Source organism: Furipterus horrens, unplaced genomic scaffold, assembly GCF_987537825.1.
Source record: "Furipterus horrens unplaced genomic scaffold, mFurHor1.1.pri manual_scaffold_17, whole genome shotgun sequence".
In the NCBI taxonomy this organism is placed as follows: domain Eukaryota; kingdom Metazoa; phylum Chordata; class Mammalia; order Chiroptera; family Furipteridae; genus Furipterus; species Furipterus horrens.
In genome coordinates, this window is record NW_028327187.1 from 87995775 (window position 1) to 88139953 (window position 144179).

Here is a 144179-nt window from a genome sequence, read left to right on the forward strand (position 1 = left end):
CATCAAATTTTGTGTTAATCTCAAACATTCCTCTGTGGAAACTCTTCAGATAATTCAGAAGTCTGCAGCGATGGGCAACTGGTGATTGGCAACTTCATCACTACAATGTACCTGTTTATGCATTACATCTTGTGCAGAGTTTTTTTGGTGAAACATTAAATCATCCAGGTAATTCAGCCTCCCTACAGTCCAAATTTGGTGCCCTGAGACTTCTGGATTTTCCCAAAACTAAAATCACCTTTGAAAGGAAAGAAATTTCAAACCATTGATGGGATTCAGGAAAGTATGAAAAGGCAGCTGATGGCAATTGAGAAAACTGTGTGAGGTCCCAAGGTGCCAACTTTGAAGGGGACTGAGGTGTCATCATCCCACATACAATGTTTCTTGTATTTTTTATCTTCTCCAATAAATGTCTCTATTTTTCATAGTACATGGCTGGATACCTTCTGGGCAGGCATCGTATATTCATAAAATATATAATTTTCACTGTAATCGTAAAAATTTTTCTCTGATATTTATTGAAATCACACCTTTCTCTGGATGCTGAGACATGCTAACATGGCAAAGCCTCCCTGAGGAGTAGCATTGCTTTTGGTTTTGGTGAAAATGAAAATAGTGCACAGGTGCAGCCTGATGCAAAGCCCAAATAGCAGTGGTCTCTACTTTAAAAATGTTATATAACAAGCCCATATCTGACAAAATTATTCATTACTGTATTGAGAAGTAAATAATCTGAGATAAAACTGACCACAAAATATATTAATGTGTTCAGAATTAAATAGTATTTTTGAAACAAGTAGTGTTTGCTTTGGTTTTGGTACAGACTAGTCTTCCTTTAAATGGCAAAGTACAATGGTAGTGAAGAAAGAAATGAGTAGAAGGGCAAATAAATGTCTGATTCCTTTTACAATATGCATCAAAGAAATACTATAAAGCTTGTGCAACATGGAAGAAAATAGACCTTCATTATGAAGCATAAGGAAGAGTATTGGTGATAAAGCAGCTAGCCAGTATGGCCAAGTCTGATTTAAGCCATGCTTAAGCACTGTATGACTTTCTAGGGTGTGGCCCAGGCTATATTCAGGGGCATACTACTAGGTAATAAATGAAAAAATGATTGGAATCCAAAGGTGGAAGCAAAGAAACGAGGGGGATTTCCACTCTGTAAACATGTAAACCTGAGCGTTTACAGCGGTATAATAAAACATATTTATTTCCTCCTGACCCAGTCACTGATCACATATACAAATAATTGTTTCTTGTTACATATTTCTTCACTTCAGCAACTTCCCCTGAACCAGAAAATTATGAGGAAGAAACTCTTTGGGCAGTGTTGTAAATTGAATTGGGATGGTAGTAATTTTAAGCAACCTCTCTCAGGGCCTCTTATACTCCTATATCAAATGTATAATCCTTTGATTAGTCTATACCCAGAGATGACAGATATTTGTCAGTATGGTGAAGGGAGTAGATTGAAGACTTGTGAACAACTTGCACAATAGTGCTCTATATCTGAAGCTCCTTATCTGTCATGAATCTGTTGACATCCATTAATAAAGACATTCTCTCTATCTCTCTCTCTACACACACACACACACACACCACCACCACCACCACCACCACCACCACCACCACCACCACCACCACCACCACACAGGAGTTTTTTGTTTCCAACTTCTATGGATCTTTATGTCTTACTTGTGATATGTAAGCACATTTTTCTTACTTATCCTTTATCAAACATTAAACATGAACATTAACATAGAAGTTAAATATGAAAACCTTCAGTTACTAACACACAAATCAGCTACATTCATTTGTAAAGACTCTAGAGAGGGTAAGTAAAGGTTCAGAATAATTTGAGCTCACTTTATGTGTTGTTGTCATGTCCAGTCTTGGGCATTACATATTCCTGTACTGAAATAGTATATGTTAAGTAAACAATGATAGTAAAGTGATCTCCAAGGGAATAAAAAAAACTTTTTACTTCACTTTGTCTTCAGAATACAAATTTGTTCTTTTAAAATTATTTTCTGTTTAAAACTAAGGGATGAATCAAAAAAAGTAATAATTATTTTTATTATATGAATTTTACTGAAAACAGTTTTGTCATATGAAGGAGAAGAATAGAAAAAATCCACTGCATATTTCAAATACACTAGGAATACCATTGATATAAGCTTTTCTCCTAATTTGAAAAATGAGAATAGTATTACCTTTCTAACAGGGCAATTGTGGAAATCTAATGAGGTAATACACACAGAGACTGTATCCCAGTGCCTGGCACTGAGTGAAAGTAGCAGCCCTTATTTTTATGAAGGTAATGATATGGCACATTACTGAGAATAGAAAACAGAGTAAATGAATGAATATATGATATGTTAGATAGGGACATTATTTCAGGGAGAAGAAGTAAATCATTGTGTAGTGGCAGGGTACAGAGTTGGAATTTTAGAGTGAAGATGATTGTTGAGGAAACTGCAAGAACTCAGGGTTTAATAAAAAAGGCTGTATGAGGGAACAGCATGCTGGGTTGATGGAGGAGGAGACAGGCTATGGTAAGTCAGTGTGTTTGGAATATTTGAAACATAGCAAGGGGTCAGCATGGTTGGAGCAGAGTGAGTGAAGGGGAAAACACTAGGACAGATCTGGTAGTGTTCAACAAATAATAGAAAAATATTTACTTTTCTCTGAGGGACATGAGAAGCTTTTGAAAGGTCTTGAGCCAAGGACTGATAATAATTGACTACATTTTAACAACTTTGGCCCCTGAGTTGAAAATAGACTGAACAAATACATTATGCCAGGAGACTAGTTGAAAGTTATTTCCATGGTCCAGATGAAGTACAATGAAAGGCTGGACCAGGATGGTGGCACTGATAGCAGTGAGAACTAGCTTTCTTCTAGATATATTTCAAAAATAGGAATACATAAGTTAAAAATGTTGTAGTCATCTTCTGTTATTCTTTCTTAACATGTGTTCTAATTCTTTAAAATATTAATCACATCTGAGGATTTAGGTAATCAACAGGTCCAACTGGTGGCCTCAGAGTCAAGTGAACTGATCTGTTTATTATGGGACAAAAATTAACAATGAATTTACATTATTTTTCAAGTGATAAAATAACATTATGTATCTTAGTGTTTGATGATTTCACTTTTCTCCTACCAATACATTATGAACCCTTTAAATTGGATAAAACTAACTTTCATCTTTATCTTTCATGAAAATAGTTTTCCTTTTTTTGCTTTTGTGCTGAGTCTTATCTGATCTAGACCATTAATGGGTCTTTTAACTTTTATTCACTTTAGACTTGTCTGTATAGAGGAAAGGGATCCATTTTTTTTATTCAGAGAGAACACCCATGTGCTAGTTGGTAAAAATGAACAATTACTCAATCTTTATTTTAATTACATTAAATTAATTTCATCAATAAATCTATTGAGCACAGTGGCCAGGGATCTGTATTTTAGGGATACATAAGATATGGTCATCTCCCACTAGTGATTTCTATTATCAGTGGCAGATTTAAACTGACTGAAACTCTATAGTACAATGTGGTAAGTACTTCAAGAAAAAGCAAATAATTTTTCCTGGCCATGGTGGAATCTTATAACTAGAGAGGCTATCTGAGGAGTTTCACCAGCGGAGAATGGGGGAATGGGCCTTCCTGGAAAAACGGAGCAGGAAACAGACTAATAGCTGTGATGATAAACATTCTGTCCAAGGGGGAAAAAGTATGCCATGTTCCATGTGTGAACAGATGGAGATGAGCTTGGAAAGATAGACTGAGAAATGGTTATGAAAGGCCCTGATATTAAATCATTATCTAATTCTGACAAATTGACATGCTGATTTTACACAGAATCCAGAAGTGCCTATTATAATGGAGAACATTTTGATCATCCAATACCAGCTGGGACCTGAGCCTGTTCTTAACTTTTTCTATGGGTTGAATAATGCTGGGGCTGTAGAGACATACTAGGATGCATATTTTTGAAAAAAAAAAGTCAATTTCATTTTATATAGATTAAAATTTTTTCTTTTAAAATAATTATAGACTCATGGGGAATTGCAAAAAGAGTTACCAAAGATCCCATGTACCCTTCATTCATCTTTCCCTAATGGTGGCATCTTATAGAACTTAAAGATAGTAAGATATCAAGCCAGGAAATTGACATCAGTACACTGCTGTTAACAGGAATACAGACCTTTTTCCATTTTTATCATTTTTAACTTACACTTATGTTTATGTATGTGGATATATAGTTCTTTTAAATTTTATCCTATTATACTTTGATATAACCATCACTACAATCAAGATGACATAGCTATTCCATTACCACAAAAGATCTGAGACTACCTCTTTGAATTCACATCTACATACTACCCTGCTTCTATTTCTGTTCCTTGGTAACTACTTATTTGTCCTTCATTTCTATAGCTTTGTCATTTCAAGGATGTTGTATAATGGAATCATACATTTGCAAACTTTGAGATATTTTTCACTAAGCACAATGTCCTTGATGTCCAATCATGTTGTTACATATATCATTAGTTCATTTCTTTTTATTGCTGAATATTTATTTATTGTACATTATGAACCAGTTTTTTTCAACTATTCATCTATTGAAGGTCACTTGGATTGTTTCTAGTATTTTTCTATTACAAACAAAGCCACTATGAATATTCATGTTCAGATTTTTTTGTGAATATCTATTTTCATTTTTTGAGATGTTGCTCAACCATACAGTTTCTGGGTCATATAAGTGTATGTTAAGTTTTGTAATAAATGGCTACACTATTTTCTAGTATGGTTGTACTATTTAACTTCCATCAGCAATGTGTGAGAAATTCAGTTTCTTCAAACTTGCCAGAATTTAGCATTATCAATAGCTTTTTAAATTTAATCTTCATTGTATTTTTCCATTACCATTTATTGTCCTTATACCCCCTAACCCCAGCAATCGCCAGACTGTTGTCCATGCCCATGAATCATTTTTCATTTCTGCTCAAGCCCATCATCCCCTCACCTGCCCCACTCCTTACCTGTCATCTGCTCTCCCAGAGGCAGATTTAACAGCAGGAGCATTGGTCCCATGCCCTGGGCCCTGACTTCTGAAGAGCCCCTCAAGTTTACAACTTGTACATGATTAAAATTGCACATATGAAACCAAACTTGGTGTCAGAAAAAAGTGTAAAGTTGGGGTTTTGTGGGGCTCTTCAGAAGTTGGGGCCCAGGATGCATGCCCGGTGCACCTGGTGTGCCTGCCATTAAATTCACCTCTGTCTCTCCATCTATGAGTATGTCTCTATTTAGCTTGAGTTTATTTGTTCTTAGATTCCACATATGAGTGAAATCATATGGTATTTTTCTTTCTCTAACTGGCTTATTTCACTTAGCATATGTTCTCCATACTATCCCAAAGGGGAAAATTCTCTTCTTTTTACAGCCAAGTAGTATTCCATTGTGTAAATATTACATAGTTGCTTTATCCACTCATCTACTGATGAACACAAGCAGCTTCCATATCTTGGTGATTGTAAATAATGCTACAATGGACATAGGGGTCCTTATATTCTTTTGAATTAGTGTTCTGGGTTCCTTTGGCTATATTCCCAGAAGCGGGATTACTGGGTCAAAAGGCAGATCCATTTTTAATTTTTTGAAGTATTTCCATGCTACTTTCCACAGTGGCGGCACCAATCTGCATTCGCACCAACAGTGCATAATGGATAATAATTCTGAATATTTTTATGACCTTCTTGCCAAATGCATCTTCTTTTTGTAGAAATATTTTTTCATATTTTTTACCTATTCTATAACTGAATTATTTCTAAGAAGGAAAACTGCTGAGTTTTGAGAGTTATTTACAAATTCTATATATAAGACCTTGTTAAGATATATAGTTTACAAATATTTTCTCCCAGTCTATGGCTTGTCTTTATAGGATGTTATGTTTATCTTGTTTGATATATATATATTATGTAACCTTCTATTTTTTTCAGTGTCCAATAATGACCTCTTAAATTATTTTGTAGCTGTGCTCAGTAGAATACAATCACAGAAGTCCAGGGTTGCAAAAAAAGAGATCAGTCTATTTAACGCAGATAAAATCTCAGATCCAGACTGGTTAGGTGACTTGTTAAAAATGTTATATACAAATTCAGCATTATAATTCTAACTAGATACCAGCTCCTCTATCTTTCAGAACAGTGTAAGACTTGTCACCCACAGTTTATCCTTTACCAATCGCAGACTAAAAATGTATAGTGGAATCTGAAATTTTTGTACAAATATACTGGATTTGGCCTAATTTAACTTTAAGGGGTATGAAACTTATGTGGAGAGCACATTCCACAGGAACCAGATTTTGGAGATCAGTAGTAGAGTCTCATACTTTATGGTTTTGAAAAATACCTCTGGATGCCCTGGCTGGTGTGGCTCGGTGGATTGAGTGTCAGCCTGAGAACCAAAGGGTCACTTGTTTGAGTCCCGATCCTGGCCAGGTCCCTGGTTGGGGGCGTGCCACCACACATTGATGTTTCTCTCCTCTCTTTCTCTCTCCCTCCCCCTCTCTCTAAAAATAAATAAAATCTTTAAAAAAAACCCTCTGGTGATTCCAATGCTGGTTACCTGAAGAATAACCTGTGCATGGTAACTCTTTTTCTTTCAGTACTCTTCAATCTGCCAACTAAGGGCAATAGGACACTTGCCCTTATGTGCTGCTAAACCAACTTCTAATGTGCATTGATCCTCATGGTCACTGCTGCTATTAATTTATCAATAAGTATCCCCTCCTAAATTAGGAAGAAAGAAAAAGATGGAATGGGAGGTCCTCTTTCAGTTGTCCAGAGCTGCTTAAACCTAGTTAGGGCATGTTCAATTGCTGGTACAGACAGTCAAAATTTCAACCTTAGTATGAAGAAACAAATGGAGTGGACAAAGTTAAATCCTTAAGAGCTTCTGTGAAAAATGTAGGTAAAGAGAAAAGGTTCACAGGCATACTGTGGTCAGAATAACAAAATATCTTGAAAAAATGTAGCTGTATTAAATGACTATGTTTCAAAATTGTCAGTTTCAGAACTACTTCTTATTCATCTTTGTATCTCTCATAGCATTTTTCACACAACAGGCACTCAATGACAGTTGTTGAAGAAGTTTCCCATAATGAATTTACCTATTTAAAACTCAGAATGTTGCTCTATATATTCTGCACGAAAGTGAATGTGTTGCCATTATTTTCAATGAACTTCACCACTTGGTACTTTGAAAACCTTTGGGGAATTTGTATGTAAAATATAGTGGTTAATAGAATTAACTTTGGAATCTCAGCTCCACAACTTTTCAGTTGTGTGACCTTGCCAGAGTTATTTTATCACCCTATATCTCAGTTTCCCATTCTTTGGAATGGTGATAACAATATTAATGCCCTCATAGGGCTGTTGAAAGGATAAATGACATAACACACATGAAATACTTAGAGCAATGGCTGGCAGAGAGAGAATATGTGCTGAATAAATGTTTACAAGTAAGATAAATGATCTAACTTTAATAGTTGAGTCATTTACATAATGTATGTTATTTGCTATATGCTGTGCATTGGGGAGTTAGGACAGAGTATTCAAAAATTTCTCAGTTCATAGAGACTGTAGTGTCACAAGCTATTGTTTATGGCAAACCTAGACCTAACAGTCCTGCTTATTAAATAGTTAGGCCCAAACTATTTCTTTTTCTTTTTTAAAATGAATTAATTAATTGGAGGGGGCACTGTTCTGTAACAATTCCCCCCTCTCAGACTTAAGACCAATAATCTTATAAAGGACAATGGGCAAAGGTTTTGTGCTCCTCTAGCTGCTTCAAGCTGGACATGGTCATTTTACTACTCACACTTGGGTACAGAAATTCCTAATAAGAGTGGGGGTGTGGAGAGGAGGGTAACCTTCTCACATGGTGAAGGATCTTGCAGACACCAGGTCAGATGGCTGTCCCTGGACAATGGCATGCTTTGTTTAACAGGCTGGCATCCTTGTTGTATTCTCGGGGCAAAAAGTTTGGCAACAGGGTTAAAAGGCATCATTCAATCCATAATCAATAGAATACAAAAGGCAGGGATTGATTTTTCAATGCCCCACATTAGGTAAAAAAAAAAAAAAAAAAAAAAAAAGGCTTCTTTGGAGAAAAGTCACACCTGTCCAAAATCCTTTTGGCTTCTCTACTTAGCTTGCATTTAGGGTAATATTTTAGGTTTCTCCCCACTCAGACCTCTGGGTCCTTTGTGTCCAAGAAATTGGGATAGAAAAGAAAAACCAGTTTTAAAGTGAAGCCCACAGACCACCCCATACTTCATCAATCCAGCCACTTAGTTCAGCAAAACCGTTGAGTCTCAGGAGGCAGCGATGCAGAAAGGATTAAGTGAGGACTATACATACAGACAATTACTTAAGTAACGAGATCATAGGCTTATGCCCTATGAATACAGAACACACATGTTAATTTCCACAACATAACCCACAAACTAGTCTCCAGATCTGGAAGACTGTCTTATTGGGAAGACATCCAGTTGCAAGGCATTTGACATTCTTCTTGCTGTAAATTAAGCATCTTTGATGATGTCACAGACCTAGTTTACCTTACAAATGAAAACAAACTTTAAATGAAACTTTAAAGACAGTTAGCTGCACTACTTTATAGTCTACCACTGAGCATTGTGACTTTCCTTGAATCACGATATTTCTCCTTAAGATTACCCTCCTTGTCATTAACGGGACTGCATTAAGTCCAGTTTTAATTTATTCTGTTTGTTTGCATAAACACAACAGCAGCAAATGATCACTTATGATCATTACATCTGCTTTGCTGGAACCTACACAAGGAACATTTAGGGTGACTTTAAGTCTGCCCTTCAAGACACAGAAGCTGAGCCACATACCTGCCATTCAGCCTTGCCTGTACACACCTGTCTTTTCCAAGTCCTTCAGGTTTTCCATTGTGCCTTAAGGTCCCTTCAAGCCATCTTTCAGAAAAGCAATCTTCATACCTTCCCTAGAGAGATTGCCATGAACTGCACAACCAAGCAAGGTACCAGGCCTTTTTTCTCAAGAGCTTTTATTACCTTGGAAAGTCAATCCCAGTTCCTCAGGGCATTCTGGTAACAACCAGAGCCCAAGCATGTCTCCTTTAGGCATGACATTCCAGTCAAAGTCATGGTCAACAAAACCTCTATTAACAACTTGTCTAATTAGTTTTATGCGAAAAACTTTATATAATTTCTTACTTCTTCAAAATGCCAAATTCTGGAGGGATCAGGTAGGGAGAAAAATATACAGTGTGAAGGAAAATCTTTGTCCAATATTCACTAAAATTGCATTTCCATGCTTTATGCTTTCTTTTGTTCACTTTTCTACACGTAAAGTTTTTGTTTTGTTTTTTTTGGTGGGGGTATTTGCTGGCTTCTTTATTAATTTATTTTGCTTTCATTTTCCCCCATTAAAAATTTTGGTTTGTTTTTTTATAACAGTTGTCCGACTTTTTCCCATATTGTTTCCCCATACCCTGTTCACCCCATTTTACATAGTCAGTCCTCTCCCAGTTGTCCATAACCATGGATCATTTACACATGTTCTTTGATTAGATCCTTCCCCTTCATACCCCCCTTCTTTCCCTCACCCCCACCCCCGTTGTCACTGTAAGTGTACTCCTTGTTTACATGCCTCTGGTTCAATTTTTCTCATTTGTTTGTGTTGTTCATTAGTCTTCTATAATAGGTGATAGCATGTGGTATTTTTCTTTCATTGCCTGGTTTATTTCACTAAGCATAATTCTCTCTAGTTTCGTCCACATTGTTGCAAATGGTAGAAATTCCTTCTTTCTTTCTGCTACATAGTACTCCATTGTGTAAATGTACCACAGTTTTTTGATCCACAGATGGGCACTTAGGCTGTTTCCAGCACTTGGCTACTGTAAACAGTGCTGGTATGAACATGGGGGTGCATGGGTACTTTTGAATTGGTGTTTCAGGATTCTTCAGATATAATCCTAGCAATGGAATTGCTGGTTCAAAATGCAGCTTCATTTTTAGTTTTTTGAGGAAGTTCCATACTGTTTTCCATAGTGGCTGCACCAGTCTGTATTCCCAGCAGCAGTGCACGAGGGTTCCCTTTTCTCCATATTCCCGCCAGCATATTATGTTTGTCAATTTGTTGATTATGGCTATTCTGACTGGTGTGAGGTGGCATCTTATTTTGGCTTTTATTTGCATCTCTCTGATGGCTAGTGATGTTGAGCATTCTTTCATATGTCCTCTTTAGAGAAGTCTTTGTTCAGATTCTTTGCCCATTTTTAAACTGGGTTGCCTGTCTTCTTGGTCTTGAGTAGTATAAGTTCTTTATATATTTCGGAGATCAAATCCCTTGTCTGAGGTATCATTGGAAAATATGTTTTCCCATGTGGTTGGTTCCCTTTTCATGTTGCTGATGTTTCCTTTTGCTGAGCAGAAACTCTTTAGACTAATGCAGTCTCATTTGTTTATTCTTTCCTATATTTCCCTTGCCTTAGGAGATATATTGGTGAAAATATTGCTATGTGGAATATCTAAAAGTTTTTCTATGTTTTTCTCTAGGACTTTTATGGTGTCACAGCTTACATTTAAGTCTTTGATCCATCTTGAGTTTATTGTGGTGTATGTTGTAAGTTGGTGGCCTAGTTTCATTTTTTTGCATGTCCCTGTCTAGTTATCTCAACATTATTTGTTGAAGAGGCTATTTTCACTCCATTTTGTGTTCCTTCCTCCTTTGTCAAATATTAGTTGATCATATAGAACTGGGTTTATTTCTGGACTCTCAATTCTGTTCTATTGATCTATATGTCTGTTCTAATGCCAGTACCAGACTGTTTTGATTACCGTGGCCTTGTAGTATAGTTTGGCATCAGGCATTGTGGTTCCTCCTACTGTGTTCTTCTTCCTCAAGACTACTGTAGCTGTTCGGAGTTTTTTTTTTGGTTCCATATAAATTTTAGAAATACTTGTTCTAGGTCCACGAAATATGTTGTTGGCATTTTATTAGGAATTGCCTTTAATCTATAAATTGTTGTGGGTAGTATGGACATTTTAATGATGTTGACTCTTCCCATCCATGAACATGGCATATGCTTCCATTTATTAGTATCTTTCTTAATTTCTTTCTTCAGTGTTATGTAGTTTTCTGAGTACAGGTCTTTTTAACTCCTTGGTTAAGTTTATTCATAGGTACTTTATTTTTCTTGTTGCTATAGTAAATGGGATATTTTTTCTAGTTGCTACCTCTGATATTTTATTGTTGGTGTACAGAAATGCCTTTGATTTCTTCATATTGACTTTGTACTCCGCTAATTTGCCAAATTCACTAATTAGGTCAAGCAGTTTTTTCACGGAGTCTATAGGGTTTTCTATGTACACTATCATGTCATCTGCAAATAATGACAGTTTTATTCTCTCTTTTCCAATTTGGATACATTTTATTTCTCTGTCTTGTCTGATTGCTGTGGCTAGAACTTCCAAGATTATGTTAAATAGGAGTGGAGAGAATGGACATCCTTGTCTTTTTCCGGGTATCAAGGGGAAAGCTTTTAGCTTTTTCCCATTGAGTATGATGTTGCCTTCCGGTTTCTCATATATGGCCTTTATCATGTTGATCTATTCTCCTTCTATTCCCATTTTGCTGAGTGTTTTCATCATAAATGGATGTTGTACTTTATCAAATGTTTTTCTGCATCTATTGATATGATTATGTGGTTTTTGTCTTTCGTTTTGTTTACGTAATCTATTATGTTTATTGATTTGTGAATATTAAACTATCTTTGCATCCCTGGTATGAATCTTACTTGATAGCAGTGTATGATCTTTCTAATGTGTTGCTGGATTCGGTTTACCAATATTTTCTTCAGGATATTAACATCTATGTTCTTCAGCAATATTGGCCTGTAGATTTTTTTTTCTTTGTTGTGTCTTGACATAGTTTTGGAACTAGAGTAATACTGGCTTCATAGAAAGAGTTCATGAGTCTTTCCTCTTATTGGATTTTTTTGGAATAGTTTGAGAAGGATAGGGGTTAGTTCTTTCCTAAATGTTTTGTAAAATTCGACTGTGAAGCCATCTGGTCCCAAGCTTTTGTGTGCTGAGAGTTTTTTGATTATTGCTTCAATTTCACTAATTATTATTGGTCTGTTCAGGCTTTCTGATTCTTTTTGATCCTGCTTAGGAAGATTATATGTTTCTGGAAATTTGCCCATTTCATTTAGGTTGTCAAATTTCTTGTGATACAGTCGTTCATAATAATTTCTTACACTCCTTTGTATTTTTGTGGTATTGGTTGTGATTTCTTCTCTTTAATTTCTGTTTTATTTAGTGGGTTTTCTCTCTTTTTTTCTTGATGAACCTGGTTGAAGGCTTGTCAATTTTGTTTGTCTTTTTAAAGAACCAGCCTCTGGTTTTATTGATCTTTGAATTGTTGTTTAGTCTCTATGTCATTTAATTCTGCTCTAATCTTGATGATTTCCTTTCTTCTAAACACTCTGGGCTTTGTTTGTTGTTGTTCTCCTAATTATTGTAGCTGTAGGGTTAGATTTTTTATAGAGAAACTACTATCCCTTTCAGGTTGGCCTGTATCGCTATGAACTTTCCTCTCAGGACTGCTTTCACTGTATCCCATAGGTTTTGGGCTGTTGTGTGTTTATTATCTTTTGTTTTCAGAAACTTTTTGATTTCTTCCTTGATTTCATTGTTAACCCATTCATTATTTAATAGCATGTTCCTCATTCTCCACGTGTTTGAATGTTTTTGAGTTTTTTTTCTTGAGGTTGATTTCCAGCCTTAAGCCATTGTGATCTGAGAAGATGCTTGATAAAATTTCAATTTTCTTAAATTTGTTGAGGCTTTTTTTGGGTCCTACCATGTTTTCTATCTTTGAAAATGTTCCACGTGCCCTTGAGAAGAATGTACGTTTTGCTTCCTTGGGGTGAAAAGTTCTATATATATCAACTAAGTCCATTTGATCTTGAGTGTTTTTAAATGCCTCAATATCCATGGTGTTTCTTTGTTTGAAGATCTGTCCATTGTTGACAACGGGGTGTTGAAGTCCCCAACTATGAGTGTGTTGCTATCTACATCCTTCCTGAAGTCTTTCAAAATTTTCCTTACATATTTGGTTGGTCCTATGTTGGGTGCATATATGTTTACAAGGGTTATATCTGCTTGATGGAATTTCCCTTTAAGTATTAAAGGAAAATCCTTGTCTCTTTTTATGGCCTTTGCTGTGAAATATGTTTTGTCTAATTTAAGTATTGCAACCCTATATATATTTTTTCATGTCCATTTGCTTTAAATATCTTTTCCATCCCTTCACTTTCAGTCTGTGTAGATCATTTGTTCTATGGTGGGTCTCTTGTAGACAGCATATATGGGGGTCATGCTTTCTAATATATTCAGCTACCCTATATCTTTTGATTGGTGCATTTAATCCATTTAAATTTAAGGTTATTATTGAGAGGTACTTATTCATTGTCATTTTTCCCTTTTTTACTTGTGTTCCTTTCTGCTTCTCTCTGTTTCCTCATCTTCTTAATGCAGACCCTTTAGCATCTCTTGCAATGCTGATTTGGTGGAGATGTATTCTCTTAGCCTCTTTTTGTCTGGGAAACTTCTTATTTTACCTTCCATTTTGAATTATAGCCTTTCTGGGTAGAGTATTCTTGGTTGTAGGCCTTTGCTTTTCATTGCTTGGAATATTTTTTGCCATTCCCTTCTGGCTTACAGTGTTTCTGTTGAAAAATTTGATGATAGCCTTATTGGAGCTCCCTTGTATGTTATTAGCTGTTTCTCTCTTGCAGCTTTTATGATTCTCTCTTTGTCTTTGAATGTTGCCATTTTAATTATGATCTGTCTTAGAGTGAGCCTGTTTGGGTTCATCTTCTTTGGGACCCTCTGTGCTTCCTGGATTTGTGTGACTCTTTCTCTCATCAAGTTAGGGAAGTTTTCTGTCATTAGTTTTTCAAACAGGTTCACTATCCTTTGCTCCTCTTTTATGTTGTCCTGTAGCTCTCTTAAAACCTCTTCATTCTTGTTCAGTCTTTTTTCATTTTGTTTCACTGTCTGGGAATTTTTTTCTACGTTGTCCTCCAGCTCACTAATCTGATTTTTTGCTTCCTCTATTCAGAAATTGTATTCTTCATTTCCTCCTGGCTCTTATTGATAACTTCTATGTCCTTTTTCATGCTGGTGTAATTCTCAGCAAGTTCCTTGTAGTTTCCCTAGAGTTCTTTGCAGTTTCCTTTGAGCTCGTTGAGCTCATTGATCTTCCCTGTAAACTATGTTTTGAATTCCATGTCTGATAGTTTGCTTTTCTTTATTCCGTTTAGCACTCTTTCTAGGGATTCCTCCTTTCTTTTCCACGGGGGCTTGTTTCCTTGTTTCTCCATTTTGTGACTCTTCTTCTTTGTTGATGCTTCGTAGATTGATCTGGACTTCCTGGATCTGTCTTTGTTGGTGTCAGATTATGTATCAGTCTGGGCCTAGGCAGCCTGTTGGAGACTACCAGATATCTACTGCCCTTGTCTGTCTCTTTTAGTTCTTAATCTATTCAATCTGAGATCAGCCATCAGGCTTAAGCACTGAGAGTGGGGCACATTAATTCCTGCAGGTGGGGCTTTTGCTTCCCCTCAGGTTGACCCCACTTGGAGGGGAATGGTCTGCCTGAAGTATGGGAAATGAGTCAGCACTGGGACCTGCTTGACTGCTACCTCAGTTTTCTCCTCAAAGCCATGGCCCAAAATTCTCCCCAAGCTTCTCTCATTTTCTCTCTCCTCCCTCTGCTTGATTCCAGGTGAAGTGGGGGCCAAAATATTTTCATATGTGATTTGTTTAAGAGCTCTTTGTCTCCATCTGTTTCTTTCAAGCTAGCAAAAACCCTGTGGCTTTTTGCTTTTCACAGCTGGATGCTATTTTACTCTCTGCTCTGCTGCTGTAAGCTGGGAATCCCAGCTGGGGGTTTAGACTCTGCCCTTCTCAGGGGGAACCCCTGGCTGATGAGCTTTTTCTCAGTCCCTTCAGCTGCCACCCATGGGAGCTCAACCAGCCCTTTCACCTCTCTGCACCTCCTACTCATTACGTTGTGATAAAGCAGCCTTTTCTGTCTCTCCATGGTTTTAAGACCTCTTTACAACTAGTGTTCAGTTGGTTATTCCAGATAATTTCTCCACAACTAAGTTGTAAGTCCAGATTGGTCCTGGAAGGAGGTTAGTGTAGCTTCCACTTACTCCTCCACCATCTTGGATTTTCAAACTATTTAATAGTTACAGCTCATGAGATGTCATTCTGTTTTCCTTGAAAATTTAAATTACTTCTTGTGACTTGACTGCACCTTGGGGCCCCAGACATACAGTTTGGAAATCATGGAGTTAGGGATACAAAAATAAATAAAATATGGTTCCTTCCATAAAGGAGTTTTCAAATTTATCATTTTAAATACATGCAAACAACTTATAAAATGTTATAAATGCTTTCCTGAAGTATTGCCAAGATCTATGAGGAACATAAACTGAGATGGGGTATGGAGGACATTATAAAGAAAGAATCATTTGACTAATTATGCAGGATGTTTTGGAAGATAACCAGGCAGAGGAGATACAGAAAGTCAGATAGAACAGTGTCAGTAAAGACCTTGATGTATAAAAGTTAATGATTGTAAAAAAAGAGAATTAAGATTAGGAATAGAGATAATGTAGATGATTGTGGCAGCCATGGAGGTCCACACACAGATTACACCACTAGGGAGAACTTTCTGGTAGAAGAGCTGTTAGTGGAGAGCTCCCAGCTGCTGTACCTTTGGAATGGCCTATAGCGTTCCTACTAAGGCCACTTTCCTAAGGCTATTTCTACCAATGACTGAGCATGGCAGGAATAATACAACTTATCCATTCCTGCCTGACATGGGACTTCACTGGTGGGCAGTTTTTTTCTCTGGGGCTTCCCATTGACCTGGCCAAAACTTTCTGAGAACTCTGTTGACATCTGAGTTACTTCCTACCCAATTTTCCTTTGTTTCTCTGCTTCTTTCACAGTTTTCAGGCTTTTATTACAATCTAAAGACTCTTCTTGTCTCTTCTTTCTCTTGCTTTCTACTCCCTTATCATAGGCATTTTCCCCAATAAATCTTTTTGGTTCTAATTCCATCTTGGTGCTTTCTTTCTGGAGGATCTGAATCAATATAATGCTGAAACTTAATATACATACATACATATATATGCACATATTTAAATATATATGTATGTATATATGTGTGTAAAATCTTATATATGTATGTGTGTGTGTGTATAATCTTATATATGCATATATAAAAATGTAGTTGAAATAAATGGAATCACAATACCACAGAGCCACAAAGAGATTGGCAAGGGGTTAGTTTGGACTATATTCTAGAATAGAGAGATATTGAGACATACTATGTGGAAAATGAGTCTGAGGGGCTTTCCTTGAACACATAACAGGAAGTTCTTCTCTTAGTTAATCTAAGCAACAATTTTTAAAAATTGGATCTATTGGAGTGACATTGGTTCACAAAGTCGTACAGGTTTCAAGTTTACAAATCAATAAAACATCATCTGCACACAGCATTGTGCACCCATTTCCCCAATCAGAGTCTCTTTTTGTCCTCATTTCCCCCTTTTTGACCACTTCCTCTTCCCCCACCTCCTTTCCCTCTGGCTATCAAATATATATATAGTCTAAGGCAGTCATCTAAAGCTTTCCCTATCAAATGCAACTGATTTACTTTGTTTCTCTCAGAGCCTAAATTATAGTATCTCACAAGGTAGGCATTAATCAGTAAGGTAGGTTTAAGGTATACAGTGGATCGGTGAAGATTGTAGGAGAGGGAGTGGTAGAGATCAGTGAGAAGGACATACTAGAAGGTCTCTCCATGTTAGGCTGATGAGTTTAAAACTTATCATTTAGAAAATGACGGGGCATCAAAGGTTTAAAAACAAAGTAATGGTACTTGCCATACATAAATGAGTCTAATAATATGAAGAAATTAAGCGGATGGGCAGGCCATGAATTAGGAGGAAAACCTGATTGGAGTAGGATGAAACCAGTGTTGCTATAGGCACATTGGCTTTGAGGCTGCTTCCCATTTCTATCAGGCAGAGCTGTTTGTTTTATTAATGGAGAATGAATAAGAAATGTGCTTGACCTCATTGTATTGGCAAGGTGCCTGAAGAATAATGTTATGCTATTCTCTCCTTGCTTTTGTCACAATGGAGAGCAGTGTTATTGATGAAAAGATGTAGACAGTCGCTGCTAGAGGATGTCAACTTTCTTTAATGGCAAAGGTCACTGAAATTTATGAAGATGGTTACACAAAGCAGGAAATAACACAACATGCCCTCAGATACAAGTACAACATTCTAGGGTCTCCATTCTGCCTGACATCCTAGAGACTGCCTATAGGCCAGCTGGCTGAATCAGATGCAATCCACATGTGCACTGACTTCATGTGGACCTTTAGAGCTACTGGGGAGTCCTTTTTTTCCCCCCTGCAAGTCAATTCACTGCCCTATTCTTTCAGATGACTATTACCATGCCTTTTTCTCTTTCCATGAACCAACTATACCTTCTGCCTTTTCTCATTAGTCTATGGTCTGTTTCTTATTTTACTCAGAAAAATTAGAAACATTCAAAAGGGAACATTCATATCTTTCCACCAAAGTCATCTTCAGTCTTCTGTATCTGTACCATTATTATACATTTTCCTTTGTGTCATGACAAGTGCCCTTGATTCCATTCTTGACTTCTTAGTTGAGACTTTAGGACTTGTTTTCCTTTTTCTCTCATATCATTATTTTTTTTCTCCTCAGCACTGAATCAATCCTCTCAGAATGAAAATTCACAATAATGTTTCTCTCCCTTCATCACACATTCCCCTCTGAAATTGTAACCAAATCTGTGTTGACATTTTAAGAAAAGTCCTCAGCAGCTGTTTCTTATTTACTCTCTTCTCTTACTTTCTCGAGCCCACTCTGATCAGGCTTCCATCCCCATCTACCAATCAAAGCTTCCTTTTCAGCATCACCAGTAATCTTCATGTTGCCAGATACAATGATAATTTCTCAGTTTTCATCTCTTTTACCTGTTTTCTGCATATAACACAGCTGATTATCTTTCTTTTTAAAAATACATTCTTCACTTTGTTTCTAAGACATCATTCTTTTGGTTCTCCTCCTTCTCTGATAATTCTAAATGAAATAACATCCTCTACTGTAACTTTATATCCCTTTAAATTACTTCACACCCTGAAATACATATTACATATATATTTGTTATCTATCTCTTCTGATTCTAAAATGTAAACTTCCTGAGATCAGTGATTTGTGCATTAGTTATTGCTGTATCCCTAACACAATCTATTCAATGCCAAATAAATACTTGTTGAGAATATAATGAAAATAACCCCACGATAATCCTGAAGGTTTTCTTCAAGTTTGAGTTAAGTGGGTAGGTATCATGTTTTATCACAATCCCTCCAGCTTTAGGACCAACCCTCCTCTCAGACTTTATTCCTGATTGAGGTCCATTTTCATACTACATGTAAAAGAAGGAAACATCGTGTTGACATGCTTATGATTGAGATAGCCATAAATTTTTGGCTTAAAATATTCATAAAATCTTATTTTGTGTAAGAATGAGTTTTGAAAGTCAGCCTTTAAATATATAATGTCCTAGAGATATAGGACTTCCAGCCAAGATAGAGACATAGACAGACACGTTATGTCTCCCTCCACAACTAAGAAGGGATACAACAACCTCAAAACTAAAAATAACTAGAAGTTCCAGAAAATCAAGCTGCATGGAAGTCCAAAAAACAAAGAGATAAAAAAGAAATACTCATCCAGACAGGTAGAGGGGTGGAGCCAGGGTGGAGAGGACAAAGTGTATTGGTGGCAACAGCGGCAGCAGTGGCAGGACAGCAGAAAGCACAATTACACATTTTTAAAGTTCAGGAGGGACACCTGGGGAGCATTCCCAGCTCCTCACCAGACTGAGCAGCTCACAGTCCCAGCACCAGGGAAAATCAAGCCTCATTGCTTCTGACTGTGCAAAACAGTGGGCATTAGGGTGGAGGCAGAAACTGCCAGTCTCTCAGCAGAGTCTGCTTGTTGAAAGGGCCCCCATAATCCTAGAACATCCTCAGACCCACCCTCTCTGGGAACCATGGCCAGGGCAACAGCTAGAGGGGTGCCAGACCCATATGGAAGTGGGAGAAGTGTCTGAAGAAGGGGCGAGTGCTGGGCAAGCGGCATTGTTCCCTCTCAGACCCCTCCCCCACATGGTAAAATGGGTTGCCCTGTACTAATGAATCCCTAAGGCTCCACCCCTTACAACATAACAGGAGTGACAGCTCTACCTAAGACACAGAGGCAAACAGACATAAGAGTCGGTCAAGATGAGGAGGCAAAGAAGTATGGCTCAAAAGAGGAAATGAATCAAGGTTCCAGTGGGAGACTAAGTGACGAGGAGATAGCCAATTTAACAGACTCAGATTCTAAACACTGGTGATAAAAATGCTCACAGACTTGACATATATGCTTGAGTATGGCAAATGTATTAGAGAAGAAGCAAAGGCTATGCTAAGTGAAATGAAGGAAAATCCACACAAAACCAATGGTGAAGGGAAGGAAACCAGGGTTCAAATCAATGATTTGGAACATAGGAAAAAAAAAATAGTCAACCGGTACAGAATTAGGAAACAAGAATTGAAAAAATGAGGAGAGGCTTGGGAACCTCTGGGACAACTTTAAACATGCCAACATCCGAATCATGGGGTGTCAGAAAGAAAAGAGGAAGAACAAGAAATTGAAAACTTATGTAAAAAAATAATGGAGGAAAACTTCCCAAATTCTGTGAAGGAAATAGACATATAAGTCTAGGAAGCATGGAGAGGCCTGGGTGAGCTGGACCCAGAGGGGACAACACCAAGATACATCATGATTATAATTCCAAAAGAGAAAGATAAAGAGAGAATTCTTTAATCCATCTTGAGTTTATTCTTGTCTGTGGTATAAGTTGGTGGTCTAGTTTCATTTTTTTGCACGTTCCAGTCCAGTTCTCCCAGCACCATTTGTTAAAGAGGCTCTTCCCACTCCATTTTATGTTCCTTCCTCCTTTATCAACTATTAGTTGACCATAGAGGCCTGGGTTTATTTCTGGGTTCTCTATTCTGTTCCACTGATCTATATGTCTGTTCTTATGCCAGTACCAGACTGTTTAAATGTAAGCCGTGACACCATAAAAGTCCTAGAGGAAAACATAGGCAGGAAAATTTCAGATATCACACGTAACAATATCTTCATGGATACATCTCCTAAGGCAAGAGAAATAAAGGAAAAAATAAAGAAATGGGACTACATCAAACTAAAGAGTTTCTGCTCAGCAAAAGAAAACATCAGCAAGATGAAAAGGAAATCAACCATATGGGAAAACATATTTGCCAATGATATCACAGACAGGGGACTGATCTCCAAAATATATAAAGAGCTTATATGACTCAGCATCAAGAAAACAAACAACCCAATTAAAAAATGGGCAAAGGACCTGAACAAACACTTCTCCGAAGAAGACATACAGAAGGTCCATAGGCACATGAAAAATGCTCAACATCATTGGCCATCAGAGAGATGCAAGTAAAAACCACAATGAGATACCACTTTACAACTGTCAGAATGGCCATCATCAACAAAGCAACAAACAACAAATGCTGGCGAGGATGTGGAGAAACAGGAACCCTACTGCACTGTTGGTGGGAATGCAGACTGGTGCAGCCACTATGGAAAACAGTATGGAATTACCTCAAAAAACTAAAAATGGAACTGCCTTTTGAACCAGTGATTCCACTGCTAGGATTATACCCGAAAAATCCTAAAACCTAATTCAAAAGAACTTATGCACCCCTATGTTCATAGCAACCCTGTTTACAATAGCTAAGTGCTGGAAACAGCCTAAGTGCCCATCTGTAGATGAGTGGATCAGAAAACTGTGGTACATTTACACAATGGAATACTATGTAGCAGAAAGAAAGAAGGAACTCCTACCATTTGCGACAACATGGATGAAACTAGAGAGAATTATGCTTAGTGAAATAAGCCAGGCAAAGAAAGCAAAATATCATATGATATCACCTAATACAGGAAATTAAAGAGCAACACAAACAAACGAACTAAACAGAACAAAGAGTAGAATAGTAGTCAGTAGGGGGGAGGGGGGAGGGAGAGAAGGGGGATAAGTAAGGGAAGGGTCCAGTCAAGGAACGTGTATAAATGACTCATGGACATGAACAACGGGGAGGGATATGATTGTTGGAGAAGGGATGGGCTGGGTGGGGGGAGCAATGGTGGAAAAATGGGAGAACTGTAATTGAAAAACCAAAAAATAAAAGAAATTATAAAAAAAAAAAAGAGAGAGAGAATTCTAAAAGCAGCAAGAGAGAAGCAGAGAGTTGCCTACAAAGGGGTGCTTATAAGACTATCAGCTGATTTATCAAAAGATAGTTTGCAGACAAGAAGGGACTGCAAAAAGTATTCAAGTTATGAAAAGCAAGGGCCTACAACCAAGACTACCCTTATACAGCAAAGCTATCATTTACAATGGAAGAACAGATGAAGTGCTTCCCAGACAAGGTAAAGCTAGAAGAGTTCATCATCACCAAGCCATTATTATATGAAATGTCAAAGGGACTTACTTAAGAAAAAGATCAAAACTATGAACACTAAAATGACAAGAAACTGACAAGTATCAACAACTGAGTCTAAAAAATAAGAACAAAATCCAACTAAGCAAACCAGAATAGGAACAGAATCATAGGCATGGGGATCATTTGGAGGGTTATCAGCTGGGAGGCGGAAGCGGGGAGAAATGGGAAAATGGTGCAGGGATTAAGAAGCATAATTGGTTGGTACAAAATAGATAGGGGGAAGTTATGAATAATATAGGAAAGGGTGAAACCAAAGAACTTATATGCACAACCCATGGACATAAACTAAGGAGGTGGGATTGCTGGAGGGAAGCGGGGGTACTGGGCAGAGGGGAGCAAAGGGGAAAATTTCAGACTACTGTAACAATGTAATAAATAAAATATACTTAAAAATACTATTCAGCAACGAAAAGGAAATAAACTATTAATATACATCACAATATGGATAGGCCTCAATGTAGTTCATTAAATAAAAGAAGCCAAACAGCAACAAAAAAAGTAAAATATAGTGCCCTATAACCAAAAATATCCTTGAAAGACCCTCAAATATTCTGTAAGATATGGTAATCTGGTTTTGAGTATACAATATTTTATATTAATTGTTAGGTACACAAGAGTTTGCCATCTACTGAACTATACAAAAGAAAGGAACAAAATGAAAATCAGTGTGCAGATTCTGACATTGAAGCCAATCAAATTACTCCCTGCAAATAAGAGGTAGATGGATATTTTTGAAGTTTTTATGTTTCCTGTAGGTTTTCTCCTTTCTATTATGATATTAAGCCTCTGTCACCTTAATATATAATATTAGATTTATTAATTGTTGTGGGTATTAACAAGATACATTTGGACAAGCACCCAGCACAAGGCATGACACATTGTAAGTACTAAGAAAATGTTGGCTGGATTTGAATTTGTCTTGTTTTATCAGAGCTGCAGAGAAATGCTGTAAAAAGGAGCCTGAAATCTTTGCTAACTAATTTCTGCTTCTCCAAGTACTCTTTCTTGATGTGACCTCCAATGGATAGATATTGTTCATTGCTTTGGGCATAGGCTTTATGGAATTGCCTTTTAGGTAGAGTTGAGGAAAGAGGCCTCTAAGTTGGCATGTAGTTAATTGCATGAATGCAATTATTTCACTTGTCATGGATAAAAGGTAATTTCAATGATTTAAAAGTTAACCAGTAGAATATTTTGATTTATTAAGCTTGTCTTTCTCAATAAGGTAAAGCAGTTGAGCCTGAAGTAATTAGGCCTCCTATCCATAAGCCCTGCTGTAATAGGTTTGAAATTAAAAAAGAAGAAGTTCAAGTACAGGTAGAAGTGTTGATGGCACTACATATACACAGCCTGGAGCCTAGTCAGAGATGCAGTTGGTATTATGTTTACACCATTGAGAGAAGTTGTTCCTCAGCTTGTTTTTTAACATTCTTGTGATATTTTTATGATTGGCCACCTCTGGTGCAGTGTGGTTCATGGAATTTATTTGCAGCCATCTGCTCTTTGAATATTATTGCTCCTCTCTGCTATTCTTGATTACTAAAAAATGTCTTAGGCACAGAGGTTCAGTTCAAAGTTTATGAGTGGAAACATATAGCTCTTCTGATAACAACAACAAAGACAACTAAGATTTTCGTGCACTTTATATCCCAAGATCAGCACATTGCAGCAATTCTCTCATTTTATCTTAACAAAATTCCGTGGCAGTGGTTTGCAAAGTGTGGTCCTCAGACCACTAGCATCCGCATCACCTGGGAACTTGTTAGGAATGCTGATTCTCAGGCACCACACCAAACCTACTGACTCAGGCGCTTTAAAGGCAGGAACCAGCTTTCTGTGTTTTAACAAGCCCTCTATATGATTTTGATGCAGGCTAAAGTCTGATAACCCCTGCCTTATGTTAGCATAGGCAGTACTATCACTGCCATTGTATATATGAGCTCAGAGGCAGTTGTTTTAGCAATGTTCTTAACTGGTTCTTTAATGTCGAGTTTTTAAACTATTCTATCCTTGTAGAATGGGAGTTTGATGGTACTACTTTACTTTTGCAGCAAATACATTAGCATGCATCTGTTCGGGTCAGTTACTGAAAATAAACTCTGAGATGGAGATTAGACTGCAGGAAGTTTATAGATGAGTGCCTTTGGGATCAGCACCTGTGGTGAGTGAAGGAAGTCACTTGATGCAGGCAGCCCCAGTAGATGGTGCACGACCCTGGGCCAGGTTGTCTTAGCAGAAAGCCTTCAGATGCCAATGCTGCCAGCAGTTAGGGGCATGAGTGCCTCAGTCCTTAAGGGGAGAATTTGGGGGATTCTCATATCACCCCATTATATTCACTATAACATTGTCTCCCCACAACCTTTTTATAAAGCACCTGGTATAATGGTTTAATGTAATTGAAGCATTTTGATAGGTCAAGGAGAATTGAAGCTGGCTTTAACCAGTCTTCGGCAATATTGTCAAAAATTAGGAACCAAAGAGCAGCAAAGTAGGTGCAAAAGTGAAGTGAAAAGGGTTGAAGGCTTTGGTAGTAGTGACAACAAGAGAAACAAGTGGGTGGTAGGATTAAAAAGAAAGTAAATATGGAATGGAAAGCAGAGAGAAACTATGCAAAACCATACAGTTCTAGAAAGTAGAAGACCTCTCAAAGTCAAATGTTCCTGAGAGTCCTGAAAACAGGCTATTGCTATTACCAGGCGGGAAGTCATCTGGGGCTCTTTGAGAGAAGTCCTGGGAGAGAGGCAGCAGTTAAATAGAAAACGGAAAATAAACAAATTAAAGATTGTCCTTCAATTTAAGAGATAATCCATGACTTGCAGAAAAATTTGCTTTTTTGTTTTATTACATGACAACAATATGTATTATTTTTGCTCAGAACCTCTTATTCATAGGATAAAATAAGCCAGTTTGAAGAAAACATCTTGATGAATCCTTTTGTCTCTGCATTTAGTTCTGTCATTAAGCCACTTCCTTAGTTTATTCATCACTATGATGTTTAAGCGAGTGGGTTTGTTAGTTTGTTTGCTTATTATTATTATTGCCATTTAGAACAGGGGCGCCCCAATTATGTAGGTAAATACAAACTACCAATTATCTCCTACATTTAGAACTCTCAAATCTGAATTCAGAGAGAACTTAGGTGCCACATTTATTTATATAAATTAAAAAAAAATAGTATGTATGAGGAATTCTGGTAATACTTAGTAAATTGAACACCTGCACTTATTTTCACTTTTTGTCTAACACCACTAAGTCACAATGAAGGGGATGAAAGAATTATCTCACAAAAAGATGGAGACAATAGGAGAGAAAACAGCAGTAGAAAAATGCAAATGGGAAAGCAACCTGAACAAGTGGAAATTGCTCTAACAAACCAGAGAAAGCTGATGTCTTAGGCTGTAATGTAGGAAGTACAGAAGTAGATGAGTCTAACCAGAGAAGCTTGAAAGGCTTGGGAATGGGAATAGGAGTTGGTTGTGATGGAAAGAGGAGACTTGTTTGATAGGCTGCATAAGTATCACTTAAATAAAATTTATATTCACTCCCTAGTGTTTGATGAAGACCAGTTCTGTGGAGAACTTAAACCAGAGAGACTCTGATCTCAGGGACACCAGGCATTACTCAGAGTTGGTTACAAGCTCGAGGTAGGGGAGCAAAGGTAAAATTGGACATCTAAACTTTGAGAAACTCCCATTAACTCTCTTTCCTACTTAGCTCTGAGAATGCTGGCATAGAGAAACAAAGGAGAGGGGAAAGAATAAATATTAATTAGGGGGAATTTTAAAACAATAGTTTTAGAAAAAATGAAGTACAAGAATGGAAACTACATAACTCAATCTGGAATTATGTTACAATTTACATTTTATTTAAGTATATATTATTGATTATGCTGTTACAGTTGTCCCAATTTTTTTCCCTTTGCCCCCTCCACCCAGTACCCCTTTCCCTCCAGCAATCACCCCACCTTAGTTCATGTCCATGGGTTGTGCGTGTATGTTCTTTGGCTTTTCCATTCCCTTTACTATTCTTAACATCTCCCTGTCTATTTTGTTTCTACCAATTATGTTTCTTACTCCTGCTGCATTTTTTCCTTTCTCCCATTTCCCCCTGCCAGCTGATAACCCTCCCAATGATCCCCACACCTATGATTCTGTTCCTGTTCTGGTTGTTTGCTTAGTTTGTTTTTGTTTTTGCTTTTATTATTTAGATTCAGTTGCTGATAGTTGTTGTGTTGTCATTTTAACATTCATAGTTTTGATCTTCTTTTGCTTAAATAAGTCCCTTTAACATTTCATATAATAAGGGCTTGGTGATGATGAACTCCTTTAGCTTTACCTTGTCTGGGAAGCACTTCATCTGCCCTTCCACTCTAAATGATAGCTTTGCTGGATAGAGTAATCTTGGTTGTAAGTCCTTGCTTTTCATCACCATGAATACTTCTTGCCAGTCCCTTCTTGCCTGCAGTTTCTTTTGAGAATTCAGCTGATAGTCTTATGGAAACTCCTTTGTAGGTAACTGTTCTTTTCTCTTGCTGCTTTTAAGATTCTCTCTTTGTCTTTAACCTTTGGCATTTTAATGATGCTGTGTTTTGGTGTGGTCCTCTTTGGATCCAACTTGTTTGGGACTCTTTGTGTTTCCTGGACTTGTATGTCTATTTCTTTTGCCATGTTAGGGAAGTTTTCTTTTATTATTTTTTCAAATAAGTTTTCAATTTCTTGCTCTTCCTCTTCTTCTTCTGGCACTCCTATGATTGGGATGTTGGGATGTTTAAAGTTGTCCCAGAGGTTCCTAAGCCTCTCCTTGTTTTTTTCAATTATTGTTTCTTCTTTCTGTTCTGGTGAATGTTTATTTCTTACCTTTGTTCCAAATAATTGATTTGAATTGCAGCTTCCTTCCCATCACTGTTGGTTCCCTGTATATTTTTCTTTATTTCACTTTGTAGAACCTTCACCTCTTCCTTTATTTTGTGACCATACTCAATCATTATCTGAGCATCCTCATCACCAATGTTTTAAACTCTGCATCTGATAGGTTGGATATCTCTGTTCCATTTAATTCTTGTTATGGGGTTTTGTTCTGTTATTTCATTTGGTCCATATTTCTTTTCTTCAGAAATTTGGCAGACTCCCTGTGTTTATTTATGTGTATTTGGTAGAGCTGCTTTGACTCCATGTCTTGGTAGTATGGCCTAAAGTAGCATGTGCCCTGTAGGGTACAGTGGCACAGACTCCCCTATCACCCACGTTGGTACTCAAGTTGGGTGCCCTTCGTGTGGGATGAGTACACCCTCCTCTTTCAGTTGAGCCTTCATTGCTGTTGCCAGATCAATGGGAGAAATTTACCCAGCCCAGGCCAGTCAGCTGCAAGGACTGGCTGTTACCACTGACCACCAACCTCTGCTCTCTGTGGAGGATCAGCTGTGCAGGGTCAGGGTGGTTATGCTCCGACATGGTCTGTAGCTGTCCACTGGGTGGGCAGGCCCTGCAGTTCCCCAGGTGGTGCAGGAAAGGTCAGCCCTCACCTGTGTTTTTTCTGGGGCACCCAGCCTGAGCTATAAAACAATCTGCAATGGCTGCTACTTGTGCTGGGCCTGGAGGTTCCCAGGCAAAACCAAGGTGTGAATCTAAGCTGGCTGCTGGTAATTCCAGGCCTTGAGCTCACTGAGGCCAACTGATGCTTCTTGGATATGATTCAGGAAATTGGGAAGCATGAGCCAAAACCAGCCATTTGTATAAAAAAGCAACATGGGTGGGCCCATAAGTTGGGTGGGGCAGTGTCCCTGGGGATCTACAAGGTAGGTCAAACTGTTAGTCACACTGATGGAGTCTCAGATATGGCACCAGCTTGTTGGCTCTGTTAGGGAAGGGTTTAGAAAAGAGACAATGGCCTCTGCTTGCCTTGATGCCAGACACTTCAGTTTCTACCTTTATACCACTGGTGTCTTTCCAGCTGCTATCCCAGTGCAGCAGCTCAGAAGGAGTGAGTCTGAGTAGGCAAGTCGATGTGTAGGTTTTTAAAGATGAACTGCTTGGGGCTCTAGCAGTTCCCTCTACCAACTCAATCCCTGCTGGTTTTTGCAGCCAGAAGTTGTGGGGAGTTATCTTCTTGGCACAGGAACCTTGGGCTAGGATGCTAGGACTCCTCACTCATGAGATATCCCTCCCGAATTTTTATCCACCACACTTGAGTGAGAGACCAGCCTGTTCCATGTCTCTGCCACTCCTACCTGTCTCAATGGATGTGATTTCTTTTCCTTTTTACTACCTAAATTTTATATTGTTTTTATTTTTATTTATTTTTAAGTGTAGTTTATTGATTATGTTGTTACAGTTGTTCCAATTCCTTTTCTCCCCTCTGCCCAGTAGCCCCCTTCCCTCCAGCAATCCCACCCCCCTTAGTTCATGCCCATGGGTCGTACATATAAGTTCTTTGGCTCTACCCTTTCCTATATTATTCTTAATTTCTCCCTATCTATTTTGTACCAACCAATTATGCTTCTTAATCCCTGCACCATTTTCCCATTTCTCCCCGCTTCCACCTCCCAGCTGATAACCCTCCAAATGATCCCCATACCTATAATTCTGTTCCTATTCTGGTTTACTTAGTTGGATTTTGTTTTTATTTTTTAGATTATGTTGTTTATAGCTGTGAGATTGTTGTCCTTTTAATGTTCATAGTTTTGATCTTCTTTTCCTTAAATAAGTCCCTTTAACATTTCATATAATAATGGCTTGGTGATGATGAACTCCTTTAGCTTTACCTTGTCTGGGAAGCACTTTATCTTCCCTTCCATTCTAAATGACAGATTCGCTGTATAAGGGTAATCTTGGTTGTAGGTCCTTACTTTTCATTACTTGAATGCTTTTTGACAGTCCCTTCTTGCCTGCAAAGTTTCTTTAGAGAAACCAGCTGATAGTCTTACAGGCACCCTTTTGTAGGCAACTCTCTGCTTCTCTCTTGCTGCTTTTAAGATTCTCTTTTTTATCATTACCCTTTGGTATTTTCATTATGATGTGTCTTGGTGAGGCCATCTTTGGGTCTAGCTTGTTAGGGACTCTCTGTTCTTCCTGGATTTCTATGTTTATTTCCTTCACCAAATTTGGGAAGTTCTCCTTCATTAATTTTTCACATAAGCTTTTAATTTCTTGCTCTTTCTCTTCTCCTCCTGGCACCCCCATGATTGAGACATTGGCACGTTTATTGTCCCTGAGGTTCCTAAGCCTCTCTTCATTTTTTTCAATTATTTTATTTATTTACTTATTTTCAGTATATTTTATTGATTGTACTGTTACAGTAGTTCCAGTTTTTTTCCCTTTGTGCCCCTCTGCCCAGTACCCTCCTTCCCTCCAACGACCCCCCTTAGTTCATGACCATGGGTCATGCATATAAGTTCTTTGGCTTTACCCTTTCCTATATTATTCTTAAAATTGTCCTGTCTATTTTGTACCAACCAATTATGCTTCTTAATCCCTGCACCATATCCCCATTTCTTCCCCTCCACCCAACCAGCTGATAACACTCCAAATAATCCCCATACCATTGATTCTGTTCCTAATCTTGTTTGCTTAGTTGGATTTTGTTCTGATTTTTTAGATTCAGTTGTTTATAGTTGTGAGTTTGTTGTCATTTTAGTGTTCATAGTTTTGATCTTCTCTTTCTTAAGTAAGTCCCTTTGACATTTCATATAATAATGGCTTGGTGATGATGAACTCCTTTAGCTTCACATAGTCTGGAAAGCACTTCATCTGCCCTTCCATTCCAAATGATAGCTTTGCTTGATAGAGTAATCTTGGTTGTAGGTTGCCTTACATCACATTGAATACTGCTTGCCAGTCTCTTCCTGTTTGCAAAGTGTCCTCTGAGAAATCAACTGATAGTCCTATAGGCACCTCACTGTAGGCAACTCTCTGCCTCTCTCTTGCTGCCCCCAGGACTCTATCTTTCTCTTTCACCTTTGGCATCTCAGTCATGATGCATCCTGGTGTGGTCCCCTCTGGGACCAGCTCAGCCAGGACTCTCCGTGCCTGCCAGACTTGTGTGTCCATCTCCTTTACAAAATTTCGGAAGTTTTCCTCATTTTTTTCAATTCTTGCTTCCTCATTTTGCACTGGCTGACTGTATTTTTCTTTCTTATGTTCCAAATCATTGATTTGAACCTGGGTTTCCTTCCCTTCAGCATTGGTTTTGTGTGGATTTTCCTTCGTTTCACTTAGCATAGCCTTCACTTCTTCTCTTATGCATTTGCCATACTCAAGCATATCTGTCAAGCCTGTGGGCACCTTTATCACCAGTGTTTTGAATTCTGCATCTGTGAGGTTGGCTATCTCCTCGTCGCTTAGTTCTCCCACTGGAACCTTGATCCGTTTCCCCTTTTGGGCCATACTTCTCTGTCTCCTCATTCTGACAGGCTCCTGTGTTTGTTTGCCTCCATGTCCCAGGTAGAGCTGTTGCTCCTGTTACGTTATGAGGGGCAGAACCTTAGGGATTTGTCAGTACAGGGCGACCTGTTTCCTCAGGTTGTGGCACTGTATGTGGGGGAGGGGTTCGAGAGGGAACAATGCCACCTGCCCAGTGCTCGCCCCTTTTCTAGGCACCTCTCTCACTTCTGCACTGGACTGTTGCCTTTCTAGCTGCTGCTCTGGTCGTCGTTCCCAGAGTGGATGGGCCTGTGGACATTCTAGGACTGTGGGGGCCCTTTAAACAAGCAGACTCTGCTGAGACCAGCAATTTCTTCCTCTGCCCCAACTCCCACTGGTCTGCACACTCAGAAGCAATGAGGCTTGATTTTCCCTGGTGCTGAGACTGTGAGCTGCGAGGTCCGGTGACTGCACTTTCTGCAGGCCTGCCACTGCCGCCCCTGCTGCCGCCACCACACTGCATCCTCTCCACCCCAGCTCCACTCTCCCCTACCTTTCTGGATGAGTATTTCTCTTTTATATCTTTGTTTGCTGGACTTCCATTCAGTTTTATTTTCTGGAACTTCTGGTTATTTCTATTTTTGAGGTAGTTATATTCCTTCTTAGTTGTGGAGGGAGACACAGTGTGTCTGTCTACAGCTCTATCTTGTCTGGAAGTCCTCAACGCATGTGATTTCTTTAATTCCCTAGTTGTCAGACTTCCATCCCACTTGATTTCTGACACTTTTGGCTGATGATTTTTTCATATCTTAGCTGTAATTTTGATGTGGTTGTACAAAGAGGTGAGCCCTGTCCACCTATGCTGCCATCTTGACCAGATACGCTCATACAATTTGTATTTTAATAATAATACAAAACCATTTGATCTTGCCCAAAAATAAGAGAGGAAAAGTTCTAATTGGGAAATATGTGTTTAAAAGTTGAGGCTGAGAAGTGCCTAAGGGTGCCTAAGGGTTTTGTAGGAAGTCATCAAGAGAATGTATTCCCTGGTTTACCTGGAGCTGGACCCAGGTAATCTGAGGCTACTCAGACCCTGTCCTATAGTTGGAATGTATGCTCTTTCTACTTTTCCACAGTGAAAGCTATAACAAGGACACAGCTTTGAGAGAACCATGTTTTGTTGAGACTGTCTGGATGGGATATGTGACTGAACCCAATTAAGGCTTCTATGTAAGGTTTTTTAAATTCTGGTGGGTTGGTAGGTGGGGCGATCCACTTGTAAGTTCCCTTGCATATTAAAACTACCACCAATCAGTTTGGATTGGTCTTCCTCTTTCTTTGGTCTCTTCTTGCCTTACATGTATAGGGACCAGTTTATAAACTAAAAGAAAGGCAACAGATAGTATTAGAAACAGGAAAAAAACAAACAAGAAGTAGTAGTAAAGATGTTATATAATAAAATAGAAAATGCCAAAGTAGTTGAAAGTGTTTATCTCCTAAGAGGAGTAATCAGTTTGTGAAGGATAGGAAAGCATCTGCTGTTTTCTTCATAAACCTTATAATAATGTTCATCTTTTAAAACTTCATACATGTAAAATTGGATACAATTTTATATACACCCAAATAATTTTAAATGCCCACCTATGACCTTTTCTGTGAACAAGTTGTGAAAAAGAGCCTGTTTTATAGCTTTCTTTCTAATTAATTAAGTAATCCTTGCATGTACCAAGGGTATAATACATTAGTTACCCACTGGAGTGTATTGTGCCTGTTATAAAAGTCTTCATGAAAATGAGGACAGAAAATTAGGCCTTTAAATTACAAAGACTTCATGTGATTATGGGTAAAAAACAAGCCTACTTATGGGGATGGTAGCAGGGAGGGGGCAATTTTTTATTTATAATCAACTAGAAATGGATAGTATTGTCAGTGAGTGGCAGGAAACTATGTCTGATTAATTTCATAGATGTAATGGCAGAATTTTTTTGTGTTCCAAATAAATAACTCAGGTAAAACAGATCAATACATAATCAGTGAATTTCTCCTTGATCATTGTGTACTCAATTACTCTGTGTAGAAGTTGACTGAATTTCAGTTGAATTTCTATATTCATTCACTGCTGATAATAAATTGTTAGTGAGAATTTTCAATATAGAATAAGTGCTTTTTATAGACAACTTCTCAGTTCAACTGTGAGTTTACAAAGTCAAAGATTTTAGAAATCTTAGACAAACATCATTTCATATCATTCTTTATCATAAGCTACACTATTCTCTGAGTTAATTTTAGTGTATTTGCAATATTACCTGGTTTTTATTATTAATAATATTTGTGTATAAGAAAGTGTTTTTCTTTGTGAATTTAGTTACAAATGATTATTGCTTGAGTCATTGAGGAAAATTATGTTTTAAGACACCTAGTTTTTCCCCACTTTGGTATTTCCTTGAGTATCACAATATAAATTTACCCCATTCTTGCCCTAACAGAATATACAGGGTGGGGCAAAATAAGTTTAGAGTTGTTTGTATGGAAAATAATACAATAATTAATTAATAATACAACAATAAACTCTTGTGTTTTGCATTCTCATGACTGTAAACCTAGTTTGTCCTACCTTGTATAATCTGAATGGAGAGTTTCAAGTGTAAGATTAACTATATCGTCATCGGCAGCCATCCGTCTCGAGAGACGATGGTGTAGCTTCTCAAGAGTCCATCTGCGCCGCCGAGAATGGCCGTGCAGTCCGACTCGGGAGTGACACGGTATCTGTCTCCTCCTGTGTTGAATCGACATCTTGCGATGACGCTGGAGCATCCTCTCCAGTGAAGTCGAAGCTACAGAGCCTGGGCAGGGTGATATGGAGGGTCTGCTGTTGCCCATGCAGCAGACCCCCCCTCTCTTCGCAGCTGAAGGGTCCAAGGGAAAGACGGAGTCAATACAGCTTGGTTTCAGGTGTGCCGCAGGAGTTGCCGGTGTTGACTACAACGTCAAACCTCCTTAGGGACTCCGGCTCCGGATTTTCTGTCGGGGTTTACTCCCTTAGCCTTTCCCTTGAAGAGGTATGCCGCAAGGCAGCGGAGGTTTTTTGGAGTCAGAGTTTTCCTTCTCTGATGTGCCCTGACTGGAAGATCGAACCAGCGACACTTAGCTCGCAGGCCGACGCTCAATCCACTGAGCCAAACCAGCCAGGGTTAAGATTAACTATATATATATATACACACACACACATATACTTAAATATATATATGCTTAAATATATATATATATATATTTAAATATGACAGTAATTGTTGTCTACCCCAGAGATAGATGTAAGTATAAAGCTTACTCCAGTGATAGATGTAAGTATAAAGCATTCTGGGAGTTCAGTCACTTCCAAAGTGATCTTTGAGTCAGATTTTGAAGAAAGACTTCATTTCTTGATTTTTCATTTATTAATATATAGATCTTAGAGCCAAAGGCTGCTCCTAGTTCTTCAGAATTGGTTCTCAGGCCTCAAAATTTGGGGGACTAGGCCAGAGAAGCTGGAGCTTTGACATCCAGTGAGGTATTCCCCACTGGAGGTGTGTCAGTTGCTTTTAGACAAGTTAGATGTACATGAGAGGGGAGACAAAGTAGACATGGAAGAATCAGGTGAGGTGATAGTAGGGAGTGGAGCCAGTTGCTTGGGGTGGGGACAGAGCAATGGACTATTCAGCAGATAGGCAGCCAATGGTGTCAGCAGATCTGGGACAAAAGGTGTGCTCAGAATTAGAATAGAGGCAGTAGGGGCTGGAAAAGAAACCTGCCTTCAATCACATGGCTGGAGTCCCTAGACAAGGTCACAATTATCATACTAAGTCCACTGCAGAAAGAAAAACTAAGCCTCATTCTTGGAGGAACAGGGGTCCATTCTGCAGTGGAAAGATCCCAGACTCTGATGCAGATTGGCTTGAGTTTTAATCTTGGCACCATCATTTGGTTAGTTAAATACATAGCACAAAGCACTTAGTGGGACCTCCATAGATTAAAGTTAGAGACATTATTTTCATCAACATTTTAAAATGTATATTGAGTTTATTGGGGTGACATTGGTTAACAAAATTATATAGCTTTCAAGTATACAATTCTATAATACATTATCTGTATATTGTATTGTATGTTCACCACCCAAAGTCATCTCCTTCTGTCATTATATATCCCTTTGTCCCCTTCTACCTTCCCCACTCAACTTCCCCTCTGGTAATCACCATACTGTTGTCTTTGTCTTTGAGTTTATTTTTATTTTTATTTTTTTATCAAGACAGAAACTCAGATTCCAAATTAAATCAGAAGATTGGAACCAGACTCAAAAGTCTTATTTAAATCAGGTTTTCTAAGGATTAAACTCAAGTTTTTTAAATTTCCTGAAATTTATTATCTACATAGCCACAGCTCCCTTGGCTGTAAAATGGGGCTCACTTAATCTATCACACAGGCTGATTGTGAAGATTAGCTGCTGTCATGTATGTAAACATCTCAGTGTATTGCCTGGCAAACTGCTTGATGGACAGTAGCTGCTGCTATTATTGTTAGCTTTGTTGGAACAATGAACAGTAAAATATCATTCACATTAAGAATAGGCCAGGTTTTTCCTCTCATTACTTGAACATTAATATTTACAATTTGTAGTAGGGTGGGTCTCCATACTTTCTTCTCATGTTTATTTATTTATTGTTATTGTTTATGCTAAGACAATTGTTCCTACTTGTTCTCCCTTTCCCCACATCCACCCAGTCGCACCCTCTCCCTTCCCCAAGTTGATCCCAACATTGTTTTCCATGCCCATGGGTTGTGCATAAATATTCTTTGGTTAATTCCTTCACCATCTTTCATCCTGTCCCACCTCTCCTTACATTTACACAGCACACATGAGATTAGATCCTAAAGCCTGGGATAAGATGAACTTACAGGTAAGACTAAAGTGGATCTCTCTTCAGGGAAAGGGATAGTTGGTGGTAGAAGGAAAAGGGCAGGTAGGTCCCACATATATAGGCAATGCCTTTAAAGTTTTCATGTTTCAACTGAGTCTACCAATGAGAAAATCATTTTTAGCAATCATTTTATTTAAAATGGAGGACTCCAGTGGATGGTTTGATGAGTTAGCAACCACTCAGCATCTTTATCTTCCTAGCATGTTGCTGCCAGCAAACTGCCAATTTCTCATAAACAAATGCCACTCTTACTTGTGAAGGCTACTTTGCAAATCTAGAATTATAATAAATAAACTCGTTGACTATTTTGGGGAGTGGAGGCAGGAGGATGATATGGAAGATGGCAACATATGGAAAATGTCTTTCCATTATTAAAAATGCCTCAAATAATGTAGATATACAGGAGAAATGTTTGACCTAAAATGTGTGTATGGGGCATGATAATCACTCCATGAAAATTATGATACAAATATATGCTAGTTCTCTCAATTCAAAGGAAGCACAGAATGATGTAATTAAAGGGGCTGACTGGGTTCATTCAATTATTTTCAAACATTTGTTGAGCATCTTGTATCAGGTACTGAACCAGAAGGTAGGTGCCAAAAATATAACAGTGGTTATCCTCAAGCAGAAGACAGGTGCTAAGACAGATGTGATAGAATAGCTGAGAGGGGAATCATCTTCTCCAAACAGGAGAAGGGTGGTGAGATAAATTTTCCCAAGTGGACCTTGAAAGTACAAGCAGTACCAGCTCCCACCTGAGAGTTTCAGCATGCCCATCCTGAAGGCCTGACCTATGGATTTCACACTTTCCAAGCCATTATATATATCATATTGTTTTTTTCTTTGCTGGAATCCTAACTTATACAATTACCAAGCCAGTTTCCATTGTGGACAACTGGAGTTGAATCCTCTGAGGAGTTCTGAAATCCAGTGTAGCACAGATGCCTCAGAATTATTCTACCTGAAGAGCAATGGTGCTGGGGTATTTATTTATTTATTTATTTATTTATTTATTTATTTATTTATTGTTTTTTCAATTACAGTTGTCCCGCTTTTCCCCCATTTCTCTCGCCCACCCAGCTATTTATTTATTATTGTTTATTCCATTACAGTTGTCCCAATTTCATTTTTTTCCCTTTGTTCTCCTCCACCCAGCCTACCCCTCTCACCCAGCCAGTCCCATCTCCATTGTCCATATCCATGAGTCATAAATGTATTGCTTTGACCAGTCCCTTCCCCTTCCTTCCACCATTATTTCCTTCCCTGCTCCCCTCCTACAGCTATCAGTCTGTTTCACGTTTCCTTGTCTCTGGTTCTATTTTTCTCATTAGTTTATTTCGTTCATTAGACATCAACTCTCTATTGTTGTTTAGGTCCCTGGCACTTCCACTCTGCCATGCTTGTGGGCAGAGAGAGCTTGAAGGCAAAGAGGCATAGATGCTAGCAGTAAACAGTCAGATTGCATGTAGGGAAATAGTAAATTCCAAGGAGTTATTAGTGGTCCAGCAACACTATCTGCTCTAATGCTGAAGGAAGTAAATTTTTCAGAGAGAAAGCTGTTAAGGTGAGAAAGGAAAATGCTTCCACATCAAAATGTTAATATAGCCCCCATCTATGTCCCTGGGCATTCCTGAGGTGCCCAATATTCTATCCTGACCTCAACTCACACACAGGCTCAAATAATCACTTCTTTAATTGTTGAAGGGGGTGTGCACTGGCAACCACACAAATAAGCAATGTTAAAAGACTGGTGATGGGGGCTTCCCTGTTCCTCCATAGTCAAGGGATGTTACAACTCCTCTAATATGGACAAATGTACTGTACTGTTCCATAATAAATCAGGAAATGCAACTGGCTTTCTATCTACACAGAGGTGGCCTACCAAAATGACAAATTTTAGTTTTTACTCTATTTTAAAATCCTCCTAGAAAGGCTGTCATGCATAGTAATGAACAGCATGAGTTCTGGATCCAGATTGGCTAGACTCAAATTCCAGTTGTAACATTTACTGGTATTTTACACTTGGCCAAGCTACTTAACACTTAGGACTTAGATTATTCATCTGTAAAATGGTTGTGGTGAAGATTAAATGAATTAATATCTTCAAAATATTTAGAATAGTGAGTGACTTAGAGTAATACTATATAAATGTGTTGTTAATAGAATTGTTATCATCATTATCCTTATTATTATTATTCCTGATTCATGCCTTCTTATGAAAAGAGGAACTTGCTTGAGGGACCATGATAGAAAGGAAATTAATGAGTAGAAAGTGAGATCATATCATTAGAACAATTAAGAAGTCATGAATACTGCATTTCTTTAATTAAGGGATGTTAGATGGAACATACAGCATCCTTTGCTGATATTTCAGAATGAGAACATGACCTTTTATTTATTACTGGCTTTTTTTCTTTAACAGATGATTAGTATATATCAAGCTGTGTTGGTGATGATGGTGACTAAGGAAGGAAACATCAAGTGCATGTACAATGCAGATTCACAGGCAGGTATCAGCTCTTAAGTTTTTTACATGAAATTAGCCTCTAACATACTGCCAAGTATCAGAAATGACTCAGTCCTAAAGGGTGTGAGCTTTGGAGTCAGACTGCTTAGGTTCAAATCCTTGTTCTCTTTCATAGTATCTGTGATCTTGGGTGAACTGCTTAGCCTCTTTAAGCTTCAGTCTTCTTGTCTGTAAAATGAAGATCTAGATACTCTGGTTTCTCTTCAGATCGTATAAATCTTTCGCCTTTTACTAAACAGTATTAACATCATGAATTAAATAGGCAAGAGATCGGCAAATTATGACTTATAGGCCAGATTCAACCTGCAACCTATTTTTGTAAGTGAAGTTTTACTGGAACACAGTCAAATCCATTTGTTTACACTTTGACTTTCAGAGCTCAATAGTGTGACAGAGATGTTATGACTCACAAAGCTGAAAACAATTGACTATCTGGCCATTTAGAGAAAAAGTTTAACAACCTATGACCTAAAGGAATAAATAAGATAATGCCTTTAAATGTGTATTCTGGTTCCTGGTACCTCACAAGTATTCAGTGAATATAAATGATTAGTTTTCTCTAATGCCAGAGATTCAAAAATTATTCAGTAAGACCTAAAATATACAGCTAATGTCTGTAAACAATGTGTATCTGAATGAATTTCTAACATGTTTGGAAAGTCAACCTAATATCTCTATACTTCAACATTTTCCTGGTACTGAGTTATCTTATTCATTTATTCACTCATTTTTTGTGTCTCAGTTGTGTTCACATATTGGATATATCTGATAGGTTAGTGGGTCAGCAACCTGTGGGCATCTGCCTGATTGATATTTATGTGCCGAAGAGGCCAGAGGATATTCAACACCTGGAAAGAGACATTGAAGCTATTGTCAGGATCTGTTTTATGGTTCTTGGACTGTGTCTGAGTCCTTTTGAGAGAAATCCTGCTTTCTTATGAGACTGTGTGAAAGAGGGAAGCATGCTCAACTCTGCTTTTTATAACATGGACAAACTAGTAAATAAATGAAGAGAAGAGCAGAGGGGCATTGCTCATCTCTCAATATGATTTGTACCATGGCTGCAGCTTGTTCTGCAGGACTGTAACCTTGTAAACATCAGAAGATGGTGCCCTGGCACTATTATTCATGTTGTCTGTCACTCACAGGGGCCACAGGTGCAGTATGAAGGGTCAAGGGGAAAGGAATTCTCCAGGAGACCTTAATAGATGATCAGCATATATCCTAGAGTATCCTACAGTGGAGAAACCTAAAAACTAATAAGAAACCCCAAGGGTGCCCATAAATAGTTGGGTGAAATTTTGAGGAAGGCAAAGTCTCTTACCTTAAACATATGGGTAAAAGCTAGTGAAACTGAAGTGATCAATGTTATCACATTCTTTTTCAGACACACAAGTTGGTGAAACCTAGTGCAACTCCATTGTGTATTCTTGACACAAATGTGTATTGGGAATGTACACTGCTTTACATGTAGAAGCCTTGGTTCAAAAAAATTTAAAGACCCCACTAAGCCCTGAAAAGCAAAAGATAGCCATCCACTTTTTGCCATTATTACTGGTGGAAGAACTGCAAGAACTTCTCCAACTTCCTTGTGTTGTAGGTGGGAAAACTGAGACTCAGAGGAAGTAATATTCCAAAGTCCTTAAGTTAATTAGTGTGAGAGCCAGAATCAGACTCCAGTTGAAAGCCTTGTTCTGATATGGGAGAGGAATTGATCAGGTGGAGTCTTCTCTGGCCTGAAAAGAGTAAGGCGGCCTGAAAAGAGTAAGGCCAAGCAGGTCTGTTCCTACCATTTGTGCAGCCCAGGAGGTCAAGAGTTTAAATGAAGGCCTGCACACTATTTATCTAAAAATATAAATGTTCTAAATAAGGCTATCAAAGAATGAAATAAAATATGTTTCATCCTCTTATCTTGACAAATATACCTTTATAAAAATCTGGAAATCTTGGCTCAAATTAAGATTCTCAAATGCCTTGGCCCCATGCATGCCTCAACTTATGTAGCAGGCTACAGTTCAGGGAGGTCCAAAATGGGACTGTAAAATTAGAATTCTATATCAAGGGTCTCTCTTGCTAGATTCCAAGCAGATTATTGGTGCCCAGTATAGTGGCAGACTTTTAGAATCAGGACAAGTGGGAACCACACAAAACCATTTTTTTAAAGCACATATCAATGAGATACAGCCCTGTGTCCCTTAAATCCACCCTAGCTACTCACCTCCTTGCCTTTCCTGAACCCAGCAGAGCTAAAATGGAAGCAACACAGATTATAAATTTTTTTAGCTAATAGGACCTCAGTCTGGTAGGCAGAAAGTAATCTTCAGGAACATGTACTTTACAGGGAAGCTGAGAATTTTGAAACCATATTGGAATAAATAATATGGAGTTCTGAAGACATAAACCAATTAAGTCAAACCTTAGGTTGAGACTTCTCTAGTTGTCATCTCCACATAATAATCTCAATTTCAAGGTTCTCAGGGCCACCTGAGCCTCTTTAGTATCATTCAACTTAGAAAAGAAAAAGAAAAACCTTCATTTTATTACTGGAAGAAGGAAAAGTAGGTTCCTTCTGTTTAATTGTTCGATACTGTAGACCTTTGACTCTCCCATAGAACTTTTTAGGTCATTTGGTAACTTTCTTTAGTTAATATTTAGTGATATTCTGTATCATTTTAGCAATAGTGATAGTGAATCAATCAATCTTGAAAACATACCTCTTGTCCTAATTTTATCATTATTTCTACCACTCCTTTTTTATTTTATTTAGAGTACCCTCATTCCTTATTTCTGTATCCAAAGAGAGACAGTGTTCAATTTCCTTATGTTCTCCAAGTGATTTTGCTTAAAATGGGAGCCAATTACATTTACAACAGAAGAAAATTAGGGGCTTAAGTACTTTAGACATTCAACAATACATCTTCAAGAGTGTTTCTATTGATCAACTAAAGAACTAGGATACTCGAGACCCTAAGGCAGGTTAAGCATCTCCTAAGATGGTTTATCATGAAAGTATTCAAAACCACTTCACAAAGCCTTAGAAGTGATTTGGGAATCAGAAAGGTTTCATAAACTAGGTAGTATCAGTTCATAATGGAATAAAGATGCACAGTTATTTATGAAATGTAAACAATAAAAATTCCATTGACCAGTCTACCATGGTCTTATTCTATTTTGTAATTCATGAAAATCCACATATATTTCTTGAGAACTCTAAGTAGTCGATGCAGATCAATAGTATCTTGATTTTCAAGGACAACAACTAATCAATACAAAATTGGCAAACAGCTTGAGAAAAATCAATTTCTGGTGCTAATGTGACCATATTTCTTAGTTGTTAGTTCCAAGGTCTGTGTTTTTGCTTGTCTCACCCACTCACCAATTATGAACCATATTGAGAATTCCATCAGTGCTTTTAAGGAATTATATACTGGAGTTGGATTTTACCATCCTCATTATACATTTTGCCTTTAAAAACTATCTAACATTTATGCCTGTAAGGGTATTTTAATGTATTTATTTAAAACCTAGAGGAAGGATTCTGGGAAGATGGAAGCCTGGGCACATGGCACATGTTTTCTGCTTCTGTTTCTCTCAACTTCCTGCTGGGATGAATCAACCTGTATGTTAAAACTTATGTATGTTTGTGTCTTTGAAGTGGGAGAGGTTTGGAAGGTGATGTAAAGATGACCATGTTTTGTTGTAGGAGCCTGGAAGGGATCCCATACATCTGGTATCTTCAGGCTTCTCAGACGATCTTGCAGAAACCAGACTAAGAGAAGAAGGCACCTTTTTTGCAGTGTGATTTCAATCTCCAGGAGAGAGTAGAGCACACCCTCTGATCTACCTGGAATAAGAAGCTCTGATTCCAAGGCTCCCTGAGAGGGCAAACAGCAGAATGCAGGGATTGCCTAAATCTGTGGGGATTAACCCTTTCTTCCTGCTCACTACCATATACCTGAAACACTCTGCTGATCCCATCCATTGATGTCATCAGCCCTGAGGTAGACTGCTGCTATAAACTGCTCCCCTTCCAATGGGAAAAAAAATGACAGCTACTGAATGCTCACATGTGCAGCAAACTGAAATCATAGAGTCCTCAATACCAATCAGTCCAGTTGTTTTTCCAGTGGTTAAATGTTAATAAACTTCTTACCTCATTCTTCTGCAAAGCCACCATCACCTGACAGGCTCCAACAACCATACTGGCAATGGTTCTGAGAGATATTTCTACACTTGCTGAAATGAGTGGACATGTGATTGATGAGCTAGTTAAGTAGACTTAGTAGTTCCAAGGAGAGGAGTTACAACAAGAGAAGAAAACTTTAAAATATCTGCAATAGAATTATTATGAAAAACAAAGAAAAATACAACAAAAAATTCTGAGAAAGCAAATGTTTTTGGAAATTTAAAAAATAAGTGGCTTGTAGCTCTGGCTGTATGCCTCACTTGGTTGTAAATCATCCCATACACAAAAAGGTTGTGGGTTTGATCCCTCATCAGGGAACATACTTAGGTTGCAGGTTCCATCTCTAGTCAGAGCATGTTTGGGAGGCAACTGATAGATGTTTCCCTCTCACATTGATCTCTCTCTCTCTCTTTCTCTCTCTCCCCCTCCTTTCTCTTTAAAAAAATAAACCACGAAGACATATCTTCAAGTGAGGATGAAAAAAAGTTATTTGTGAATTTAAAGATTCCAAAGAAGTGAAAAAATTGAGTCAACATTGCTGAAAACTTAATAAGCGAATTGAAAGTTCAAATACAGAAATTACATCAGAAAAGCAAAACAAGATATGAATAAATAGAATTCATGAGTAAAGAAAGAAAAAACATTATAGAAAAAGCTAAGAGATATATGACAATAGAATTTCCAGGACAGAAGGTACATGAAAGGAAGCAATAATTCAAGAAATTTTAGAAAGAATCCTAATGGCTTGGACAGAAAGGGCCCAGAGGTCTGAGGGGGGGGGGGAAACCTAAATTATTTCCCTCAGCCCAAACTAAGTATCGTGGGCAAAAGGGTTTTGGACAGGTGAGATGTGCCTGGCACACCTTCTTCCAAAGAAGCCCTTCTTTTCCCTAATGTGGGACATTGAAAAAGTAATCCCTGCCTTTTGTCATCTAGTAGTTATGGATTGAATGATGTCTTTTAACCCTTTTTGCCAAATCTGTTGCCCCCAGAACACAACAAGGATGCCAGCCTGTTAAACCAAGCACGCCGTTGACCGGAGACAGCCAACTGACCTGAAGTCTGCACAATCCTTCCCCATGTGGGAAGGCCACCCTCCCCTCCACACCCCCACTATTATTAGGGTTTTCTGGACCCAAGGGTAGGTAGGACGACGACCATGTCCAGCTTGAAGCAGCTAGAGGAGCTTGAGACCTTCGCCCATTGTCCTTTACAAGATTACAAAGGGTCTTAATATCTGAGAGGGAGGGATAGTTATTTTTCATGAACCATGGGCATGGACTTGGGGGGGGGATTGCTGGGGGAGGGGATGCTGGGAGGAGGGGAGTAGAGGGGAGAAAATTGGAACTATTGTAACAATATAATCAATAAAATACATTAAAAAAAAGAAAGCAAACTTATCTGATCTTCAAAAGTAATCAAATTTTCTAGATCCTAAGTGTTCATTGAGTACCAAACAGGATTAAATAGGGGAAAAAAAAAACTCACATATCTTGTGAAATTCAAGGATAAAGGATCTTGTAAACTATCAGACAGAAAAATGCAAAGTATGAACAAAAAAGAAAATACTCAAGGGAAGACAGATTTATTTTCTGATACATAAAACTAGAAATTATAGTATTTCATTTATAAAAATTTTGAGAGAAAAATATAGCATCCCATGCATTCTTTCATTTACTTATAAAATCAATGTTGACATATTTTTTACATATGTGGGGGTCCAAAAAGTATACTAACTAAGCATCCGTTCTGAAGAAACTAAAGAACTTCTCCAGGAAAATTAAAATTAAGTCAGAAAGTTTTCCAGAATGAGGAAAATGAAATATCTAAGAAACAGTGGTGAGCAATAACTTTAGTCTAGTTATCTTTATTTCTCCTCCACTTGTATTGCTCTCACATTAGTCCATGCTATTTTAAGTTCTCACTAGATTGCTTCTTCAGTCATCTTCTAACTGTTCTCTATACTCTCCTTTTACTTTGGCCAGACTCATCTTTTTTGAAAGGATACTTTGAAGCTGCCTCCCCCACACTCCTAAAACCCTTCAATATCCTCATTTTTCTTAGGTTAGAAAACTAACTCTTGAATGTGCTTTTTGGAGATTTTGCATGATATTGCTGTATCACACCTACCCAGCTTTATTATGTACCACTTTTGCCTTCATCCATTCACAACATGTACTTTCCCACCATGAGGATTTTGTACTCTCTGAACTTGTTCCTAGAATACTCTCTTTACCCTTCTTCACTTGGCTGAACTATTTATTTATTCCTTTTGAAAGCAGACCTTTAAATGAGATTTCTCTCGGAGAGAAATCTTAAGGTTCAACTCAGAAAAGACAGAACTAATCAGCTATAAATATAATTTGTTTTTGTTTGTTTCATCATACGGTTGAGGCAAAGGTGTAAATTACTGAATGTGAGAACATGGCCAACCAAAAGAGAAAACAAAATGACAAGAGCAGATATTGTCTACAAATTAATAACAAGGCTCAGATTGAGATGATAGAGAGGTATGTCATTGGATTATCTAGTAGAGTCTCAAATTCATGTATTCACTCCCTTGCATTGCTTAGGACTACCCCACAGACTGAAATGTGGGATAGTTGATCATGTGTAGAAGAGGTTTTTTGTAGAAACATTTACTATAATCCTTTGAGTGTCATGCATAATTTGAAATTTGGATCAACATGAGAAAAAAGTTATATAAATATACAACCTGAAGTACAAAAAAAGAGAACAAAGTGTAAAATACAAAGTATTCCATTGTTATTCACATTTATAGCCATTGAAAAAAGAATCGCTGGGAGCGACGCTGGCACTTTTGGGAAAATTTGTCAGCATCACTCACAGCAACGTTGGCACTCAAAGGGATAAGGTTCAGTGGGAGTGTTGGGACTTAGGGAAACTCATACTAAATTAAAAAGGAAAAGTCTATTTATGTATTTGTTTTCTATGGCCCTAAACAAATTACCATAAACTCAGTGGCTTAAAACAGCACAAATTGACTTTTTTCACATTTTCTGTAGCTGAAAACCCCAAGAATGGCACTAGATTCTCTGCTCCAAGGTCTGAAAAGACTAAAATCAAGTTGTCATCTAAGGCTGCAGTCTCATCTGAGGCTCAACTGCGTATAGCTTTACTTCCAAGCTCCAGTGGCTGTTGCCACCATGGAGTTCTTTGCAGCTATTAGACTAATGGCTTTGATTTTTTGATAGTGTTGGCTAGAAGTCACCCTCAAACGTTTACCACATGGTCCTCTTCTTAGGCCAGCTCAAACCATGTCAGCTGGCATCTTCAAAGTCAGTACAGGAGAGTCTCTCAGCAAGTGGGGGTTACAATCCATTTAATGTAATCATTTACACATAATCACACACAATTTACTTTTACTGTGTTCTCTTGGTTACAAAAAAATTACAGGTACTGGTCATGCTTAAAGAGGATGGGATGACACAATGGCATGAACACCAAGAGACAGTGATGATGGGGATTACACTAGGCTCTATTTACCACAATTGGGTATTCATAATTTTGCTCAGCTCTAAGAAACTGATTTCTTGTGTAATGCTGTTGATTTCCCTATTACTAACAAGTTTTTCTTAAGATAATTAACTGCCTGAAGAGATTTAGTAATTCCTATACATTATCAAGGTTACTAAGAGATAACACCATAATGTAATTTTTAAAAAATCAGTATTAAATCTGTTAAAGAAAAAAATTAAATATTGAAACTGAGAATCATGAGGTAAAAAAAAATTGTCAAGGCAAGATAAGGGGTTTTCTTGAATAGCTTTTTTTTTTTAAGTATATTTTATTGATTATGTTGTTACAGTAGTTCCAATTTTTTCCCCTTTGTGCCCCTCTGCCCAGTACTCCCCTTCCCTCCAGCAATCCCACCCCCCCTTACTTCATGTCCATGGGTCATGCATATAAGTTCTTTGGTTTCACCTTTTCCTATATTATTCTTAACATCCCCCTATCTATTTTTTACCAACTGATTATGCTTCTTAGTCCCTGCACCATTTCCCCATTTCTCCCCCTCCCCACTCCAAGCGGATAACTCTCCAAATGATCCCCATACCAATGATTCTGTTCCTATTCTGGTTTGCTTAGTTGGATTTTATGTTTATTTTTTAGATTCAGTTGTTGATAGTAGTGAGTTTGTTGTCATTTTAGTGTTCATAGCTTTGATCTTTTTCTTAAGTAAGTCCCTTTTACATTTCATATAATAATGGCCTGTGATGATGAACTCCTTTAGCTTCACCTTCTATGGGAAGCACTTCATCTACCCTTCCATTCCAAATGATAGCTTTGCTGGATAGAGTAATCTTGGTTGTGGATTGCTTTTCATCACATTGAATACTGCTTGCCAGTCCCTTCCTGCCTGCAAAGTGTCCTCTGAGATATCAGCTGATAGGCCTATAGACACCCCGCCCCATACGCAACTCTCTGCCTCTCTCTTGCTGCTCCCAGGACTCTGTCTTTCTCTTTCACCTTTGGCATCTCAGTCATGATGCATCCAGGTGTGGTCCCCTCTGGATCCAGCAAGCCTGGGACCCTCTGTGCTTTCCGGACCTGTATGTCCATCTCCTTTGCAAAATTTCAGAAGTTTTCCTCATTTGTTTTCAATTCTTGCTTCCTCATTATGCACTGGCTGACTATTTTTTTTCTTTCTTATGTTTCAAATCATTGATTTGAACCCGGGTTCCCTTCCCTTCAGCACTGGTTTTGATGTGGATTTTCCTTCATTTCACTTAGCATAGCCTTCACTTCTTCTCTTATGCTTTTGCCGTACTCAAGCATATCTGTCAAGTCTGTGAGCATCTTTATCACCAGTGTTTTGAATTCTGTGTCTGTTAGGTTATCTCCTCATCTCTTAGGTTGGCTATCTCCTCATCTCTTAGTTCTCCCACTAGAACCTTGATCAATTTTCCCTTTTGGGCCATACTTCTCTGTCTACTCATTCTGACAGGCTCCTGTGTTTGTATGCCTCCACGTCCCAGGTAGAGCTGTCTCTCCTGTGACATTGTGAGAGGTGAAGCCTTACGGATTCGTTAGTACAGAGTGACCTGTTTCAACATGTTATGGCACTGTATGTGGGGGAGGGGTCCTAGAGGGAACAATGCCACCTGCCCAGCATTCACCTCTTTTCCAGGCACCTCTCCCACTTCCACACCAGACTGGCTCCCCTCTAGCTGCTGCCCTGGCTGTCGTTCTCAGAGTGGGTGGGTCTGCGGACGTTCTAGGACCATGGTGGCCCTTTAAACAAGCAGACTGTGCTGAGAGACCGGCAATTTCTGCCTTTACCTCAACCCCAACTGGTCTGCACAGTCAGAAGCAATGAGGCTTGATTTTCCCTGATGCTGGGACCGTGGGTTTTGAGGTCTAGTAAGGAGCTGGAAACACTCCCCCGGTGTCCCTCCTGAATTTTTAAAACATGTTACTGCACTTTCTTCTGGCCTGCCACTGCCGCCACCGCTGCTGCCACCACCACATTACATCCTCTCCACCCCGGCTTCACCCCTCCTACCTGTCTGGATGAGTAATTCTTTATATCTTTGTTTGCTGGACTTTTATGCATTTTGATTTTTTTGAACTTCTGGTTGTTTCTAGTTTTGAGGTAGCTGTATATTCCTTCTTAGTTGTGGAGGGAGACACAGTGTGTCTGTCTATGCCTCTGTCCTGGCCAGAAGTTCTTGAATAGCCTTTTTTTTTTCTTATCCTTTATTGATTTTTTAACATAAATATTTTATGGGAATTAAAGTAAGCCAACAAAGATCAGAAATAATATCAGAATCAGAAATAACAGTTCTGCTTTCCTTTAGCATATTTTAAAACTTTGTTGTTCTTAAAAGGTATTCTAAAAAATCAAATATTTTGAATTAGTGATATTGAAAGGTTTTTTTTCTTTTGGAAATTATGAATATGTATTTCCAGAAAACCTGTTTTCTCAAGAGATAGAAAACTAAAAGAAATGGTGAGACTTCCCCAGTTTCTCAGATGATCTGCTACTTTTAATCTTCCATTAATTAAGATAGCCAAGTGACATTTAAAAGAGTAATCAAATGTGTCTAGGCTTTGACACCTAGGTCATGTTGTACCAATGACATCTGTCAAAGAGAAAGACTTGCAAAGGCATGTAACCTCACATTTTAAAGGAAATTACAGTCAAATTCTCCAAGCACCAGGCAACATCTGGCCTATACTTAACTCAACATGATTTATATTATCTCTTATAACAGTTTAGTAGGAAATAAGTACTCCTTTTCCATGTACTATTAATTAGCAAATTAATTTAGTAACTTTTTTTGCATAAAATATTTTTTATTAACTTGACTATTGGTTTTTTAAAAAATATGCTTTATTGATTATGCTGTTACAGTTGTCCCAATTTCTTTTCCCTTTGTTCCCCTCCACACAGTGAGCCCCCTCCTTCCAGTTGTCCCCTCTACTTAGTCCATGCCCATTGGATGTGCATATAGTTCTTCTCAACATTTTCCTTTTCGTTTCCTCTTTCTGCACCAGTTGACTCTTTGTTCCTTCCCTATGTTCCAATTTATTGATTTGATCCCTGGTTTTCTTTCCCTCACCAGTAGTTTCATATGTGTTTTTGTTCATTTCAGCAGGACTAGCCTTCATTCCTTCTCCATCTTGTTTAAGATCTGCTATTAGGCCTGTAAGCATTTTTATAACTAAAGCTCTAAACTGTGCCTCAGAAAGGTTTCCTATCAGCTGCTTAGTTAGATTAGATATTTGCTGTCTGGTCAGCTGCGTCACTGGGATCTCTTTCATAATCTGTGCCTTCCTGACAGTTTTGTGTTTACCTTTGCTTCCTGGGCAGGGCTGTCACACCTCCTATGCTATAGGGGCCAGAACCCTGTGCACTCATCACAACCAGGAGACCCTTCTCACCATGCTGTGGCATTTTCTGTGGGGGTGGAGGTCCAAGATGTTTTCCTGCCGTTCACTCTCCACTGAGAGACCGGGACCCTCCTCCTCTGTCCCCACCCCCTCTGGGCCTCACAGTCCAAGGCATTGGGGTCTGCCTTCCTCAGCATTGGAATCGCAATCTGATGGGTCTGGACTGCAGCTAGGGGTGCTCCCCAGGTGCTTCTGACCTCCCCTTAAATATGGGTGTCCGTGTTTACTGCCATCTCACCGCCATCGCTACAGCTGCTGCCGCCAGCACAGCTTGACCCTTCTGCCTTGGCTTTGTCCCTCCTAACCATCTGGATGAGCACCACTTCTTTATAACTTCATACGCTGGACTTCCATTTATGTTCTGGAACTTCTGGTTATTTTTTTTAATATGCTTTATTGATTATGCTGTGACCATTGTCCCAATTTCTTTTCCCTTTTTTCCCCTCCACTCAGTGACATCCTTCCCTCTAGTTGTCTGCCCCTCCTTAGTCTATACCCATTGGTTGTACCTATAGTTCCTCTCAACATCTTCCTGTCTACTTCACTCCCTCCTACTATGCTTCTTAATTTCTGCACCATCTACTTCCCTTTCCCCCCTTCACCCTCACTGTTGACCTCCCCTATAATGTCCCCCATACCTGTAATTCTTTTCACATTCTCATTGCCTACTTAGTTTGCCTTTGTTTCAGTTCCCTAGCTTCTGTTGTTGGTTGTTGTGATACAGCTTTCATTTTAATGTTCATAGTTTTGATCCTTTCTCCTAAATCAGTCCCTTTAGCATCTCATATAACAGTGGTTTGGATTTGATGAACTCTTTCATTAATACTTTGTCCTGGAAGCACTTTCTATGCCCTTCTATTCTGAATGACAGCTTCACTGGATAGAGTATTCATGGTTGTAGGTTTTTGCTCTGCATTACTTTGAATATTTCTTGCCAGTCCCTTCTTGCCTGCAGAGTTTCTTTTGAGAAATCAGCTGATAGTCTTATTGAGATGCCTTTGTATGTAATTCTCTTCCTCTCTCTTGCTGCTTTTAAGATTCTCTCTTTATCATTAATTTTTGATATTTTGATTATAATGTGTCTTGGTGTGGTTCTCCCTGGGTCCAGTTGTTTTGGAACTCTGTGCTTCCTGGACCTGTAAGTCTATCTCCTTCCTCAAATTAGGGAAGTTCTGCTTTATTGTTTTTTCACATAATTTTTCAATTTCTAGTTCTTCTTCTTCACCTTCTGTCAACCCTATGATTTGGATGTTGGCCCACTTATAGCTGTCTGATAAGTTTCTGAGCCTCTCCTCATTTTCCTCACTTCTTGTTTCCTCTTTCTGCACTGGTTGACTGTTTGTTCCCTTGAATAGCTTTAATAAGGGACTTTGCTTGGAGTGATGGGTGCATGATAGAGTGTGTAAGAACGGTGTCACTCAGAGAACCATGAGGATGCAGAGAGCAGAAAAAAAGAAGTTTATTTGAGGGAATTAGCAAGCGGAGAGGAAGCCGTGCCATGAATGGCCCAACTCTGGGATCCTAGGGAAGGAGGGGCTGTTTTGTAGGAGGAAGAAAAAGTGAAGTATTGAATTCAGTCAGTATCTCATAGCTGTTAGTCTAGGGCTGATCAAGGCCAAACAGAGCTCAGGTTGATGTACTCCAATATCATGGGAAACTCTGAGACAGCTGCAGGTGGAGAGGGGGATGGGGGATGTCATGGGAACCAAGGCTGTCATTGTAGCCTTTTTATTTTAATAAAAGGAGGCGAGGAGTGGGGTGTGTTTTTTGGGGGGAGGGTAGCAAAGACCGGTTGGGAGACTGGTCGTCGAATCTCTATTCTTCTCTAATGACTTCCTGCTGAGTTTGGGGCAATGAGAGGGGATTGATTGCCAGCTCGGCATTATCTCTTGCCATGGGTTGATATCTGAAAGATCTTAATAAGAGTACCTTATGAACGGTTGAGGCTGTCATGGATTGGACCACTTTCTGAATAAAGTTAACTAGCAGTTTGTGGAAGCAAGGGCCAAGGTCAAAGAATAATAGGAGGAGAAGCAGTGGGATTATGAGAGGTACTAGGATCGCTTTGAAGGGAGAGGAGAAGTATGGGAGGAAGGTTTTAAATTAAGATTTTTCATATGCCTGTTCCCTAGCTTGGGTAGTAATGTTAATGTGTTTTTTATGTGTGTATGTAGTTAGTGTATATAGTGACCTGATGATTTTTTGTAAGGGCCAAGGCCTATGTTAGGGTAATAAGTTATGCCTGTTGGGAAGAGGTACTGGAGGGCAAGTGTCCCGACTTAATGACGGAGGTGAGGATAGTGATGGCATATTCTGCTTCTTTGGGGCCGACTTTGTAGGAGCTTTTATGTATAAACCAGGATTTTACCTGGGGTAGAGCGGTGTCTTGTATGTTGGGGAAGGGGTGTAAAAAGGAGGAGAGCTGTTGAGTGTAGTGATGGGTATGGGTGTGGGAGTGGGGGAGGGGAAGTAATGAGGCAAGGTTGAGGGGAAGAGCTGATTTATGTAGGGAGATTTGAGAATTTTGAAGTAGTTGGGCATGAAAGAACTGAATTTGGGAAGAGGAGGCTGTAGCAATGGCCTGGTACATTAGTAAGGCTGGAAATAGCATAAGAGGAGTGGACTGTTTCCTGAGTAAAGGAAACTAAAGGGCTTCTTGATGGAGAATTGCCGCTGCAGTTAAGGTACGGAGGCAGGCTGGCTACCCTAAGAAGGGAGAATTGAGTGGTTTGGGAAAATAGACTATATAACCCATTGGTCTGGTTTATATTGCTGTGCTAACAGCTTGAGAGTAAAGCTATTTTTTGTGTCAGTGTATAGGAAGAAAGGTTTATTTGGGTTTGTGAGGGCTAAGGCTGGGGCTTGGATGAGTGCTATTTTGAGTGTGGTGAAAGGTTTAAGGAGGGCTTGAGAGTTTTCTAGGGGTTTAAACAAAGCTCTAGCTGTTGCTTCATAGAAAGGTTTGGCTAGGTATTCAAAATTAGGTATTTAAGTTTTGAAAAATTGGTGAGGCCTAAAAATGAAATGAGTTTCTGTTTAGTATGCGGTAGGGTAATGGTAGTTATTAGGTTCTGTCTTTCTGGAGTTAGGTGTTTATGAGTGGGGGTGATGGAGAGTCTGAGATATGTGACCTGAGTTTGAGAGAACTGGCCTTTGTTTTGCGAGATATGGTATCCCGTACTGGCAAGAAAGTTTAGGAGTTTGGCAGTATGCAGATGAAAACGGTTCTCAGATGGACTACAGAGGAGGAGATCATCCATGTACTGTAGGAGGATGCTTGGAGAAAGGTTAAGCTGCTGTAAGTCAGCTGCTAGGGCTTGACTGAAGAGGTGAGGACTATTTTGAAACCCTTGAGGCAGGACTGTTTGCATTGGTTCCTGGGTTATTTTTGTGGTTGGGTTGGTCCAGGTGAAGGTAAAGAGGTCTTGGGAGGCCAGGGAGAGTAGGATAGTGAAGAAGGTATTTTTGAAGTCTAGGATAGTAAAGTGGGAGGTTTGGAGATGGGATTATTTGGTAGGGGTATGGAACCAAAATAGCTAAGAGATATGGATGCATGAAGTTTGGTTAGAATATCGCATTTGAGAAGTGGGGTTGGGCAGTGTGGCAGGATTAGAAAGGAGTGGGTAAATGCCTGATGCCTAATGAGACAGGTTAGGGGAGGAATATTTAGGGGTTGGGTCGCCTTGCTCTCTATTCCTACAACCGATATGGCAGAGGGAGTTAGGAGCCCTGAAAATTTGGGCAGGACAGAATACGTAGGTCCTTTATCAAGATTAAAGGAGACAAGCTTACCTGCCACCAATATGTTTACCCTGGATTTTGCAACCAGGATGGTGAAAGGCACGGCTTTTGAACCCAGGCCTCATCAGGCAGTGGAAAATCCAAGGGGGTCTGGAACTGTAAGGCTTGCATCCAGATCCACTGCCAGGGTAGGCGGGCTAGTCCCTCAGTTGGAGGCCGATGTACAGTCTACCTTCCAATGACCTGTGTTTTGACAGAAAGGGTAGGGACCTAGAGGAGGTAAGCGGGGATTTGGACAGAGCTTTGTCCAATGTTTTTCCTGACTGCACTGAAAACGGGCTCAGAGGCTGATTGATGGCCGAGGTTTTGCTTTTAGGGTCATTTAAGTTTTTTCCTTGGAGGACTTTTTTAGGGCATTAGCCAGGAAAAGAGACTGCTTGTATTTCCATTTTCATGGCTCCTTTTCCCTCTTTTCTTGCTGGCTTTATATTTGGAAGGTGATTTGAATACGCGTATTTTGCGGGGGTTGGTTAGGAGGACTAGATGTGGGCTGGACCACAGAAGAGTGAGAGCTTTAGGTGTAAGGGTTTTAAGATAGATATAGTCTTTTGGCATAATGGGGAATTTTTGATGATTAGTGGATGAGGTGGGTAGGATTGAATTGGCCTGGCTTTGGAGGGTGGATCTCAGGTGTGAGAGGATAGGGAGGTAGAAAATTTGAAGTGTTGGTATGATTGTAAATTTGGGCCAATATGTAAGGATGAGTAGGAGTTTTTGGTAGTCTTTTATAGTGTATGAAAGCAAGGTCTGGGGTGTGGATGTAGAGAAGGGAAGGGTTGAATGCACCTAAGGAGTGAGGCTGAATGTGGGTGTCATTGACATATCTGAAGCAGATGCAGAGAGCAGCAGGCCTATAATATGAGTGACGGTTACTATACTGGAGAGTGGAGACTAGAGGGGTGATGCTGATCAGAGGTTGGGAGGAACTTGGGGAAGGGGAAGCAGGGATAGGCCTCTGGGATTGACTGGAGAAGGTGGCAGCAGCAAGGGGGGGCAGGGAGGAGGAGGAGGGATGAAGAGTAGCGCGGCAGGGGGGAAGGGAGTGCGGGGAACTGTGGGGAGTTAGGTGACAGAGGTTTTGAAAGTGGAGGGGCTGAACACTCTGGGGGATGCAGCAACTCTGGACGTGAGTCAGGCCCTTCCTGTGGATCTTCCTCCCTGTGGCGGGAGCCGGGGTGCACGCGCATGCTGGGGGCTCTGGGGCAAAGCCAAGCGCTGGTCTGGGCGTGGCACTACCTCAGAGATTCAGCACAGGTAGCCTGGGAGCTGCCGGTGGGACGGGGGGTGGGGGGGTGGGCCTGCGGGGGCGGGGCGAGGGTTAGCCGCATGCCTTAGTTCTCCCTTGGAGGCCGGCAGCTGTGCTGGCAGGTGAGACAGGAGCAGGCGTAGGGGGAGCTGAGCCACGAGGGGCTCTGGTTCCTGGCGCCAAGCATCCAGCAGCCCTGGCGTTGTTAGGGCAGCGCAGGAGCAGGAGTGGGAGCGGAAGTGTTAAAAATAAGAAGCTTTTAGACCAGTGGAAAAATATTTAGCAGTAAAGGGCAAATGTAATTAGAGGGGTTTCTTTGAGCCAGAGTTAATAATACTAGCATTAGAAAAGGGGCATTCCGTGGCTCAGCACAAATGCCTCTGAGAACAAAGGACAGCTGAAATCCCAGGGGAGGACTTTCATTTCAAAACTGTGGGAAATGGGAAAATCCAGCTAGGCAGTCCCCTTGGTCCCTGGCTGTGCCTAAAGTTGCCGGTCTGTGAATAAATGTTTTGGTTGTTGCTAAAAATCTGTATTTTGGTGTTTTATCGTAATTAATTTTGTGTGTGTGTAAGGAAGAAGGAGAAGGGGTTAAAGGGGGTGCAGAAGGTCAAGAGGAAGGTGTTTTTTTTTTTGGATAAGGAGAGTTTGGTGGACAGAGAACTGTTTGCAGAGAGAGAGTGATCTGGAGAGTTTAGAAAGCCTGAGCATAGGGAAATTTTTTGACCACCTGTCCAACTGCCAGAGGAAGTTATGGAGGTCTGTGAGAACTCCGAAGTGCTGGTTTTTTTGTTTGTTTGTTTGTTTGTTTGTTTGTTTGTTTGTTTTTGGCTACTGACTTTGGTTATTTAGAGGATATTGGGGCTACGCGTCAGTGCCTTGACTTCTCCATTTAGTTGGAGAGGTCTGAGGTTATGGGCTAAACACCCAAGAGGGGTATTTTTGGGTGGGAGGGACTGGCCGATTCTCATGATGAGAGTTACAGTTATCATGGGTCTGAGAAGGAAGGAGAAGGGGAGGGCTAGTTCAAACCAACGTTTCCGGCTCCGCACTCTGTCGAGACTAGCATCCTTGTTTCAACCAGAGTGCGGAGAGGCCAAAGGCCGAGAGGAGAGGTGCTGATTTATTCCAGGCATCCCTGGGTTTATCCTGCCCTGGAGAGAGGGGTCCATATTGACCCCCAGAAGTGGGTCTGACTGAGCGTTCAGATTTAGGGCCAGACTGCCCGGAATGGTGTCAGATTAGACCAGGTAACGGAACCACCAGAGAAAATGGAGGTGGAGAACTCACCCATAAATCCGAGGGTCAGTGTTGACTGGGAATAGATGGCAGTTGGAGGAGGAGTCAGAGGAAAAAGCAGGCAGAAGGGGTCAGCAACCCAGAGGGGAAGCTTGAGACGCTGACCTATGGAGGTCTGAGTGACTCCGGGTCCAAGGATTGGGGCCGGCTCAGGCCCAAGTCCGACTTGGGAGTCCTAATTGAGCCGATGTCCCAATCCTGTGTTCCAGCATCATAATGTAAGAATGGTGTTGCTCAGAGAACCATGAGGATGTAGCGAGCAGAAGAAAAGAAGTTTATTTGAGGGAATTAGCCAAGCAGGGAGGAAGCCATGCTGCTAATGGCCCAACTCCGGGGTCCTAGGGAAGGAGGGGCTGTTTTATGGGGGGAAGAAAAAAGAACGTATTGAATTCAGTTGTTATCTCATAGCTGTGAAACTAGGGCTGATCAAGGCCAAACGGAGCTTGGGTTGATGACCCCACTATCATGGGAAACTCCCAGACAGCTACAGGCAGGCGGGGGGAGGGGGTATAGTGTGGGAACCAAGGCTGTCACAATGTGCAGATGATGTTGTGTTGAGTTGTACACTTGAAACCTATAGGGTTTTGTGAATCAATGTCACCCCAATAAATTTAATAAAAAATAAAATTAAATAAATAAAAATAAGTGTCTGGCAAGTTGAAAGTTAGTCTTAAAGAGAAGATAAATTCTATTAGGCATTATGGTAAGGAGATCAAAATGACCAGTGTTGTATGGCTGGCCCCGTGCCAACTAAGCAATCAGCTATTATAATTTGGCTTCCTAACTATGTTTCCTATTAGGAATATAATGTGTTGACCAAGCTGAATGTGATCTCTTTGGCTATTGCGTTATATGTACACAATGAATTTGCATTCTTGTTTATACATCAGATTTTGTATTACTGCTTCATGAGAATTAGTTTCTTTGAAATGGTTCAATTATCAGGGTACTAACAAAATTTATTTTTCACATATTTGTACCATGTTACCTCAATGGTCTGGTCTGCCTCTGCTGCTCTTTCATTTTTCAGATGAAGAAACTGAGACTCAACTAAGTTAAATGATCTCAGAAGGCTAGGAAATGGAAGAAACAGATTTTCAACTCAGGTATCATATACACAGTGGTTCAATTTAATTTTATTAGAATGGTTTTACTACTAAACAAAGTTATTAAAAACTATGACTTCAGTCCTAGGGACAGAGCCTTAAGCATAGGAAAATAAGGTAAAGCTGTAGGTCTCAAAAGGGGGGGCATGTGGCAGGGCTTGGTTACAAATGTAAGAACTTTAAATAGAATTGGGCTGAAAGCTGGACTCAAGAAAAGATCTCAAGTTATTGTACTTAGTATTTTCATAATCTATCTGTTTAGGCGTGGGATTGGTCCTGCTACCTGGAGGAAGGTTCAGCCTACAAGAAGTTTACTATAGCCCTAGGGAATGTGGGATGGGCAGGAAATCAAGTCATTAGAGATCTGTTCCCACATTTTAATTTAGATTGGAGTTTGTTGATTAGATATTAGTGTTGTATCAGTGCTGATTTCTTAATTTTGAGAAATGTATAATGATAATGTAAGAGAATGTCATTGTTTCATAGAAATTATATTGAAGTGTTTTTAAGTGAGGTGACATTGTGTCAGCTGTCTTAAGAGTTCAGAAAAGACTACAGTAGTCCCTCTCTATATCGTGGTTCACTTATCGCGGCCTCACTGTATTGCGGGATTTCTTAAAATATTATATTTAATTATTTATAGCGGATTTTTTGCTATATCATGGGATTTTTGTGGTACTATATATGTATGTTGTTAAAGTTACATAGGTTTAAGAGTGTAGAATAAATGTAAGGTTCCTACTTCACGGGGGAGTCTAGAAGGTAATACCTGTGATAAGTGAGGGAATACTGTACTGATAATGGGAGGGGAGCACAGATGAAGTAACATATTAACAATTAGAAACCTGGATAAAGGAGATACATGAGTTCTGTGTATTGTTCTGACAACTTTTCTGTAATTATAAATTTAAAAAATAAATTTGATGAGGTAAGCTCTGTTACTGTGTTTGTCTTATGGATGAGAAACAGAAGGCTTAGAGCAGTGAAGGAATTTGCCCCAAGTCACTCAGTTAGTAAGGGGTGGACTTTTGCCAGATAGCTTGGGTTGGGAGAGTGAGGCAAAAATTGGCCTGTTAAAGATGATTATTTTTACAGCAGTCGTGCCACTGTCTTGTTAAATTATTGCCCTTCAGGATGCACAATAATGAGCTCAACTCAAAGAAGGTGTCCACATACATAGAAATACTTCCAAATGGCAGTGCTTTGTCATACTTCTAGCCACTTTCATACAAATGTAGACTATACTGGAATACAGAATGAGGTGTGTAAAAACAGATGTTGGGTTCTGTACATCTGAAGAAAGTAGGATCCAAAAATACACAAAGGAGATATTGAAGAAGAGAATGTTTGCCTCCCTATCTAAATCTATTATGAAAAATAACAATCTAATCTATCATGAAAGTTAATTTAAAGAAATGTTTGGGCTCTGGACCTATCTAATGAGGTCTTTGATTATTTCATGGGGAAAAAGTATGATTATGAAGAAGAAAAGGACCCTATGATGAAAGAGTAAAAGAGGTAATAGACTTTAAAATGGGACAATTTATCATTAGAAGGTAAAAGATTAGCATTTTGGTGATTAACATGATAATTTAACAAATATCTTTCATATTCCCTTAGTAGCAAATACAAAGTAAGTGGCAAAAGACAATATAAAAATAATAGTACATTTTATAAAAAGAACTTAGTTTTCCTTTTAATTCGGCGGCGGCGGCGGCAGCCGTCCGTCTCGAGAGACGATGGTGTAGCTTCTTCAGAGTCTATCTGCACCGCCAAGAATGGCTGTGCAGTCCGACTCGGGAGTGACATGGTATCTGTCTCCTCCCGTGTTGAATCGACATCTTGCGATGACGCTGAAGCTACAAAGCCTGGGCAGGGTAATATGGAGGGTCTGCTGTTGCCCATGCAGCAGACCCCCCCTCTCTTCGCAGCTGAAGGGTCCAAGGGAAAGACGGAGTCGATACAGCTTGGGTTCAGGTGCGCCGCAGGAGTTGCCGGTGTTGACTACAACGTCAAACCGCCTTAGGGACTCCGGCTCCGGATTTTCTGTCGGGGTTTACTCCCTTAGCCTTTCCCCTGAAGAGGTATGCCGCAAGGCAGCGGAGGTTTTTTGGAGTCAGAGTTTTCCTTCTCTGATGTACCCTGACTGGAAGATCGAACCAGCGACACTTAGCTCGCAGGCCGACGCTCAATCCACTGAGCTAAACCAGCCAGGGCATCCTTTTAATTAACACACTAAAATCATTAGCCTTAATTGTCTCCCAAATGCCTTTCAGTTAGAAGAGAGACAGGACATAAAAATTATATGAAAAATCACTGGTTCATTAGGTAAATGATATATACTGAACTTTTATGTTCTTAGAAAGAAACTAATGTACTGGTAGCTTTTAAAATGTCTGAGAGTCACATTAGACATAAAAATTCATAACATTGGCTTCTGTTTTGTAAAGACTGAATTGCCCTTCTGGTCATTGGTTGGTGTTCTGCTACTATTACACTGAACTGGCTTGGGTTATTAGCTACATTTTCAAAAGTGAATTACCATTTTCAATTATGTTTATGGGGAGTAACAAGAAAAAAAAAAACAAGCTAAGTATCGAAGGATGTGAGTATTTTCCAATGGCGGTATGGTTTTGGTGGCTATTTCACTTGTTTTCTTTAAAACCTCATTGATTATTTAAGCAATGTGGAAGGTGAATATTAGACTCCTGTAAATGAAATGCTTGGACTTAGGCATATCTTGATTCCTAAGCATAATCGAGTTGAGTAGTGAGTATTCTTATCTATAATGGCTGTTCAGTGTCATGGTTAGAAATTCATTTATCTGCTAGTTCCAGATTTGTCTCTGATGTTCCTTGTACGATCACACAATATATAAATCTCCTCTAACCATGCTAAACCTTTCTTTATTCTACTGGTAAATCTAAAATAGTTTATTTAGAAGCCACTGTGCCAGGACTCAGCATACATGCTTGTTAAAGGATCACCTCTTAATACACTACTTGGATGTTTTATGGTCACTCTCATAGGTGTTTTTATTTTTATTTTTGTTTTTTTGCAGGGGAAGAAAATGATCTCATTTTGATTTTTTAGCTTTTAAATAAATGATTTATTTTGCAACAGTAACAAAGCAATAACATTCACCCCTTCTTTCACACTCACAAAAGATAATACATCTAAGGAAATAATTTAAATTGAGCTGAAGAAGTGTGACCTCACAAGCTACAATATTTTTCCTAATTAATTTTCTTTATTAAATTTGGTGTAATTAATTTTCAAATTTTGCCAGGAGTGGCATGCATGTGTTTACTATTAATTATGTTTGGGAAGTACATTCCAGATATCCGTGATATTCTGCTAATTGACCTACTATAGCTATTTTAGTCTGTGACCTGATGCTCATCCAATTGACATGTATAATAAAGTATTTCTTAGGAGCAAGGGTGTTATTGTTCAATTAGAGGAAAAATTAAATACCTAAATGATAATATGTGTCTAACCCTCTGTCCCTTATTTCCTTGATCCTTGAAAATACCACCTCTCAAGGCAGGAAAGGACTAATGAATTCTGCTTCTGTGGAGAAAAATCTCAGCCTGATACTACAGGCAGTTTGGTTTAATCATATATTTCTCTTTCAGTTGTGCCCTGGCTATATTATTTGTTTCTCTTTGTTTCCTCCATTTCATTTCACCTTTTTTCCTTTCTGTTTTCTTCTTACTGGCAGAAGGCCAGAATTGAGAATTGTAATTCTCTAAAAGAACTGAAGCATATTAACTGAATTCTTCAAGAAGGAATTCATTAGTTCTAGTAACAAATTTCATTAAACAAGAATAAATAATGTTGCTTATTTAAGGAGAACAATTTAATAATAGAGATTTCTTTTTTAAAAGCTCTTATATTATAGCTTTTAAAAAATGCCACCTGACAGAGCCAAGATATTTGAGCTGGAGCAGAAATGATAAACCCTGGGAAAGTACAAAAATGTCATATCCTCTTTGAGAGCCAGCTTTCTCATCTATATGGAGATAGGAGCTGCCTCCGAGGGTTAGTATGAAGCAGTCTGTGTGAGAAAATTACTTAATATAATTACAATTCAGTTTCCTTATTTTAAAAGTGAGGAAAGATAGATGATAGTCTATTTTTTAAATATTTCTTACTGTACTTGCATAGGTATCCATTCAGGTTGAATTCCATTCAATAGACTTATATATACCACAATATGCAAGTAAAGAAATATTACTATTCTGTTAGTGAGTTGGTAAGTTGACTGTCGAACTCTATTCTGATTGGGATGACATGCATGATGTTATTGTGTACATAAGCAGTAGAAAGCATCAGAGTTGTGAACCAAAGCTTGTTAATGTGGAACCTGACAGGGAAATTAGGAAATGCATAGCAGAATATGGGGACTGAGAAGGAGGTAAAAGAAACACATGTTCAATCCTGTAGATTAATTTAGGGCATAGGATACCTTTAAAAATTTTAAGAATGTACAATGGCTCTTAATGCTGTTACTTAATGTTATTTAATACCTAATATGCCTCTTCTTCATATTAGATATTGTGTATAGACAAGATTAGATATATATAAAAAGTTCTTTCTTCATTCTTCCTCTGTCATATTCTAACAACCCCTATTGCTGTAGTATCAAAGATATCTATAAAATTATATCAATTCTATCATCTTTTTAAAATTATTTAAAATTTCCTAGTATTTATTTAACTTAGGTTACAATAACCACTCCTGCTATTATTAACATTTTGGGCTAAATGAAAAGCTGGAAAGTCAATATTAGGTCTTTTTCAGACCTAAAATTGAATAGAGTACTACTTTCCTGTAAGTTGTAGGGAAATGAGGTTTTCTTTTTTTTCGCAGGTTGGACCAGTTACAATTATACATCTCAAATTTTCTAGGACAGTCATGATTTAAAACATTTATTCCTATAAATAACCTGTGGACATGGACAACAGGGTGGGGAATGACTGTGGGAGAAGGGGTGGGCTGGGTGAGGGGGGAGCAATGGGGAAAAATGGGACAATTGTAATAGAAAAACAATAAAATTAAATGTAAAAATAAAAATAAAGCATTTATTCCTATTATTTCCACAAGTGAAATCATACTTTTCAGGCCATGTGTCCCAGTTCTTATATTTGTAATTTATTTATTCAAGATATACTTTTGAGTACCTGCTATTGCCAAATCATATGATACATGCCCTTTTAACTTAGTAAACCAGAATTACATTTTTAATGGAATTAATAACATAATTCATTTAATAAATGTGTATAGACAGTTTACAATGTTTCAGTAATTAGCAAAGTGGACCCAGTTCTTGGTCAATTAAGTTTTCATTCAAGCAGGACAGTATGCGCTATCTATTCCACTGACATTCTGTGTTTCTGAATTATGATGGTCTATGTTTGACTTCCATGTTTAAGTGGATATTTCCCTTTTGTGCCCTTGGACTTTACTGATTTTTTTCTATATTTACAGGGTTAGACCCAAAGTTCTACTCAATAAATTAATTAAAATACATTACTGGATCTACTTTTGGCTTCTATTCAGTATTTTAAAGTTTTAATAAAGTGTCAATTTACTTTTTTAATTATTTATTTGTTTGTTTATTTATTTTATTTCTAGAGAGAGGGGAAAGGAGAAAGAGAGGGAGAGAAACATCACTGTGTGGTTGCCTCTCACTCACGCCCCCAACTGGGGACCTGACATGCAACCTAGTCATGTGCCCTGACTGGGAATCAAACCAGCAACACTTGGCTCAAAGGCCAATCGATGCTCAATCCACTGAGCCACAGCAGCCAGGGCTTCAATTTACTTTTTAAAAAGTTTTATCTTTGATTTTTTTTTTTTTTTTTAGGAAGAGGTAAAAGGAGGGAGAAAGACAGGGAAAGAAACATTGAGATGAGAGAGAAACATTGACTAGTTGCCTCTTGTATGTGCCCCCATTGGGACAAACCCACAACCCAGGAAAGTGCCCTGACCAGGAATCGAACCAGTATCCTTTTGGTTTGTGGGATTATGCCCAACCAACTGAATCACACTGACTGGGGCTTTCTTTTTTTTTTTTCCTTTTTCTTTTTTTTACTTTCCCAATTTATACCATATAAATACCATAACAGATGCCTCTCCTAAAATGGAGTGAGAAAAAAGACCATGGAAAATCTGGAGGGAATGAAAATAATTTCATTATTCTCAGCTTCTTTCTCATATTTTTCTCTCATTGGATTTTTTAAAAGGAGCTATTACAAAAGCTGTTTCTGTACACATTCACCTTTTTCTCTCTCCTGCTTCTGCCCTTGACAAACCCTGGCATATTTTTCCATTGTCTCATGCCCATATATATTTATGGGCAGAAAGAATGATATATTGAGATAAATCTTTTCTTGAGAGACATCACATTCCATCTCCCATAATTAGCTATTGAAAGAAAATGTAATTGCTTGCTTTTTAAATGAGTTTTTGAAAATCCTCACTTAAGGATATGTTTTCACTGATTTTTGAGAGAGAGAGAGAGGAACATTGATGTAAGAGAGAAACACCGATTGGTTGCCTCCCAGATGCACCCTGACCAGGGATCAAACCCACAACCTAGGTATATGCCTTGATGAGGGATCAAATCTGCAACCTTTTTTTGGTATACGGATGATGCTCCAACTAACAGCCACCTGGCCAGGGCCTGAATGAGTTTTAAAATACACTTTTACCTTTCTGTTCCTAGGAAATTAATGGTGCTTTGTACATTTTCAAGTTCTTAAATTTGGGGTGGAGGTAGTACTGTAGGTCGAGTTCCTCAGAAGCAGATTATACAAGTTGTTAATTAAGGATGTACTGTCAGAAAAAGCAGGGCAGGGAATGTGAAGAGAAAAAGTAAGGGCACAATTTCAGATTTCAGGCAAAGTCCCATCAAGAGCAGCTGATCACAAAGGAGAACTCTGAGGAATATGCTATTCCTCAGAGGTTGTCCTGACAGAAACAAGGGGCTTGGGTTTTCATATGTATTCACATGCTAATTATTGGCTAGGGATTCCCCCTGAGGAGAAGGGTAGGGAAGTAAACTCCCAGGAAACAAAGAGATTTGCAACATTGCATTATCAGTACCCAAGGGTAGTCCTCCAAGTGTTTCACATGTCAAATATTGGAAGTAAAAGAATCTGAAAGCTGAGGGAAAATTGCCCAGAATGATAAAATGGATCAAGGGAACCTGGATGGAGCATCACTGTCTACTACAAGAAGCATTTAACAAGTGAACATTTTTCAATCCAAAAAATAATCCTGCCTACCATCCTGTGCGGCATTGTATCTGTCAATTACAAGTACTCAAAAATATTTGTTATTTTTACTTTCAAGCCAACAATTTATTCACAAAACGAATATTGTGTGACTTCACTTTCTATCAATTTGCCTTAATTTATACTCAACTTTGATAGACCACTAATAAGTGTAATGGAGGTTAGCTCATATGTTATCTCTATTTTCAAGTCTGCCATAGGAACTTGCAGCAAAAATTAACTCTTTGAGTTAACTGTATGTGACTGGAGGTCCCTGAGCCATTTTTCAGTGGTGGTGGCCCTTAGGCTAATTACAAAGGTCATTCCATTTCTTCTCTGTCCCCAGTGGTACTATACAGATAAGTAAATTTATAGTAACATCAAGAACAAGCTTGAAGGGAAATCACCAGCAAGCATCCTAATGGGTTTGTGTAGATATGGAAAAAGTTCTGTAGAACATATTTTAACTTACAGTAAGATTGGTGGTAAGTATGGTAACTAATTGTGTATGCAAATCTTGCATCTTATTAAATGCCACCAGGAGGAAGCCCCTTCTCTCCCACTAACCCTCTTTCTTAAGTTATTGCTCAACAAACAGCAACAGCAAGGGCCACAAACTGTGGAATTTTGATACACTTGCTCTGATTTCCCATATCATAGGTACAGCTCTGGAAAACCAGTATAAAAAAGCTTTTTTATACCCCCAAAAGAAACATCGATTTTGTTGTTCCACTTATTTATGCATCCATTGGTTGCTTTTCGTATGTGCCCTGACCAGGGATGGAACAGACAACCTTGGTGGATGGGGACAATGCTCTAACCAACTGAGCTACCTGACCAGGGCTTGATAACTTTTTCCATTTCAATTATAGAATTAATCTGTTTAAACTTTCTGTCTTTACTGGGTCAATTTTTGTAAACTGTATTTTCCTAAGAAATTATGCATTAATCTACATTTTTCAAATTTATTTGCAAATATGTATACAAAGTAGATTCTTACACTATTTTTCTTCTGTCAGTTATTATTTCCTCTTGTTATTTATGTGTATGATTTTCCCTCTTTTGAGTAAATTGGCTAGTGATTTGTCTAATTTTTGCTTTTTCAAAGATGTAAGATTTTGATTTATTAATTTAACCTACTATTTTCCTATACTCTACCTCACAAAATTCTAATTTAATCTTTAATAGTCCCTTAGTTTGATTTCTTTAGGCTTACTTTGTTCTTTTCTTAGCTTTTTGAGTTGAGAATTAAATTTTTTCATTATTTTATTTTCATTGACATAGATATAAATTTTCTTTAGCTCATTGCTTTAAATATATCTTATAGATTTCATTATTTAGTGCTTTTATTCCCATTATTTTTTCAAAGATTTCATAATTTTTGTGTGTGTTTACTTTTTTACTAAGATTTAATTGAAAGCTTTTAAATTTTAAGGTGAAAGGATCATTTTGTTTTCTTTTGTTTCTGGTTGTTGTTTCTGTTTTTTTCAGTTTTAATGTTTTATTTAACCTATGGCTGAACTATTTCAACATGCAATCAATATCAAAAATTATTTTTATAATGTAGATAACGTATTTATTACACAATAAAGTAAAATGGTGGGAAATTGGTTATTATCATATCACATCTTTTTTTCAATTAGTTTATTTTCAATATTATTTTGTATTGATTTCAGGTGTACAGCATAGTGGTTAGGTAGGTACTGGAAATATCAAGGTAACATTTTGTAAAGTATATGATTGTGGGTGGTATCTTAATTACTTTTTATTGTACTGTTTTCATATAGTGTTTTTATGTAATATTTGGACTTCATGAAACCAACTGATCTTTTGGTAGGGTACCCTAATAGGCCATCAATTCTTGGAAAAATCCTATGTGTGCTTGAGAAGAAATTATATTTTCTATTATCAGGGTATGAATCTCAGTTTATCTGATTTTTTGTTTAACCTTTTAGTTATTTATTGTCAACTTTATATGTTTTGTACTGAGAATAGTATATTGAAATTTCATTAATTGCTTTTTTCTATTTATTTCTCCTTACACTTTCTATAATTCTTTCTTATATTGGTGATTATTACATTATTTGGTACATATTCATAACTATTTTATCTTCAGTTTGCATCGTGGCTTTTAGCATTATAAAGAATCTTTCTGTTTCATTCATTGATTTTGGTTCTGAATTCTCATTTGGTAAAAGAATTGTAAATTTCTATGTTCTCTTTTTTTTCCATTTTAATTGGAAACTTTTGTACATAGCTTTATATTTGGACTTTTGGAATTCCAGCATTATGATATATTTTTTAAAGACTTTATTCATTTTTTGAGAGAGGGGAAGGGAGGGAGAGAGAGAAACATCAATGTGTGGTTGCCTCTCACATGCCCCAACTGGGGACCTGGACTGCAACCCAGGTATGTGCCCTGACTGGGAATGGAACCAGTGACCATTTGATTTGCAGGCCGGTGTTCACTCCATTAAGCCACACCAGCCAGGGCTGATTTTTTTTTCTTCAGTTGTGGAATTGTCTGTATTCTTTTTTTTTAAAACTATATTTTATTAATTATGTGGTTACAGTAGTTCCAATTTTTCCGCCTTTGCTCCCCTCTGCCCAGTACACCACTTCCCTTCAGAAATCCCACCACTCTTACTTCATGTCCAGGGATTATGCATATAAGTTCTTCGGCTTCACCCTTTCCTATATTATTCTTAATTTCTGCCTGTCTATTTTGTACCAACCGATTATGCTTCTTAATCCCTGCACCATATCCCCATTTCTTCCCCTCCCCTCTCACAGCTGATAACCCGCCAAATGATCCCCACACCTATGATTCTGTTCCTATTCTGGTTTGCTTAGTTGGATTTTGTTTTTATTTTTTAGATTCAGTTGTTGATAGTTGTGAGTTTGTTGTCATTTTACTGTTCATAGTTTTGACCTTCTTTTTCTTAAGTAAGTCCCTCTGACATTTCATATAATAATGGCTTGGTGATGATGAACTCCTTTAGCTTCACCTTGTGTGGGAAGCACTTCATCTACCCTTCCATTCCAAATGATAGTTTTGCTGGATAGAGTAATCCTGGTTGCAGATTTCCTTTCATCACATTGAATACTGCTTGCCAGTCCCTTCCTGCCTGCAAAGTGTCCTCTGAGAAATCAGCTGATAGTCCTATAGGCACCTCAAGTAGGCAACTCTCTGCCTCTCTCTTGCTGCCCCCAGGACTCTCTCATTATCTTTCACCTTTGGCATCTCAGTCATGATGTGTCCTGGTGTGGTTCCCTCTGGGTCCAGCTCGCCCGGGAACCTCCGTGCTTTCTGGACCTCTATGTCCATCTCCTTCACAAAATTTGGGAAGTTTTCTTCATTTTTTTCAATTCTTGCTTCCTCATTCTGCACTGGTTGACTTTTTTTCTTCCTTATGTTCCAAATCATTGATTTGAACCCCACTTTCCTTCCCTTCACCACTGGTTTTGTGTAGATTTTTCTTCATTTCACTTAGTATAGCCTTCACTTCTTCTCTAATGCATTTGCCATATTCAAGCATATCTGTCAAGCCTGTGAGCATTTTTATCACCAGGGTTTTGAATTCTGTGTCTCTTAGGTTGTCTATCTCCTCATCTATTAGGTTGGCTATCTCCTTGTCGCTTAGTTATCCCACTGGAACCTTGATCCCTTCCCTCTTTTGGCCCATACTTCTCTGCCTCCACATTCTGACAGGCTCCTGTGTTTGTTTGCCTCTGAATCCCAGGTAGAACTGCCGCTCCTCTTATGTTGTAAGGGGTGGAGCCTTAGCAATTCATCAGTACAGGGCGACCTGTTTCACCATGTTGTGGCACTGTATGTGGGGGAGGGGTCCAAGAGGGAACAATGCCACCTTCCCAACACTCGCCCCTTTTCCAGGCACCTCTCCCACTTCCGCACTGAACTGGCACCCTTCTAGCTGCTTCCCTGGCTGTCGTTCCCACAAGGGGTGTGTCTGCAGACATTCTAGGACCTTGGGGGCCCTTTAAACAAGCATACTCTGCTGAAAGACTGGCAGTTTCTTCCTCTGCCCCAACCCCCACTGGAGTGCACAGTCAGAAGCAATAGGCTTAATTTTCCCCAGTGCTGGGACCAGGAGCTGCAAGGTTTGGTGAGGAGCTGGGAACACTCCCCAGGTGTCCCTCCTGACTTTTATTTAAAACATGTGACTGTGCTTTCCACTGTCCTGCCTCTGCTGCCACCACACCACGTCCTCTCTGCCCTGGCTCCACCCCTCCTACCTGTCTGGATGAGTATTTCTTCTTTATATCTTTGTTTGCTGGACTTCCACGCAGTTTGATTTTCTGGAACTTCTGGTTGTTTCTAGTTTTGAGGTAGTTGTATTCCTTCTTAGTTGTGGATGGAGATGCAGCAGGTCTGTTTATGCCTCATCTTGGCTGGAAATCCCAGGGCTGATATTTATATAAAAAATAGAGTTATGTTTGTTTTATATTCCAATTTAAAAATATTTTTCTTTTAACATGTAAATGTATCCTATTCACATTTACTGTTATGACCTACATCTTTCATCTCAATTTATGCTATAAATTTTCAATTTTATTTTTTTATATTGACTTTGTTTTGTTCTCTTTTTTGTCAATAAATTCTACTTTTATTACTCTTCTATATTAAAGAAATTTGTACTTTTATTTGTGTTGATATTTGTATTTACATTTTTCATAGTGATCCCATTTTGTAATACATACTTTCTTTCCTGTTTTTCCCATATCACTAGAACCAAAAGTATATCCGTTTTACTCATCTTTTTTCAAATACAGCTTTTCTAAAAAAAGAAGGTATAGACTTCCGGCCAATATGGAGGCCTAGACAGACATGCTGTGTCTCCCTCCACAACTAAGAAGGATTACAACTACTTCAAAACTAGAGACAACCAGAAGTTCCAGAAAATAAACATTCATAGAAGTCCCACAAACAAAGATATAAAGAAGAAATATTCATCCAGACAGGTAGGAGAGGTGGAGCTGGGGCAGAGAGGACATGGTGTGGTGGCAGCTGCAATGGTGGCAGCAGCAGGCCAGCAGAAAGCACAGTCACACATTTTAAAAAGTCAGGAGGGACACCTGGGGAGCACTCCCAGCACCAGGGGAAATAAAGCATCATTGCTCCTGACTGTGCAAACCAGTGGGGGTTGGGATGAAGGAAGAAACTACCAGTTTCTCAGCAGAATCCACTTGTTTAAAGGGCCCCCACAGTCCTAGAACATCTGCAGACCCACCCACTCTGGGAATGACAGCCAGGGCAACAGCTAGATAGGTGATAGTCCCATACAAAGTGGGAGAAGTGCCTGGAAAAAAGGCGAGTGCTGAGGAAGTGGTACTGTTCCCTCTCAGGCCCCTCCTCCACACACACCACCACAACATGGTGAACTGGGTCACCTGGTACTGACAAATACCTAAGGTTCCACCCCTTACAACATAACAGGAGCTACATCTCTACCTAAGACACAGAGGCAAACAAACACAGGGGCCTATAAAGATGAGGAGACAGAAAAGTACGACCCAAAAGTGGGAATGCATCAAGGTTCCAGTGGGAGAACTAAGTGATAAGGAGATAGCCAACCTAACAGAAGCAGAATTCAAAACACTGGTGATAAAGATGCTCACAGGCTTGAAAGATATGCTTGAGTACGGCAAACAGGTAAGGGAAGAAGTTAAGGCTATGCTAAATGAAATGAAGGAAAATCCACACAAAACCAATGATGAAGGGAAGGAAACCAGGGTTCAAATCAATAGTTTGGAACATAAGGAAGAAAAAAAAAAACAGGCAACCAGTATAGAATGAGCAAATGAGAATTGAAAAAATTGAGGAGAGGCTTAGGAACTTCAGGGATAACTTTAAACGTGCCAACATCTGAATCATAGGGGTGCCAGAAGGAGAAGAGGAAGAACAAGAATTTGAAAACTTATGTGAGAAAATAATGAAGGAAAACTCTCCAAATTTGGTGAAGGAAATAGACATACAAGTCCAGGAAGAACAGAGAGTCCCAAACAAGCTAGACCCTAAAAGAACCACACCAAGACACATCATCATTAAAATGCCAAAGTTTAAAGATAAAGAGAGAAATTTAAAAGCAGCAAGAGAAAAGCAGAAAGTTACCTACAAATGGGGTGTGTATAAGACTATTAGCTGATTTCTCAAAAGAAACTTTGCAGGCAAGAAGGGACTGGCAAGAAGTATTCAACGTGATGAAAAGTGAGGACTTACAACCAAGATTACTCTGTGCAGCAAAGCTATCATTTAGAACCGAAGGGCAGATCAAGTGCTTCCCAGACAAGGTAAAGCTAGAGGAGCTCATCATCACTAAGCTATTATTATATGAAATGTCAAAGGGACTTCTTTAAGAAAAAGAAGATCCAAATTATGAACATTAAAATGACAACAAACACACCTATCAACAAATGAAATTTAAAAATAAAAACAAAATCTAACAAAATAAGCAAACCAGAATAGGAACAGAATCATAAGTGTGGGGATCATTTGCAGGGTTATCAGCTGGGAGGGGGTAGGGGGAGAAATGGGGATATGGTGCAGGGATTAAGAAGTGTAATTGGTAGGTACAAAATAGACAGGGGGAAGTTAAAAATAATATAGGAAAGGGTGAAGCCAAGGAACTTACATGCATGACCCATGGACATGAAGTAAGGGAGGTGAGATTGCTGGGTACTGAGCAGAGGGCAGCAAAGGGGAAAAAAATTGGACAGCTGTAACAACATAATAAAATATACTTAATAAAAACAAACAGCTTTTGCTTTGATGATCCCATCAGTTTACTTTTATAAATTAATATTTATTCTTAGGTTCATTATTTCATTTCCTCTGCTCTTTGCATTTATTCTACTATTTCCATTTCCATGAGTCAAAGAAAACTAATATATTTCTAAACTTTATAGTTTTATAATAAGTGATTTAAGGTTATATAGGCAAACTTAATCTCTGACAGCCCCCAGTTATTGTATATGTATGTTTATACTTAAAACTGAGGTCTTGATTATCTTTATTGACAGTCATTAATAATTATAATAAAAAAAAATCCACGTTGACATGAAAATAGGTGAAAGCAGGTTATCATTAACTAATTTTAGGCTTTAAATTTTAAATTAACCAGTAATACAATTTCAAGATGATGCAAAGTTATGTTGACCAATGCTCTTTAAAAAAAAACTCTTTATAAATGAATTATTTTATTTCCTTATTGAAGATAGTTGTTTATACACTAATTATATGTCTTTGTGACAAAGAAGTAACTGTTGAAATAAATATTGTCTTTCCACATCTTTACTGGAAAATTAAAGAGAAAAAATGAAGAAATTATCTAAATACTGCAAGCAAAAACAAATCCATAGCTCTCTCTTTTTAGTGAAATGATCGACTGCATTTCTGTGATGTGTTTTGGTTGCATACATTTCCCCCTGAATCATTTTGCCAATTGCCTCAAATTTCCACTTAACGTGATCAGTGGACATTTTAAATCTCAAATGAAAAATAAAAGGAACTGTGAAAAAGACAACTGTTTCAAAATGCAGAAGTTATATTTCTAGTTCTAAGCCTATAAATCGTCGTAACCAACTAGGTAATTCTACTTCTAGGTAGTCTTCTTTCATTTTGCTAAGGTAGAATCAAAGCACTTTTGCTCCCATTGCATAAGGACTTTCATCTAAATCACTTGTCCTAAATTCCTGAGGATGTAAGTGAGAATTATGCTATTCTTATTCAATTTGGGCACTGAAATGAACATAATAGAATACCTGGCACTTGGTCAATGTGGTGAAATGCTCCTTTCTATAAATAGGACATTTTGGTCATTCTTGTAAAGGCATAAAGAGAAGTGTGACATTGTTAATAATTTTGTAAGAATTTCTGGGACTTGAATTGTGGTTTCATGGTAAACTTTTTTTAGAAAATATCAAAAACCCAATTTTAAAACATTCTTGCTTATGCTTGCTTTATGCATTTTATAGATTACAGAACAATATTGCTACCTTAATATGCTGAGCAAAAGTTGAGTTATAAGCTGAATATTTAATTAACCCATCAGAATTCAGGACAACTTTTGTTACAGAACCCCTGGGTGTCTCCAATTGAAAACAAACCCACGGGCTCTTTAGTTAGGGGCCCGATTGCCCACCGCCAAAATTATAACTCTCAATACCAGAGTTTAGTGAAAAGAAAAAGAATAGTTTATTTAACAGTTATATAGATTTAGTTATTTGCGGATTTCTGTTGTTAAATCTTATGTTCTTTAACACACCCATAAACGCATATCCTTGCCTCCCCTCCCCCTACCAAACCAGGCTAGTCTTAGAAAAGTTAGAGAAACCCTTTCCCTACTTTCCAAACACAGTTCAGCTTTACCAGTAGCTGCCAATCATTCAATCCTGATTGGGAAGACCTCGTCTGTGTTATGGGGTCCACCAGCTTTTAATCCAGAACCTCGTGGATTCTTGGCCTCCTTGTAAACTGCATAGTTAGTCCTTTTGTAATCCACATGGTCAGTCTGTTCCCAGTCAAATCCGCACAGTCGGCCTTAATCTTAGTCAAATCCGCACAGTCAGCCTTAATCTTAGTTAAATCTCCACAGTCAGCCTGCCTAAAAATGTCTGCCACTTATTTTTAAATCCCTGACTATGTCCTCTGATGCAGTGGGTGTGGTAACCAGTTCTGACCATTCACAGAACCTCACGCAGGCTCTGTGTGCTTTCTCCATATCATCCCTGGTCCAAGTCCCCTCCCATCTACCTGAGGCTTTGGATGCATTAAAGCCATTTTGCATAAAAAAGACACTAGCCACCAGCCTCAGGCATGTGGAGGCATTCTAAAAGCTGCTTCCTTCTCCCCATCCCCCAGCCACAAACTCTGGGGTTTTTTTTGGAACACCCCTGTTTCTTGTAACAGTTTCCCCCCTCTCAGACTTAGACCCTTTATAATCTTATAAAGGACAATGGGCGAAGGTCTCATGCTTCCCTAACTGCTTCCTGCTGGAAGTGGTCATCGTCCTACCTACCCTTGGGTCTAGAAATCCCTATTAAGAGTGGGGGTGTAGGGGAGGGTGGCCTTCCCACATGGGGAAGGATTTTGCAGACTCCAGGTCAGTTGGCTGTCCCCGGGTAGTGGCATGATCAGTTTCCAAGGGCTGGCACTGCTGGACAAGCTGGCATCCTTGTCGTATTCTGAGGGCAACAGATTTGGCAACAGGGTTAAAAAAAACACAATTCAACCTACAACCACTATATACAAAAGGCAGGAGTTAATTTTTCAATGTCCCACATTAGGAAAAGAAATGGCTTCTTTGGAGGAAGGTGTGCAGGGCATGTCACACCTGTCCAATGCCCTTTTGTCCACTATACTTAGCTTGGGCTGAGGGGTATAATTTTTGGATTTCCTCCCTCTCAGACCTCTGGACCCTTTCTGTCCAAGCCATTAGGACAGAAAAGAAACCAGTTTTAAAGTGAAGCCCGCAGACCACCCCATACTTCACCAACTCAACCACTTAGTTCAGCCAAACCATTGAGTCTCAGGAGATGGCAATGCAGATGGGCTTCTTAAGTGAGTCCTATATGTACAGATAATCACTCAGGTAGAGATCATAGGCTTATGCCCTATGAAAACAGAAAAAATACACATGTTAATTTACACAATACACTTCACAAACCAGTCTCTTAATCTGAGAGACTGTCTTATTGGGAAGACATTCAGTTGCAAGGCATTTGACATTCTTCTTGCCTGTAAATTAAGCATCCTTGATAATGTCACAGACCTGGTTTAACTTTTAAGTGAAAACAAACTTTATAGACAGCTGCACTGAGCATTGTGATTTTCCTTGAGTCACGATTTTTCTTCTTAAGATCATCCTCCTTGTCAGTAAAGGAACTGCATTAAGTCCAGTTTTAATTTAGCCTGTTCATTTGCATAAACACAACAAGAGCAGTGATTGATCACATATGATCTTTAAGTCTACTTTGCTGGAACTTACACAAGGAACCTTCATGTTGGCTTTTAGTCTGCCCATTAGGGCACAGAAGCTGAGCCACACACCTGCCATTCAGCCTTGCCTGTAAACACCTGCTTTCCCAAGTCCTTTGGGTTTTCCATTGTCCCTTAAGGTTCTTTCTAGCCATCTTTTAGGAAAGCAACCTTCGTTCCTTCCCTGGAAAGATTGCCATGAACCGCACAACCAACCAAGGTGCCAGGCTTTTTTTCCTTCTGGGCTTTCCTTAGCTTCAAAAGTCAAGTCCAGTTCCTCCGGGCTTTCTGGTAACAACCAGAGCCTAAGTATGCCTCCTTCAGGCATGTCATTCCAGCCAAAGTCTTGGTTAACAATATCTTTATTAACAACTGGTCTTTTTAGTTTTATGCAAAGAAACCTAATGTCATTACTTACTCCTTTAAAATTGCCAAATTCTGGAGGGATCAGGTAAGGAGAAAAATACACAGTGTGAAGGAAAATCCTTGTCCTTCTAATATTCCCTAAAATTGCATTTCCATGCCTTATACTTTCTTTTGTTTACTTTCCTACATGTGAAGTTTTTTTAACTTTCTCTGGGAAACCTCAATTTTCCTTTCAGATTATATGGCCAGTACCAATACAGAGAATTCCAGACCCTTCCTAGGCCTTAGAGAATTCTAGACCTTACATAGGTCTCCAATGGCTAATGCCAAACCAATACAGGGAATTCCAAATGACCTTTCATAGGTCCCAAGGCTAAATGCCAACACAGGGAATTCCAAATGACCTTTCATAGGTCCCCAATGGCTAATGCCAATACAGAGGTACAGTAACCATACAATTAGACCACAAGTAGTTGAGGTTTCCCTTTTCCCAGGTTTAAAAACTTTCACAACCTTTCTATATATTTTTATGACTTTCCACAGACCTTCTGCAACATTCACAAACTTTCCATATATTTACCCATTCAGATTTAACCATAATCCATTTCCAATTCTTTTCCACACTGTAAAGGACTCTACCCAAACTCAGTATTTAGCAGCTAAAATTTCCCTAGATTTGTAGATATTCTGCAGTTTTCTGAAGCTTAGACCTTTTAAACACCTGTCATGCAGCAATGACCTGAATATTTAGACATATACCATTTAACAAACAAAGCACATCACCTTAAGAGCATATCTAACCCACCATTTTGCCCACTTCAAAGATGGCGGCAGCATTACATGTAGCATCTTTGAAGACAGTGGCACCCATAAGTACCACCCACAAGATGGTGGCAAACCCACGTGACTCATCCACCATGGTGGAGCACTCACGTAGCTTACCCAAAATGGCAGTATACCTATGAGGCTTAGTGTCCAATTCACAACCTTCATGCGGGCTCTGGAGGGAGAGACCCATTTCTCCTCCTGCAGAGTTGGAGTCATTGGCTTTGCCGTCACTTTAAAGGCCATAACCAAAAGGCGTGCTGAGAGGGAAGTCCCTGGAATCTGCAGACGGGTGGGCACTGCAGAAGCCACGCTCACCTGCAGAGGGGGCTGTGCCCCAGGAGCCACCGCCTTCGAAACCCCTGGAGCCGTGGCTGGCGCCGCGGTCGCGGAAGCCTGGGCCCCCTGCAGAGGGGGTGGAGCCACTGCCATGGAAGCCACGGCCTCCTGAACTGCCCCCACCTGTTCCTGGTTTGGCTCCAAATTAGGGCCTTTGTCTCCCAGACTTAGAGAGTTAAAGAGGGCTACTTCCTCATTCTCCTTTTCTTCCAGTGTTTGACTCTCAGGAAAAGGCTTTTTGGCCTCTTCTTCCCTCTGCACCATTATTTGGGCCTCCAATTCTGCTAAGAATTTATTATACAATTCTACAAATGCATTCGCATAATAGATCTCTTCGCAATTTCCCGATTGCTGACAGTACCTTTTCAATTGCTTAATGACATGATAATTCAGGGTACCATTCACAGGCCACCTCTCCTTACCATCCAGAACGTACTCAGGCCAAACAGTATTACAATAATAAATTAATATTTTCTTAGTCATAGGATAACGACAGTACATGTCCCAATTTTCCAAAATTCTCTTCAGCGGGCTGCCCTCAGGGGCTTGCCCAGAACTTCTTTTATTAACCCAGACATACATGACAATGGCTAAAACCAGAAAAACCCCAAGGACCAGAAAGCATATATATCACTTAGGCATCCATAATTCTATTATTCCCAGGAGTACTCTCAATCGGACAATCAAATCTAGCATCCACGATTCCATTTTTTCAGAAATGCTCAGAAATAATTTTAGCAACCAATTTTACTTCTCTAATCCCTTCTCAGTTCTATTTTCTTTTCACCACACAGGCGTACTTAGGCGGCCGGCACCCTCAGAAGGTGTCTCCCAAGGGGGTCAACCTGCCACGGGCAATTATTAACGTCCCATCTGGGTCGCCAAATTGTTACAGAACCCCTGGGCTGCTCCAATTGAAAACAAACTCACGGGCTCTTTAGTTAGGGGCCCGATTGCCCGCCGCCAAAATTATAACTCTCAATACCAGAGTTTAGTGAAAAGAAAAAGAATAGTTTATTTAACAGTTATATAGATTTAGTTATTTGCGGATTTCTGTTAAGTCTTATGTTCTTTAATACACCCATAAACGCATATCCTTGCCTCCACCCCCCCCCACCAAACCAGGCTAGTTTTAGAAAAGTTAGAGAAACCCTTTCCCTACTTTCCAAACACAGTTCAGCTTTACCAGTAGCTGCCAATCATTCAATCCTGATTGGGGAGACCTCGTCTGTGTTATGGGGTCCACCAGCTTTTAATCCAGAACCTCGTGGATTCTTGGCCTCCTTGTAAACTGCATAGTTAGTCCTTTTGTAATCCACATGGTCAGTCTGTTCCCAGTCAAATCCACACAGTCAGCCTCAGCCTCAGTCAAATCCGCACAGTCAGCCTTAATCTTAGTTAAATCTCCACAGTCAGCCTGCCTAAAAATGTCTGCCACTTATTTTTAAATCCCTGACTATGTCCTCTGATGCAGTGGGTGTGGTAACCAGTTCTGACCATTCACAGAACCTCACGCAGGCTCTGTGTGCTTTCTCCATATCATCCCTGGTCCAAGTCCCCTCCCATCTACCTGAGGCTTTGGATGCATTAAAGCCATTTTGCATAAAAAAGACACTAGCCACCAGCCTCAGGCATGTGGAGGCATTCTAAAAGCTGCTTCCTTCTCCCCATCCCCCAGCCACAAACTCTGGGGTTTTTTTGGAACACCCCTGTTTCTTGTAACAGTTTCCCCCCTCTCAGACTTAGACCCTTTATAATCTTATAAAGGACAATGGGCGAAGGTCTCATGCTTCCCTAACTGCTTCCTGCTGGAAGTGGTCATCGTCCTACCTACCCTTGGGTCTAGAAATCCCTATTAAGAGTGGGGGTGTAGGGGAGGGTGGCCTTCCCACATGGGGAAGGATTTTGCAGACTCCAGGTCAGTTGGCTGTCCCCGGGTAGTGGCATGATCAGTTTCCAAGGGCTGGCACTGCTGGACAAGCTGGCATCCTTGTCGTATTCTGAGGGCAACAGATTTGGCAACAGGGTTAAAAAAAACACAATTCAACCTACAACCACTATATACAAAAGGCAGGAGTTAATTTTTCAATGTCCCACATTAGGAAAAGAAATGGCTTCTTTGGAGGAAGGTGTGCAGGGCATGTCACACCTGTCCAATGCCCTTTTGTCCACTATACTTAGCTTGGGCTGAGGGGTATAATTTTTGGATTTCCTCCCTCTCAGACCTCTGGACCCTTTCTGTCCAAGCCATTAGGACAGAAAAGAAACCAGTTTTAAAGTGAAGCCCGCAGACCACCCCATACTTCACCAACTCAACCACTTAGTTCAGCCAAACCATTGAGTCTCAGGAGATGGCAATGCAGATGGGCTTCTTAAGTGAGTCCTATATGTACAGATAATCACTCAGGTAGAGATCATAGGCTTATGCCCTATGAAAACAGAAAAAATACACATGTTAATTTACACAATACACTTCACAAACCAGTCTCTTAATCTGAGAGACTGTCTTATTGGGAAGACATTCAGTTGCAAGGCATTTGACATTCTTCTTGCCTGTAAATTAAGCATCCTTGATAATGTCACAGACCTGGTTTAACTTTTAAGTGAAAACAAACTTTATAGACAGCTGCACTGAGCATTGTGATTTTCCTTGAGTCACGATTTTTCTTCTTAAGATCATCCTCCTTGTCAGTAAAGGAACTGCATTAAGTCCAGTTTTAATTTAGCCTGTTCATTTGCATAAACACAACAAGAGCAGTGATTGATCACATATGATCTTTAAGTCTACTTTGCTGGAACTTACACAAGGAACCTTCATGTTGGCTTTTAGTCTGCCCATTAGGGCACAGAAGCTGAGCCACACACCTGCCATTCAGCCTTGCCTGTAAACACCTGCTTTCCCAAGTCCTTTGGGTTTTCCATTGTCCCTTAAGGTTCTTTCTAGCCATCTTTTAGGAAAGCAACCTTCGTTCCTTCCCTGGAAAGATTGCCATGAACCGCACAACCAACCAAGGTGCCAGGCTTTTTTTCCTTCTGGGCTTTCCTTAGCTTCAAAAGTCAAGTCCAGTTCCTCCGGGCTTTCTGGTAACAACCAGAGCCTAAGTATGCCTCCTTCAGGCATGTCATTCCAGCCAAAGTCTTGGTTAACAATATCTTTATTAACAACTGGTCTTTTTAGTTTTATGCAAAGAAACCTAATGTCATTACTTACTCCTTTAAAATTGCCAAATTCTGGAGGGATCAGGTAAGGAGAAAAATACACAGTGTGAAGGAAAATCCTTGTCCTTCTAATATTCCCTAAAATTGCATTTCCATGCCTTATACTTTCTTTTGTTTACTTTCCTACATGTGAAGTTTTTTTAACTTTCTCTGGGAAACCTCAATTTTCCTTTCAGATTATATGGCCAGTACCAATACAGAGAATTCCAGACCCTTCCTAGGCCTTAGAGAATTCTAGACCTTACATAGGTCTCCAATGGCTAATGCCAAACCAATACAGGGAATTCCAAATGACCTTTCATAGGTCCCAAGGCTAAATGCCAACACAGGGAATTCCAAATGACCTTTCATAGGTCCCCAATGGCTAATGCCAATACAGAGGTACAGTAACCATACAATTAGACCACAAGTAGTTGAGGTTTCCCTTTTCCCAGGTTTAAAAACTTTCACAACCTTTCTATATATTTTTATGACTTTCCACAGACCTTCTGCAACATTCACAAACTTTCCATATATTTACCCATTCAGATTTAACCATAATCCATTTCCAATTCTTTTCCACACTGTAAAGGACTCTACCCAAACTCAGTATTTAGCAGCTAAAATTTCCCTAGATTTGTAGATATTCTGCAGTTTTCTGAAGCTTAGACCTTTTAAACACCTGTCATGCAGCAATGACCTGAATATTTAGACATATACCATTTAACAAACAAAGCACATCACCTTAAGAGCATATCTAACCCACCATTTTGCCCACTTCAAAGATGGCGGCAGCATTACATGTAGCATCTTTGAAGACAGTGGCACCCATAAGTACCACCCACAAGATGGTGGCAAACCCACGTGACTCATCCACCATGGTGGAGCACTCACGTAGCTTACCCAAAATGGCAGTATACCTATGAGGCTTAGTGTCCAATTCACAACCTTCATGCGGGCTCTGGAGGGAGAGACCCATTTCTCCTCCTGCAGAGTTGGAGTCATTGGCTTTGCCGTCACTTTAAAGGCCATAACCAAAAGGCGTGCTGAGAGGGAAGTCCCTGGAATCTGCAGACGGGTGGGCACTGCAGAAGCCACGCTCACCTGCAGAGGGGGCTGTGCCCCAGGAGCCACCGCCTTCGAAACCCCTGGAGCCGTGGCTGGCGCCGCGGTCGCGGAAGCCTGGGCCCCCTGCAGAGGGGGTGGAGCCACTGCCATGGAAGCCACGGCCTCCTGAACTGCCCCCACCTGTTCCTGGTTTGGCTCCAAATTAGGGCCTTTGTCTCCCAGACTTAGAGAGTTAAAGAGGGCTACTTCCTCATTCTCCTTTTCTTCCAGTGTTTGACTCTCAGGAAAAGGCTTTTTGGCCTCTTCTTCCCTCTGCACCATTATTTGGGCCTCCAATTCTGCTAAGAATTTATTATACAATTCTACAAATGCATTCGCATAATAGATCTCTTCGCAATTTCCCGATTGCTGACAGTACCTTTTCAATTGCTTAATGACATGATAATTCAGGGTACCATTCACAGGCCACCTCTCCTTACCATCCAGAACGTACTCAGGCCAAACAGTATTACAATAATAAATTAATATTTTCTTAGTCATAGGATAACGACAGTACATGTCCCAATTTTCCAAAATTCTCTTCAGCGGGCTGCCCTCAGGGGCTTGCCCAGAACTTCTTTTATTAACCCAGACATACATGACAATGGCTAAAACCAGAAAAACCCCAAGGACCAGAAAGCATATATATCACTTAGGCATCCATAATTCTATTATTCCCAGGAGTACTCTCAATCGGACAATCAAATCTAGCATCCACGATTCCATTTTTTCAGAAATGCTCAGAAATAATTTTAGCAACCAATTTTACTTCTCTAATCCCTTCTCAGTTCTATTTTCTTTTCACCACACAGGCGTACTTAGGCGGCCGGCACCCTCAGAAGGTGTCTCCCAAGGGGGTCAACCTGCCACGGGCAATTATTAACGTCCCATCTGGGTCGCCAAATTGTTACAGAACCCCTGGGCTGCTCCAATTGAAAACAAACTCACGGGCTCTTTAGTTAGGGGCCCGATTGCCCGCCGCCAAAATTATAACTCTCAATACCAGAGTTTAGTGAAAAGAAAAAGAATAGTTTATTTAACAGTTATATAGATTTAGTTATTTGCGGATTTCTGTTAAGTCTTATGTTCTTTAATACACCCATAAACGCATATCCTTGCCTCCACCCCCCCCCACCAAACCAGGCTAGTTTTAGAAAAGTTAGAGAAACCCTTTCCCTACTTTCCAAACACAGTTCAGCTTTACCAGTAGCTGCCAATCATTCAATCCTGATTGGGGAGACCTCGTCTGTGTTATGGGGTCCACCAGCTTTTAATCCAGAACCTCGTGGATTCTTGGCCTCCTTGTAAACTGCATAGTTAGTCCTTTTGTAATCCACATGGTCAGTCTGTTCCCAGTCAAATCCACACAGTCAGCCTCAGCCTCAGTCAAATCCGCACAGTCAGCCTTAATCTTAGTTAAATCTCCACAGTCAGCCTGCCTAAAAATGTCTGCCACTTATTTTTAAATCCCTGACTATGTCCTCTGATGCAGTGGGTGTGGTAACCAGTTCTGACCATTCACAGAACCTCACGCAGGCTCTGTGTGCTTTCTCCATATCATCCCTGGTCCAAGTCCCCTCCCATCTACCTGAGGCTTTGGATGCATTAAAGCCATTTTGCATAAAAAAGACACTAGCCACCAGCCTCAGGCATGTGGAGGCATTCTAAAAGCTGCTTCCTTCTCCCCATCCCCCAGCCACAAACTCTGGGGTTTTTTTGGAACACCCCTGTTTCTTGTAACAGTTTCCCCCCTCTCAGACTTAGACCCTTTATAATCTTATAAAGGACAATGGGCGAAGGTCTCATGCTTCCCTAACTGCTTCCTGCTGGAAGTGGTCATCGTCCTACCTACCCTTGGGTCTAGAAATCCCTATTAAGAGTGGGGGTGTAGGGGAGGGTGGCCTTCCCACATGGGGAAGGATTTTGCAGACTCCAGGTCAGTTGGCTGTCCCCGGGTAGTGGCATGATCAGTTTCCAAGGGCTGGCACTGCTGGACAAGCTGGCATCCTTGTCGTATTCTGAGGGCAACAGATTTGGCAACAGGGTTAAAAAAAACACAATTCAACCTACAACCACTATATACAAAAGGCAGGAGTTAATTTTTCAATGTCCCACATTAGGAAAAGAAATGGCTTCTTTGGAGGAAGGTGTGCAGGGCATGTCACACCTGTCCAATGCCCTTTTGTCCACTATACTTAGCTTGGGCTGAGGGGTATAATTTTTGGATTTCCTCCCTCTCAGACCTCTGGACCCTTTCTGTCCAAGCCATTAGGACAGAAAAGAAACCAGTTTTAAAGTGAAGCCCGCAGACCACCCCATACTTCACCAACTCAACCACTTAGTTCAGCCAAACCATTGAGTCTCAGGAGATGGCAATGCAGATGGGCTTCTTAAGTGAGTCCTATATGTACAGATAATCACTCAGGTAGAGATCATAGGCTTATGCCCTATGAAAACAGAAAAAATACACATGTTAATTTACACAATACACTTCACAAACCAGTCTCTTAATCTGAGAGACTGTCTTATTGGGAAGACATTCAGTTGCAAGGCATTTGACATTCTTCTTGCCTGTAAATTAAGCATCCTTGATAATGTCACAGACCTGGTTTAACTTTTAAGTGAAAACAAACTTTATAGACAGCTGCACTGAGCATTGTGATTTTCCTTGAGTCACGATTTTTCTTCTTAAGATCATCCTCCTTGTCAGTAAAGGAACTGCATTAAGTCCAGTTTTAATTTAGCCTGTTCATTTGCATAAACACAACAAGAGCAGTGATTGATCACATATGATCTTTAAGTCTACTTTGCTGGAACTTACACAAGGAACCTTCATGTTGGCTTTTAGTCTGCCCATTAGGGCACAGAAGCTGAGCCACACACCTGCCATTCAGCCTTGCCTGTAAACACCTGCTTTCCCAAGTCCTTTGGGTTTTCCATTGTCCCTTAAGGTTCTTTCTAGCCATCTTTTAGGAAAGCAACCTTCGTTCCTTCCCTGGAAAGATTGCCATGAACCGCACAACCAACCAAGGTGCCAGGCTTTTTTTCCTTCTGGGCTTTCCTTAGCTTCAAAAGTCAAGTCCAGTTCCTCCGGGCTTTCTGGTAACAACCAGAGCCTAAGTATGCCTCCTTCAGGCATGTCATTCCAGCCAAAGTCTTGGTTAACAATATCTTTATTAACAACTGGTCTTTTTAGTTTTATGCAAAGAAACCTAATGTCATTACTTACTCCTTTAAAATTGCCAAATTCTGGAGGGATCAGGTAAGGAGAAAAATACACAGTGTGAAGGAAAATCCTTGTCCTTCTAATATTCCCTAAAATTGCATTTCCATGCCTTATACTTTCTTTTGTTTACTTTCCTACATGTGAAGTTTTTTTAACTTTCTCTGGGAAACCTCAATTTTCCTTTCAGATTATATGGCCAGTACCAATACAGAGAATTCCAGACCCTTCCTAGGCCTTAGAGAATTCTAGACCTTACATAGGTCTCCAATGGCTAATGCCAAACCAATACAGGGAATTCCAAATGACCTTTCATAGGTCCCAAGGCTAAATGCCAACACAGGGAATTCCAAATGACCTTTCATAGGTCCCCAATGGCTAATGCCAATACAGAGGTACAGTAACCATACAATTAGACCACAAGTAGTTGAGGTTTCCCTTTTCCCAGGTTTAAAAACTTTCACAACCTTTCTATATATTTTTATGACTTTCCACAGACCTTCTGCAACATTCACAAACTTTCCATATATTTACCCATTCAGATTTAACCATAATCCATTTCCAATTCTTTTCCACACTGTAAAGGACTCTACCCAAACTCAGTATTTAGCAGCTAAAATTTCCCTAGATTTGTAGATATTCTGCAGTTTTCTGAAGCTTAGACCTTTTAAACACCTGTCATGCAGCAATGACCTGAATATTTAGACATATACCATTTAACAAACAAAGCACATCACCTTAAGAGCATATCTAACCCACCATTTTGCCCACTTCAAAGATGGCGGCAGCATTACATGTAGCATCTTTGAAGACAGTGGCACCCATAAGTACCACCCACAAGATGGTGGCAAACCCACGTGACTCATCCACCATGGTGGAGCACTCACGTAGCTTACCCAAAATGGCAGTATACCTATGAGGCTTAGTGTCCAATTCACAACCTTCATGCGGGCTCTGGAGGGAGAGACCCATTTCTCCTCCTGCAGAGTTGGAGTCATTGGCTTTGCCGTCACTTTAAAGGCCATAACCAAAAGGCGTGCTGAGAGGGAAGTCCCTGGAATCTGCAGACGGGTGGGCACTGCAGAAGCCACGCTCACCTGCAGAGGGGGCTGTGCCCCAGGAGCCACCGCCTTCGAAACCCCTGGAGCCGTGGCTGGCGCCGCGGTCGCGGAAGCCTGGGCCCCCTGCAGAGGGGGTGGAGCCACTGCCATGGAAGCCACGGCCTCCTGAACTGCCCCCACCTGTTCCTGGTTTGGCTCCAAATTAGGGCCTTTGTCTCCCAGACTTAGAGAGTTAAAGAGGGCTACTTCCTCATTCTCCTTTTCTTCCAGTGTTTGACTCTCAGGAAAAGGCTTTTTGGCCTCTTCTTCCCTCTGCACCATTATTTGGGCCTCCAATTCTGCTAAGAATTTATTATACAATTCTACAAATGCATTCGCATAATAGATCTCTTCGCAATTTCCCGATTGCTGACAGTACCTTTTCAATTGCTTAATGACATGATAATTCAGGGTACCATTCACAGGCCACCTCTCCTTACCATCCAGAACGTACTCAGGCCAAACAGTATTACAATAATAAATTAATATTTTCTTAGTCATAGGATAACGACAGTACATGTCCCAATTTTCCAAAATTCTCTTCAGCGGGCTGCCCTCAGGGGCTTGCCCAGAACTTCTTTTATTAACCCAGACATACATGACAATGGCTAAAACCAGAAAAACCCCAAGGACCAGAAAGCATATATATCACTTAGGCATCCATAATTCTATTATTCCCAGGAGTACTCTCAATCGGACAATCAAATCTAGCATCCACGATTCCATTTTTTCAGAAATGCTCAGAAATAATTTTAGCAACCAATTTTACTTCTCTAATCCCTTCTCAGTTCTATTTTCTTTTCACCACACAGGCGTACTTAGGCGGCCGGCACCCTCAGAAGGTGTCTCCCAAGGGGGTCAACCTGCCACGGGCAATTATTAACGTCCCATCTGGGTCGCCAAATTGTTACAGAACCCCTGGGCTGCTCCAATTGAAAACAAACTCACGGGCTCTTTAGTTAGGGGCCCGATTGCCCGCCGCCAAAATTATAACTCTCAATACCAGAGTTTAGTGAAAAGAAAAAGAATAGTTTATTTAACAGTTATATAGATTTAGTTATTTGCGGATTTCTGTTAAGTCTTATGTTCTTTAATACACCCATAAACGCATATCCTTGCCTCCACCCCCCCCCACCAAACCAGGCTAGTTTTAGAAAAGTTAGAGAAACCCTTTCCCTACTTTCCAAACACAGTTCAGCTTTACCAGTAGCTGCCAATCATTCAATCCTGATTGGGGAGACCTCGTCTGTGTTATGGGGTCCACCAGCTTTTAATCCAGAACCTCGTGGATTCTTGGCCTCCTTGTAAACTGCATAGTTAGTCCTTTTGTAATCCACATGGTCAGTCTGTTCCCAGTCAAATCCACACAGTCAGCCTCAGCCTCAGTCAAATCCGCACAGTCAGCCTTAATCTTAGTTAAATCTCCACAGTCAGCCTGCCTAAAAATGTCTGCCACTTATTTTTAAATCCCTGACTATGTCCTCTGATGCAGTGGGTGTGGTAACCAGTTCTGACCATTCACAGAACCTCACGCAGGCTCTGTGTGCTTTCTCCATATCATCCCTGGTCCAAGTCCCCTCCCATCTACCTGAGGCTTTGGATGCATTAAAGCCATTTTGCATAAAAAAGACACTAGCCACCAGCCTCAGGCATGTGGAGGCATTCTAAAAGCTGCTTCCTTCTCCCCATCCCCCAGCCACAAACTCTGGTTTTTTTTTGGAACACCCCTGTTTCTGTAACACTTTGAAATTTGAATTCTTTGCATTTATATTATATGTCTTTCTTAGTCTGCTAAGGCTGTTATATATAAATATCATAGGCTGGTGGCTTAAACAACAAATATTTATTTCTGAAGTTTCTAGAGGCTGGGAGATCCAAAATCAAGGTGCTGGCAAAATTCCACTGAAAGTCTGCTTCCTGTGTTGTAGTCAGCTGCCTTCTTGTTGTGTCCTCACTTGGCCTTTCTTCAGTGCATGTTCATGGAAAGAGAGATCTCTTTCTCTCTCCCTCTTCTTATAAGGGCACAAATCCTATCATAAGGATATCACTCCCATGACCTAATCTAAACTTAATCCCACCCCAGCTTTTTTCTGCCTTGAAATACTATCACATTGTGGCTCAGGGCACTGACACACAAATTTTGGGATATGCAAACATTCAGTCCATAACAATGGATATAGATGCTGGTCTTGAGCAGAATATCTTCTATAGTTCTTGGGTTTCCATGAAAGGATAGAACTGTGATTATGATGTTTCTGAGAAAATTGGGTTAGGAACAAAGCTCTGTAAATTTTTTGTTTCTGTGAAGGTATGGAATGTAAATTACACCATGACAGAGAACTATTACCTTCCATAGAACCCAATAGAGCAGATGGATGCCAGTATCTCTACTCAGGAATATTTACCTTGCTTACACGCTGACACTAAATCTCAGCTAAATACAGACATATGATTTCATCCAACTCAGGCAAATGATCTGAATAAGTAATCTGAATCTATGAAAGATCACTGAATGTTAAAAAGTTATTTTAAGGAAATTATTTTCAGTATTGCAGAATAGGTGATTAACAGCATGTTAAATAATTTAATTGTTTACAATTTCTTCTTGATGTAGTGCATATAGAAAACTCAACTGCATGTTTAAAACCAAAGTTTTATACCAAAGAAGAAATTTCTTCTTTTGGTCAAGATGGAGTTATAGGGACTATATTTATTCTACCACCTGAAACAATTCAAAAGCCAGAAAAAATAAATGGAGCAATGCTTTTCAAGACAATGGACAATAGGCAATGAAGGATAGTGACATTTGAGAGATGGAAAACAAGCAAAAAGAGCCCTCAGTTTGCTGCCTTGAGGTAGTTTCCAGACCATAGTAAAGAAAAGGGGAACTGAAATAGAGCCTGGAAGACACTCTGAGTTTTAGAGATGAGCCCAACTGTCTAGGAACATGGAGATAGATAAAGCTCACAAGACAAAATACCAAAGAAGAGATACAAAGCATAAATATTGAAAAGGAAGAACTGAAACTGTATATTCACAGGAAAAAAGAAGACCATTTATGTATAAAATCTAGTGGAATCCACACACAAAAAAGGTATTCAAAATATTAAGTGAATTTAGTAAGTTTGAAGAATACAAGATCAAAACTGCAAAAGGTTGTTGAAAGTAATTAAAGAAAAAATAAAGAGGTCAAAATAAATAAAGAAGTATAGCTTGCTTATATATTGAAAGACTCAATATTAATATTCAACCTTCCAAAATTAATCTACAAATTCAATGTGATTCCTATCAGAATTCTAGTGGGCAATTTCACAGGTATTTACAGGCTAATCCTAAAATTAATATGAAAATAAAAAGGATTTAAAGTAGACAAAATCGCTGTGAAAAAGATAAAATTAAAGGGTTAACGCTATCTCATTTTAAGATTTATTATAAAGCTACAGTAGTCTAGATGGTGTGGTATTGGTATCAAAATAGACAACTAAATCAGTGGTATAGAATAGTGTATTCACAAATAAACCAACACATGTTTGGGCAATTAATTTTTGAAAAACATACACAGGTAATTCAGCAGAGAAAAGGTACTTTTAAACAAATGGTGTGGGAATTGACTATGAGAGTGGGGGGTGGGATGGGAGGAGGGCAAAGGAGGGAAATTGGTGCAAAGGTAATAGAATAACAATAAAAGTGGTTTAATAAAAAAGTTTTAAAAATGGTGCTTAAAAATAGAATAAGCTAATAGTATATGCTAAACAAAAATTATTGATACTTCACACCATATTAAAAATTAATTCAAATGGATCAAAGATCTAAATATAAAAACTAAAGCTTTAAAACTTTTAGATGAAACAGTGTAGAAAATCTTTTTGACCTTGGGTTAGGCAAAGATTTCTGAAATCTGATATCAAAAGCATGACCTATAAAATAAATAATTTATAAATTGATCCTCATAAAAATTAAAACCTTCTACTTTTACAAAGCATTGTTAAGTAAATGAAAAGGCAGATGATATATTGGGAGAAAATATATCCAAGGCATATATTTATTGAAGAACTTGAATACAAAACATATGCTTAAGGGGAGATCCAAGATGACAGAGGAATACACTAACCTCCTCCCAGGACCAATCTGAAATTACAGCTCAATTGTGGAGAAATCCTCCAGAATAATCAACTGAACACTAGCTGGAAAGAAGCCTTATAAACATGTATAGAAAGAAGAGGCCGCTGCATCTCAACATGACTGGTAGGAAGTGCAGAAATGTGAGAGGGCTGGAAGGGTCCCATGGGCGGCAGATGAAGGGATAGAAAAACGTCTCAGCAGCTGGGGGGTCCTCCTGATAAGGGTGGAGTATAAACCTCCAGCTGGGCTTCCCAGCCTATAACAACAGAGCAGAGAGTAAAATAGCATCCAGCTGTAAAAAGCAAAAAGCTGCAGTGGTTTTTTTGCCAGCCTGAGAGAGATGGCTGGAGGCACAGATTCTTAAAGAAGCCATGCACAAAAATACATTGGCACCCACTTACCCTGGGCTCCAACAGAGGGAGGGCAGAGTGGACTAGAGGTGCTTAAGGAGAGTTTGGGACAGTGGCTTTGAGGAGAGATCTGAGAGAGCATCCAACAGGGTCCCAGTGCTGACTCATCCCCAGTACTGCAGGCAGACGACTCCCCTCCAAGTGGCATCAGTCTGAGGAGAAACAATAGCCCACCCACAGAAATTAATCTACACTTCCCAGTGTGCTTAAATATGACTGCTGATTACAGATTTAAAAGATTAACAACTGAAGGAGACAGGCAAAGACTGTATATCTCTAGTAGTCTCCAACAGGCTGCCTAAACCCAGACTGGAACAGGTCTGGTATCAACAGGAGAGGTTCCAGGAAGTAAAGAAAGTGCACCTCTACAACAGTGTACAAGACATGGTTGGAGGAGTGACTCTCAGTCAGCTAGCCAGAGGAAAGGATGCACCAAAGAGCAATGCAGCAACAGCCAAAACCCAAATACAACCAGACATTCCAAATAAATAACATAAAGGGCAACCCAAGGGCATCAAGTTCAGGAGATCAAGGAGACTGCACCACTGAATCTCACAGATCTCCTACCACAAAAGTCACAACACAAAGACAGGAAGTCAAAGCAGATCAATCTAAGAATCAGGGGGGGGGAAAGGAGTCACCTAAAATGGGGAGACAAAAAAACATGCCCCCATCAAAAGGAAAGGAGGAATCCCCAGGAAGACTGCTAAATGAAATAGAGGCAAGTGAACTATCAGACATGGAATTCAAAATAATGATTATAAAGAAACACAATGAGCTCAGCAAGCTCAAAGAAAACTACAAGAACTCCAGGGAAGCTACAAGGAACTTACTGAGGACTACACCAGCATTAAAAACAACATAGAAACTATCAATAAGAGCCAGGAGGAAAGGAAGAATACAATTTCTGAACTGAAGAACACAGTAGAAAGAATAAAAAGCAGGTTAGATGAAGCAGAGGATAGGATCAGCAAGCTGGAGAACAATGTAGAAAAAGATTCCCAGACAGTGCAACAAAATAAAAAAAGATTAAAAAAGAATGAAGAGGGTTTAAGAGAGCTGCAGGACAACATGAAACATGATAATAACCATATCATAGGGATACAAGAAGGAGAAGAAGAGGAGCAAGGGGTAGAAAACCTGTTTGAAAAAGTAATGAGAGAAAAGTTCACTAACTTAATGAGAGAAAAAGTCAAGTCCAGGAAGCACAGAAGGTCCCAATGAAGATGAACACAAGGAGACCTATTCCAAGACACATGGTAATTAAAATGTCAACATTCAAAGACAAAGAGAGAATCATAAAAGCAGCAAGAGAGAAACAGCAAATAACATACAAAGGAGCTCCAATAAGGCTATACGTGGATATCTCAACAGAAACACTGCAAGCCAGAAGGGAATGGCAAAAAATATTCCAAGCAATGAAAAGCAAAGGACTACAACTGAGACTACTCTATCCAAAGGTCTGCTTTAAGAAAAGAAACAGAGAGAGACAGAGAGGAACACAGGTACAAAGGGAAAAAAATCACAATAAGTGAGTACCTATCAATAATAACTTTAAATGTAAATGAATTGAATGTTCCAATCAAATGGATAGCTGAATGGGCAAGAAAATATAACCCATATATATGCTGTCTACAAGAGACCCACCTCAGAAAAACCTCAGGAAAAAAGATATGAACAGACTGAAAGTGAGGGGATGGAAAAAATATTTCAAGCAAATGGACATGAAAAATATCTGAGGTAGCAATCCTTATATCAGACAAAATATATTTCACAACAAAGGCCATAAAAAGAGATGAGGGACATTTCATAATACTTAAGGGGACAATCCATCAAAAAGATATTAATTACCCTTATAATCATATATGCTTCCAACATAGGAACACCCAAATATATAAGGAAAATCTTGGCGGGCTTCCAGAAGGATACCAACAACAACACACTCATAGTAGGGGGTTTTAACACCCTATTGTCAACAATGAAGAGATCTTCCAAGCAAAGTGACAAGGAAATTGTGGCATTGAACAACACTAGGTCAAATGGACTTAATTAATATATACAGAACTTCTCACCCAAAGGATGTATACTATACATTCTTCTTAAATGCACCTGGAACATTTTCAAAGATAGACCACATGGTAGAACACAAAGCAAGCCTCAACAAAATCAGAAAAATTGAAATTATATCAAGCATCTTCTCAGATCATAACAGCTTGAAAATAGAAACCAACCTTAAGGAAAAACTCTGAAAACCAAAACATGCTCAAAACACAATAATAAGAAAAAAAAATAATTAAAATGAGCAAGTACAGCTCTGGCTTGTGTGGTTGAGTGTATTGAGTGCCAGGCTATGCACCTAAAGGTCACCAGTTTGATTTCTGGGCAGGGCACGTGCCGGGGTTGTGGGCCAGGTCTCCAGTTTGGGGCTTGTGAGAGGCAACCAATTGATATACTGATCAATGTGTCTCTCACACTTTGCTGTTTCTCTCCCTCTTTCTCCCTCCCTTCCCCTCTGTCTAAAAGTAAATTTTAAAACATGAGTAAGTACAAGGGAATTTTCAAGGTGACGTAAATGTTCCATATGGTACTGTGGTCATCAATATACAACTCAATTGATTTGCCAAACCCCATGGAAATGTACAAAACAAAGAGTAAACATTACTAAATGTGTATATTAAAACAACAACCAGGTTATATATTGATTGGTTATTGTAAGGCTAAAAACAAAAAGAACTGTATCTGGAATTATTTGAGCAACAAAATAAATAATATAATATTGGATTATAACCCAAAGAATAAAATAAATATATTACATGACTTCAATGATATAAATTAGTAATAGAATAAGTAAATAAATGGAGGAGAGACACATATTCCAAATAATAAGCATGGAAGGAATGAGACAAATAGAAGAGCATTATTAGCATAACAATAAAAATGCTTCAGGGAAGAGCCAATGATGTAAGCTAAGTTAGTGAGTCAATATTTGAAGAGACATAAGATACTCAAGTAGCTTCAAATATCTTTCTTATAATATTTGTTATTTATTAGTTATTTACTATAGTATATATATATTATATAAAGTTAATTATATTTATTAAGCACAGTGGTGGTTTTAAAATATGGCAACAGATTCTAAGATATGCCTTTCTCCACGAGATGGAGTTTAATTCCCCTCAGCTTGACTGTTGCCTGGGCCTAGTAATGTACTTCTAATAAAGAGTATAAAATAGGGAATAAAGAAACTTTACAGAGGAAAAAACTTGCAGACATCACCTCAACCAGGTGGTCTAGGTTAACCTCACAAGGGATTATTTATATTGATATCATGTGCCCTTGATATGATGTGATGAGAGGGGCACTCAGATCTCTACCATTCTTTCCCCAAACCCAGAATACCAGTCTATTCATAAGAAAATATCAGACAAACCCTAATCAAGGAACATTCTACAAAATACATGGCCTGTACTCTTTAAAAGTGCCATGGTCATTGAAAACCAAGAAAGATTTAGAAACAGCCACTGATTGAAGGAAACTAAGAAAATGCCAACTAAATGTGATGAAGTATCTTGAATTGGATTCTGGAAAAGCAGAAGGACTTTAGTGAGAGAACTAGTGAAATCTGAATAAAGTCAGAAGTTTGGTTAATAGTATAGTACCTTTGTTAATTTTTTAGCTTTGATAAATATGTTATGGTTATATAAGATGTTAACATTAGGGAAAGCTGAGTGGGGGTTTCCAAGAACTCTCTGTACCATATTTACAACTTTTCTGTAAATCTACAATTACTTCAAAATGAAAAGTTTTATAAAAATGAGCAAAGTTTTAAACTGACACTTCACCAAAGGAATATACTAATGACATATAAGCAAAAGAAAAGATGACCATTGTCACTACCCATTAGGGAAGTACAATGAGATACTGGTACAGACATATCAGAGCGGTTAAATTGAAGAAAAGAAAAAAACCCAAACTATCCATATTCAATGTCAGTGAGAGTGTAGAACAACTGGAATTGTCATAATTGTTGTTAGGAATGTACAATAGTACTACCATTTTGGAAAATACTTCAGCAGTTTCTTGAAAAGTTAAATATACACCTACCACATGATCCAACCAAGAGAAAAGAAAATGCACATTCATGCATAGACTTTTAGATAAACGCTTATAGCAGTTTTAACTGAAATAGCTAAAATTGGAAACAACCAAACTCTCCATCAACAGGTGACTAGATTAACAAACCGTGTAACATTAATTTATACAATATCGTCGGCAGCCGTCCGTCTCAAGAGACGATGGTGTAGCTTCTTAAGAGTCTATCTGCACCGCCGAGAATGGTTGTGCAGTCCGACTCGGGAGTGACACGGTATCTGTCTCCTCCCGTGTTGAATCGACATCTTGTGATGATGCTGGAGTGTCCTCTCCAGTGAAGCTGAAGCTACAGAGCCTGGGCAGGGTGATATGGAGGGCCAGCTGTTGCCCATGCAGCAGACCCCCCCTCTCTTCGCAGCTGAAGGGTCCAAGGGAAAGACGGAGTCAATACAGCTTGGCTTCAGGTGCGCCGCAGGAGTTGCCGGTGTTGACTACAACGTCAAACCGCCTTAGGGACTCCGGCTCCGGATTTTCTGTCGGGGTTTACTCCCTTAGCCTTTCCCCTGAAGAGGTATGCCGCAAGGCAGCGGAGGTTTTTTGGAGTCAGAGTTTTCCTTCTCTGATGTGCCCTGACTGGAAGATCGAACCAGCGACACTTAGCTCGCAGGCCGACGCTCAATCCACTGAGCCAAACCAGCCAGGGTGTTTATACAATACTACTCTGCAATAAAAGGCACAAAATATTGATACAAACAACAAGCTGGGTAAACCTCAAAGTAGTTATTTTGACAAACAGAAGTCAGACAAAAATAATATGTACTGCATGATTCCATTTGTATAATAGGTTAGAAAATGCAAACTAATCTGTAGTAACAAAAACAGACAAATGGCTGCTTGTGAAGAGAGAGGTTGGGCATTAGTAGAAGTGAAGGATTTCCATGAAGCATGAGGAAAAGCTGGGAGTAATAAGTTTACTATCATGATTGTGGTAGTACTTTTATGGGTATATACACATGTCAAAACTTCTCAAATCATACACATTAAATATGTTCAGTTTATTATATGGGAATTATACTTCAATAAATCTATTTAAAATATACCTATTGTTTTATATTTTAAACTCAATTTTGATGATATATTTAAATTCTATGTAATTAGCATAATTAATATATAGCATTAAATATAAACAAATAATGGTTGAAAGTATTGGCTCTCGAACCTCAGCATGCATTGGAATCTGCTTATGGGCTTTTTCTAACACACATTTCTGGGCCTCACCTTCAGAGTTTCTAATTCAGTAGGTTTGGAATTGGATCTGATAATTTGCGTTTTTCAACATGGTCCTAGATGATAGTGACTTTGAGAATGCTGATATAAGTATAGGTTTTTAAAATCAGAAAAATATAAGTCTGAATTCTGAATATTTTGTTTACTAATAGCATGACCTCACACTACTTTTTAAAATCTATTTAAGCAACAGATTCTGCTAATGAAAATGGAAATGGAAGTAATTGTTCCATAGGGCCATTGTATGAATTAAATTATTAAAATGACTTGCCTTGGATGGTGTGGCTCAGTTGGTTGGAGCATTGTCCCATAAACCAAAAGATTACAGGTCTGATTCCTGGTCAAGGCACATGCTTTGGTTGTGGGTTTGGTCCCTAGTCAGGGCATGTGAGACGCAAATGGTTGATGTTTCTCTCTCACATTCATCTTTCTCTCTCTCCCTCCCCTTCCCTCTCTCTAAAATAAATAAACATGTTTTTGGGTGAGGATAGAAAAAAATGGGACTTCTATTTAACTGACATATTTTTCATATTTTGTTTAATAAGGTTTTCCTCCAGCATTAGCAAGAAATCTTATTCTTGATGACATGGTATATGTTCCCTATTCAGATTTCTTTCATTTGTCAGTGGTTTCCCTGACTATTAGAATAAGGTCATAGTAAAATCTCCAATTCAGAAATGAAGGGACTGAGGTCAAGGATTAATGGTTGGAAAGTAAAAAGAGGAGAGAAATTTGTTTCAGATAAAATGGAAGAATATCCTGTATATCTTTAACATCCAGCACTAAGATTCTGATTTTTAGAATTAAGATTAACATTGTGAGTACTTTTTTAATATGGAAAATTTTTTTGACATTTCAGGTTCCATCTAAATAGCTTAAAACCTTTAAAAATATTCTCTGATGAAAATGTAACTAACAGATCTGAGCTTGAGTTTTGAAAATTTGTACTGTGCAATTATTTTGTAAGGTGATTTAAGAAAGATTAAAAACTTCTTACAGAGAACATTTCAGATAATGCAAGGCTGAGGAGCAGATATGTATGCTCAACTCTAGAATTTACTCATATCTACACAAAGTAACAGGTGTCCTTTTGAGTAAAATTCTGATGACCCACAGGAAAAGAAACTGTGAGAAGCTTTAGACTGATGTCCTCTTCCGTGCACCTTAGGTTTAAGGCTCAAAAGTGAGCAGTAGCAGTGAGGGTCCTGAGGAAGGCAGTTGAGGGTCTGAAGTAGAAAATAATGGATATATCCTGGTTTCATGCCTGGATACTGGGAATGTATACCAGCGTCAGGAGAAATATCAGATGGCATTCTCAAATCTCTTATTTTCCCTGAGAGAGCTGATCTATGTGTCTATAGGAAAGTGAGTTGTGTATAAAATTGGGAAAGTAAACTTAATTAAAAGAGCTGTGATGATACTAAACCTCCCAAATGAGAATACAGTCAATGTGAGTATGTTTATGTGTGTGTGTGTGAGGTGGTAGACACAGAGTAGTGAAGATGATGACAAGCCCTAGTACAATTCCTAATAATTAAAGCCCCACAAAGCCAGAAAGGTGTGGCAATGATGGATGTAATAGGGAAATTGTAATGGACAGTAAGTAGTCATAAAGCTATACTGATCTATCTGGGGAAAAGGTGGGACTTGGGGATATGATTTCAGTCCAAGCAACTCTTCTGGTGAGGTACTGCAACCCAGTAAGTATTCTCATTATTATTGCTACTCTAACATATGTGAATATCAGTCCTTCCCAGATCCATGTGCTGTCATCTGGAGAAACAAGAGTTACTAAAGCAGAACATTGCCAAAATGACTGAAGATTAGTGATAGAGAGAATCAAGCCTGGCAAGTGTGTATGAAGAGACATAATGCATATTATATCCTTGGTGAGAGTAAACACAAATTTTATTTTATTTTTTTGAAAATCAGAAAAAAAAGTTAAAAACATAAGGGTCATCAATTCAATGAACAATAATCAAATACTTACAATCTATTGGGTACAATGCAAGATTGTAGGACAATCACGGCAAGTAAAGAATATCCTTGACATATGTAAATAACTATAATGCTGTGTGTGAGTGACTAGAGCTATAACAGAGGAGAAAATGAAGTGCTTTAGATAAAAGAGCAAGAAATTTAAATAGTTATAAAATAGTGGCAGGGAGACATATTGAAAAGAGGAGTAAATGTGGGTTAGCGGTTATTAGTTTGGTGTGTTAGTCTTGATTATATCCTTTCAAAATTAGAAAACCATATCAAGAGAAGTAATTTACCCAAATAGCAAGGTAATATTATTGTTAGAATAGAGATTACCTCTATTACTCTTAGACTATGCTTCTTCCATTCCACCTTATTTCAGGGCAATGGACAATGGGAACACTTTTACAGAAATACTTTACAAAGAAAAGGAGAGATTAACAGCCATGTGTGATTTGGTCTCCAGGGTTACAGGGCCTGCATTTTGAGAAGATGACAGCATGTCCTTAAAAGCTACACCTTGCCTATTATTAAATATTAAAGACTCTTTCTCTTTTGCAGTCTTGTGGTTCTTAACACAGTAAGAATTCTCAGCTGTGGTGGTTTCAAGGGGTGATAAATTTGCAGAAATGTTTCATTGTAAAATTCAAACTAAAATTACTTTTGTCATATAGAACATAATTATCTTCTTAATGAACACACTCTGGAACACTAACAGCAGTACACTGTGGTCATTTGGAATCAACCAAGCAGTTAGTGACCTCTCTCTTTCCTTCCACACCTCCCCTACCCTATTTCAGTACAATAATGGGTCTGTTTCCAGACTGTGAAAATGTGTCCCTAGGGATATTGTATTGATATCAGGCAAGTAAAGCAACACTTATCTTGGGAATCTGTTCTTCTTCTGAAGGAGATGAAAAAAGGGTCCTAAGTCAATACCCAGCTTTCAAGTCAGATTCCTAGTTATTTTAGCAACATTTTGACCAAAATATGGAATGTGATTTTTCTAGGGTACATCCCCTAAACCACCCCCCACTTCTCTCACCTAAACAGGACTTCATAATGGACAAAAACCAGGGAGGTAGGGTTCATTTCACTTGTACTGAAGTTCCCCACCATGATACTCAAGATCAACAGTACTGACTATGATGCTCTGGTATACTTGCAGATCAGTAGGACCAAAGGCCTCCCTCCATCCATTGAAAGACGACAAGCATCTCTTAGCATTTATTTTATTCTATGTATCTTGCTAAGACTTTTGTGCATTTCATTTTATTTTTTAATAATCATAAAGGCAGAATTATTGTTTCTATATTTCTGTAGGTGAAAGAATGAGTCTAGGTAGGACAAGTAACTTGTCCATGGTTAAACAACCCATAAAAGTTAAAGCTGACTCATAAGCCACAAATTTGACACATATGTGTTAAAGACAAATAAATGTCTTCTTAGTCAAAGAAATGTCTTTTAACCCTTTCCATCTTGTCTGGGACTCTTAGATCTAACCTATGAAAATTCTGGTGCTGCCATAGAAACACTAACATTTAAGAATAGAAACATCACTTTTTCACACTATGAAAAATTCAGGATTTACTTTGAACTGAAGAAATGTGTTTAAAATTCTTTAAAAGAATATTGCGCAGACCAACAAAATATCAGTACAATCAATCAATCAATGAATAAAAACACCTGCATGACATTCTCAGATACCTTCTTTTCCCCTTCTTACCTTCAATCTTTATTCAACTCCTCAAATTATTGTTTGAATATATTAAAGTGAAATTAAAACTTTCTTTAAAATCCTCAAATTTTTGCTTCTTTTCATCCAAAGAGTTATTTTTCAACTTTTCTACTTATCTTGGAAATGTGTTTCTTTAATAAATATAAAAACAACTAAGCAATGTAAATACTGCTTGTAACATATCAACCTGAAAAGACTCCTTTAAAATTTCTTTTAAAAAATTTAGAAATTCAGGTCTTGGTTTCTAATACTATTCTCCAGTAAAAGAAGCCAGGGTTCCTTGAGTAAATTTCAGATTCTAGGACTGGGGCAGGAAATAAGATGAACCTGAAGCATCTGATAGTGCCAGAGAGTAAGGAATTGCGTAAACAAATGAATGAAACTACCCACAGTAATGGGGTATATCAAGGAGACACAGGAATCTGCCAAAAAGAGCTCTCAAATGACTAATGCTGGAACAAATTTAACAACAAAATAAATAAGTGTTACAATAAATATTGGTAGTCCATACTGATATATGTCAACTGTTGGTCATTGGTGCCAACTCAATGCTAACAGGAATACTCAATCTGGGGTGTGGTGAAGAAGGAAACTTTATTCAGTGCAAACAACTGAATTGTGATACAGCATGGCTATGAAAAGAGCATGGCTGAGGATCAGCTCAATACCTTTAGAGCTGTTATGGAGTGCAGCTATGGAACAGCATCACCAGGAGGTGGCCTTGGGGAGAAGTCCCTCTTCAGTTAAACAGCTCTGTTCTGCACTTTACTCTACTCAGGTTTGCACCCCTCCACTCTGAACTGGTCTTCTCTACTTTGCCTTGTGAGCAAGTCTGCTCTGCTCTGCTCTTTGGTTTTACAGCTCCAGCCTCAACCAGAGGGAAATGCAGCCTTCAGTCTTTGATGAAAAGGGAAAGTGTTCCCAGAGCCAGAGGGGAGCTGACTTACCAGTGTATATAGACAGAAATCCCTGCTACTGGTTCCTGACTTGTCTGCCCTCATGCAAATGAGGACTACAAATCCTCACAGCTTGATTGGTCCAAAAGGACTTTCCTGATTGGTCAGAATGGAGCTGCTCTGATGTGTTAGTAAAAATTCTGATAGGGATATAGCTGTGCAGTTGTATTTAAGCAGGGAAAGTCTCAGTCCTATTGGTTGAAACAGAATTCCAGGAACTGTCTATAAGGGCTGGCTCAGATGGCAGAAATAGTGCAGGGTAACAGCTCAACACAGGAGGTAGGCACCTAGTGCAACCTTGTTCCTTAAGTGTGATTTGCATGAAAAACCCCTGTTTAGAAATGGATTCTAGACTTTTTTTTCTTTTAATTTGAACCCCACATGAGCCCATTTTAGTAGGTATATTCTTTCTCAGGGCTCACATATATATGAGGGGGGATCCCCCCAAAACTGGAATTATCTTCTTGAGGGTGGGCCCCTGGTAGTGCAGGCTTCCCCCTGCTAGGGGAGTATTCTAGGAACCCCTCTGTGGCAGTGTACCAGATAGTGTTGTGAGAGGCTGCATTCAGCTTCAATGAGTTTTTTGAAGACTCTTTCATCACATTTGCCTATTTTATGATGAGAGATTTATGAGCACACCTGCCCACAACACACTGAGTGTTCAACAACTTTTGATAAAAAATGACATGATCCCCATGCTACATCCTTTCTATTCACCTGATCTGACACAGAAATACTTTTTTTTTTTTTGTTTCCCTGGATAAAAAAAAAGTTCTGAAAGGGGAGAATTTTGCTGATATGGAAAAGGTGAAACACACAAACAAAACAAACAAACAAACAAAGAAACAGAAGCACTAAAAGGCATCAAAATCAAAGAGTTCCAAAACTGTTTTGAGCAGTGGGAAAAATGTCTCAATAGGTGTATTGCATCAAATAGAGAGTCGTCGTCGGCAGCCGTCCGTCTCGAGAGACGATGGTGTAGCTTCTTTTTTTTTTTTTTTAATGTTGATGGTGTAGCTTCTTAAGAGTCTATCTGCACCGCCGAGAATGGCTGTGCAGTCCGACTCGGGAGTGACACGGTATCTGTCTCCTCCCGTGTTGAATCGACATCTTGTGATGACGCTGGAGTGTCCTCTCCAGTGGAACTGAAGCTACAGAGCCTGGGCAGGGTGATATGGAGGGTCTGCTGTTGCCCATGCAGCAGACTCCCCCCTCTCTTCGCAGCTGAAGGGTCCAAGGGAAAGACGGAGTCAATACAGCTTGGCTTCAGGTGCGCCGCAGGAGTTGCCGGTGTTGACTACAACGTCAAACCGCCTTAGGGACTCCGGCTCCGGATTTTCTGTCGGGGTTTACTCCCTTAGCCTTTCCCCTGAAGAGGTATGCCGCAAGGCAGCGGAGGTTTTTTGGAGTCAGAGTTTTCCTTCTCTGATGTGCCCTGACTGGAAGATCGAACCAGCGACACTTAGCTCGCAGGCCGACGCTCAATCCACTGAGCCAAACCAGCCAGGGTAAAATAGAGAGTACTTTGAAGTTTAAACATGTAAGAATAAATACACAATTTTTTATAAATAAGTTTCACTTTTGGGTTCTCTCTCATATGACTGAATAAATGAATAAACAAACAAATAACTAAATAAAGAGGAAAAGTAGAGAAATATATTTTGCAGAAGAGTTCCAAATAACTTATGTAGCTACTTCACCTCAAGGACTTGGAGCATAACTCTACTCATTAAAGGTGGCCTACATCTAGTGATTTGATTCCAAAGAGTACAGCGTATAAAAGGAAAGGAAAGTGTAGCTTTACAGTAAAGAAACAACAAACTTTAACCAGATGATCAAGGTCAACATCAACAGTGATCAATTATGTTGATAGTTGAATATTTGGTATGATGTGATGAGAATGGCAATTTATCTCTGTGATCTTTCTCCTGAAAATCTGTAACCCCGGCCCAATCGTGAGAAAAACATCAGAAAAATCTCAATTGAAGGATATTCTACAAAATACTTTGTCAGTACTCCTCACAACTGACAAGGTCTTTAAAAAACAAAGAATATCAGAGAAACTATTACAGCTAAGAGAAGTCTAAAGAGGCATGATGACTCTATGTCATATGGTATCTTTAATGAGATCCTGAAACAGAAAAAGGACATTAGGTAAAAACAAAGGAAATTTGAATAAAGTGTGGATGTTGGTAAATACTATTTTGATATTGGTTCATTAATTGTGACAAATGTACATAGTAATATAAGATATTAATAATAAGGAAAAAGTGTGAAATATATAGGAATTCTCTCTACTATCTTTGCAATTTTCTGTAAATCTAAAAGCATTTCAAAATAAAATGAACAAAAGATAATTCAAATTATACAGTACCAGTTTCCTGGGAATAACAGGATAAAAACTAAATATGGATGCTTCTTGAGTTCTATGCCCCAATTACCCAGTATATGGTATTTTTGTTATACCATCCCAAATGGATATTACCCCTCAGAATTAAGCAGCAGCACTAACTCAAAGAAATATCACTTTAGAAGACCTCTTTAAGGAAGTGATATAACAGCAAGTGCATTCACTAGATTTTTACCTCTGGCAAAATGAATTTAATTATTTTAATTGTTATTGTTTTTTAATGTCTCTCTGCTCTATTCAGTGAAAGTAAAGTATCAAATTCAGTAAACTTCCATTGCTTTTTCCAAAGGCTTTCCATTTTAATACTCTTGTCTGGGACAGCACTGAACACAGAGTGGATAGACCTTAATATAAGAAAGATTGTTTAGAATAGCTTAAGAAAAGTTTATAACCTAAATGAATTGTGCCCTGTGACCTCTCATATATCCCTTTAGATTATCTGATTGGAGTCAGAAACTTAGTTCTATTATGATTTCCCAACAAGTACACCCTACCAGTCCAGTCCTACTAAAATATGGCCTAATGATTTGTTCCACCTTTCTCCTTTTCCTTTTAAAAATTCTTCTTTATTCAGTACTTTGATTTTTGTCACCTGTCAAGAAGAAATTTATATTCTTATTTATATGAAAGTATATCTTGTAAAAATAAGTGCTATTCTTCTTGAAGGTATGGTACATTAAAAGGATTCCCCGTAATTGTACTCATGGTGAACAGTGTGCTTGGCAGTTGTGATCTTTTTTATTTAGTACAAAAGTCTTTCTTATATTTCCCAAGTTTATGGAGATTGTGCTTTCAAGTTTAGCCAAGACAATCTCACTTTATGCTTGTTGTCCTGGACTAATTATTAGAAGAACTGATTTTATTCTCAAAATTATCCCTATTTGTATGATAAATTATATGAACACCCTACCAAAATCATACAAGGTAAAATTCTGTTTCACCCAGTCAATTTTTTAAAAGTTTTTAATGAAAGTTATACATAAGAGTACTTTATTTCTGCATCTTCTCAATTGTTTCTTTCTTCTATTTGTCTTTTTTTCCTACCTGGTGAGATTTGGCTTTACATTTAGGGATCTTTTGTGGTCTTTGTCCAGCTTTAGTCTAATGATTGCTACCTTGCTGGGGTGAATGTCCACATGAACAGTTGTACCGTTAACTTTCTTCCATTGCACTCATTCAATGTAGACATATTTCTTCCTGTAAACGTTGACTACTTCGCCAATTTGCTGCCTTTTTCAATGTCCTGGAGCAACTTGAACTTCATCATCCTTTTGAATGGGTATGGGATGAGCTGTCTCAGCTCTTTGGAAAGAAGAGAAAACATAATATTCCTGCAAATATTGGAAGGTGTATTAAAATGTCTTTTATGGCTTTTGCTCTGGTCAGAAGTAACAAGGGAACTGAACTTTATTTTGATTGCTGGTGCTTCCGTGATAGCTGCAAAGGCAAAGAACACAAAGTCAATTTTTGTATATGAATTACAGTAGTGGTGAGGAAGACAGTTAATGCTAATTACAGGGTAGTGTTTAACCCCAGCATTAAGCACACTTTATTGACACCTGACCATGCTCATTGTTTTCTCTGTGAACATCTAAACTTCTTTCATATTTCTGTGAACATGTAACCAGAAACACTGTTTTATTTTTGAGTTAATATTATCTGAGAGATAATATTATTTAAACTTATTCATACTGTCAGAACCAGCTTCTCAGAAAATAAATATTAAGATATAAATATCTCTTTGCTTGTCCAAGATGGGTTGCCCCAGGACCCATAGCACTGTATGCAGTTCCCTGAGACAGATTTACTTTTCTCCAAGAACTTGGCTTTATTCAGTACTTTGAGGGCTTTGGGGACCTGAACTTTATTTAGAGTTGTCTTTTTCAGACATTACATTTTTAGAGGAGTTCTAACATAATAAATAGAAAAAAGTGTGAACTCTACTGCTTTCCCATCCCTCTTTCTCCCTAAATACACTCATTATGTGGCCCTTGAAAAACTCTTCAATGGTGAAACAATGACAACTATACTGGCAATATGAGCACTGGGTATGCCTGCAGCATTTGGTGTGATTAAGAGCCCATCCTCAGATACTACCACAAAGTAGGAGAGAGTGGTGAGGAGGGAGTCAGAGGTAAGAAAGTCAGAAGGATCACCTATAAAGCCAACACACCCAGTGGTCAGCTTCAAACAAAAGGAGGTCTTGGCAGGCACCAGACTCTGCTGAGGTGAATTCAGCTTCTTGTGGTTAGCATCTGCACACCAGCTTGTACAATATTGCTGGGGTAGATACTTACAGTCAGCCAGCCTGATGGTCAACCTCATAACTGAATGGGTCAATAGTAATCAAGACTCAATTATAACAGGAGGACCCACATTACTCACATAAAGGACATTCTAGAGCACCCAGATCAGGTGATCAATGAGACTGCCATGGGATCCCAAAGGACATCTAATGCATAAGGTTATCCTACCAAGACTGGGAGTCATGACAGATCTACCTAATACATATAAACAAACACAAAGAAGCAGCCAAAATTGAGATATAAAGAAACATGCAGCAAATGAAAGAATGGGAGAAATCTACAGAAAAAGAATAAAATGAAACGGAGGCAAGCAATTTACCAAATATAGTTTAAAAAATGGTTGTAAAAATGCTCAAAAAATACTTAGAAACCATAAAAAAGAACCAGTCAGAAACAAAGAATAAATATTTGGAATAAGGAATACACTAAAAGGAATAAACAGTAGGTTTGATGAAGCAGAGGGCTGAATGAGTGATTTGGAAGCCAAGATTGAAAAACACCCAACCAGAGAAGCAAAAAGAAAAAATAATTTTAAAAAAGAAGGATAGTTTAAGGGCCCTTTGGAACAATGTGAAGCACAAGACATCCACATCAATGGGCTACATCAAGGGCTACCAGAAAGAGAATAGAGAGCAAGGGATAGAGAATCTCTTTGTAGAAATAATGGCTGAAAATTCCCTAAACTGGTAAAGGAAAAAGACACAAGTCCAGGAACTGTAGACTCCCAAACAAGATGAATCCAGAAAGGCCCACCCTAAGACATCTTATAATTAAAATGAAATAAGTTAAAGATAAGGAGAACATTTTAATAGCAACAAAAGAGAGACAGTTAGTTACCTACAAGAAAGCTCCCAGTAGACCATCAGCTGATTTTTCAACAGAAACATTTCAGACCAGAAAAGACTGGTATGAAATACATATTCAAAGTGATGAAAAGCAAGGACCTGTAACCAAGGCTACATAACTCAGCAAGACTATTATTTAAAATTTTAAAAGAAATAAAGAGCTTCCCAGGCAAGAAAAAGATAAAGGAATTCATTACCACCAAACCAGTATTACAAGAAATGTTAAAGGGACAGCTATAAACAGAAGATGAAGAAAAAAACAAAAAAACAAATAAGCATGGTTAAAAGAAAAAAATGTCAGTAAATATGTACCTATCAATAATCACTTTACATATAAATGGGTTAAATGTTTTAATCAAAGACATAGGGTAACTGAAAGATAAGAAAACAAGACCCATACACATGCTATCTACAAGAGACCCACCTCGTCATGAAAGATAAAACACAGTCTAAAAATACAGGGATGAAAAAAGTATTTCATGCAAGTGAAAAAAAAATCTTAAAGCTGGTATAGCGATACTTATATCTGATTAAAAGGCTTTAAAACTAAGGCTATATTTAGAGAAAAAAGTTACTACATAATACTAAAGGATCAATCCAAGAAGAGGATATAATGCTTTTAAACATATATGCACCCACATAGGAGCACCTAAATATATAAAGCAAATCTTGACGTACATAAAAGGAGAGATCAACAGTAATATAGTCAGCAGGGGATTTGAACACTCCACTGACACCAATGGGTAGATATTCCAGACAGAAAATCAACAACAACAAAAAAGTGTCTTTAAATGACACTAGATCAGGTAGATTTAATTGATAACTTTAGAATTTTTCACCTCCAAACAGTAGCATCTACATTTTTTCAAGTGCACATGGAACACTTTCTAAGATAGACCTCATGTCAGGACACAAAAAAAGTTTCAATAAATTTAAGAAGATTGAAATCATATTGTAGGGGCACCAAATATTTCCTGTAAAAAGTTTCAGAGGTCTGCTAAATATGTAAATATGTAGGGGCTTCAAATGTTCTTTGTAAGAAGTAGTAAGGACTTGCTAAAAAGCCTTGGAAAGAAGAATGTAGGGAGGAGTGTTGTAGCTTGCTTATACAAGCTAAAAGCACATCAGCCTTTATTTGCTTGTGTCTTGTTTATACAAGCTAAAAACACCTCAGCCTCTATCACCTTCCATTTGCTTGTGTCTTGTTTGTAACATTTGTGAAGGTTATACTTTACAGAATATCTAGCCCTTTGAAGATAAATTGCTTCACAAAGAATTCATCCCTGGCTGAAGAGCTATGCTGCCGCAGGAGATAACCTTATAGCCTTGCAAATTTCTGTTTCTGTTACTGCCAAGACATTCCTACAGTCCTGCCCAGCCCCCCTCTTCCTAAGGCTGTTTCCCACCAAAGAAGAAACAAAGGAGCATTACCAGTATATAAGCCCCTGCCTAAAAATCTCAGCAGGTCGGAGCTTGTTAGAGACCAGCTCAGGGTCTGCCCGACTTGTCAGCAACCATTAAAATCCTTTGCTTACTTTATACACCGCTTCAGAGTGTTCAATCTCGCCTATGTAGCCATAACAATATCAAACGTCTTCTCTGATTATAATTATATAAAACTATAGAAATCAGTCACAGGAAAAAAACCTGAAAAATACAAAAAGATATGGAAGCTAAATAACATGTTACTAAACAATGAATGGGTTAATAATGAGATCAAAGAAGAAATCAAAAGATATCTTGAAACAAATGAAAATGAACACATAACAACCCAAAATCTATGAGACAAAGTGAAAGCAGTCCTAAGACAGAAATTCATAACAATACAGGCCTACCTCAAGAAAAAAAAATATTGCCTTGACTGGTGTGGTTCACTTGGTTGGGCATCCTGCAAACCAAAATGTCATAGATTTGATTCCCAGTCAGGGCACATGCCTGAGTTGCAGGCCAAGTCCCCGGATCAGGGTGTTTCTCTCTCTTTCTTACTACCTCCCTCATCTCTCTCTAAAATAAATAAATAAAATCTTTAAAAAATGAAATTAAAAATATCAAATAAACAATTTAAATTAACACTTTAAGGAACTCGAAAAAGAACAACAAGCAACCAAAGTGAGTAGAAGAAAGGAAATAATAAAGATCAAAGCAGAAATAAATGAAATTTTTCTAAAAAAAATAATACAAAAGATTAATAAAACCAAGAGCTGGTTCTTTGAAAAGATAAACATGATTGACAAACCTTTACCCAAACTCATCAAGAAAAGGAGAGACAGGACCTAAATAAATAAAATCAGAGATGAAAACAGAAAAGTAACAACTGACTCCACAGAAATACAAGGGATTGCAAGAAAATATTACAAACTATATGCCAACAAATTGGACAATCTAGACAAGTTGGGTAAACTCCTAAAAACATACAATCTTTCAAAACTAAAGCAGTAAGAATCACAAACTCTGACTAGACGAATTACAACTAATGAAATCAAAACAATAATCAAAAAACTCCGAGAAAATAGTCCTGATTCAAATGGCCTCACAAGAATTTTACCAAGCATTCAAAGAAGAGCTAACACATATCCTTCTCAAACTACTCCAGAATATTCAAGATAAGGAAAGACTCCCATGCTCATTTTATGAGGCCAGCATTAACTCAATTACAAAACCAAATAAAGACACTACAAAGAAAAAAACGAAAAATATAGACCAATATCCCTGATGAACATAGAAGCTAAAATCATCAATAAAATATTAACAGATTGTACCCAGTAATACATCAAAAAGATCATATACCATGACCAAGTGGGATTTATTCCAGGGATGCAAGGATGGTACAATATCTGTAAATCAATAAACACGATACATAATAAACAAAACCAAGAACATGATTCACATGATCGTATACATTTTATATGCAGAAATAGCATTTGACATAATCCAGCACTCATTTATGAAAAAAACTCTCAGCAAAGTGAGAATAGAGAGAACATACCTCAACATAATAAAAGCCATATATTAGGTCTACCCTGAAGGTATCCAGCCATGTAATATGAAAAAGAGACATTTATTGAAGAAGATATAAAATAGAAGAAACATTGTACATAGGACAATGCCCCCTCAGTCCTCTTCAATGTAGGCATCTTGGAACCTCACACAGTTCTTCCAATCACCATCAGTTACCCCATCATATTTTCCTAAACCTCATTGATGGTCTGAAATTTCTTCCTTTATTTTGTATGTTTTATTGATTAAGCTGTTACAGTTTTCCCAAGTTCTTTTTATTTTTCTCCCCTCCACCCAGTACCCCACTTTCTTCCAGCAATCCCACCCTCTTTAGGTCATGTCCATGGGTGGTGCATATAAGTTCTTTGGCTTCACCCCTTTCTCTATTATTTTTAACTGCCCCCTGTCTATTTTTTTACCTACCAATTAGGCTTCTTAATCCCTGCACCATTTCTCCCCTTCCCCTTCCCAGCCGATAACCCTCCAAATGATCCCCATAACTATGATTCTGACCCTATTCTGGTTGTTTGCTTAGTTTGTTTTAGATTCTATTGTTGATAGCTGTGATATTGTTGTCCTTTTAATGTTCATAGTTTTGATTTTATTTTTCTTAAATAAGTCCCCTTAACATTTAATATAATAATGACTTGGTGATGATGAACTCCTTGAGCTTTACCTTATCTAAGGAGCACTTTATCTGTCCTCCTTTCTAACTGATAGCTTTGCTGGATAGAGTACTTTTGATTGTAGGCCCTTGCCTCTCATCATTTTGAATATTTCCTGCCAGTTCCTTCTTGCCTGCAAAGTTTCTTTTGAGAAATCAGCTCATAGTCTTATAGGTACCCCTTTGTAGGTAATTTTATTCTTTTCTCTTGTTGCTTTTAAGATTCTCTCTTTATCCTTAACCTTTAGCATTTTATGATGTGTCTTGGTGTGGTCCTCCCTGGGTCTAGTTTGTTTGGGACTCTGTGTTTTCTGGACCTGTATGTCCATTTCCTTCTCCAAATTTGGGAAGTTTTCCTTAATTATTTTTTTTACATAATTTTCAATGTCTTGCTCTCCTTATTCTCCTTCTAGTACCTCTATGATGTGGATGTTGTCATGTTTAAAGCTATCCCACGGGTTTCTAAGCCTCTCCTCATTTTAAAAAAATTACTGTTTCCTCCTTCTATACTGGTTGATGGTTTCTTTCATCCTTAAATTCCAATCTGTTGATTTGAACTTTAGTTTCCTTTCTTTTGCCACTAGTTTCATGTGAATTTTCCTTCATTTCACTTAGTATAGCCTTCTTTTCTTACCTGTTACACTTAATCTTTCCTGTCAAGTCTGTGAGCATCTTTATCATCAGTACTTTGAACTGTACATCTGTTAAGTTGTCTATCTCTTCATCTGTTAGATTCACTATCTCCTTGTCACTTAGTTCTCCCACTGGAACCTTGATCTTCCCCCTCTTTCAGGCCATACTTTTCTGTCTCCTCACCTTTACAGCTTTCTGTGTTTGCCTCTGTGTGTTAGGTAGAGTTGTCACACCTGTTACATTGTAAGAGTCAGAGCCTTAGGTATTTATCAGTGCCAGTGACCTGTTTCACCATGTTGTGGTGCTATATGTGGGAGAGGGGTCTGAGAGGGAACAGTGCCGCATGCCCCACTCTTGCCTTTTTTCTAGGCACTTCTCCCCCTTCCCATTCTAAACAAGCTACCACCATTGAAAGACTGGTAGTTTCTTCCTCTGCCCCAATCCCCCACTGGTTTTCACAGTCAGAAGTAATGTGGCTTTATTTTTCCCTGGTGCTGGAACTGCAAGCTGCTCAGTCTGGTTTCAGACTGGGATCAGTCTGGTTTGGGGCTGAGATATTTTCCCAGGTTTAAAGTGCATGACTGCACTTGTCACCATGGCTACAGTCCCTGTGCTGCTGCCACTGCCACCAGCCTTGCTGCCGCTAGCCCCGCTGTCAGCTGCTGCCACCAAGCACCACCCCTGCAGCTGCACTGCACCTCATTCTCTCCATCCCAGCTCTGCCCCTCCTACATTTCTGGCTGAATATTTCCTCTTTATTTCTTTGTTTAGCTTCCATATAGTTTCAATTTTCTGGATTTTCTGGGTATTTTTTAGTTTTGAAGTAGTTGTAAATTTCTTCTTAGTTGTGAAGGAGTTGCAGAGTATCTACCTATGTCTCCATCTTGGCCAGAAGTCTGAAATCTCTTCCTTTTCAAAGGTGATTTTAGTTTTGGGAAAACCAGAAGTCACAAGGTACCAAATCTGGAATGTAGGGGGATTGAGTCACCTGGGTGATTTGATGTTTCACCAGAAAAACTCTGTATAAGACATGATGTATGAGTGGTTGTATTGTCATGATGAAGCTGCAAAATACCAGTTTCCCATAGCTTCAGTCTTCTGAATCACCAAATAGTTTCCATGGTGGAATGTTCAAGCTTAATGCAAAATTTGATGCAGATTTGTTGCTCTACTCAGTCATTTTGAATGTGATGGCCATGGAGTGCACATGTTCACTCAACCATGTCTACCACTCTCATTGACAAGTATAGTGAAGTCATCATTGTTCACACATGCACATTACAATCCACTCTCCTTGGCTGCCAGGTTACATTGATGTCACACAAATCATTCTTGTTATACTTACAATGGCTGGACTTTTTCTGAATAGACCTTGTATGACAAACCCAGAGCCAAAATCATATTCAATGGGCAAAAACTAAAGCATTACCCTTAAGATCAGGAACAAGAAAGGGATGTCTGCTTTCACCTCTCCTATTCAACACAGTATTGGAAGTCCTGGCCAAAGCAATCAGACAAGAAGAAGAAACAAAAGGCATCCAAATTGGAAAGGAAGAAGTAAAACTGTCGTTATTTGCAGATGATATGATAAATAATTAACAAAAAAACTTCTAGGACTCATGAATGAATTCAGTAAAGTAACAGAATACAAAATAAATGTCCAGAAATCCGTTGCATTTTTACACACCAATAATAAACTATTCAAAAGGGAAATTAAGAAAACAATCCAATTTATGATTGCACTAAAAAATGCCTGAGAATACCCCCATCCAAGTATGTAAAAGACCTGTATTCAGAAAATTATAAGACACTGAAGAAAGAAATTGAAGAAATTACTGTAAATGGAAGCATATACTGTGTTCATGAGTAGGAAGAATTAACATCATTAAAATGTTTATACTACCCAAAGCAACCTAAAGATTCAATGCAATTCCTATCAAGATACCAATGTGCATTTCACAGAACTAAAATAAATATTTCAAAAATGTATACGTAACCATAAAAGGCCCTGAATAACCACAACAATACCATAAAAGACCCTGAATAGCCACAGCAATACTGAAAAAAGAAGAACAAAGTTGCAGAAATCATGCTACTTGTTATAAAACTATACTACAATGTCATAATAATCAAAAGAGCATAGTACTGGCATAAAAAAACAGACATATAAATCAATGGAACAGAATAGATAGCCCAGAAATGAATCTAGACCTTTATGGTCAATTAATATTCGACAAAGGAGGCAAGAACATAAAATGGGGTAATGATAGTCTATTCAATTAATGGTGTTGGGAAAATTGGATGGATGCATGCAAAAATATATAAAATTTGACCCCCTTCCTACACCATACACAAGAATAAACTCAAAATGGACGAAAGCAGTGATTTTCAATTTTTTTTATCTCATGGCACACATAAACTAATTACTAAAATTCTGCAGCAAACAAAAAAAATTATATTTTTTGCTAATCTGATGAGAAAAATAGGCATAATTTTGATTCATTGATACCAAATGGCTATTGTTGGTTTGGAAGTTGTTATTCTTTTATTTGACAATCTAAGAGAAAAGAGATCAGTGCCCCTGACTAAATAGTCAGGTATTGCATGTTTTAAAAATTCTTGTGGCACACCAGTGTGCCTGCCAGGGCAAACTGGTTGAAAATCTCTGGAGTAAAGACTTAAATGTAAGACTTGAAGCCATAAAAGTTTTAGAAGGAAACAAAGGCAGCAAAAGCTTGGACATTCCTCACAGCAATATTTGTTTTGATATGTCTCCTTGTGCAAGGGAAAGAAAATAAGTAAATAAAAAGGACTCCATTAAACTAAAAAGGTTTGCTCAGGAAACCACCAACAAAATGAAAAGACAAACTACTGAATGGGAAAGCATATTTGCTAATGATACATCTCATAAGGGGTTAATATCCAACATTTATAAAAAACTTATATAACTCAACACCAAGAAAACAAACAACCCAATTAAAAAATGGGCCAAAGAACTGAATAGACATTTCTGCAAAGAAGACATTTTGATTGCCAATAAATATATGAAAAAATGTTCAGCATTACTAATCATCAGAGAAATGTAAATTAAAACCACAATGACATATCATTTCACACCTGTCAAAATGGGTACCATCAATAAATCAACAAACAAGTGTTAGTGAGGATGCAGATAAAAGGAAATCCTCATGCACTGTTAGGGGGGATGCAGATTGGTAGAGCCACTGTGGAAAATGGTATAGAGTTTCCTCAAAAATTAAAAATGGAACTCCTTTATGACCCAGTGATTCTACTTCTGGGACTATGACCAGAAAAACCTGAAATCATGATTCAAAAAGTTATATGCACCCTTATGTTCATTCCAATGTTACTTACAATAGCCAAGATTTGGAAGCAGTTCAAGTGCTTGGCAGTAGATGAGTGGATAAAAGAAGCTGTGGTACATTTACACAATGGAATACTACTTGGCCGTAAAAAGAAATCTTACCTTTCAAAACAGCATAGATGGACCTAGAGAGTATTATGCTAAGTGAAATAATCCAGTCAGAAAAAGACAAATACTTACCTGGTCAGTGTGGCTCAGTTGGTTGGAGCATTGCTCCACAAATCAAAAGGTTGTGGGTTCCATTCTCAGTTAGGACACATGCCTAGGTTGCATGTTTGATCCCAGGCCAGGGAAGCTACAAGAGGCAAACAACTGATGTTTCTCTTTCACATTGATGTGTCTCTTCCGTATACCCACTTCCTCCCTTCCCTTCTCTCTAAAATCAATGAGCATTCCCTCATGAGAGAAAAATAAATAAATAAATAAATAAATAAATAAATTTAGAAAGAAAGAAAAAGACATACCATACAATTTCATTTATATGTGAGATGTAATGAAGAAAATAAACAAACAAAATAGAAGCAGACTCATAGATACAGAAAATAGAATGATAGCTGTTAGAGGGGAGAGGGGTTGGGGAGCTGGGAATAAAATGTAAAGAAATTAAGCAAAGAAAAAACCTCATAGGCACAGGCAATAGTATGATATTTACTAATGGAAAAAAGGAATGGAGGAGATTGAAGGAAGTAAAGGGGGGGATAAATGGTGACAAAAGACTTGACTTACTTTGGGTGGTGAACATACAATGCAGTATACAGATGATGTATTATATAATTGTACACCTGAAACCTATATAATTTTGTTAACTGGTGTCACCCCAGTAAAATCAATAAAAGAAGGATCATTTACTAAAGACTAACAGTGACCCATGGCTGAGTATTTTCTCTCTACATTCTGAGAAAAGAGAAGTCAGAAAAATCAGAGGAATATCCAATATCTGGTAATGACTCACCTGTGTGCTGACTAATGATTGTGGTAATGAAATGGAGCAGGACCAATCTTCTTCCTACTGTGATCTTATTAAGTGAGAAATAGCATTGACTTGTCATGTTTCCATTTTAACCCCATCTACAGCTTAGGTGGAGAGAGCATAAAGAAGATGAAATTGAGATAGAAGAGCAAAGAAGAGGGGAGTGTGAGGAATAGGTTTTTGGTAGAAAAGAATCCTAGAAAAAATACTAGTCACCTATCTCCATTGTTATAGATAATATTGTTATGTACCAAACAACCTCAAAACTTAATGACTAAAAACTATAATGATCTCTGCTCAGGGCTTAATTGGATCTAGAACATCCAGGATCTCCCTCATCATCCAATACTCTAGCATCTTTTCAAAGTTGTTCTTAGTTCAAAAAGAAAACATTCCAAGAGAAAAATCCTCAATATACAAGGCTTATCAACAACTAATGACTTAAATTGTCAGAATAGCTGGATTCTAATTCTGGTTTTGTCTCCAATGTTGTCAACTTGAGTGATTTTCTTTCACTTCTTTGGACCTCAGATTCTTCTAGGAAATCAAGGAGTTGACTAAATTATTTGTAAGCTTCTTTGCATCTTATTTACCAAGAATGTTATTCTTGCCTATTTCTCAGGAACCTTGGGAGGAATGTGGAAGCACAGTAGAAAATGGCATATTGATTGTTAGCACTTCATGGTCCAAACCAACCCACTCTCAACTCTTCTGATCCCCTTTCACAAGTTCAGCAGATCCATTTCTGTATTCCACCAAAGTTTCCTTCTACTTTCTCATCTCAGCTAGTTTATTCATGCCTACTGTAGAATGTCAGTTTATCGTGGAGATCTCTTGACTTCAAGTCTAGTGTATTCTTTAATATAGCTATCTCACTCCTGAGCATGATGCATCACTCACTCCTATACCCCAAAACTTCAACCCCTGAAAAACTTCCTAATCCTTTAAAGCCTAATTCACAGCATAACTCCTGCATATAATTTGCCTGTGCTACTCCAATGGAAAGTGACTTCACTCTCTTTTGGCCTATTTTTTTCTGGTACTGATTATCAATTCTACTGATATTATATTCATATCTGTGGTGTATATTCTCAACCTAAAGAACCAAGTTCACAATCTTTATCAACAGCCAAGTTGAAAGAATTGATCTTTATGGGGAACTCTTGAAAGGACATTTGGGCCATCTATTCTGCTATATAGCCTAAGACTTTTATCGGTTAAAATTAGACCGTTAAATTTACACATTTGTACTAAACTGTCTTGTACTCCACTATGAAGCTGCTTATGCTGAGTTGTGTATTTGTGTTAAGTTCTCAGATTTCAATAAATTATATTACAAGAATCTATTCCTTAATGTGAGAGGCATCTACTTGTCAACATCTCCCAGTATCTCATATCTCAAAATTATATTTTAGAGTAAATGTTTCACTTCCCCTGAGGTACTATTGGTTTTATTTTTTACTTAAGAAGAATGGGGACTCTAAGACCAATTCAATTGTTTTGCTATTGTTGTTCTGTTTTTAACTGCTTATTTTGGTCACCAATATGCCCAGAGCCAAAGTTGTGATGCAATTATAATTGTTGTCTTCTTTTTACTCATTGCAAGTGGGCAAATATATTTGCTTCTCCTAAATTTACCATTCATTTTGAAAGCATTTATGATTTTGTAGTACATAGCTCAACATTTTAAACAAATGTGTAGCAATTTAAAAGAGTTTCAAGAGGCATTTAAAACAGAAAGTAAACAAAATAGCACAACTCTCAGATACCCTGAGCCCCAATAGACATGAGCATTATAAGGCTAAGGCATTACTTGCACAACTATTTTGAATTATAAGATTGTAAAACATATACTAGGAAAGCAGGTCTTGTGACAGCTCCAGTAGCTGTGTATGAGACATCTGAGAAAGTCAGGGGTTAAATAAAGGATGCTCTCCAAGAAAGATGACAACATTGGCCAGTTAATGGCTTTGGTAGCTGGGGTCAGGGACAGAATGGAAACAGTTGTTCTTATGCAAAGGTTAGGAGAACAATCTTGATTGTACAGTAAACTATCTGTACATTCTTGAATGATACAATCATTGTACAACAGTTGCATTTCCTTTGTTGGTATATACTCTCTTTAGTACGTTTGAATCCTGTTGATCAGATCAGCTCAAGTTCACTACACAATTTCCTGTTTTCATCAGTGAGAGAAGAGTGGTAGTTTCAAATCATATCTGCAAATTTTTTCAAACTCCTTTAATTAAGAAGTTGAAGCTAATTTCTCTCTCTTTGGATATAGGCTGGCCTGAGTTACGTGTTTCTCATAGAGTGCAACAAAAGTGGTGCTGTGTGACTTCTCAGGCTAAATTATAAAAGGCTTTCATTTGGTTCTGCTTTTCTTGGGACCATTTTTTTTAGAACTTGGTTTCCATACTATGATAAATCTCAGGACACACAATGACTCCACATGTAAGTATGTGGTTGACATCCCCAACTGAGGTCTCAGCTGACAGAAAGCATCAACAGACAGAAAGAAACCTGAGTAAGGAAGCCTTCCAGATAATTCCACCTCCAGTTACCATCTGACTGTAAGAAATACCTTAAGTGAGAGCCACCTAGCTGAGCCCAGTCAATCCCTAGAACTGTGAAAGATAATAATGATGATAAAAAAGATGATGATGATGAAAATTACAATATGTTTTTTAATACAGCTAGGTCTACAGTGACTTATTATGTAGCTATAAATAACCAAAACAAGAGGCAATATCATGGAAGAACCATTCTCATTTTCCTCAAATTCTTCCATGCATCACAGGTACTTTAAGCTATAATATTTGAAGGACTGAAATACCTGGATTCTGGGGGATGGTGGGTATAGTGATTCAGACTGACTGGACCTTGAAGCCCAGCTCTGCAATCAGTGGCACTGTCAAGAACTGAGGGAAAGCTTATTTCTTCTGCAATCTTCAAAAAGAAAAAAATAATAATGGAACTACAAAATGTATGTTCCCTAGGTCTTATGCAAAATGTGAACAAATAAAAGCATCTTTGGAAAACTTTGATATTTTTATTCTTCTGTAATAAGCAATTTAATTAAAATGTGTGCTAACAATGTAAATGCCAGTTTGTTACTGAGCAAACTGCGGCTCGTTTATGTGCACTTTGGTATATTATCCAACAAGTACTGTTGATAAAAACAAGTCTTTATTTACAATATTTCAACCTTGAGGGGGAGGGCTAGTAGCACTTCAGCTCAAAGCCCTGTTCTCTCACAACACCTAGCATTTACCTTGCTCCCCAAAAGGTTATAAACAAAAAACAAACCCAATAGTTCCCCATCCCTTATCTGCCAGCTCTCTCCCTCAGGGTATATGGCACATTATCCTCAGCCTCCATATAATAGTCTAGAAAAGCATGTGCCATGTTACAGTGAATCATAGTGAAATCCAGGAAAGGCACAAGTCCTAAGATAGTGTACTCTCCATATGTCCTGTGTTCCAAGAGTCCAGAGAGGGTCCAGGTCTGCAAGGCAGAGTCCTTGGTGGCTTCAGAGTCAGTTAGAGCAGGCATGACCAAAGCAGCAACATGCCTGCTTTCTTGCTAGCCCAGACCTCATGGCCAAGTCCTGACTAAAAACTACATAGCTGCTTGCTGCTTCTTACATGACTGCAGCAACCTGCTTCTACACCATGGCACCTCCCTCCTTCATACTTCTCTTTCATGCTCCCCTTCACATGACTGCCCATCCTTCCTTTTTAAATCCTGAAAGTCACCTACACTTTTTTCCCTAGGGCAGTAACACAGCTATTATCTAGCTACCATCTTGCCATAGATATGCAAAGTATCTTAAAAGTTGTATTATCTCCATCCCCCACCCCCCAAACCATGGGCTGCAGGGAAAATTTGTATCTCATTTCAGGTTCAAGACAGGCTATATCCACTCAGTTCCCAAACTAGGTGGTTGCCTTTAAGACATTTATTCTCTCTGAACCTTTTTTCATCATCTGCGCAATACTGATAACTTACCTACCTTACAGAATTCTTCTAAGTATCAATTGAGATATTAATGTATGTAATTCACTGGGCCTAGGACTTGATGATATCCAGGAAATGTACCAATTTTATTTTACAAAGTGTCTCCACTATCAGCAACATGCTACTCTATGAAAATATCACTATTAACAATCTATGTGTGATAGGCCCCCATTTGGTCATGATTCAGCAGTATTTGTATACTTGTTTTTCTCTCTCCTCAAGACTTGGAGCAGATGCCTAGTTGCAGCTCAGCTTAGTGCTAACTAAATTATCTGAGCAAGTTTCTCAACCTCCTGCATTTTCCAATATGTAAAATGGGATGTTAATAGCTACTGTACAGGATAGCTGTGAGAGTTTAATGAGGCTATATGGGGACAAAGCCTGCCCCAAACTCAGGAAGAGGGACAGCTGTATCTTATCCCAGCCCTGTCATTTACACTTTCATAGTTTATAACTTTTAAGGAAACTTATGGGAAGCAAAGCAGTTAGAAAAACAAAACACTCTAAGTACATGTTTTCTGTAAACATAACTAGTATCTTATTTTGCTTCCAATTGGTGTGGAGACAACACTACACAGGCTCAGAACAGAGGTACAGAGCCATGTGCAATCAATAGAACCAGTACATGGTAAAATCACTGCATGGACTTGTCAAGGTTTCCAAGCTGGCGCTGATTCCCCTCTGTTATAAGCAGCCTGGGATTGAGGTTCTTAAAGGGAAAATCAGCTCTGGAGTCACAGGTAAATCTAATATCATTACATTGTACCTAATTCAAGATTTTTAAATTATTCCTTGATTTAAAAAATAATATTTTTCTTTTCTCTGCTCACCCTGTTGGACAGAAAGAAGTGGGTGATTATATAGCCACCCATTGAATAGTACTGACAAAGGCCTCAGTTACTGTAGCTTATAACATAATTAAATCTATAATTGAATTTGTAGACTCACAATTTCCAATAGATTCCTCTTCAGGTGGAGCATTTTTTCCTGTATTTAATACCACTAAACACCACTCCCACCCCCATCTCCACCCCATGTAAGAAAATTGTCATGTAAATTAAAAAAATCCAAGTTTTATTTTATTTAACATTAATTATTCTTCATTTTTTGAGTATTATTAAACACATTAAATACTTAAAATGTTCAATATTTATTCAAAATCTATACAGAAGATATGCTATACTTCAAAATGTACTTTAAGAATGTATTCGTCGGCAGCCGTCCGTCTCGAGAGACGATGGTGTAGCTTCTTAAGAGTCTATCTGCACCGCCGAGAATGGCTGTGCAGTCCGACTCGGGAGTGACACGGTATCTGTCTCCTCCCGTGTTGAATCGACATCTTGTGATGACGCTGGAGTGTCCTCTCCAGTGGAACTGAAGCTACAGAGCCTGGGCAGGGTGATATGGAGGGTCTGCTGTTGCCCATGCAGCAGACCCCCCCTCTCTTCGCAGCTGAAGGGTCCAAGGGAAAGACGGAGTCAATACAGCTTGGCTTCAGGTGCGCCGCAGGAGTTGCCGGTGTTGACTACAACGTCAAACCACCTTGGGGACTCCGGCTCCGGATTTTCTGTCGGGGTTTACTCCCTTAGCCTTTCCCCTGAAGAGGTATGCCGCAAGGCAGCGGAGGTTTTTTGGAGTCAGAGTTTTCCTTCTCTGATGTGCCCTGACTGGAAGATCGAACCAGCAACACTTAGCTCGCAGGCCGACGCTCAATCCACTGAGCCAAACCAGCCAGGGTAATAAGAATGTATTAATATTTAAGAATCCAAATCTTCAGATTATACCTCAACTTGGCAGAGGCAATACTACTCTTTCAATATTTAGATTTAGCTTACATTTCTTCTCCCTCTATAGCCAGTTTTAGTGATAAAGAATTGAATGCAATATCAAGACACAGTACAAAAATAGAGAAGTGGATTTGTAAATACTAATTATTCAAATTCAATATACTGGTTTGAATACATTGATTTTAATACTATCAACATTCAGAGAAACTGGTTTCTTTCTTATTGATTTCAATATTGTCAACATTCAGGGAAATTGATTTCTTTCTCAACATTTTTTAGTAGTATATTAACTGATGTTATATTACAAAAAAGTGAGAAATTCAGTAACAATAAGTACTACTGTAATGAAAGAAAAGTAGCTATTTGAGGAAGAGAACCACATCAATAGCTGATAAATTTTCAACCAAAAAATGCTGTTCCCTTTGTACACCTTCAGCACTTTCTCCTCCAAAGCTCCAGAACCTTAGTAATATACCAATTTTTTAGTTACCTTCTATTGATCTGTCACTCAAGAAACAAAAATTATGGTTTAATGCATGCTGAAATCTGTTATTTATTAACCTTGTGAATATAACTCCAGAAATTACCTACCCTTTAGCTTTTTGCAATATGTAAGGTAAATATTAAAAAAGTAATGCTTGAGTGAAGATACTACTCTTAAAGTTTAAATCTCAAGCACAGTCCACTGAGGGGAACTTACTGTAACATGTCCAAATATTACTCCATACTCTTCCTGTAATGTCAGCCCTAACAATTTGCCTATGTAAAAACAAAAATCCATGCTCATGTTCAAGGTCCTCTGTGTTGCTAAATTGTTTTTACTAAATATTGGGTGAATATAGATTATTTTTAAGATATGTGTAAGAAAAAAAACAATAATACAAGGAACAGTCATGTATCCTCCTCAGCCTGTTTAAGAAGAAGAAGAATATAAATACTACTGAGCTATAAAAAAAGGATGAGATATTGTTATTTGCCACAATATGAATGGATCCTGATGGTAGCATGCTAAGTGAAATAATTCAGACAAAAAAAGACAAGTATTTGATTTCACTCATATGTGGGGTAAAAAACTGAAAGTAACAAATGAGCAAACAAGCTCATAGACCCAGATGACAATACGGTGGTTACAACAGGGTTATAAAGGGTAGTAAAGGCTAAAGGGGGTCAAATATATGATGACAGAAGATTAGACTGAGTGTTGAGCACACAGTGCAATATACAGATGTTATGTTTAGAATTATACACCTGAAACATATATGTTATTAACCACTGTTACCACAATTAATGTAATTAAATTTAAAAACATCTATGAGAACCCTTATGAGAGCCACTCTGAGCTCAACCTTATTGCCTCTCCATTCAAAGGTAACTTCTTGATTAAAAAAAAAAATATATTGAATATATTGGGATGACATTGGTTAATAAAATTATATAGGCTTCAGGTGCAAAATTTTATAATACATCATCTGGATATTGTATTGTGTTCACTACTCCAATTCAAGTCCCATTCCATGACTATTCATCCCCCCCATGTCCTCTTCTACCTCTTCCACCCTCCTTTTCCTCTAGTAATCACTATACTGTCATTGTCTATGCGGGTTTTATTTATTTATTTATTTATTTATTTTTGCTTAATCCTTTCACTTTTTTCACCCAGCCTTCCAACCCTGTCCCCACTGATGCTCTCAGTCTGTTCTTTGTATCTATGAGGCTGTTTGTATTTTCTTTGTTAGTTTATTTTGTTCATTAAATTCTACATATAAGAGAAATTAATCAGTATTTGTCTTTCTCTGACTGGCTTATTTCACTTAGCATACTGTTCTCCTGATCCAACCACACTGTCACAAAAGGTAAATTTTTCTTTTTTTATGGCTGAGCAGTATTCCATTGTGTAAATGTACCACAGATCTTTTATCCACTCATCTATAGATGGATACTTGGGTTGCTTCCAAATGTTGGCTATTGTAAATAATGCTGCAATGAACAATAGGGGTGCATATGTTCTTTCAAATTTGTGCTTCAGGCTTCTTCAGATATACAAGGGGGGACCCAAAAAATGAAATTATCTTCTGGAGAGTGGGCTTCCCTTGCTAGGTGAGTGTTCTAGGAACTCATTTGAATCAGTGTACCCACTGGCGTTGTTGTGAGCAGTTGTGTTAGGCTTCAGTGAATTTTTTTTTGAAGACTCAATATGTTTGCCCATTTCATGATGGGTGATTTACAAGCACACCATGCTGACTGTTGTGAAGTTTTTGACCCAAAATGGCATGATCTCCCATTCCCGACCCTCCCTATTCACCTGGTCTTGCCCCAAGTAATTTCTTTTTGTTTCCCTGGATGAAAACACTTCCTCAAAGGGAAATGTTTTGCTAATGTGGATGAGGTGAAACAAAAAACAGCAGAAGCACTAAAAGGCACCAAAATTGACTAGTTCAAAACCTGTTTTAATCAGTAGAGAAAACATCTCGATGGGTATATTGCATCAAAGGGAGAGTACTTTGAAGGTGACTGAAGTTTAAATATGTAAGAATGAATACACAATTTTACATAATTAAATTATGGGTTGTTTTTTTTTTAATCCCCCCTCGTAGTTCCAGAAGTGGAATCATTGGGTCTTAAGGCAGTTTCATTTTTAAGTTTTTGAGATAACTCCATCCTGTTTTCCACAGTGGTTTTGCCAATCTGCATTTCTACCAACAGGGCATGAGTGTTTCCTTTTCTCTACATCCTCACCAACACCTTTTTGTTGATTTATTGATTTTTCTGATAGTTTACTACAGATATTAATGTCCCTAAATATAAAATTGTTAAATTTTACCTGACTTTAAAACTTCATGCCTTGAACATACTGTACACATTTTTTCTGCAATTTCTTTTTTGGGACAGAGCATTATTTTTCAGAGATTCGAGCATGTTGTTATATGTACAACAGCATTTCATCTGTTTACTTTGCTAAGCACTATTCCATGGTTTGAGTATGCCACAGTGTTATGGTTCTACTTTACTGTTGATCTTATGTGGGGTGGGTCCCAGTTTGATAACATTACAAATAATACTCAGTACAATGTTAGGTAGGATAGACAGCAAACCAAAGCAGAGAGGAGGAGGGATACATGTTCCACTCACTGACTCAACAGTCCTTGAAATTCTATGTATCTTTTCCATTATTTGGGAAAGAAAGCCTTTGAAACTGGGCTTTCATCCCCAGTCTTGAAAGGTCAGAAGAGGCCCATAGGGCCTAAAAGAAGGAGCCCATTAACAACTTTGGGTATTCACATCCCCTCCTCTCACTCCCCTCCTGGAAAGCTAGCACCACCATCACCTGTCAATCAATATGTTACTTCTTCATCCTCCTTCATCCCACCAATTATATAAGTCTTCAGAACAGATGACTCTCTCTCTGGCCACCTGGCCTAGCATCAGGCCACCCTGGTTCTGGCTCTTGTTCTTGCTGCCCCTGTCCTTGTCACACTTGCTCTTCCCTTTCTCCCCCAGCTCAGGAAGGCCCATTCTCTTCCATGAGAACATATCACCAATAAACATTGCTTGCTTTCATGATAATAGACTTGCTGATCTGTAATTCTTTACTGCATTGTGAGAACTGACTTTCTGGGAATTTCTGCCATAACACAAGCATGAACATTTAAAAACTTTTTAACTTAAATTTTTTATTGTTTATGCTATTACAGTTGTCCCAATTTTTTCCTCTTTGCCCTCTTTCTCCCAGCTTGTACACCCACTCCCACAGTTAATCCCCACACCATTGTCCATGTCCATGGGTCCTTCATGTATATTCTTTGACTAATCCCTTCACCTTCTTTCAATCAGTCCCCACTTCTCCCCTGCCCTGTTACAGCTGGCAGTCTGTTCCATGTTTCTATGCCTCTGGTTCTATTTTACTCATTATTTAATTTTGTTCATGGTGCAGCCAGAGGTGCTAGGCTGGGGTGGGGGCCTGGGTGACTCTGCTTAGAAAGTGTGGCCCTTGTCTTGTTCCTGATCTTAAGGGGAAATCTTTTAGTTTTTGGCAGTTGAGTATAATGTTGGCTGTGGGTTTCTCATATATAGCTTTTATTATGTTGAGGTATGCTCCCTCTACGCCCTCTTTGCTGAGTGTTTTTATCATAAATGTGTGCTGAATTTTATCAAATGTTTTTTCAGCACCTATGGATATGATCATGTGATTTTTGTCTTTCATTTTATTTATATGGTGTATTACATTTATTATGATAATTGTCCCATACTTGCATCTTTGGGATTGATTAATCACACTTGATAGGTACTTGTTCATTGCCATTTATTCTGTGCCTGTGTTTTTCTCTCTCTCTTTCGTCTCCCCCTCCTTGTCCTTTTTTTTCCTCTTCCTCTTCCCCTTCCCCTTTTTCTCCTTCTTCTCTTCCTCCTCCTCTTCCTTCTTCTCCCTCCTCCTCCTCTCTTTGTAGCAGTCCCTTTAGCATTTCTTGCAGTGATGGCTTGTTGAAGATATATTCTTTTACCTTTCTTTTCTTTGGGAAGCTCTTTATTTTGCCTTTCATTTTAATTGATAGTTCTTCTGGATAGAGTAGTCTTGGTTGTAGGTCCTTGCTTTTTATTACCTGGAATATTTCACGCCAATCCCTTCTGGCTTGTAGTGTTTCTGTTGAGATATTCACTGAGAGCCTTAATTGGAGCTCCTTTGTATATCACTAGCTCTTTCTTCCTTGCTGCCTTTAATATTCTCTCTTTGTCTCTAAAATTTGCCATTAAAAATATTTTAATTATTTATTTTCACAGAGAGGGGAAGGGAGGGAGAAAGTGAGGAGAGAACCATCAATATATGCTTGCCTCTCACACATCCTCAATTGAGGACCTGACCTAAAATCCGGGCATGTCTCGTGACTGGGAACCAAACCAGTGGCCCTTTGGTTCAAAAGCCAGCACTAAGTCCACTGAGCCACACCAGCCAGGGCTAAAATTTGCCAATTTAATTATGATGTGTCTTGGAGTAGGCCTCTTTGGGTTCATCTTGTTTGGGACCCTCTGTGCTTCCTAAAATTGTGTTACTTTTTCCCACACCAAGTTAGAAATTTTTCTGTCATTATTTTCTCAAACAGTTTTCTATTTCTTCTTCCTTTTCTTCTTCTGATATTCTTTTTATTATTTTTAAATTTATTTCTTATTTTTTTCTATTACACTTGTCCCACTTTTTCCCCCATTACTCCCACCCCACCTTGCCCACCCATTCTCTCACAATCCATCCCCACCCTGTTACCCTATTGTTCATGTCCATGGGTCATTTATACTATTTCCTTGACTAGACCCTTCTCCTTTTACCCCCTTCTTTCCTCCCCTCTGGTCACTGTCAGTCTGCACTTTGTTTACTTGCCTGTGGTGCTATTTGCTTGTTTGTTTTTGTTGCTCATAGTGTCCTCTGTTAGGTGATATCATATGATGTTTGTCTCTAGCTGCCTGGTTTCTTTCGCTAAGCATAATACTCTCCAGTTCTATCCATGTTGTTGCAAATGTAGTAGTTCTTTCTTTCTGCTGCATAGCAATCCATTGTGTAAATGTACCACATTTTTTGATCCACTCATCTACAGATGGGCACTTAGGCTGTTTCCAGCACTTGGCTATTGTAAATAGCACTGCTGTGTACATAGGGGTGCATAGGTTCTTTTGAATTGGTGTTTCAGGATTCCTCAGGTATAATCCTAGTAATGGAATTGCTGGATCAAAATGCAGCTCCATTTTTACTTTTTTGAGGATATTCTGTACTGTTTTCCATAGTGGCTACACAAGTCTGCATTCCCACCAACAGTACAGGAGGGTTCCCTCTTCTCCACATCCTCAGCGGCATTTGTTGTTTGTTGGTTTGTTGATGATGGCCATTCTGAGCAGTGTGAGGTGGTATCTCATTGTGACTTTAATTTGCATCTCTTTGATGGCTAGTGATGTTGAGCATTCTTTCATATGCCTATTGACCGTCTGTATGTCCTCTTTGTGAGGTATTTTTTCAGGTCCTTTGCCCATTTTTTAATTGGGTTGTCTGTCTTCTTGGTGTTGAGTTGTATAAGTTCTTCATATATATTTTGGAGATCAAACCCTTGTCTGAGGTATCATTGGCAAATATGATTTTTCATACCGTTGGTTCCTTTTTCATCTTGCTGATGTTTCCTTTTGCTGAGCAGAAACTCTTTAGTTTAATGTAGTCTTGTTTGTTTATTCTTTTCTTTATTTCCTCTGCTCTGGATGTATATTGGCAAAAATATTGCTACATGAGATATCTGGAATATCTGCCTGTTTACCTTTAGGATTTTTATGGTGTCACTGCTTACATTTAAGTCTTTGATCCATCTTGGTTTTATTCTGGTGTACGGTGTAAGTTGGTGGACTAGTTCCACTTTTTTGTATGTCCCTTTCCAATCCTCCCAGCACCATTTGTTAAAGAAGCTATTTTTGCTCCATTTTATGTTCCTTCCCCCTTTGTCAAGTATTAGTTGACCATAAGGACCTGGGTTTATTTCTGGGCTCTCTATTCTATTCCACTGATCTATATGTCTGTTCTTATGCTAGTACCAGACTGTTTTGATTACAGTAGCTCAGCAGAATAGTTAGGTATCAGGTATTGTGATTCTTCCTACTGCGTTCTTTTTCCTCAAGATTGCTGTGGTTATTCAGGGTCTCTTTTGGTTCCATATAAATTTTTGAAGCATTTGTTCTAGGTCTTTTAAATATGTCATTGATATTTTAATAGGGATTGCATTAAAACCATAAATTGCTTTGGGTAGTATGGACATTTTAGTGATGTTGTTCCTTCCCATCCATGAACAAGTGTATGCTTCCATTTATTTGTATCTTCCTTAATTTCTTTCTTCAGTGTTATGTAGTTTTCTGAGTACAAGTCTTTTAACTTCTTGGTTAAGTTTACTCCTAGATACTTCATTTTTCTTTTTGTTATAGTAAATGGGATTTTTTTCTAGTTTCTATCTGTAATATTTTATTGTTGGTGTGCAGAAATGCTTTCAATTTCTGAATATTAACTTTGTACCCTGCTATTTTGCCAAATTCATTTATTAGGTTGAGTAGTTATTAGGTGCAGTCCATAAGGTTTTCTATGTACACTATCATGTCATCTGCAAATAATGACAGTTTTACTTCCTCTTTCCCAATTTGGATGCCTTTTATTTCTTTTTCTTGTCTGATTGCTGTGGCTAGAACTTCCAAAATTCTGTTGAATAGGAGTGGAGAGAGTGGACATTCTTGTCTTGTTTCTGATCTTAGGGGGAATGCTTTCAGTTTTTGCCCACTGAATATGATGTTGGCTTTGGATTTCTCATATATGGCCCTTAGTATGTTGAGGTATGCTCCCTCTATTCCCATTTTTCTGAGAGTTTTCATCATAAATGGGTGTTGTACTTTATCAAATGCTTTTTCAGCATCTATTGATATGATCATGTAATTTTTGTCTTTCATTTTGTTTATATGGTATATTACATTTATTGATTTGCAAATAATAAACCATCTTTACATCCCTGGGACACATCCCACTTGATCATGGTGTGATGCTGGATCCAGTTTGCAAATATTTTGTTGAGAATTTTAGCATTTATGTTCATCAGCCATATTGCCTGTAATTTTCTTTCTTTGTTGTGTCTTGACCTAGTTTTGGAATTAGTATAATATTGGCTTCATAGAAAGAGTTTGGGAGCCTTTCCTCTTCTGGGATTTTTTGGAATAGTTTGAGGAGGATAGGTGTTAGGTCTTCCTTAAATGTTTGATAAAATTCACCAGTGAAGCCATCACGTCCAGGGCTTTTGAGTGCCAGGAGTTTTGTTATTAGTACTTCAATTTCACTAGTTGTTATCATCCTATTCAGGCTTTCTCCTTCTTCTTGATTCAGTTTTGGAAGATTCTCTTTCAAAACATTTGTCCATTTCATCCAGGTTGTGAGATCTCTTGTCATATAGTTGTCTGTAGTAATTTCTTACAATCCTTTGTATTTCTGTGGCATTAGTTGTGATTTCTCCTCTTTCATTTTTGATTTTGTTTATTTGGGTTCTCTCTGTTTTTTTCTTGATGAGCCTGGATAAAGACTTGTTGATTTTATTGATCTTTTCAAGGAACCAGCTCCTGGTTTTATTGATCTTTTGAATTGTTTGGTTACTCTCTATGTGATTTAATCCTGCTCTGATCTTAATGATTTCCTTCCTTCTACTTGCTCTAGGCTTTGTTTGTTGTTGTTTCTCTAGTTCTTGTAGTTGTTGCATTAGATTTTTACTTTGAGATTCTTCTATCCTTTTAGTTGGGCCTGTATGGCTATGAACTTCCCTCTCAGAACTGCCTTTGCTGTGTCCCATAGGTTTGGGAGTGCTGTGTGTTCATTATTATTTGTTTACAGAAACTTTTTGATTTCTTCTTTGATGTCACTCTTGACTTATTCATTATTTAATAGTATGTTATTCATTCTCTATTAATTTTAATGTTTTTGAGTTTTTTCTTTGAGGGTCGTTTCCAGTTTCAGGCCATTGTGATCTGAGAAGATGCTTGATAAAATTTCAATTTTTTTCTCTTTTATTTGAGGCTTGTTTTGTGTCCTACCATGTGGTCTATCTTTGAATATATTTTATGTGCACCGGAAAAGAATGATATTTTGCTTCTCTGGGGTGAAAGTTTCTATGTATATATCAATTAAGTACATTTGATCTAGAGTGTTGTTCAATACCACAATATCCTTGGTGTTTCTTTGGCTAAAAGATAAGTCCATTGTTGATAATGGGGTGTTAAAATCCCTTACTATGAGTGTGTTGCTATTGATATCCTTTTTGAAGTCTTTCAAGATTTTCCTTATATATTTAGGTGCTTCTACACTGGGTACATATATGCTTTCCAGGGTTATAGTTTCTTGAGGGATTGTTCCCTTAAGTATGATTAAATGTCCTTCTTTGTCTCTTTTTATGGCCTTTGTTATGAAATCTATTTTTTCTGGTATAAGTATTGCTACCCCAGCTTCTTTTTTTGTTTCAATTTGTTTGAAATACTTTTTTTCCTTTCCTGCCCTTTCTATCTGGGTAGATCTTTTGTTCTCAGGTGGGTCTCTTTTAGACAGCATATATATGGGTCATGTTTTCTTATCCATTCAGCTACCCTACTCATTCATTGTGATTTTTACCCTTTGTATCTCTGTTCTTCTCTCTCTCTCTCTCTCTCTCTCTCTCTCTCTCTCTCTGTCTCTGTCTCTCTCTTCCTCTTCTTAAAGCAGTCCCTTTAGCATATCTTGCAGTGCTGGTTTGGTGGAAATGTATTGTTTTAGCCTTCTTTTGTCTGGGAATCTCCTTATTTCACTTTCCATTTTGAATGAGAGCCTTGCTGGGTAGAGTAGTCTTGGTTGTAGGCCTTTGTTTTTCATTGTTTGAAATATTTCTTTCCATTCCTTTCTGGCTTGTAGTGTTTCTGTTGAGAAATCCTCTGATAGTCTTATTGAAGCTCCTTTGTATGTTATTTGCTGTTTCTCTCTTGCTGCCTTTAGGATTCTCTCTTTGTCTTCCAAACTATTTGCCATTTTAATTATGATGTTTCTTGAAGTGTGCCTCTTTGGGTTTATCTTCATTGGGACCCTCTGTGCTTCCTGGACTTACATGAGTTTTTCTCTCCTCAAGTCAGGAAGTCTTCTGTCATTACCTTTTCAAACAGGTTTTCTATCCCTTGCTCCTCTTCTCCTCCCTCTGTTATCCCTATGATATTTACATTGTTACATTTCATGTTTTCCTTAGCTCTCTTAAACTTTCTTCATTCTTTTTCAGTATTTTTGCATTTAGTTGCACTGTCTGGGAATTTTTTTCTACATTTTCCCACAGCTCATTGATCTGATTCTCTGCTTTCTCTAGCCTGCTTTTTATTCCTTCTACTCTGTTCTTCAGTTCAGAAATTGTATTCTTAATTTTCTCCTGGCTCTTTTTGCTAGTTTCTATGTCTTTTTAATGCTGGTGTAGTTCTCAGTAAGTTCCTTGTAGCTTCCCTGGAGTTCTTTGTAGTTTCCCTGGAATTCCTGGAATTCCTCTGGAGTTCACTGTAGTTTTCTCTGAGTTTGTTGAGCCCATTGAGCTTCCTTATAACCATTCTTTTGAGTTCCATGTCTGATAGTTTGCTTTGCTCTGTTTCATCTAGCATTCTTTCTGGGGATTCCTCTTTTCCTTTCATTGGGGGATTATTTGTCTTCCCATTTAGGTGCCTCTTCTTGTTTGTTTTTGTTTCTTAGGTTTGTCTGCTTTGATTTATCATCTTCGTGGTATAACCTTCTGTAATAGGAGACCTGGGGGATTTAGTGGTGCAGTCTCTTTGATCTCCTGAGCTTGATGCTCTAGGGATGTCCTTTATGCTATTTGTTTAAACTGTTTGGTTGAATTTCAGTTTTGGTTCTTGTTGTGTCACTCTTTGGTGGAATCTTCCCTTTGGCTAGTTGATTGAGAGTCACTCTGCCCACCACATCTTGAATTCTTTTATGGAGATGCTGTTAAAACATGAAACCACAATCCAGGCAAGAAACCCACACCCTCAAAAATATCTCCTACTCACAGTCACACTATCAGCAGAAAATCAGCCAGTATTAATTTAGATATAAAGAGATTAAGACTATTATACTAAAGGAAAAACTGATAAGAGTTGGCTAACTGAAAGAAAGATGATTTTTGGAAAGGAAGGTGGAAGAGTAATAATAGTCGTGAGTAGAGACCAGGAAATGCAAGACAGTAAGTCATATTTACATTGTATATTTAAAGGGAAGGAAGAAAGCAGAATGAAGTGAGAGAGTGGAAGCTTATAGTATTAGGCTTATACAGAAGTTATATGCTATACATTTAATTCTAGAGGGAGCATAAACAAAACAAAGAAATAAAAATAAAGAAAGAAAGAAGAAGAAGAAGAGGGAGAGAAGGTAAGAAACAGATGAAAAGAATAGCTTTTCCCCAGTACAACCTTTGGTCTATGATTGATATAGGTGGGATGGGAATAAGAGGGAAAAAAAGAAAGAAAAGTTTAAAAGATATCCAAGTGAAAGTGAAGTGCATTTGAGATGATAGAGGGGGTAGTTAATATAGGAATGAGGAGTGAAAACCAGGCTAAGAGAGGGAAAATGTTTTTCAAATTTAAGCTGAAAGAATGGATACTAGTTGTAGGAGAAGAGAATACAGATTTTAAGACCAAAGGAAGAAAAGGCAGAGGCAGGTTAAGGTTGGTTGAGGTCCTGGGCACAGAAGAAAATATCAGCCCCTTAAAAAGAGAGAGAGAGAGAGACAGGGAAAATAAAAAATATATGTTAACCATATTTTTAAATAAATAAGAATATTATGTACTATTAATTTATTTATTAACTATTCATAAACTATGAAAATCCAGGCACTGATGTAACAACGGGAATTAATTTTAACTTAATATAATTTCAACAATAGGAATTTATTTTATTTTAATATAATTTCAATTTACCTGAACATTTATTTATACACACAGAAAACTATTTTTAAAACTGTAAAGGAAACAAGTACATATCCACAAACTAATTTACATCCCTGTGTACTTTCATATATCGTAAGTCTGCACTGCAGGAGAACCTTTGTAAGTACAAAGTAGCAAATACGATTCTATTGCTCCGATGAGCGGTAGCACAGCTGCACGGGGCCTATGCAGCATAGTATGTGTATAGTATGCAGTGTAGTAATGAAATAATGGAAATAAGCGAATATAAACATATTATCATGTTTTACCACTGATTGTAAAATTGTATGTAATTAAAATTGCACATATGAAACCAAACTTGGTGTCATTAGAAAAAAGTGTAAAGTTGGGGTTTTGCGGGGCCCTTCAGAAGTCGTGGTCCAGGGCTCACGCCCAGTCCGCCTGCCGTTAAATCCACCTCTTAGAGGAGATTGGATGTTAAGGTGCGGTGATACAAGGGAGGAGCAATATATGATATTTGTAATAAACTATAATATAACAACTAGTTTAAAATGCATAAGCTGGGAAGGCAAGAAAATAGCTCATGAAAAATACCACAGCAAACTTTGTCCCAGTAATAGCTGGTTTTTACCACTTTCTTCTCTTTGTAGTTTCACCCCTGACCCTCCAGCATTCCTTGTGCTGTTTAGCAATGCTACTCTGCCAGGGATCCAGGGAGCATGCCCATAGTCCCTGCTCAGCCTGGAGTCATTTCTCTGCTCTTCCTACAAAAAAGTATCTGTGTGGACTCCAAACTGTAGCACTGGCCTGCATCCCTGCCTGGCAGAGTCTTGGTGCGCTCTCATGCGCGTGCGCAGGGTTGCCTGCCCGGAGTCCTTACCAAGTCTGGGGTTCCACCTTAGCTTTCCTCCATGTGGGCCCCATCTGTAGCTCAGTTCTGCATTTTTGTTTGGCAGAGGCTTGGTGCATGCACCCATGTGCGCAGGGTTGTCAGCCCAAGTGGTCCATAGCAAGTTTCAATTCACACAGTTTCTTGCAGTCCAGGCTGGTCTCTGTCTTCCCACGCCTCTGACTGTTTCACCAAACCTTTTCACTGACTTCCTTCTGAACTTCGTTGGTCAGGGCACCTATGGTGGGGGCGCAGTTTCCAAGCAGATCCTGGCTAATGAGCTGGTCAGCAGGTGCTCCTTTTGGTGTGGCAGAGGTGCTGGGCTGGGGAGCCCTGCAACTCTGCTTGGAGAGTGTGGGCCATGGTTTCTTCCCTCTCCCACACTGTTCTCATACACCCATCCCTGTTTGCCCTTTCTGAAAGCCATTCTCACTGTCTGCTTTGTGTTTGTATTCCAGGTCCTTACACAATCAGAGCAAGCATACAAGACTGTTACTTACTCCACCACTATCATCTATTCTTATTCTGCTATTCTTATGATGGAAATGTTACATTTTATATTGTCCTGCAGCTCCCTTATACCCTCTTCACTATTTTTGAGCCTTTTTTCATTTTGTCGCTCTGTCTGAAAATTTTTTTCTACATTGTCCTCCGGATCACTTATTTGATCCTCTGCTTCATCTAGCCTGTTTTTAATTCCTTCTACTATGTTATTCATTTCAGATATGGTATTCTTCATTTCTTCCTGGTTCTCATTAATAGTTTCTATGTCTTTTTTGATGCTGCTGTAGTTCCCACTAAGTTCCTTGTAGAACCCATAAAATTTATTGTAGTCCTCACTGAGTTCCTTGATTATTCTTTTAACCATTATTTTGAATTCTATATCTGATATACTGGTTGCTTCAATTTCATTTAGCTCTTTTTCTGGGGATTCCTCTTTCCTTTTGACTGGGGATTATTTCTTTGTCTCCACATTTTAGGTCATTCTTTATTTGTTTATGCACCTCAGCTTGCTCTGCTTTGCCTACCTGTTTTCATGGGGTGTACTTCTTTGGTACAAGTTCTGTGGGACTCACTGGTACAATTCTTTGATCTCCTTATCTGGGTGTTCTAGGATTGCCCTTTATTCAGTTTATGTGGGCTTTCTTGCTGTACTTGGGCTTGGATTATTGGTGGCTCGTTCATTGGTGGGTTCTCCCCTCCAGCTGACTGATTGGGACTCAAAACCCCCACCATATCTTGTATGCTGTTGTGCAGGTGCTGGTTAACAAAGCAATACTACCCAGCAAAGCAAAACCCATGCCAGCAAAAATATCCCCCTACCACATCAGCAATATCAACAACTACTGAGACCCAGCCAAGGTCTGGGGGTTCTCTGCCCTGGGAGGGGATAGAGCCACAAAGCTAAAACCTCTGGCTATGGTTGTTATGTTGGGGTATATCCTCTTTAACCTATAAAATACCCTTAACCACCCATTGTGAAGCACCTTCTCTACTCCTTGGCTTCCAAACTTTATATCAACTAAGATTCCATTGAATGTTCAGTTTAATTTTTTGGAAGGTCATCCAAGTGTCTGAGCTTGGGGGAAAAGCAAGGATTCTTATTTTTTGTAGTTTGGGTTATAACCCAATACTAAATTATTTGTATTATTGCTCAAATATTCCAGCTCTGGCCATCGTAAACTCCTTCATGTTGATTCCTGTGTCTCTTTGATGTGCCCTCACACTTTTGCTTCTTGAACCCTAATTCTGGTACTACAATATGCTCCGGGTTCATTTTTTAAAGATTTTTATTTATGTATTTTTAGAAAGAGGTAAATGGAGGGAGAAAGTGAGAGAAACATTGATGTGAAAGACATCAATCAGTTGCCTCTTATACATGCCCTGATGACCTTTCACTTTGCAGGAAGATGCCCAAGCAATGGAGCCACACAGGTCAGGGCTCCAGGTTCATTTTGTATTTCCCTAAAACAGCCCTAGATTCAGCTATTTTTGCAAGTAGCTTTGATTCTTTTTTGGTCTTTACTAACAAAGATAGGGTCTCTGGATTTGCTTGTAGCTACTGGGGTATCATTGTTTATAGGCCCTCTCAAGAGATAGCTAGGAAATACGCAAATGTCTACTCATATATACACACATATTTATTACTGTTTCTGTATCTATCCATCTATACTTATATTAAGCTAAAGATGAGTTCATTCAGCTGTCCCCAGCTCTGATCCATTACTCCATGAACTATTCTAGTCCTCTGCTCTTGCATATCAATTACTTATCTCACCAACAGTGAGAAACTTGACTCCCACCATCAACTATCCACTTACTTATTTGTTAACCAACGGTATACATGTGTCACAGAGGCAAACACACACAGGAGACTTCTGGCCAAGATGGAGGCCTAGACTGACATGCTCTATCTCCCTCCACAACTAAGAAGGAATACAATGACCACAAAACCAGAAATAACCAGAAGTTCCAGAAGAAAAATGGAAGTCCAACATATGAAGTTATAAAGAAGTGGTGCTCATACAGACATGTAGGAGGGGCAGAGCCGAGGTGAAGAGGTCAAGTTGTGCTGGCAGTGGCAGCTGCAGTGATGGCGGTGGGATGGCAGTAAGCACAGACACCCATGTTTAAGGGGAGGCGAGAAGCACCTGGGGAGCACCCCTGGCTGCAGACCAGGCCCATCAGCTTGTTATTCCAATGCTGGGGAAGGCATACCCCCATTGTCTTGGATTGTGAGGCCCAGAGGGGGTGGGGGTAAAGGAGGGGGCTCCTGGCCTCTCAGTGGAGAGTGAATGGCAGGAATCTATCTTGGATCCCCACCATGACCCAAAATGCCACAGTGTGGTGAGAAGGGTCATCTGATAGTGACAAGTGCATGGAGCTCCACCCCCTTTAGCATAGGAGGTGTGACAGCCCTGCCCAGGAAAAAAAGGTAAACATAAAACTGTCAGGATGGCAGGGATCATGGTAGAGATCCCAATCACACAGCTGACCAGACAGTAAATATCTAATCTAATGGATCAGCAGATAGGAGATCTTTCTGAGGCACAGTTCAGAGCTTTGGTTATAAGAATGCTTACAGACCTAACAGCAGATCTTAAGCAAGACAGGGAAGGAATGATGGCTAGTCTTGCTGAAAGGAACAAAAACACATACGAAACTAGTGGTGAAGGTAAGAAAACCAGGGATCAAATCAACAAATGGGAACATAGGGAAGGAAAAAAGAGCCAACCAGTGCAGAGAGCAGAAACAAAAGTTGAGGAAAATGAGGAGAGGCTCAGAAACCTATGGGACAACTATAAGTGCTCCAACATCTGAATCATAGGGTTGCCAGAAGTTGAAGAAAAAGAACTAGAAATTGAAAAATTATGTGAAAAAAATGAAGCAGAACTTTCCTAACTTGGGGAAGGAAATATACTTACAGGTCCAGGAAGAAAGAGTTTCAAAAAAATTGGACCCAGGAAGAACCACACCAAAACACATTATAATCAAAATGTCAAAAATTAAGGATAAAGAGAGAATCTTAAAAGCAGCAAGAGAGAAGAAGTAAATTATGTACAAAGTGGTCCCAATAAGACTATCAGCTGATTTCACAAAAGAAACTCTGCAGGCAAGAAGGGACTGGCAAGAAGTATTCAAAGTAATGAAAAGCAAAAACCTACAACCACGAGTACTCTATTTGGTGAAGCTCTCATTCAGAATAGAAGGGCAGAGAAAGTACTTCCAGGACAAAATAAAACTGGAGGAGTTCATCATATCCAAACCACTGTTATATGAAATGTTAAAGGGACTTGTTTAGGAGAAAGTGGATAAAAACTATGAACATTAAAATGAAAACTGTATCACAACAAGCAACAACAGAAGGTAGGGAACTGAAACAAAGGCAAACTAAGAAAGAGTGGGAAAAGGATTATAGGTATGGAGAACATTTTGGGGGGAGGTCAGCAGGGAGGGGGAAGGGGGAAAGGGAGGGAGATGGTACAGGAATTAAGAAGCATAGTAGGAGGGAGTAGAGTAGACAGGAAGATGTTGAGAAGAACTATATGCACAATCAATGGGCATGGACTAAGGGAGCGGGACAACTGGAGGGACAGGGGTCACTGGGTGGAGGGGAACAAAGCGAAAATGAATTGGGACAATTGTAATAGCCTAATTAATAAAGCATATTAAAAAGAAACAGTATACATGTGAAGCAGTTTGAAAATTGTTAACCTAAACTCTGTGAGGAACTGTTATGGCAGATTCAGTGAGAATAAACCACTCAGAGACAGTGAATAAGGAAAGCAAAGGGCTTATTGCCAGCAGCCAGGCTGAGACCAAGTCTCCAAAATAGCACTGACCCTGAATGGGGTTTAGGGCAGAGTTTATATAGGGTCTTTTCCTTTGGAGGGAAAATGACCCTGGCAGGAAGTGGGGGTGGGGAAGCTGCAGGTAGGTGTGTACGTGACATCTGGCAGCAACAGGGCCAAGGTTTATGGGGTTATCTCCAGTAGTAGTTGGCTGCTTAGCCAGATTATCTGCAGGACAGACAGTTCTGCAAAAAGGCCGGATTCTCTGCAAGAGAAAAGCCTCAAAGAGGCAATTACTTAATGCTAACAGCAGAGATGTGCAAATTTTTACAGGCCTTAGGCAACGGGGCCCTTAGGGGATGACTGGAATTCCTTACAAAAAATAGCTGAAGCCCCTACAAAACAAATTAACCAACTAGAGTACAGTGTTTACATACAGTTCCTTTTATCTTTAACCTTACAGTTTTCAGTCAGAATATTTTTTTCAGTTATTCACATCAGTTTTTAGCCTAGTACCACCAGTGAGATTATGTTATATATTTGTAGTGCTGTTATATTAATTTATCACAGCCTACATTCCAACATTGAAGTTCATTTTTTGTGTTGTACATTTCTGTAAGTTTTGACAAATGCATACAGTCATCCTTGTACCATATAGAACAGATTCATCACCTTAAAACTTCTACGTGGCAGCCCTGGCTGCTGTGGCTCAGTTGAATTGAGCGTCGGCCTACGAGCCAACTGTCGCTGGTTCGATTCCAGTCAGGGCACATTACTAGGTTGCACATCAGGTCCCCAGTTGGGAGCGTGAGTGAGAAGCAATCACACAGTGATCTTTCTCTCCCTCTCTTTCTCCTTTCCCCTCTCTTTAAAAATAAAATAAACAAACAAACAAATAAATAACTACATTATAAAAAAAGAAAACTTTCACGTGTCCGCTCCCATTTTCCCAACACCTGTTGTATTTGTTTTTTAGTGTTGCTGTAACAAATTACCACAAATTGGGTGGCTTAAAACAACAGAAATATATTTTTTCACAATTGTGGAAGGCAGAAGTCAGAAATAAAAGTGTTTGCAAGATCAATTCCTTTTGGAGATTCTAAAGGAAAATTTATTCCATGCTACTCTCCTAGCTTCTCTGGTTGCTGAAAACAACTTTTGGTATTCCTTGGTTTAGAGCTGCATAACCCCAATCTCTACCTATGACTTCATATATCTTTTTTGTCTTTGTGTCTGCATCTCTGTAACTCAAATCTCCTTCTCCTTTCTCTCCTAAGAACACCAGTCACTGGATTTAAGTTTCACTCTAAATCCAGAATGATCCTGTCTCCAAATACTTAACTAAATCACATCTACAAACACCTTACTTTCAAATAAGATCACATTCACAGGTATTGGAGGTTAAGACTTGCAAATATTTGGGGGGGCACCATGTGTGATGGTTAATTTATGTGTCAACTTGGCTGGACAACGGGGTGCCCAGATATTTGATAAAATATTATTCTGGGTGTGTCTGTGAGTGTTTTTCCGAGTAAAATGCAATTTTGAATTGGTAGACTAAGTATATCAGATTGGTCATCCTAATGACAAAAAGTATGTATCCTCAAACAATAAAATACCTCTAAATACATTTTAATGAAGCCAAATGTACTTTTCTTTCCAACTTAATAATAATTTATTTTGAAAGCAAAAGTCACACCTTTTGAATTAGTAACAATGGGTAGCTAGAGTATTAATTAAAGCCTGGTGAGGAAATGTTAAATATCAAATGCAGAGATCACCACTGCTGTTGTCTTTTAAAATTTAGAATATTCAGTATGGCTAATTTTATTACCAGTCCTCTTGAACAGAGAAAACAGAGTTTCTGGTAGGCTTGCTTTCCTTTTCTCTTTTAAACTTTTTATAGCTAATACAACACATGGATCTAACATATAAATATAAATACTGCTTATCTCAAGTGAAATGTGAAGTTTTAATCCAGATCTTCAGTATAAATTTAGTAAAATTAAAATAATAAAGTTGCCATTCCATTTTGTCTTTATTTTCTCAGTCTCCATCTTTACCTTATTTATAGTCATTCATTCCAATAAAGCCAGTAAATATAGATGATATATTTACATATGTACCTGTACAGAGATAGCATAACTCAGGAAAGGTTCCACTTTTAAACTAAATTTCTACTGGTAGAGTTTACCTCTGGTATTGAAATTTAGGAGACTATGGCAAACAAAGATTTGATTAAATCAATGGCTGCTTTGAAAAAATATTTTTGGAATTCAGCAGGTGATACATAAATAATAGGAAGTAATGGGAATTGTATTATAACATTAAGTAACACATTTTTGTATAAGTTTCTTTATTTTTATTGCTACAGCAGTTGTGGAATTGTTTTAAGGGTCCTTTTAAGAATGCATACTGCTTAGTGCCGGGATATTAAAGTAATGGTCCTGAGTAACATCTAGGAGGATGGAGGACTGAAGATAAAAATGGATAAGAGAAAAACATTCACATACTAACTCCCAAAGAGTGAACTCAACATTTATATAAAGCAAAAATACAAATAAAGCACAAAAGATCATTAAAAAATATTAGTCATGGAATGATGAGGTTTTTCTAAGGAAAATAGACAAGTACATGTGTTTAGAATGTTGTACAAACATGCTTCTTATGAAGAACACATTTATCTGAAATAGAGAAGAAGAGCTAGAAATGATCCTGGAAAACCCATTTCTCTGAGAAGAGAAAAGTAAGGAAATTTCTAGAAAGGTTTCATCAAAATCAGATTGTTTTACTAATAGAATAAATTTTGGTTATCTAGGAAATTTATTCTTTTGAACCTCAATCAGTATGATAACACAATGACTTCCTCTTTGATATTTCTCTCTAAATAATATGAAATGGTTTTAAAGAATCAAGGAGAGCTATTTAGGTCAGGACATGGACATGACCAGAAAATAATTCAGGTAGCTTGGACTAAGAGAGTCATTGAATGCCTGTACTCTCTCACCTCACAAAGTAATCTTCTAAGATTTTTTTTGTGATATTTCATTGTGTTGCTTTAATTTTTAAATTTATTGGAGTGATATTGGTTAATAAAGTTATATAGGTTTCAGATGTATAGTTCCATAATACATTGTCCGTATATTGTATTGTGTGTTCACCACCCCAAGTCAAGCCTCCCTCCATCACCATTTATCCTCTCTTTACCCTCTTCTGCCTTCCCCACCCTGCCTTTTCCCTCTGGTAATCACAATACTGTCATCTGTGCCTATGAGTTACTTTTTATTTGCTTAATCACATCTGCAAATACCTCATCTTCATCAAGATTTCTAATCTCCCTCCCTTCTGACAGCTGTCAGTTTGTTCCATGTATCCATGCCTCTGTTCAGATTTGGTCATCAGTTTATTTTGTTCATTAGATTCCACATATAAATGAAATCATATGGTTCTTATCTTTCTCTGACTGGCTTGTTTCACTTAGCATAATACTCTCCAGGTCCATCCATGCTGTTGCAAAATGTAAGATTTCCTTCTTTATTATGGCAGAGTAGTATTCCATTGTATAAATGTACTACAGCATTTTTATCCACTCAACTATTGATAGGCACTTGAGCTGTTGTGAGTTAGTGATTTTAGATCTAAACTGTTGGTAGTCGTAGTCAAATTTAGCTATATTATATGCTTTTTAAAAAATCAACATTTATATACATGTCTTTCATTCTTCATTTAACAAACTAGACCATTTTCCTTGTTAGAATTTCCAGCCAAAGCAAAAGAATCACGTGGCTTGCAAATTCAACTCTAGGAGCTAATGGAAACCATTAAAATATACTGTAACCTAAAATTTTTGCAGTCTGGTTCTTAATCTTATTACAAGGGTGTTTTTTAATTGTTTAAAGATCACTAGTGTTTTACTTAATCATTTTGAGATCAGTATTAAATAACCAAAGCAGCTCTTAAAAACACAGTTTAGCAACAAATTTTCACCTAAACTAGAATTGGAGTAAATTTATTATAATCAAGCCTCAGCAGTCTTTCCCACCATGTTTTATAATATTAAGCCATTGCTATTATATTCAACCCTACATAGGGTGAAAGGACAAGGTAATAGATATCTCCTACAGGGTTTACAAAAACTAGAAGACATTTTTCAGTAAATACGCACTTGGAAAACTTATTGCTGAATTACTTGGGAGAAGATTAATCCTGTCGATAATTAATTCTGCTACTATAGGCATCAGTATAAACTTCTGTGGAACCAGTTAATAGTATTGGCAGTCATTGTGCTGTTGAGAATAGTAAAACAGAAACATACAGTGCTATATTCTTCCACTGTTAGATAATATGGAAAATAAAACTATATAGGCAGAAGGTATGGTAGCCACTCCAAGAAGGCTAAGAATATATCAATAATATTTTGTTGGTTTGTACAGAGTTTAGTTTCCAGAAGTTCAGAATCTCAATAAAATTTACATATTCTCTTTCATGGCACTTAATTGTAATTAAAAAGTAAATTATCTAACTGGTAGCTTATTATCTGTCTTTTTATATAGAATATAAGTTCCAGGAGAATATGAGTCATGGTCTATATATGCCATCTTTATTAGTGTACTGTGGTGTTTAGTACTGTGTCTGACACATAGGAAACAGTCTATAATATTCACTGAATAAACACAAAAATTAAATATATGAGTCATTAATCAGTGCAAATTTAAAATTGGTAAAATTTATAAATAATCTGCAAAATAGTACATTTAAAACATACAGCAAAATAATAAAGTGTCATAATAAGTCTCATTCCTCAGCTATGAATTTTTGCACCTGGTCTCTTGAGACCTGTTACAGTTAAAAGATAGACTCTATAATCACCTTAAGGTACTGAAACAGAGCCTTGAGCCTTCAGACTATGGAGAGCAGCAGCATATTCTTCACTCAGAAATAGGAGCTTGGAAAGAGTTTCCCTTTGGTTTTGAGCCATTTAGAATGGCGGATATTCAAGAGTTAATTCACTCAGGTACACTCAGGAACCACTACCACTCTCATAATTTGTCCCAGCCCCCAACCTAAGGCAGATCTTAAGAAAGGGACCTGGTGCATTTATCTCATTTGGGTTGTGATCCAAAGCTAAATACAGGAGGAAGTGGAAAAAAGTGGGACCAGGGTGAGAAATGTCAATAGAGGGTGCATTAAATAACAGATAACTACACTTGGCAACTGGGGCTAAATCCTGTGAGGAACCCTCTGGGAAATATGATGGCCCCTGATTTGCAATGGTGTGAAAGTAATACACATTAAATAGAAACTGTACTTTGAATTTGATCATTTCCCAGGGCTAGTGATGTGCAGGAAGATACTCTCTCATGATGCTGGGTGGTGAGCCACAGTTCTCTGTCAGGCAACCATTCCTGAGGGTAAGCAACCAATCTCTATAGTTTACTGTGTTGCCAGCATTTTGGGGGTATTGTGTTTTGTGTTTTTACATCTTGTCATGTCTGCAAAATGCCTATGTGTGTGTCATGCTTCTGGTGAGAAGAAGAGGAAGGCAATTAGTCTAGAGATGAAACTCAAGATAATTGCCCAACTGTAGGCTAATGTAAGTGTGCTGAGCATGTTTAAGGTAGGCTAGGCTAAGCTACAATGTTTGGTAGGTTAGGTGTGTTAAATGCATTTTTGACCTAATATATTTTCAACTTGTGATGTGTTTACTGGGATACAAACTCATCATAAGTCAAGTAGCATCTATATATGGAACACACTCCAGAATCTTCCCACAGAGGGAGGGAGAGGCTGGGGCATTTTCCTACCAACTCTGGTCCCCAGTTGGTCGAGGGTTGCCCTGAGTGGTATTAACTATTTGCAACTTATAGATGCATCAACATATACCTAAGCAAGCTCCCACATTCCCAGAGGAGTCTCAGGGGCAGGGCAGCAGGAAGCCTCAGGCACACTGGAGGTGGGAACCATGCTTAGGAACTGTTGCAGGTGAACTGAAAGGTGGTTGAAGGGACATGGGGCAGGGCAAAAACAATGTCTGCTCAACCACTTTATCTGTGTCTTATGCTTTCATATATACAAAGTTATTTTTCATATAGTTATAACTGAATCCTTACAAATACGCATACGCTGTGCTATTGAAATTATTTCTAACATTCCTCATTTCACATTGAAAGAAGTTGACATTCTGAGGAGGTGAAGTCTCCTTCTCCAGGCAATAAACATCTGAGACAAGTCTCAGTAACAATCCTCTGACTTCAAATCCCACACTCTTTACCCAATACTATAACACCTCAAGAAAGATAAATTGGTTGACTTCTAAATAAATGACAGTAGTCACTACATGATGTGCCAACCCATAATTTACATAGGTAGTTTATGCCTCTTGCAGCAAAGGCAGAGAACAGTGGCCCACACCTGAGGTTGAGACTAAAAATAGGGCCCATCAGAAGACTCAACTACAAAAGGCACTGCTCCAGCTGAAAAGAATTATGTTAGCAGATCCATCAGAGTGGTTTGTCAAATGAGGCATGCTGAAATCACTCAAATTTTCTAAAAGAAAATAAATGACTTTTGGGGGGAAATATTTTGAGGAGAAATACAATGTCATTAGACAACCTGTTCAATAAAATCAAAGAAATATTAGCAGAGACCATTTTCCCTGGAAATAAATGTACATTAACAGTCTCTCTTCAATCAGCTGGAAAATACCACAGCCCAAGTGTACTGTGTTTAGTTGTATCTACCTTTTGTCTTTAGGAGGGTAAATTTACTTTTGATTTGTGTCAGGCATTAGTCTACTATGGTCAGTAAACTAATACTTGTGATATTTGCCTAAGACACATACAGTAATATATCACTGATTTTGGGAAGCTTGTAAGAATTTAAATGCCACATAGGTAAAATTCATACAAAGCTTTGATGCTATTTTCCATAGCTGACACATTATCTTAAAGGAAAATTTCAGCACTAAAAAAAACTATTTTGTTTCTTCTACAGTATAACGTGGCTATTGGGACAGTTTTCTCTAAGGTCGTTTCAAGATTAAGAATTTATACTCAGTGTTAAAGAAAAAGCATGTCAATACTAGGAAACTCTAAGAAAATCCTACCAGCTGTATCGGCCCTATCTTTGACTTTATTTGTTTCATTTGCGTATTCTAATCTTCAATGCAGAATTTTTCAATTTTTCACAAAATTGTATTTTTTCTTCATAGGATAGTGCAGTAAATTAGAGTACACTGGAATCCTGAGTATTCTGGGACTGAATAATTCTTTCTATATCACCTCTGTCCCTTGCTTCTTACTCCTCTTCTTATTAGCACATTTATCAGGCAAAGCAGTGAAGTAAACACAAAGAAAGAAAATTTCATTTCACTTCATGTTGGATTTCTTGCTCCTTAAGACAAGATTGATGTCTTGTATAAAGAGTGATTTATCATTTTGATCCTGCTCTTTCAGAAAGAAGACAAATAAATACTCAGGGAGATTTAACAATCACTACTTTTCCTTTTATCAGAAAAAAGTTAGTAATTTAAAGACAAACAATCTCAGTAGAAGCTTGATTTTGTTAATTTTTCTTTGATTTGTTCTCATGTGTGTATATGTATGTATTTGAAAATCAACTAATAGCACTCTTTGTTTACAGCAATGTTGATAAAAATACATTAAGAGCCTCATATTGTTGATACAAAATTCACATCTAGTATAAGGGAGAAGAGGGAAGGAAGTACCAGATAAGGAAGAGTGGACAAGGCATTTTATCATTTATCAAAGTAGAAGATATTAAATCTCATATTTAAATATAAAAAGTTATGGCTCTCACTTTTTCATTTCTAGCCATCTCAATGTTATTTATTTGTTCACCCATGGTATATCTACTATGGTATTTTCAGAAAAAAATTATATTTTGTTTTGGCATAACTCATAGTGTATATCTCAATAATTTTTGCAAACTGAACACACCTGTATAACCAACACTCAGATAAAGAAATAGGATATTACCAGAACTCCAGAAGCCCCTAAGGGACACTTCTAGTTATTCCCTTCCCACAAGGGTACCCACTATCCTAACTTCAAGCCACATAGATTACTTTTCTCTGTTCTTGAGCTTTGTATGTGCTCTTTTTATGTCTTGCTTCTTTAACTCAATAATTTGTGAGAATCATTCATATTTTTAATGTATCTGTAAATTATTCGTTCTCATTGCTACATAACATTCTATTGTTTGAACATACCACAGTTTATTTTTTCTATTTTACTGTGGAATGACACTTGGGTAGTTTCTTGTTCATGGATATTACAAATACATTATAATATTCTCACATGTCTTTTATTAAATGTATGTATGCACTTCTTTTCTGTGTATATCCATGAATGGAATTGTTCCATCATAAAGTATGCAAATATTGCTCTTATTAGATACAGCCAGTTTTCCAAAACAATTATATTAATTTATACTTCTGCCAGCATTGTTTTTGCTCTCTTTTTCTGTTGATAAGTAATCAAAAGCATAAACAAATTTCCCAAATTATTGTTTTGAGTGAGGTATTGAGTGGTGGGAGAGAATAAAGCAAGGAATAAAGAGAGGAGGACCCTGATAGTTTCATTACAAAGATTTATCCTTAAGAACTGGAAGAATGAAGTATATGAAATCCATTTATATGAGAGAATTTGAAACCTTGTGGGAGAGAATATTGGCCAAAAAAAAAAAAAGTCAGATCTCTTAAAAGCTTTGTCTGTAGAGGGATTTTGAGGCCAACATAGCATTTTAACAAATTGAATTTCTATCTTAGTCTAGTCATACCATGTATCTTGGGGAATGTCCAAAGGTAAACAAAATTTCTCCCTGATTTTTTATGGTACAGGAGTATATTCAGATGACTTTGGTAGTTATTCAGAAAGATTAAGATTCTAAAGAGACTAAGATATTCTCTTCCCCTTGGCAAGGAGCATTTTGGGTTTTTGAACCACTTCAGAATCTCAGGAGCTTCTTTACATTCATGACATCACATGTCACTGACCCATCAAGTTGTGGCAAGACATCTTAGGCCTGGTCAGAAATAGGTACTTCTGGGATCGGAACAACAACAAAGGATCCTCCTAAACCCAGAAGAAAAGGGAGTCATAGAGCCCAAGGGGAAGAAAACATCAAACATCCCACTATAGGAGAGCTTAGTTTCTAAATGAGGTTCTATGTTGGCTTGCTAAATACATTTAAAAGGGAGAAATTGTCAAGAAGAGGACCAAGAAGTTCATCCGGCACCAGTCAGACTGATATGTCAAAATTAAGCGCAACTGGCGGAAACCCAGAGGTATTGACAATAGGGTGCATAGAAGATTCAAGGGCCAGATCTTGA

The 144179-nt window shown here is 38.5% G+C and overlaps 1 pseudogene; it reads left to right on the top strand.

Annotated features, from left to right (window-relative positions):
* Nucleotides 1-144040: 144040 nt before the first annotated feature.
* The window catches only part of LOC149991546 (large ribosomal subunit protein eL32 pseudogene), a 384-nt pseudogene continuing 245 nt past the window's right edge, over nucleotides 144041-144179 (top strand).